Below are 130,270 nucleotides of genomic sequence, written 5' to 3'. Positions count from 1 at the left end.
CCATGGCGCTGCCCAGGCGCTTGGGCACTTGTCTCACTGGGATCAGCCTCAGTGGTCTGTGGGGAGCCCTGGGTGTGGGCTGGGTCCCTGCCGGGGACTGAAGTGCAATAACACCCCTGCCCTGGGCACACTGCAGCACTGCCCTGGGCAGCAGGGCTGGTCCCCCATGGGGCCCCCAGGGCTCATACCCTGGATGTGGGACCCCCCCTTCCCCAAGGGCTCACCCCATTGTGGGCTCTCAGGAGAACTGGGAGCCCCCTGCAGCCACCCCAGTCCAGGGGGTGAGCTGGGCTGGGCTGAGGACAAAGGGGTCAGTGTGTGTGTATATGTGTTTTTTTTGGGGATCTTATGAGGCTGGTGTGTGTCCCCATGCTTCCCTATAAGCATGGGGAGCACAACCAGTCCCTGACACGGAGGGAGGCATGCAGGGGTCCATGAGAGGGGCGATGCCCATGGGGCAGTGCACAGGCAGGATTGCCAGTGCTGGCGTTGCCCCCACCCACCCAATGCCGAGGGTTGGGTGCTAAGCCAGCACAGTGCCCCGTGTCCCCCTGGCGCACGGGGTCAGAAGTGGGGTGCCATCCTGGCACTGGGGGGAAGGGGCCAGTGAGCAGCACAGCCAGGCTGCCCAGCCCCTGGCAAGGATGGGAGCCGGCTTTCCTCTCTCCCTCACAATGCACTGGTGAATGCAGAACTCTTGTGTTTTTTATTATTAATAATAATAATTGCTAGTAATATATACCCAGCTTATTTAAAGTGTTCAATAAAAACTGAATGTCCCAGCAACTCAGGCTGCCATTTCTGTCTCTTGAATGTCTGACATGCAGAGGAACCCAGCCCCAGAAGGTTGCACAGGCTTGCCTGCTTGCCTGGGGCTTCTGGGGAGTCCTTCAGGGACTACACGCCAGCCTGGCATAGCCCAAGTTCTCAATGCCCCCAAAGTGGCCACCTCAGCTGAAATGGCTTAGGTCAAATTCCCATTTATTATTTTGGTTTGTTGGGTTCCTGCCCTTGAGTCTGTGTCTGTGGTGGTACACAAGAAAGCAAAGAGCAGACAAGCTGTGTCTCTTTATTGCTACAAAGTGGGTTCAGCCGGTGGACGAGACAGAGGAGTGACACGTGGCACCTCCAAAAAGCCTGCATTTAATACCCTTTTGCTCTTTAAGCAAGCTAATTCATATAGCAATTAATCAACTATATATGGCACACACGACCCCATAATAAACTGAGAGCATCTTCGCCTGGTTGAACACAACTTCCTCTGCTCTTGCCTGACTGCATTGTTACATCAGGGCTATTTTGTTTAATCTTCATGTGTGCACGTGTGCAGTAACTATTTAAAGCCCTGATGACTTGTCTCACAAAGCATCAGTCTGCTGCAAGTGCTGTATTGCTTTTGCTTTTGAAAGTCACTGTCACATCATTGCTCTACTTCCTAATTAGCCAAAAAACCCCTAACACCAGCACAGGCATTGGCCGATTCAGATGCAATGTCCCTCTTTGGGCCCCAGGGCTTTTCCAAGGCTGTTCCTTGCTGGGTTGTCTGAAAGCTGTGTCCAAGCTGCTCCTGGGATGGGGCCAGGCAGAAAGTCCCTGCTGTGGGGAGGGGACCTGGCTGGGTGTGGGGCAGTGCTGTCCCCCACTCCCGTGTCCTTGTATGCCAACACTGTGCTGGGGATGTTGCATGGCTGCAGCGCTGAGCGTCAGGGCCTGCACCACACTGTGGCTGGGTCCAGGCTCCCAGCCTCTGTGCTCAGGAAGAGCTAGCATACAGCATGCAGGTGTGGTGCTGAGCTGTGGGGCCTGTACCACTCTGCTGAAGGACATCGGCCAGCAGAAGATGGCCACTGCTGCCACCTCTCCCAGCCTGTGTGATGTTGGAGCATCAGTGGGCATTGCTGGGAAGGACCTGGGCAGCCCTTGGGCAGGGGTCTGTGAGAGGGAGGGGAGTTGCTTGCATGGGTGGGACATCCCGGGCAGGGGTACAGCAAGGCTGAAGCAGAGGTGGTGCGAGGTGCAGGTGCTGCAAAGGAAGGCAGAGGGTGAGGGTGAGGTGCTGCCCAGCCTCCACCACATGCAGCAGGGCTAGGAAGGCAGCTTGCAAAGGGGTTTCCCCCACCTTGCCCCTTTGCTGCACCACAACTTGGAGGGAGGGCAGGTCTGCAGAGCTACTGCAGACCAGGCAGCAAAGGGATGGAGGCAGGCTCCATCCAGCACAGGAAGGTGCCTGCCTCCCTCTCCCTTTCCAAAGGAGGGAGTCAGCATGCCCTGTGCAGATGCCCAGGCTCCCTGCCTTCCTCCTCACACAGCCCATGGGCTCCATGGACCCCAGGGTTTGGCAGATCCTGGCATCAGCACACTCACCGCAGCAGTGCTGGGGTCAGCGGCCATCATGCCAAAAAAGGGGAGCTCGGCCCTGCTGCCTTCTCGCAGATCCAGAGCTGCCGGTCATCAGGACTGGAGCACTGCGCAGGTTTGATGTTCCCACGGCTTATTATGGCACAGGACCCATTTGACTTTGACTGCCATGGCCTGGATGGGGAAATGACATATCAGGGGGCTGGCACCACTCTATATGCTACCCCCTGCCTAGGCAGCGTGGCTTTTTGCATGTTGACATGGCAGAGGTAGAGTGCTGCAGTCAAAGCAGGTTGATTTCACAGGCTGAAGCCTCAGCTGACATATCCCTGCCCTTCCTCAGGCAGGCTGAGAAACCCCTCTGCAAAAGGTTTGCATTGCTCATCACTCCCGTTAGCCTCCCCCCGCTTGAATCTCAGCCTTCCTGCAACAGCCGGCAGTGGGGAGAGCCCAGCCCTCTCCAAGAACATGTGGATGGCAGGAGGAGCTGCCCTGGGCTGCGGTGGGGTGAACTTGCATGATGGGGCTGAGGATGGGGAGGTGGGCTATGGGCAGGGGCTGGGTACCCAGCACCTGGGCAGATGGGTCTGTTCCTCCCCACTGCTCTCAGACACCACAAGAGGAAACGGTGGTGAGCTGAGGAGGGGGTGCACGTGGCAGGGAGGAGCCCAGCACCTTCTGCAGGCGGGAAGGCTTGATTGCCCCTCAAGGAGGGACCAGGGAGGCACGTGGGTGATAGAGGTGATGCTCAAACACTTTGTCTAGACCCCAAATAAAACTTGCGGTTTCTTTGTCTCCTCTCACTGCCTCCTAGTTGTGCATGCCCTGTATGTGTCCTCCCACTGTGAGTCTTAGCTTTCCATTTGCACAGCCTCTAAGCATCTCATCACACCTCTGCACCCACCTCCCCTCAGCCTCAGCTGCTTTGCTGCTCTTTGTTGCCCAGTGTTTGTGCCTGGCACTGGGTACCAGTAGGATTTAAAAAACTTCCTAAAGCCATGCTGAAGGAGAAGGGGTTTCAGCAAGAGGCTCTGCTGCCAGGTACCTTTCATAAAGGGAGCCATCTACCCAGAACCAGGCATCCGAGATCACCTCACCGTCTGGGCCCTCTTCCTCCAGCCAGCCATAGTCATACCAGGGGAAGCTGCCCTTCTGCAGCCCAATCCAGTATGGGATGTCCGCATTTTTCAGGAAGGCCTGGGGAAGGAGAAAAGGGGCCTTCTAGTAGATTTTTCATGGTACCTATGTGCTGTGGTGTTTGCAGGGGGTGGTCATCTGCCCAAGGAGCCCTTGGGGCTGAAGCTCCTTGGGGCAGGACAGCTGAGCAGTCCTGGTGCCCTGCTCCAGCTTGGGCAGCATCCAGGGGTGCCAGAACCTCTCTGCCCCATGTCCACCATCAGCCATGTGCTCTAGAGATCAGCCTTGCACCCTCCAATGTTTCAGCAGGCCAGGGGCCCCAAAGCTGCTGGCCCACCTGGGGAGCCCAGGGCTGGATACCCAGCTCTGGCCAGCACCCTACCGGCACAGTCCAGCGACTCCAGGATTTGGTGATCAAGAGCTGAGAATATTTCTTCTCACATTCATCTCTGCTGTCTTCCCATGTTTTCTTCTCAGACGAGATGAAGAGGCACTTGCCCCTGTACAGCAGCCAGCCTGAAGGGCAGCAATCTGGGGGCAGGGGCATATCTCAGGTGCTTGCTCAGCCACAGATGCCCTGAGGGGAGGACCGGGAACAACCCCACATCTTCCCAGCAGGCATCACAGGCTCTACTCTGCTCTAGGTATAGCTTCAGCCTTTGGACCAGCCTGTCCCCACCATGTCAACAAAACAGCCAGTGTTTGTGCCTTGGGACTGCACCCACTGAGGAGTGCCAGTGCCCTGGGGCACCCCATCCCTGCTCCACCATCACCCTACCTATAGCCGTGCAGGAGCGCAGGATGGCCACAGTGCTCTCGCTGCTGTTGAGCTTCCCCTGCACCTCCTGCATCTCCTTCTCTGTCTTCCCCAGGACGCCCATGACACGCCTTAGCTCGGCATCCAGGCTCCCCAGCTCCAGGCGGCTGCTGTTGCCCTCCTGCCACGCTCGCTGCAGCTCCGCTCTGGCCCACGACAGCTCCAGCCGCGTCTGCTCCAGGCTCCGCTCCCGCGCGCTCACCTCCTGCGAGAGGCGGCCCTGCTCGGCCGCATGCTCCTGGGAGGCGTCCCGCAGGCTGCGGGTGACCTGCCAGTCTGGGGACAGGGGGGTGAGCTGGGGCACCGGCATGGGACAGCCCACGCACGGGGACACAGGACTGCTCGGTGGGTAGGATGGACAGGACAAGGCGGGAAGGTATCCATGCTGGATGAGAAAGGATGGGAAACACACGACAGCAGAAGTGTACGGTCAGCAGCTGGGCAGGACCTAGCAGGGGAGAGCAAGGCAAGGCAGGACAGGGTGTAGGAGCAGACAGAGCAAGGCAGTGGCAGGGAGGGTGCAGCAATACAAGGCTGGGCAATGCCTGGAAGGGAAGGGAAGGGAAAGGAGCAGAAACAGAGAATTAGGTGGGGAAGGAGGGTAATGGGAGGCAAGGGAGGCACCCATGATATGTGAGGTATGCAGGGCAGCTTGTGGCAGACAGGGCAGAGGGACCCAGCTATGACCTGTGTGCATGGGCAGGCCTCTATTCACACCCCTGGTCACCCACATCTGCCTAGCTGCCTCCCTCTTCCACTGCTGACCAGCCACCCCCAGACCCAGAAGTGCCAACCCCCTGACTCACAGCAAACCCCCAGGGCCACGGTGGCCACCAGCAGCATCAGGCAGGTTGCCAGCAGCCCCACAAGGATGCACCACCACCGGGACCAGCACCCTGCAAGGCACAACCGACCACAGGCATCACCTGGTGAGCCAGGAAACCCCAGGCAGCCCCCAGACCTCCTACCTACACAGCAGATTAGTAGCATGATGGCACAGATGGCACAGTGTGGGCACTTCCTCTCATCAAGGATGAGAGTGGAAGCACCCCAAAACACCAACCACTGCCCATGCCAGGACCTCCCCGGGTCCCCTGGGCTCCAGCCAGGCACTCACCTGGGCTGGGCTGGGACCCATCCCCATCTTGCCCGGCAGGCGCCGACTGCATGTTCTCGTAGGGGCTCTCTGCCTCATCCATTCCAAGGGCTGTCAGAGGAAGGCAGGTGAGAGCGGCTGAGTCCAGAGGACTGGGCATGGTAGGGAGGATGGGGGGCATGTGGGGAGTCCCACAGGTTCTCACCTGCCTCCAGGGCCTGGCTGGCTGTGCTCCGGCCCCCCATCACCTTGGCAAACCTCAGGTCAGCATAAACCACGCTCTGGGCCATGTGGGCAAGCGCTGGGCAAGCCCTGAGCTCTGCTGGCTCCCACCTGCCCTTGGAACACCTTTCTGGGATGATGCTGCTCCCCGGTGATTGTGCTGTCTCTCGGGGGGTGCAAAGGAGAAGTGTGGCCAGCTTCTGCAGAAGCAGAAGTCTGCACTGAGCTACAGCAGATGAGAGCAGCGAGGCATGGCTGTGGGGACCAGCATCCTCTCATTGGTCCCAGCACCACCATCTTGTCCCCTCCCACACCCTGGTAGTGTTCATGGTCCCCCCCGGCCATGTGGCAGGTCTAGGGCAGCATGGCCTGAGGTCAGGGCAGTGGCAGAGCAAGAATGGACCCAAATTTCTGGGCCAGCTGGGGGAGCTGGGGGAGAGCAGGGTCAGCCTGGGCACAGGAGCACATTGCCCTGGGGACAGCACTGTGGAGGCAGGGTGTCTTTACGGCTGCAGATTTCCCATCCCAGCCTCTGGGAATGGGAATTTCCCTATGATGTAGCTTGTACCACTGCCTCTCATCCTTTCCCTGGTTCCCTCCTAGAAGACCCCAGCTTCAGCATCGCTCCAACCCCCACCCCCCCAAAAAGTTGCATACAGCAATGACACCTGCTTTGCCTTCCCTTCCCCAGACCACAACCCCAGCACTCGCAACATCTCCTCAGTCCCAACCTCCAGCTGCAAAGAATCTCAGAGGTCACTGTTGAAAGGCAGCTTTCAGAAAGGGTGCTGAGCTGGGGACCAGTTGGACATACCTCCGGACACAGCCATTTCCTGGGGACAGGACTGGAGGTGTGTAGGGGTGCTGGTCCTGCAAGGCCACTCTCCATCATCTCTGCAAGAGCAGGGGAAGTCCTTCATCACTGGAGAAAGGCAAAAATCGCACCCAACTTCAAAGGGGACAGGAAGGAGGTTAGAAAGCTAAAGGCTGAGCAGCTTCCACGCCATCCCCAGCAAGAAGGTGGAGCACGTCCTCCCAGGCACACAGTGGTCCAGGCCCAGGGAGGACATGGTGGTGGCTGGGGGGGAGCCAGGCAGCATTTACTAAGGGCAAGTGGCACCTGCCCAACCTGCCTGCCTGCTGATGTGGGAGCACTGGGGTGGGGACAAGGCGTGAGCAATGGGGGCCATTTATTGTGACACTTTGAGGTCTGGGACGTGGTTTCCCATGGTCTTCTTGCTGACAGAATGGGGATATGTGGCCAGAAAAAAGGGAGAAGAGCAAGAGGTCATGTTGCAATGTGGAAACCCTTTTTAGGTCTTAGGGCAAACATTTCTGCACAGCAGCAATGCTCAAACCCTGGAGCAGATAACAGAGACGGGCAACCTCCATCCTGGATGGGGCCAGCCTCAGAGCCACCTGTTCCCATACGGAAGCCATCACCACTCTCCTCCGCCCCAACGATTTGGATTGATTATCGGTACAATGAACCCTGAAGCTCTGTCCAGCACCCTACCCCTGAGCTGCACCCCACCACCGTCCCAGGGGACCTGAGCAGTTTCAGGGTGTGGAATGGGACAGGATGGTGGCCCCAAGGCTAAAGCAGGGCACCAGAGCCCATGGCTGTGCCATTCAGCTCCTGTCTGCCACACTTCACAGCAAACTTCTGCTTCTGCAGAAACCAGCCGCACATCTTTGCCCCCTGAGAGGGGGGGCAAGGGCAGAACAGCAGGAGCTGTCAGGGCCATTGGGGCAGCGAAAGGCACGGCAAATAAAGTCAGTGGAGAGATGACCTTATGCCTTCCCCCTCCCACACAGGGCTTGGGCTGGGCAGCAGCCTGTCTCCTGGTGCCTGCCCAGTCTGAGGAGGCCACAGCCAACATCCTCACTTTGCTCTGAGGCTGGGCGACGTGCGAGAGCCTACAAGGCCTGGTGGGTCTCAGCTTGGAGGGATTTCCTCCTGGGGGGTGTTATGGTTTCAATATAGACCACCTGTGTTGTGCCAGCAGCATGCAGCTCTGGCATGGACATTCCTGGGAGTCCCTCCTGCCACATGCAGAGGACCGAGCCCACACAGTCACTGCATCCAGTCTCCCGAGCAGGAGCTGGCATGGGGAAGGTGGCAGGGATCTCAGGGCTACTCGCAGCCTGGCGAGGCAGATGCAGCATGTGCTGCCTGGGGTAGGGCTCAATCACCTCCCACTCCCCGAAGCAAGAGCGGCCTCAGAAATAAACCCACTCTTTGCAAATAGAGCAAGTACTTCTGCTTTTCTGCACATGAAGAAGTGGCTCCACCCTACGCAGTCTTGGCCACTGCCTGCCACCCGACCGTGGTGCAGCAGGGCAGGACCCACTCCCCGGACTGACACTGCCCAGGGCAGCGCCTGCCCACATGGCCCAGAGCGTGGTCTACGCCGACCTGAAGTTTGCCACGGCCCCTCCACAGTCTGCCGCCGCCTGCCCCGCAGCCCCCAGTGAGGACGACAGCCCCTACGAGAACCTGCCGCTGGGGCCAGTGCCGGCAGAGCCCAGCCCAGGTGAGAGCCCGGCCATGGCCCCACCGTGGGGATGCCCCGGCACAGGGTGGGCGCTGGGTGGTGGCAGTGGGGTGATGCCCGTGGGCATTCTTCTCTTACAGGGCGCTGGCCCCGGCATTGGCGTGTCCCCGTGGGGCTGCTGACAGCCAGCCTGCTGCTGCTGCTGGTGGTCGCTGTGGCCCTGGGGGCTTGCTGTGAGTCGGGGCTGGGGCCGCAGGGTGGGGTGCAGCTGGGAGGGGGGCACTGGGAGCAGCTTTGGAGCTGGGCGAGGGCCGGGCTGCTGGGGTGCTGGGGCTGGTGGCCCACAGGCAGAGCTGCTTCTTGCGTGGCCTCCCTGAGCTGCTCCTCGTCTGCCTGCACTGCCTTCCCACTGCCTCCCACTGCCTTCCCATTGCCTTCCCACTGCCTCCCAATGCCTTCCCAATGCCTTCCTGCTGCTTCCCGCTGCCTTCCCACTGCCTTCCCAATGCCTTCCTGCTGCTTCCCGCTGCCTTCCCACTGCCTTCCCAATGCCTTCCTGCTGCCTTCCCACTGCCTTCCCACTGCCTCCCACTGCCTTCCTGCTGCTTTCCATTGCCTTCCCACTGCTTCCCACTGCCTTCCCAATGCCTTCCTGCTGCTTCCCGCTGCCTTCCCACTGCCTCCCAATGCCTTCCCAATGCCTTCCCATTGCTTCCCAATGCCTTCCCACTGCCTTCCCACTGCCTCCCATTGCCTTCCCGCTGCCTTCCCACTGCCTCCCACTGCCTTCCCACTGCCTCCCACTGCCTTCCCAATGCCTTCCCACTGCCTTCCCATTGCCTCCCCGTTGCTTCCCCATTGCCTCCCCGTTGCTTCCCCATTGCCTCCCTTCAACTTTCTGTTTCCTCCCACTGCTTCCCCTTTCCTCCCCTCCCCTTGCCACCATTGGGGCTTCCTTTCCCTCCCCACTGGCACCCCCAGGACTGCCTCTACCCATGGTCTGTCACCCTTGTCCCACTCCCCCTAGCAAGGGCCATGCCCTGAGCAGGGGCAGTCCTGTGTCCGTGTGCGTGGGCTGTCCCATGCCGGTGCCCCAGCTCACCCCCCTGTCCCCAGACTGGCAGGTCACCCGCAGCCTGCGGGACGCCTCCCAGGAGCATGCGGCCGAGCAGGGCCGCCTCTCGCAGGAGGTGAGCGCGCGGGAGCGGAGCCTGGAGCAGACGCGGCTGGAGCTGTCGTGGGCCAGAGCGGAGCTGCAGCGAGCGTGGCAGGAGGGCAACAGCAGCCGCCTGGAGCTGGGGAGCCTGGAGGCTGAGCTAAGGCGCGTCACGGACATCCTGGGGAAGACAGAGAAGGAGATGCAGGAGGTGCAGGGGAAGCTCAACAGCAGCGAGAGCACTGTGAGCAGCCTGCGCGCCTGCGTGAATACAGGTAGGGCTGTGGCGGTGTGGGGGGACAGGCAGTGATATTGCCGGGGAGATGTGGGGGCTGATCACAGCCAGGCTGGGCCCCCCGAGCATCCATAGGTGGGCAAGCGCCTGAGTGTGTCCCTGCCCCCAGATTGCTGCCCCTTGGGCTGGGTGCTCTACAGGGGCAAGTGCCTCTTCATCTCGGTGGAGAAGAAGAGCTGGTACAAGAGCCGTGATGACTGCCGAAGCAAATCTGCTCAGCTGCTGGTCCAAGGCAACTGGCCGTCATGGACCGTGCCGGTACAGAGCCAGGGGGGCTGCGGCACCCCAGGAGGGTGGGGGCGATGGTGGGGCTGGGCAGAGCCCTGTGGGTCCAGCGGCAGCGGCACCTGCAGAGTTGCTGGGGTGGCACCGTGAGCCGTGAGTTCCCATTCTGGCGGGCTGCGGAGAGGAGCACAGCTGGCCTCGGTGCTCCCAAGCATCAGGTGGGTGCTGGGCATGGGGCAGGTGGTCAACACCTCCTCTCCCCCCAGTATTTTGTGCAGGGGTATCGTGCCTCATACTGGGTCAGAGCACAGCTTTCTTCTGGCATGAAGAGGATTGTTGTATGGCAGGAGAGCAAGCATTTCTACTCATAAATGTAGCAGTCCTTCACACAAGTACCTATCCTTTAGCCATGTGGGGTCATGCCATTTCAGCCCTGTGAGACCCCCCTGGCAAAGGGTCTGATGCTTCCATGAGCAGTACCCTGAGGGAGGGGGCGCTGGGCAGACCCTGGCATTCGGCTGCACTGCTGGTTCTCCAAGTGGCAGAGCAGGAGGCTGGGAACATTGCCCTTCCTCAGACTGGTCCCAGTGCCAAGCACCCTGTTATCCCGACAGCACTGGGTTCGGTGAGAAGTAGTGTCCACAGTGAGGATGCTGTCACTGCCCCTCCAAGATATGCCCCTTCTCATAGGTACGACCATTCTGCAGACTGCAGGCTATCAGCAAGCATGAAAATAGAGCGTTCAAAATGCTGGAGAAAATACCAGTGGATCTGCAAGCAGTCCCTGAAGCTGAGCTGTGCATTCAAGACCTTCTTGCCTCTCCTGGTTGAGGCCTGACTGTACTGCCACCCCACTCCGTCACAGGACTTGAAGACAGGAGCTGGGTGTGCACCCAAGACCCTCTCCCCTATGCACACATTCCTTCAACTATGTTGCAAAGCACTGGGAATGGGTGTCTGTATTTTAAAGCAAGGCTCATGGAAAATAAGCAAGGTTTACTCCCCTCTCTCACACTCACTCATACACTTATACCTCCTTGCAGTGGCCCTCGGCGTGTCCGTGTGTGCCCTAGCCAGCACAGCTCACAGGTACCTGGATTCCTGTGTGGAGCCCAGCTCCTGCCTGCTGTGCTCCCCAAAGGCTGCTGGTGGTGTGCTGGTGCAGGACGAGCCATTTGCCTCTTTTTGGAGCTGGGGATGATGATGCTATTGGTGTCCCCAGCCTTTCCTCTTCAGGAATTCCTGTGGGTTTACTGCCTGTCCCTTCCCTCAACATTGACAGCTCCCATCTTGCCCTTTCTCCTGCCTCCATCACCTGCGCAGGGCTTTGGGCTGGGCCTTGCCTGAGAAGGGTTCAGGCAGGAGTGCCATCAGTATGAGAAACTGCTGGGAAGCCCTGAGACCACGGGGGGAATGAGGGAACTCTGAGACCAGGGCGGGGAAAGGGGTGCAATCATAGAATCATAGAATGTCCCGAGTTGGAAGGGACCCACAAGGATCATCAAGTCCAACTCCTGTCCCTGCACAGGACAACCCCAAATTCACACCATGTCTCTGAGGGTGTTGTCCAAGTGCTTCTTGAATATCAAGAGGCTTGGAGCTGTGACTGCCTCCCTGGGCAGCCTGTTCCAGTGCTCCACCACCCTCTGGGTGAAGAACCTTTTCCTAATATCCAACCTAACCCTCCCCTGGCACGTCTTCCTGCCATTCCCTCAGGTCCTATTGTTGGTCACCAGAGAGGAGAGATCAGCACCTGCCCCTCCTCCTGCCCTTATGAGGAAGCTGCAGGCCGCAATGAGGTCTGTCCTCAGCCTCCTCTTCTCCAGGCTGAACAAACCAAGGGACTTTAGCCACTTTTCGTATAGTTTCCCCTCTAAATCCTTCTCCAACTTTATGGCCCTCCTTTGGCCACTCCAGTAGCTTTGTATCCTTCATGTACTGTGGTGCCCAACACTGCACCCAGCACTCGAGTTGAGGCCGCACCAGCGCAGAGCAGAGCGGGACAATCATCTCCCTCGACCAGCTGCAATGCGGGGCTTAGCAATGAAGAGCTCTGACACCTTGGGGGGTGAATAAGGGAGCTCTAAGGCCATGGGAGGAAATGGGGTTACAGCAAGGAGCCTTAAGACAGTGGGAGAGAGAGGGGAGCACTGGGGAGGTTGGGAACATGGGGGAAAGGGGAGACCCCCCAGCCACCACAGGGGAAATATTCCTAAGACCATGGTGGGACCTGAGCTGCCAGGGTGGTAATGAGGCAGCCCAGTCCCCAACCCAGTTGAGGTGGGGGGGAGCCCAGGGGCAGCACTGACCCTCCCTGTCTCAGTGTTTCTGCACAAAGGGGGTGGAGGTGGGGACCACTTTGCTAAGCTGGGTGTGGGCAGCTCCTGCGAGATGAGGTGTGGAAGGAGGCTAGTGGAGCCCGCTCACGGCATGGCCAGGCTGGGAGGCTGGGACAGGATTGCAGAAGGTTCCCTGCAATCTTAGCTATGATGCAAAATAAGGACTTTCTGCGTCTGGCTTGTCCTAGGGATCCAAGATGTGGTCTCACTGGTGCCCGCAGGGAAGCAGGCTCCCTGCCCCTGGAGCCCTGAGCTCCAGCCACTGGAGTCCACAGTGTCACTGGGCTCTGCCACCACATGGGCACACTGCTGACTCTGGTTTAGGTCTCCCAGGCCTGTTCAGCATGACTGCTTGCTTACCCATCTTGACGCATGGGGTTTCTCCTTCCTTCCCAGCTGCAGGACTCACCCTTTCCCCCACTCAGTATCAGCAGGCTCCCTTCAACCTCTGTGAACAACAGTCCTGCCCTCCAGTATACCCTCTATTGCCCAGTTTGGTATTGCCCCACAGCTGGCAGAGAACACCCCAATCCCACCATCCAGGGCACTGGTGAAGGCTTCAGGGAGCATTGGCCCCAGGATGGACCCCACAGAGATGTTGCCAGCTGGATGGAGCATTGCTGACACCCCGCTGCAGCCCTCCTGCTATCCAGTTTTCCACCCACCTTCTCCCCTTCCCCTGGCCATGTCTCCTCACTCTGCCATTGAGAAGACCATGGGAAACCATGTCCCAGTCCTCAAAGCGTCACAATAAATGGCCCCCATTGCTCACACCTTGTCTCCACCCCAGTGCTCCCACATCAGCAGGCAGGCAGGTTGGGCAGGTGCCACTTGCCCTTAGTAAATGCTGCCTGGTTCCCCCCCAGTCACCACCATGTCCTCCCTGGGCCTGGACCACCATATGCCCTGGTGGTCAGGGCATGACCACCATCCATGTTCTTCCCAGGATCAACGTTCTTCTCTGATGGAGAGAACAAAGTTCAGCCCTGGGACAGGTTGTGGTCAATGGCAGGTGATGGAGGGAGGAGAAAGGGCAGGACAGGAGCCAGCAACAGCCAGTGACAGAGGTGATGAGCACCCAGTAAAACAGAAGGACTCCCCAAGGGGGACAACTTGGGGACACCAATAGCACCATCATACCCAGCTTCATGAGGTGCAAGAGGCACCTCTCAAACCAGTGTCAGAGGAAAGCAGCAGAGGTGAGTAGGGCTCGGTACCAGCATCCAATCCCTATGTCACAGAAGCCAGGGCTAGAGAGCCGGGACTGGGGATGTGAGCACGAGCATTAGTGTGGGACAAAGAAACACAGTCTCTTTTCTGTAAGTCGTGTTTTAAAACTTAGACAGCATCTTTCCCAACCTCTATCCCCAGAGCTTTGTGATGCAGTTGCAGAAACATTACACATGGATGTGACTGTGCAGGAGGGAAAGGGTGTCTTTGTTGTGCACCCCCAGCTCCTGTTCCTCAGTCCTGTGATGGAAAAGGGGTCTCACATTTCACTGTTGGCTGGGAGAGGAAAGGAGGTCTTGGATAGGCTGCTCAGATCTGGGGGCTTCTCACAGATCCATGGAAAAGACTGTGAGCAGTAGGTGATGCTTACGATCCCATAGGCTGTTTTTGCACAGCCATAGGTGAAACTGTTAATAGAATAGAAGGAGCATGTGAGAGGTGCTACCATCAAGCTCCCAGCCTGCTGCCAGCCCTGTAGTACCCCCACACAGCTGCAGCCCCAGGGCCTCTTAGCCTGGGCAGGAAGGCACTGACGTGACCAAGCATTAGTCCCATGGCTGGGACAGATGCCCTGGCAGCACCCAGTAATGTGGCCATGGCTGTGAAGATGGGAGACTTGTAGGTGGCCAGCAAGGAACAACTTACCCTTTAGACCAGTTGTCGAACAGCCCATCAGATTTACCATGACTTTGAGATGTCCCTCCAACCCAGTATGAGGCACGAAACCCCTGCACAAAATACTGGGGGGAGAGGAGGTGTTGACCACCTGCCCCATGCCCAGCATCCACCTGATGCTTGGGAGCACCGAGGCCAGCTGTGCTCCTCTCCGCAGCCCGCCAGAATGGGAACTCACGGCTCACGGTGCCACCCCAGCAACTCTGCAGGTGCCGCTGCTGCTGGACCCACAGGGCTCTGCCCAGCCCCACCATCGCCCCCACCCTCCTGGGGTGCCGCAGCCCCCCTGGCTCTGTACCGGCACGGTCCATGACGGCCAGTTGCCTTGGACCAGCAGCTGAGCAGATTTGCTTCGGCAGTCATCGCGGCTCTCGTACCAGCTCTTCTTCTCCACCGAGATGAAGAGGCACTTGCCCCTGTAGAGCACCCAGCCCAAGGGGCAGCAATCTGGGGGCAGGGACACACTCAGGCGCTTGCCCACCTATGGATGCTCGGGGGGCCCAGCCTGGCTGTGATCAGCCCCCACATCTCCCCGGCAGTATCACTGCCTGTCCCCCCACACCGCCACAGCCCTACCTGTATTCACGCAGGCGCGCAGGCTGCTCACAGTGCTCTCGCTGCTGTTGAGCTTCCCCTGCACCTCCTGCATCTCCTTCTCTGTCTTCCCCAGGATGTCCGTGACGCGCCTTAGCTCAGCCTCCAGGCTCCCCAGCTCCAGGCGGCTGCTGTTGCCCTCCTGCCACGCTCGCTGCAGCTCCGCTCTGGCCCACGACAGCTCCAGCCGCGTCTGCTCCAGGCTCCGCTCCCGCGCGCTCACCTCCTGCGAGAGGCGGCCCTGCTCGGCCGCATGCTCCTGGGAGGCGTCCCGCAGGCTGCGGGTGACCTGCCAGTCTGGGGACAGGGGGGTGAGCTGGGGCACCGGCATGGGACAGCCCACGCACACGGACACAGGACTGCCCCTGCTCAGGGCATGGCCCTTGCTAGGGGGAGTGGGACAAGGGTGACAGACCATGGGTAGAGGCAGTCCTGGGGGTGCCAGTGGGGAGGGAAAGGAAGCCCCAATGGTGGCAAGGGGAGGGGAGGAAAGGGGAAGCAGTGGGAGGAAACAGAAAGTTGAAGGGAGGCAATGGGGAAGCAACGGGGAGGCAATGGGAAGGCAGTGGGAAGGCATTGGGAAGGCAGTGGGAGGCAGTGGGAAGGCAGTGGAAGGCAGTGGGAAGGCAGCGGGAAGGCAATGGGAGGCATTGGGAGGCAGTGGGAAGGCATTGGGAAGCAATGGGAAGGCATTGGGAGGCAGTGGGAAGGCAGCGGGAAGCAGCAGGAAGGCATTGGGAAGGCAGTGGGAAGCAATGGGAGGGCATTGGGAGGCAGCAGGAAGGCATTGGGAAGCATTGGGAAGGCAGTGGGAAGGCAATGGGAGGCAGTGGCAAGGCAGCGGGAAGCAGCAGGAAGGCATTGGGAAGGCATTGGGAGGCAGTAGGAAGGCAATGGGAAGCAGCAGGAAGGCAGTGGGAGGCAGTGGGAAGGCAGTGGGAAGGCAGCAGGAAGGCATTGGGAGGCAGTGGGAAGGCAGCGGGAAGCAGCAGGAAGGCATTGGGAAGGCAGTGGGAAGGCAGTGGGAAGGCAATGGGAAGCAGCAGGAAGGCAGTGGGAGGCAGTGGGAAGGCAGTGGGAAGGCAGCAGGAAGGCTTTGGGAGGCAGTGGGAAGGCAGCGGGAAGCAGCAGGAAGGCATTGGGAGGCAGTGGGAAGGCAGTGGGAGGCAGTGGGAAGGCAATGGGAAGGCAGTGGGAGGCAGTGGGAAGGCAGTGCAGGCAGACGAGGAGCAGCTCAGGGAGGCCACGCAAGAAGCAGCTCTGCCTGTGGGCCACCAGCCCCAGCCCCCCAGCAGCCCGGCCCTCGCCCAGCTCCAAAGCTGCTCCCAGTGCCCCCCTCCCAGCTGCACCCCACCCTGCGGCCCCAGCCCCGACTCACAGCAAGCCCCCAGGGCCACAGCGACCACCAGCAGCAGCAGCAGGCTGGCTGTCAGCAGCCCCACGGGGACACGCCAATGCCGGGGCCAGCGCCCTGTAAGAGAAGAACGCCCACGGGCATCACCCCACTGCCACCACCCAGCGCCCACCCTGTGCCGGGGCATCCCCACGGTGGGGCCATGGCCGGGCTCTCACCTGGGCTGGGCTCTGCCGGCACTGGCCCCAGCGGCAGGTTCTCGTAGGGGCTGTCGTCCTCACTGGGGGCTGCGGGGCAGGCGGCGGCAGACTGTGGAGGGGCCGTGGCAAACTTCAGGTCGGCGTAGACCACGCTCTGGGCCATGTGGGCAGGCGCTGCCCTGGGCAGTGTCAGTCCGGGGAGTGGGTCCTGCCCTGCTGCACCACGGTCGGGTGGCAGGCAGTGGCCAAGACTGCGTAGGGTGGAGCCACTTCTTCATGTGCAGAAAAGCAGAAGTACTTGCTCTATTTGCAAAGAGTGGGTTTATTTCTGAGGCCGCTCTTGCTTCGGGGAGTGGGAGGTGATTGAGCCCTACCCCAGGCAGCACATGCTGCATCTGCCTCGCCAGGCTGCGAGTAGCCCTGAGATCCCTGCCACCTTCCCCATGCCAGCTCCTGCTCGGGAGACTGGATGCAGTGACTGTGTGGGCTCGGTCCTCTGCATGTGGCAGGAGGGACTCCCAGGAATGTCCATGCCAGAGCTGCATGCTGCTGGCACAACACAGGTGGTCTATATTGAAACCATAACACCCCCCAGGAGGAAATCCCTCCAAGCTGAGACCCACCAGGCCTTGTAGGCTCTCGCACGTCGCCCAGCCTCAGAGCAAAGTGAGGATGTTGGCTGTGGCCTCCTCAGACTGGGCAGGCACCAGGAGACAGGCTGCTGCCCAGCCCAAGCCCTGTGTGGGAGGGGGAAGGCATAAGGTCATCTCTCCACTGACTTTATTTGCCGTGCCTTTCGCTGCCCCAATGGCCCTGACAGCTCCTGCTGTTCTGCCCTTGCCCCCCCTCTCAGGGGGCAAAGATGTGCGGCTGGTTTCTGCAGAAGCAGAAGTTTGCTGTGAAGTGTGGCAGACAGGAGCTGAATGGCACAGCCATGGGCTCTGGTGCCCTGCTTTAGCCTTGGGGCCACCATCCTGTCCCATTCCACACCCTGAAACTGCTCAGGTCCCCTGGGACGGTGGTGGGGTGCAGCTCAGGGGTAGGGTGCTGGACAGAGCTTCAGGGTTCATTGTACCGATAATCAATCCAAATCGTTGGGGCGGAGGAGAGTGGTGATGGCTTCCGTATGGGAACAGGTGGCTCTGAGGCTGGCCCCATCCAGGATGGAGGTTGCCCGTCTCTGTTATCTGCTCCAGGGTTTGAGCATTGCTGCTGTGCAGAAATGTTTGCCCTAAGACCTAAAAAGGGTTTCCACATTGCAACATGACCTCTTGCTCTTCTCCCTTTTTTCTGGCCACATATCCCCATTCTGTCAGCAAGGAGACCATGGGAAACCACGTCCCAGACCTCAAAGTGTCACAATAAATGGCCCCCATTGCTCACGCCTTGTCCCCACCCCAGTGCTCCCACATCAGCAGGCAGGCAGGTTGGGCAGGTGCCACTTGCCCTTAGTAAATGCTGCCTGGCTCCCCCCCAGCCACCACCATGTCCTCCCTGGGCCTGGACCACTGTGTGCCTGGGAGGACGTGCTCCACCTTCTTGCTGGGGATGGCGTGGAAGCTGCTCAGCCTTTAGCTTTCTAACCTCCTTCCTGTCCCCTTTGAAGTTGGGTGCGATTTTTGCCTTTCTCCAGTGATGAAGGACTTCCCCTGCTCTTGCAGAGATGATGGAGAGTGGCCTTGCAGGACCAGCACCCCTACACACCTCCAGTCCTGTCCCCAGGAAATGGCTGTGTCCGGAGGTATGTCCAACTGGTCCCCAGCTCAGCACCCTTTCTGAAAGCTGCCTTTCAACAGTGACCTCTGAGATTCTTTGCAGCTGGAGGTTGGGACTGAGGAGATGTTGCGAGTGCTGGGGTTGTGGTCTGGGGAAGGGAAGGCAAAGCAGGTGTCATCTTCCTGCTGCGTTTCCAAAGAAGCATAAACTCCAGGCAGCCACCACAATCAGGAATCCCAGAGCTCTGGGGAAACCTGCTCCAGCCTCACAGGAGCTGCTCCACGTGCCATCAGGCCATGAGGACACCTGGGTCAAAGATGGCTCTCAGCCACTTGCTTCAGTGCCGCAGCAGCTGCTATTGACCATCAGGCAGTCATATGAGTGAGTCAGTGAACTTGAGCATGCACCTTCACCCCACCACCCTCATCCCCCAAAGCCAGCCACAGCATCCAAGTGCCAGCGTTTATTGGCAAGGTGCAGAGATCCAGGGGGAAAATAGGTCTGAGTGAGGGTGTAGTGGCACCCGTGGATTCCCATGCACTGGAGTCGGGCAGGGAACAGGGTGGTGGGACAGGCTGGAGGTCATCAGGGCCCCACACAAGTGTAGGTGGTGTTTCCCCAGAGCAAGGCAGGGGGTGTGGACCGGAGCCACTGCAGGGTGGCTGCATCCTGCTCGCAGACCCAGCCAAGGACATCCTTGCACAGACCACCTGATAGTCCGGAGCCTGACACCCTGCCACAGGCAGAGAAAGAGCTGGTGTAGCGCTGGATTGAGAAGAGCCTGCAGGGAGAGAGAGGGCTGAGATGGGATGGGCAGGGAGGACGGACTTGCAGTTGTCCCATCAGCACCTCCTCCAGTCAGGGACCAGAGCCGGCAGAGAGATGCTGTGGGGGCAAAGCTCACCCTCACCATGGAGCACTGCCCCCTGCCACCCTCCTCCCAATTAGGACACATGCTCTGATCTCCTACCCCTGCCTGTTTGACATGCAGCCCCCAGCCCCATCATGCACACAGCACCCTCAGGTCCCTCCCAGCAGGACTCAGCACCAGCTGCACCAAGCAAAGCACAGTAATCTTCTTTTGGGGGACCCCACCAGCCCCTCACCCAGGCAGGGTGTGGGCACGAGGGTCAGGCACCTGCAATCTTCCCTTCCCTAAAATGCCCCAGTGGAGCCCTGGGAAGATGACAGGTGGCCAAAATGTGGACCACATCCCTGCATGCCAGTAGGCTGCTTGTCCCCCTGTCACTTCCCAAGCCCCAGCTGGGGACAAGCTGACAGCCTCACCCCTTCAGTGCAGTGCCGTCCAGCCACTTCCAGTCAGATCTGTAGCCATCCCGCTTCAGCCCCACGTGAAAGATCTCCCTGTTGGCTGTGCGCACCAGGAAAGCCTAGCACAGGAGAGGACCCACATGAGCTCCCTGAGGGACACCCAGCCCCAGCCATGCAGTTAGTGATAGGGGCTGTGCAGTATAGGCACAGCATCGCCAGCTCCCTGCCCGGAGGCTTGGCTGGGCTTTGGGGACATGGGCCAGAGCCAGCGAGCTGAGATGGTGCTGGTGGTGGCTGGGTGACAGCTGAGGGACCTTGAGGTGGTCGCCAATGCAGCCCAATGCCCACAGGGAGTTGGACAGGTCAGGCTAGGTGCACTCACCAGGGTGGTGTTGCCTTGAATGGTGACCAGCTGTGCTCGCCTGGAGCAGCAGTCATCTCTGCTCTGCTCCCAGGTCTTTCTGGCAGAGGAGAAGTAGTAGCACCGCCCCGCATCCCAGATCCAGCCAGCTGGGCAGAACTGGCATTGCCCTGCACACCAGAAACTCAGCCTGCAGGAGCAGCTGGGACAGGGCAGCCAGCAGGGACTGCCACTAGCCCCCAGCCCAGGGGACAGGAAGGTGACAAGGGGCAACCAGGGTGCCAACCAAACCAATGTACTCCTATGGCTGCCCCACAGAGAGGACTCTCTGCTTGCTCTTACCCTGGAGCCCAGTTCCTATATCACAGCCCCAGTGGGAACCCCAGGGGACACGAGTTGTTTACATGAATGTGCTGGCATCAGGCAAGTTGGTCGGGGAGGGGAGCTCCAGGTTTGGGAGTGTGTTACAAACACCATTCGCAAAGTCCTGAGATTGCAGTCAAGATTTCAGCTTCACCAGAGACTAGTCGAAAGATGAGCACCCGATGCTGTCTGGCACACGGATACTCGTGGCAGCTATGAGCCTGGTGCTGGTGGCATGCCCAGGTGACGCTGAGCTGCACTGGGGTCATCTCTTCCAAAGGGGTTCCAGCAGTGCAGCCTGTTCAGCAGCACTGAGGCAGCCCTCCATGCCATGAGCCAGGGGACAGGCAGCAAGGGTGAAGGAAGACTTGGCCTGGGGCATGTTCTGGAGTAGAGACAGATCCTGCCTCCTGAAAGGAGCAGCCAGGCCCTCTCCAAACTTCACCCAGGAGCCTGCTGGGCTCTCTTACCTTGCAGTGTCTTTTGTCCATAGCTGAGGCTCTCCTCCATGCTCCAGGGACCATGGGTACAGCTAGCCTGTTGTCCTAAATCTACAGAATCACACAGGAGTGTCTCCACCAACCCTGGGCTCCTGCTCCCAGAAGAACCCAGTGCCCTCTCCCACAGGACAGCCCCATAGCTCCACCTGAGGGCATCCCCCCTTTAGACGACCTGCCAGCCAAGCATGTGAACGTCTTTGCAGTTTCTGCTGTGCTTTGGAGCCCGTCACATGACAGGCTTTCGGGGAAAGTGCTTCTGCCTTTTGATTTCAGTGTCACTGCTCTCCTTCCTGTCTTCAGTTCATTGCCATGGGACGGTGGGGATGCCCCAGCACCACCCCTGAGCCCACACTGCCCCCCCACCTTCCTCTCCCAGGTGAGGTCTTGCCTCATCAATTTCCCTGCTTGCCCCAGAAACTGCAACATCTGTGGACCCAAGCAGGAGGGCCCAGCTCTGTGGGCAAGCTGCAGCTCTGCCTGTTGGTACACGGGCCCCATGGTGCCAACCCCGATCCCAGGACCCTGGCCAAACAGGTCTGTACACAAGCAGATACTCACAGTGGAAGCTCAAGCCGGCAAGGATGATTTGTGCCAGGAGGAGCAGCAGGGACAGGACAGCCAGGCTGAGGGCTGCCCAGCACCAGGGCAGTCGCACCGGCTGCTGAGGAGCTGAGAAGGGGAGTTAGCCTGGGTGTTAGGGCTCAGTGGGAGCAGTGGAGAGCCACCAGCCAGGAAAGGTCTGTGAACCCTGGGCAGGATCTCAGCAGGCAGCAGGGGAGGCCAGGAAAACTGAGGGTGAGCCCTTTTGCAGCCCCTTGACCCTCCTAGAAGTTGTTTCCCTGCAGATAGTGCTTGGTATAGGGCATAAAGCAGAGCAGGGGATGCCTGTGTGCACTGTGGCACTGGGGTGCAGTGGGCATCCACTGCCCTTGAACCCTTCCTGCCTGCTGCCCCAAGGGGAGGCAGTCTGCAATGGGGCTGGAGACACCCAAAAGGAGGGAGCAGGGGGAGCAGGGCTGGGGAAATAGCCCAGCAGAGAGCAGGGGGATGCAGGAGGGCAGGGAACCTGCCAGGAAGGTTGGGGTGCCAGGGGCAGGGAGCAGCATGACATTACCTGGTGTGGGGGGCAAGCGCAGATCGGCGTATGTGACCCCCTCTTCCATCCCTTCTTCAGTCTCTCACTGCACCACACGGGGGAAGTGGCAACCCCCTTCCAGCCCCCTTTGTCAGCTGGGTGTGATGCAAAATGGCAAGTATCATTTCCTGGTGGTGTCCCCAGAGGCACCACCTGGGCCACAACCCTGGAGGCTCGTGGTGCTGCCTGCAACCAGGACAAGGGAGAGCCGCAGCCAGGCCAGCACGCAGGCATTACCACCAGCATGAGGGAACCCCACACCCCTGGCTTTGGGACAGCACGTAGTGAGGAGGGCTGCTAGCTTAGATGTGAGGCCAGGGCTGCGCTGGGCAGCCGTGTCGAGGCTGCTCTGCTTGCCCCAACCCCTCAGTGCTCGGTAGATCTGTTTTAGGGACTGTGCAGGGGACCTGGTCACCCCCGGGGAGCAGGACACAGGGCCCTGTCCACTTCCCCATGCTCTGTGCTGCGCTCTCGAAGCAGCAAGGCCACGGGATGTTTGCTCAGAAGTGGTTTCTGCCACCTTTTTTGCATGGGGCTGCAGCTGCGTCTCAGCCTTGGAAAGCAGGGGGGCTGGCGTGTTCCTTTCTCTCCCGGAGCCTTGAGGGCACCCTCGGGGGTGAGGGGCAGAGTCCCCCAGCCCCTCCAGCGTTGGTCCTGCCCCGGGCTGCCGGCGGCACCCCGCACCTCCGCCCCGACGGCCAGGCAGGGCAGGCAAGGCAGCAGCGGGGATACCTGCGGGCAGGCACCGACCCCCTGCACTGCGCTGGCGGGTGATGAAGTGGGCTGGGTGGCTCGGCCAGGACTACGTTTCCCAGAGGCTCCTCCCGGGGCTGCACATGCTCGGTGCGGCTCCCGGCGACTCCCGGCAGCGCCCGGCGCACCGCCCGGTGCAGCGCAGGGGCGCTCGGTGCAGCTCCCGGTGCGACCGCCGGTGCGGCCCCCGGCGATCCGCCGTGCGGCCCCCGGTGCGGCCCCCGGTTCGACCGCCGGTGCGGTTCCCGACTATCCCCGGTGCGGCCCCCGGTGCGGCTCCCGGCGCTGCGGACTCCCGGTGCGCCCTCGGGAGCGGGCGGCCGAGTCTCGGGGCTGGGTCCTGCCCATCCCAGCCTCACCACCGGCCCCGGGCCCGGCTTTCCCCCGGCACCCACCCTCACGCCGGCACCATGCCCCGCGGGCGAGCCTGGACGCAGGCGGAGGTCAGCAGCCTCCTGGCGCTGGTGGGGGGCTCGGGGGAGGCCGCCCTGCTCATGGCCTCCACGTCGCGACCCAATGAGGCGCTGTGGCGGGAGATCTCTCGGGGGCTGGCGGCAGCCGGCTACGGGCGCAGCGTGGCCCAGTGCCGCTCCAAGTGGAAGGCGCTTAAGCAGGCTTTCCACTCGGAGAGGGAAACACGCCGGAGGGCTGGCTGCCACTCGCCCCGCTTGCCCCCACACTACCGAGCCATGAAGAGCATCTGGAAGGCGGCTGGGCGGCCCGTCTTTGGTGAGCGAAGGATGCCAGGTGGGTGCTGGGCATGGGTGGGTGGGCTTGGCAGGGTGGCTGGGTCTGGGGTACTGATGAGGGAGCACTGGTGCTGCATGGCCACCCAGGGTCCCTTGACAGTTTCTTTCTCTTCCTCTAGACATGGTGAAGCTGCCCCCCAGAAAGCGCAGGTCAGCCCTTCCCACCCACTCCCCATCCTCACCAGAGCCGCCAGGTACCCGTAGGCTCAGGCAGCTGGAGTGGGCCTTGTACCAGCTGAGGGGAGGCAGGGACCCCTCGTCTCCTGGTTACTGAAGCTCTTTTCTGCACTCCCTCACCCTCCTTCCGCAGAGGACGATGTTGGCAGGGACGCCCCAGGCGTGCTGCTGTCCCCATTACTGCAGTGTACGAAGGACAAGCCAGAGAGCCGTAAGTACCGGTCTGCCCCGCTGCACCGGGCTGCACAGCCACGGCTCCAGCGCAAGCCCTGCCAGCATGATGGGAACAGGGGGCTTAGAGGGTTGGGAGGCCCATCATGAGTCCCTCAGCAGGGATGCTCACCAATGTGGATATTGGGACTTCTCTCTCCAGAGGCTTTGGCTCCAAGATAGCCCCAGAGCCTGGGGGGATGGGGATGGCTGGGATGGGGCAGGAGCGGGCCCTGGCTCTCACCCAGCCTGATGGCATGGCAAGGCTGCTGGCTGCCCCAGGGCAAGTCATGGGGCCCAAGGTCTCTAAGGGACAGTGGCCCAAATCCAGCCCAGGGGGTCTTGCGGCTGTGCAGCACTGCAGGGCATGTGACTCCCCTTCCTTCAGTAGGTCCTGGTTCCCCCCTTCCTCAGTAACACTGTAAAGCTTCGGATGAGTTAGGACTGGGTGTGAGGGCCAGAGGTGCCTGTAGCTCCCCTGCCCTGCAGCGCACCCAGGGGAGGATCCTGCACCCCCCTTGCTATGCACACGCCCAGGGATTTGGCACTGAGGTGATGCAGAATACGTCCCTGGGTCTAGTTTGCGTGGGCGCCCCAGCCAGCATCCACACTGGGTAATTACATTCTATCTCCCTAAATTCCCCCTGCAGTTTCAAGTGGATGTGGGATTCTCCTTCACTTCCAGTCCTAATCTGTGTGTAGCGTTGCTGCGCGCTGCTACGCCTCTGCTGCCTTCCAGCCCAGAGGTGGCTGCATTGCAGTGGTGGGTGAGTGACTCCTGCTTTTGTATCTAGCTTGTGAAGCGCTTTGGGGCCCTGCAGGGTGCTGTGGAGCTGTGGCTAGGGCATGTCGGGCTGCGGGGCTGGCTGGGGCAAGCCGGGCAGAACCCGGGCTGGTGGTGATCCCTCAGCAGGTCCCATCAGAAGGCACATCTCTCCTCTCTGCTCTCTCCCAGCAGCCAGTGGGGACCGCATCGCTGGAGTGCCACCCGCTCCCCCCTCTGTGCCACGTAAGGCTTTCCTTGCCCCGCTTGGCCTGGTAAACCCTCTCAGCCCTGTAAGCAGGGTCTGATATGGTTCTCGTTGCAGACGCTGGATGCTGCTTCCCTCCCCTTCCCCTCCTGGGTGAGTACCGTGCCCAGATGACAATGCTTATGCATCCTGGGGCAGAAGGCAGCCACAGCTCACAGGCTGTGTCTGCTCTTGCTCTCTTTCCAGGCTGTGACACCACCCTGAAGCAGGAAAGAGCTGAGCAAAAGGCTGGTAAGGGGCTGCAGCTTCAAGCAAGTCCCGCTGCTTGGGGGTCAGCTCTGTCCTGTCCTGCCCATGGGGACAGAGGGCAGAGGCTCCCACAGGCAGTGCCCACCCAGGGCTCTGCAGCAGGGTCAGGCTGAGCATGGGGCTTGGGTGGCTCCAGTGCCCTGGTTGCTCCCTCCATGCCAAACCATTGTGTCAGGTTTTCCTGGTGAGATGTCCCTGGGGATGGGAAGAGGAAACCAAGCGCTGCGAGTGGCCACCACAGCCCCGGGCTCCCCTGGGACAGCTGCCATGAGTGAGCAGCCAGCAGCGGGTGAAGAGGCATCAGATGCAAGCCTGCATGGTGGGTCCTCCCTGCAGCTTCCTGACGGCCTCACAGGGGGCTCTCGGAGCCATAGTAAGGTTTTGCTGCCACTGACCCCCCTCTCACTGCAGGGTCCAGCGTGGCAGGCTTGCTCCAGAGCGTCCAGCAGCTGCTGGTGCAGATCCTGCAGACATCGCGGCAGCAGCAGGCGCTGCTGGAGAGCCTGGCCAGCGACACAGTCTCCCACCTCCACCTCCTCTCCCACAGCCTGGTGCAGGTGGGCGAGACCCTGCATCAGCTCTTGCTCCGGCCGCAGACCCACCTTGGCCCCCTCAGCCACTATGTCCCCCACATGCCCCTTTACGAGGACAGCCCTGGGATGCCCTGTTCCTCCAGCTCTCCCCACACCTCCCCAGATCACAAAGAGGAGCCTCGGGTGTCCCCTGCTGCCGGCTGCACGCCCCCATGAGTGCCACTGTTCCTGGCCCCAGAGGCAACTGCTTCGCTACACAAATGTGGCACAAATCTTTATAGCAGAGGCCCCAGATATTTTGGAAGTTTATAGAAGAGACGCATTTTAATAAAATTAAAAATAGCTTTTGTACCAGCAACAACAATCAACTGATTCTTTCCCCCTCTCCAGGGGACCTTCCCCTTCTCACTTTCGAGATGAGCAGAAGGGGAACTCGACTATTTAGAGCCTCCGAGAAACTCCAGGCCACACACATTGGGGCAGATGTATTTTCTATGCCCCTGCCTGCTCCCCGATAGCTTGTAGCCATGCCTGGGGCTGGCAGGATCCCAGCCCAGAGGACCTGCTACTGGGCTGCAGGGGGGAGCAGGGCTGCTGCTGGGGCTGGGGAATGCAGGGGACCCAGCTGGGGCAAGGGCTGCATCCTTCTGCAAGGGAAGGTGGTGCTGGGTGGCACTTGGGGTGGGGAGGCAGTGCATGCTGCGGCTGTGGCCCCTTAGTCCCCAGCTCCTTGGTAGGTCACTTCCAACGGCCAAGCTGGGGCTGTTGCAGCTGGGGCTGTAGGCTTGCAGCGTGCTACAATGAGCCCCTTCTTGCGCCCTCAGGCTCAGGACACGGGTCACCATCAGGGAGTGTAGTTGCAGATGCACCATGTCACATTATGCTTGGCAAAGTGGTCACTGGCTCTTGACTGTACTGCTGCCACCTCTGCCAGGATGCCCACATCCTCCATGTGGATGGGGCAGACATGCCAGCTACCTCCAGGATCTCTTGGCCACATCCAGGGAGAAGATGTAGCCGGTTCTGCTGGCATAGGGCAGGTTGACGTCAGAACAGTACCCTGCCGTGACATATGCCACTTGCTAATGGTAGATGACCTGCTGCTTCTCCCAGGAGAAGAGGGACCACACATAGAGGCTGGTCCATGCCAGGTCAAGCCCAGCCAAGGCGGGCAATCAGTCCATGTCAAAGCGTCGTCATTCATCTTGGTGAAGTGGGGCCAGCACTGCTTCGATGCCGTGCATGACCTCCAGGGTGAGGTTGCAGTACATGTCCCTGTACCTCCCCAGCAGGATGTCCTTGAACTCCTGCCCTTCCCGCTGCACACCGCAGCCCACTGCTGCCTCGAATGTCTGCCCCACCAGAAACACCGTCTGCCAGGGGCTTGCTAGGGCATGCAAGATCCTCCAGATGATGTGCAGAGCCTTCTCATGGCCCACCACAGGCGTCACCAGGATGAGAAGGACTTGCCAGCCAGCTGGAGCACCCCACGTGTGGCCAAGCCAGGGAGAGGAGCCAGGGCCATGGCTAATGGGGCCACCAGCAAGGCGGCCAGGGCCAGTAGGTGCTACAGCACCAGAAAGCAGCAACGTCGCAGCCCAGCCAGCATCTGGCTGGGGAGAAGCGTGGGCGAGCAGTGCTGGGAAAGCCCATTACCTTTCACAGCACCGTCCCTTATCTCACACCTGCTGCATGCCTGGGGTCAGAAAGAAGGGCCGTGTTGCGGGGGCACACCAGTCCCATGATGCAATGGGTAGGGAGATGGGGCCCATGGGGGCTACTGGGAGTGGGGTCAGTGCCAGTGGCAACGGTGCTCCCATAGCCACACACAAACCCTCCTCTGCGCGCCTGAGCAAGAAGCACAAAGTGGCTGGCTGCTGGCCAGCAGCTCAGGGCCCAAGCCTCAGGGTGGTGGGGCCACTGCCTGCAAACAGGTTTACCCTGGCTTTCCCTCCCAGGGGTTGATTGGGGTGGGCAAAGGTAGGAGAAAGGTGGTATCTCCCTCCCTGAGCCCTGCCGCTTGCAACCAGTACAGTTGCAATGGGAGGGCACCTCTAGGTTATTGATGCCCACGCTCCTCGCCACCCTGCCATGCTCCCTGTCATAATTCTGTGCTCCCCACGATCCTGACATGATCCCCATCATCCCACTGAGCTTTCCACCATCCTGCTGTGATGCCCATTATCCCACCATGCTCCCCACCACCCTGCCTTGCTCCCTGCTGTCCTGCTGTGCTCCCCACCGGAGGCTGCAGCCTCCTCCCTCCAGCCCTGAGCCACCATGGCACCCATTCCCTGAGCCCTGGGGGTGCCAGTGCAGTGGGGCAGGCCATTCCTCTGCACAGAGAGGGGGGAGGTCCCCATCTAGAGGTGAACTGATGTGAGGGGTGCCTTGGGATGGGGTGCAGCAGGGGGCTGGCTGCTGAGAGTGGCATTGCAGCAGGGCCTGCAGTGGGGTGCTCTGCGGGTTGCAGATCGGGGTGCATGGGGTGGCATTCGCAGCACAGTAGCAGGAGCTGGGAGGTTTAGACTGAGCATGCAATGGGGTGCGCGGGGGTGTGGTGAGGGTGCAGTGGGGTGCAGTAGGGCAGTGGTGGGGCTGGGGAGGGGGTGCAGTGGGGCAGTAGTCAGGTGCAGCAGGGAGGGGTCGGGCAAGGGCAAGGGGCTCCCCCATGACATCACAGGAGGGGGATCCCCCTGTGGAATCAGGTCCCCAGGGTGGGGTGGCCCAGGGCAGCCCCTGGGGCTCCTGGAGGGTCTCAGCCCCCAGCCCAGTCCAGCCTGCTCCAGGGCTGAAGCATCGCCCACCCCCCAGCTTTCCCCCACAACAGAACAGAGGGGCACCCCTCAGTGCAAGGGGGTGAGCCCACCCCAGTGGTCTGCTTCACACCCGCCTCCGGTGCAGGGGTGTGTGGAGTGGGCTGCTGCACAGGTGTGGGGGCATCCAGCCAGGGGCATGCTGTGGCACTCAAACTGTGCCCTCTGCTCCTTTCCCTGCCCCAAAAGCACTCCATGCAGCACAGCTTGGGGTGCCCTCTGTCCCCATCCCATCCCCCTCTGTGGCTTGGGCACAGGGGCTGCCAGAGGGGCAGTGGGGCAGGGCTGGACACCAGCCCCTTCCCAGCAAGACCCCAGCCTTGGGACGCAGGCACCGGATCTTTTCAGAAAGGGGAACAGGGGCTGGCACTGAGGGAACACAGGAGGGGAAGTGTCTGAGATAGCCAAAGCCATTGGCAGTTCCTGGGGCTGTCCATCTGAAACAACCCCCGTGCCTGGTGAGATCCCTCCTGCTCCAGACACAGGCAATGTGCCCACATTTGCAAGGGCTGGGGTGACAGCCAGGAGGACACAGGGCAAGCCTGGGGAGAGAAAGGCAGGCTCCTTTTGGGGCATGCCAAGGCCTTCTCCAGGCTGGAAATGGAGGTAAAAGCAGCAGCAGATATCAGCAGGCTTTCAGTGCTGCCGCCTGGTGGCCCAGAGACCATGAAGGTCCTGCTCTGGGCAGCCAGGACATACGGCTCCTTCCCCCTCCACCCCAGAAGACCAGGCAGCAGCAGCACACCGAGCAGCTCCCCCTGCACCCCAAAAGCCATGCGACCACCAGGGTGGCAAGAGCAGACCCCTGGGGTAGTGGAGGCCCGGGGAAGATTTTGTTCCTGGATTTATCCTCCTCTGGAACAAGTCAAAGCTGCACCACTCTCCTGATCCTCTCCTTCCTGCGTGGCCTGCCCCAGGCCAGAGTCTATATATAATGTCTGGAGGAACTGAAACAATAACATGTTTTCACGTGCCAGTGGAGCAGGCAGTGACCCCTTTGTCCCTGTTCCCCTCTCCCAGCCTTCACCAGCACGCAGTGCCTGGAGGCGATGCTGTGTGCCCACTGGAGCCTGGTCCCTTCCCACAAAGCAGAGGTACCAGTAGCATGACCCAAACGACTGCCCCAAGCAGCTTCCGGCTGTGTCCTGTGGTTGCCTGCTCTGGCTGCTCAGCCCTGTGTCTTCCCCACTGCACCAGCCCCTCCTCTTCCCTTTTCTGCACCAAAGGGTCCACCCCAAGCCCAGGGGGTGACCTGGCGAGGGGCACACAGACCCCCTGGCCACGTATCAGCCTACAGCTCAACTCTGATGGCCGTGCTGCTAAAGCCCCCGTCACAGCAAAAGCACAGAGTGTTGGCGTTAGGAACAGTACCCTGGCTCTTGAGCCTTGCAAAATCCTTCTCATTGACTCCAAATGCTGAAGGAGAGGTTTACCATGGGGTAAACTGGGGTGCAGCGTGACTCCCACAAGCACCCCATGCACACACTGCTCCTACCTCCTCACATCTTTCCCTGTGCAAGTGGTCGGCATTTGCACCGCAGTGCTTTCTCCCAGGCTGCTGAATGCCCAATCTGCTGCCAGAGATGGGTCTGCAGCCTCTGCTAGTGGGGTGTCCAGAGGGATGGACACCTCTGGGCAAAGAGGCACCCCAGCCAGCCCTCAGGCACTTCTCTATTGCACTTTCTTTTAAAACCATGTTGCGGAAACAGAGTCATTTTCACCAGCAACTCTTAACTCTTCATAAGTGGGATGGGAGGCAATGATAGAGTATTTGGGTTCATGGTCATGCCCTGAAGGTCTTACATGCTGCAAAGCAGCACCCAGCATCTGCCCCTCCAAACAACCTCCCAGCTGGGATACAGCACAGGATGGATTAGGCAGAAGTATAACTCCAAAATCCAGAACTAAGTGAAGTGGGAGAGGGTATCTAAGGACAAGGAGAGGAAACTGCTTTGAAGCATATCAGGATGTTTATCTTCATGTCAAAAGCCCTTCTTCACTTTTTTAATGAAGCGGCTCCCCCCTTTGAAGTGGATCCTCCTTGTACTGCACCTGGCTGTGGCTCGGAAGATCCTGCACGGACCTCACCCTCATCACACATTAGTTTTTTTCATGTGATTTGTCTGAAGAAAACTCTGTGTTGCAGCAGACAGGATGAGCCACAAGTGAAGACTCAGGGGTGAAAGCAGCCAAGCTGCCTTCAGACCCACCGGGCAGAGGGTGGGGTCGGGCAGGATTTTGAAGGCAGCCCTGAAACAAAGCACACCTGGGGTCTGAGACTGAACTTCAGTTGAAGGCAGGGTGCAGAGAGATGCTTAGTGTCTGAGAGCACTTGGCACCTCCCTGCAGCAGGGACTGCACCCTCTTCCTTGGGGTGTACTAATGCTTATGGGGTCCCTCAAGAGGAGCTGTGTGCTGCTCCAGGTACCCTCCCCAGACCAGGAGGAAACCTCCAGCTCAGATTATCCATCTTCCCTGCAGGAGGCGCCTTCATTAGTTAATTAGAACAACAATCCTCATGGGCTTGTCTGGGATTTGTAGCTGTGCTGGCAGGAGATTTGCTGACTGCAGGCAAGCCCTGGGGCAAAGCTCCTTGAGAAGACTCGGCGTCCCAGAGCCCACCAGAACCTACCTCCCCTCCTGCTGAGCTAGGAGCCTTTGAATTGCACTTGTTCCAAGTCCATTTAATTTTAGCCAAAATACTCCTCCTTGAAATATGGGGCCCTGGGTTTCAGCCCTAGAGGTGGTGAAGCATCTTTATATAAAGTAAGAATAAACTGTAATATTCCCCTTGGTGTAGGCACAACTCACACTCCAACAGGAAGGTTCAATGTTATTTCTTTAATACAGCTTCCATTGAGAGCACTGTTCATACATAACAACATATTGCTTAGCACTTGGTTCTCTCAAGGGAAATTTTAGTGGTGGTATTTGAGTGGGGGGAATGGTTTTTATGAGAAAACTTTAATCTGCAAGCCATAAAGGGAACAGTGGCTTTGCATCCCATAGAAAATGTTCTCAGCCTCTGCTAACACGGTTTTATCTTCCTCTGCAGGCTTGCTTCTTAAGATAAATTTATCCAGGATTGCATTTGGTATAACAGTTTGATTTCTGTTGGTGCGAGGCTGATTTCTCACGAGAGTAACTGCCTTAATTTCCTACCACTTGACAGCGAGCGCAGCTGCACTTTGTACTTGTAGACTTTGTTCTTGCAATCGCAGCCCGCAGGAGACGCTCACCGGCCATGACGTGCCAAGGCTGCTCCTTCAGCAGTATCCCTCGGTGTTGATATATGGGCCCTGGGTGTCTGCTCCCAGGCTAGGAATGCTTGACTTTCTTGTCCTAACACAAAAGGCAAGGGCTTGCAGGACATGTAGGTCCTACCCCAAGTTTCATCCGAAGGGGATAGGTCCAGGTCGCAGCACTCTGGTGCACCCCCCCAGACACCAAAGAAGTCTCATTGCTACAGCAACGCCTCAAAGTTGGCATTGAAACATTATCCGCCATTTTATGCTGTTGCCAAGATCTTCCTCAAAGCCTTTTTGGGGGTTGTTTTCCTCTGGTTTTCCATGTAACTTCATCCTCTTTCCTGTGCTCTTCATTTTGACACAGGTCCCCTCCTTGAGGAATGACCTTTTCCACCCGTTCGCCCGCTCCGCTCTGCTCCTCAGCCACACTGGCCCTGCAAATCTTGTTAAAGGACGTGTTCATTTACTGGAAGTCTCCAGCATGCTGCTCTGAGTAATTCTCATGCTGTCTGCAGGCGCTCTGCCCTCCTGGCTGCTCTATTAATTTCTTTTAGCAAGCTCCCTGATTTCTATGCAGTTCTCTTGATGAAGTTAAGCACAATTCAAGTGGCTTTTCTGCTCAGCAGAGCAGCTCTTCAGCAGCCTTCTTCTAAATTGTTAGGGATAAAGACCCAAGTCCAGCCCCCCTGCAGGTTCCCCCACCAGCCTCTCCAAGAAACTCAGTTACCAGCGGCTAAAAATCATGGTGCTTTACATCACCACCACATTTGCCTGGCCTCCCATGTCACAATGTCCCCCTTCCCTGTCCACTGCTTCCCTCCGGCCATGCGACCATGGCAGTTGCTGTTTGTCCCTTTACATAATCCCACTGCGATGCTCCGGTCCCTGTAGGTAGAGCTAAGCAATTTGTCCCTTATCCCTGTAGCCCCTGCATCCATACCCTCATGCAAAACCAGGCATGCCCTGCCATCCTGCTGCTTTCTTACATCTCCTGGTGTTTTGGCACAGGGTGCTGCTGGGCAATGCTGGTTCCTGATGCCCTGGGTCCATCTCCAAGCTACTTGTCCCTGCTCTGGGCTGGCTTTTCATGCCCAGCTCTGTCCCAGTTGCATGGGAGAGGTACCCATGGCATGGTGCTGCCCTGGAGCAGGGACCTGGAGAGATGCCCCATGGCAGGAGCAATGCAGGAGCATACGTTGGGGCTGGGCTTGCTCCATCTGTAGCTGTATCTCCCACTTGCAGATGCCTGGTTCCCAGTTGGCCCTTGCCCAGCACCCTGCAGACTGGGGCTGAAGCCTTGAGGGGTACCTGATATGGGATGAGGGCTGGGGATGGCAGCGGGGAGGGTGAGACACAGGGCTAGGGGATGGGGAAGAGGGAGGGATGAGCAAGCAGACTCCACGTGGATTGCTCCAGGGGAAACAAGGTCCTTTTGCATCAGCTCGGAGCTGCTCACCCCAGGCTGGTCATGGCAGGGCAGCTGTCTGCAGGGCTGAGGGACAGCCAGGGACAGAGCAGGGTAGGCGGCTCCAGTGCCTGTGATCTGTGTAGTGGTGCCAGCCAGGAGTGATGGATGGGTCTGCACGGGGAGGGCGGTCAAGGATTGCTACTCTGATGAGAAAATCATCAAGTGGCTGGAGGATGCGCTGGGCAAATTGCAAAAGAAGAGAGCAGTCAGGCCATTCTCCCAGCCTTTAATCATCCCCAGAGTGGCACAGTGACAGCCGTGCCCAGCCGGGGAGCAAGCTCTGGCTACACCCATGGTGGGATTTACCTCAGCTGCAGTGGAAAGGCTTCGTCTTGCTGGGGCCTGGCAGCAGGGAGAGCAGGAGGGGAGGCGAGGACCTCCCAGGGCATCAGCGGAGGATCTGCTGCCTCTGGCCATGGGGTTTTTTGAGGATGCAGGAAGAAAATGCTAAGGTGGGGATAGAGCAGAATTGCACATCCTTCCCTACACACCTGTCCCTGCGCCCTGCAGAGATAATGCCCTGCTCAGGAGCCACCAACCCCCCAGTGACTGAGCTGGTGGCACTGACAGCCACCCTGCAACTGGCACCTCACAGGCCCCCAGCCTGTGCGTGGGTGGGCATGGAGAGGAGGAGGGATGATGGGTCCTGCCTGCACACACGCAGCCCGCTGCAGGGCTCAATAATTCAGGCCTGACACATTAAAGTTGCATAGCATGCAATTGCCGTCTGCAACGACAACCTGCGTCAGGGCTGTTGTCTGGTGAGTCTGGCCTGGCAGACATGGGCAGGCAGTGGTGGGAGGGCCCGACAGCCCTGCAGGGAGGGCAGGCTGTGGGCAGGGGGGAGAGCTGCAGTGGGAGTCAGGGGTGGGAGGAGGTTGTGGGATGAAGCATGGTACCAACCTTTGGGATATGCATTTCCAGGGAGCATGTATTGGAACAGGGAATGCAGGCCTGATGGCACTGACAGCCCAGTGGGCAGGACAGGGCTGAGATGCAAGAGGCTGAGCTGGGGCAATGCTGTCCCCAGGGCCACCCCCTTTTCCTGCATCACCTGAGTCTCCTGCAGCCTCCCTGGCATGACAGAGGCCAAGAAGGCTTGCGCTGCCCCAGGCACCTGGCCAAAGCCTTTCCCAGCTGTGTCTATCCCCACATTCCTGCAGCCCCACCTGCCCTAGTGGGGCTCAACCCCCCCATCCCTCCCTGGCACCAAGGAAGCAATGCTCTTCACCAGCTGTTCAGGGAGTTGGTTGCCATGGGGATGTCAGAGGTACCTGGTTGTTATAGGGACACTGTTGCCATGGTTATAAGGTTGCTGTTCCTGGCAGAGGCAGGGAGGGAGCATCAGGAAGGCTGTTTACACTGCGGGGGTGTGACACCCCAACTCTCTGAGCAGGGAGGGAAGACGGAGTCCAGCCTTCACCCCAGGCACATCCCCACAGGGCCAAGGCTGGGGACCATGGGGAGTACACTGGCAAAGTTCACCCAGCCTCGTAGGTTGGACAGGTCAGTGCTCTTGACCCTGCAACAAAGGGGAGGTGGCTGAGGGGATGCAGAGTCTCCCATGGTGTGTCCCAGCATGCTCCCAATCAGGCTTGGTGGGAGACACAGTGCTGCACACCCTGTGCTGGACGACCCACAGGAGAACAGCAGCTTCACCATGCTTGGTGCCAGGAGCACTGAGCAAAAACCCTTCAGTCCTACAAGACTGCATGTCCTGTACTTGCATGGCACTGCAATCCCCCCCAAGGTTTGCCAGCCTCCTGGCCAGGGGGATGGGTTTCTGCCCTGCTGGGAGTTGGGGGTGAAGTGGGGAGGCAGATTCCCTGCTCTCAGCAGGCAGCCTATGGGCCCCTGGGGACAAGCTGGGCTGGCAGAGAATGCCTGGATCCCCTCCACTGCTGCCTGGCCGAGCTCCATCCCCGGCAGCGTGGTCGGCCGCTTGGCCTGTCCTTGAGATGAAAAATACAGTTGCAGGTTTAATTAATATGAGAGGGAGCACTGAGCTGCCCTGGCAGCCCAGATAAACAGAGTCCAGTGAAGCCCATGCATAGCTCCTCCAGGCTTCCCTGGGCAGCTCTGCCAACTAAAACCCATGCCCGCCTCTGCCAGGACCCTTTGGGGCTCCAGGCCTGCATGTGCTGCCCCACAGTGTCTGCCATGGGGCAGGACAGGGGCTGTGCAGCTGCTTGCAAGGGGAACGCGCATCCCACCACATGCTTGATAGGCTGTGTTATTGTAGGGTGTATGCAAAGTTGGGAAGCAGTGGGTTTGCACTTCAGCCCTACACCAGTGAGCCAGGGAAATGAGGGAGGGGTAAGCATGGTGCGTGGAGCACTGATATCTTGATGAAATTGGGGTGCATTTGTGCAGGACCCCTCGCTGGGCTGGTGCACACACCCTGTGCTCAGTGTGTTGCTCCATTGTGTTGCTAAAGCTGAGCACCTCGTTCCTGAAGGCTGCTACTGCTGGGGGGGGATGCAATTGGACTTGGTGAAGCAAGTAACGTTTTTAATTACAAAATTAATCCTTAATCAGCTGCCTGGCTGGACCAGAGAGGGTATTTTGCACGGCAGAGCAAGGGCTGGAGGGTTAGCTCTCAGGGGCAAGGAGGGTGGCAGATGCATGTCCCCCAGCCCCCTTGCACAGTGACTGGGGGCTGCCCAGCACACCTCCATGCCAGGCTGGCTTCCCACAGCCATCACTTCCTGCAAGGCCTGGAGGTGCAGGCAGCAAAGCCCTGAGCCCACCCTGCTCCAGCCAGCTGGGGCACAGCTCCCAAGCAGCAGGTTTAATTAGATTGCAATCCTATTATATAGCTGCCTGCCCTCCCACAGTTGCTAATCCTGTTAGGCATCCAGTAAATCTCCCTGGGCTGGGCTCTGTCCCCAGGGGTATGGGGAGTGGGGCTGCTGGTGGGTGGGCTCCTTTTAGCCAGAATATGACCACTGGGATGCAGAGCTTTGCCTGGGGACTCTCCCGTGAAGACCCCTGCAGGGTTGGGAAGAGGCCAGGGCGTTGGAGCAGTTCCCAGAGGGTTAAGAAGGGGCAGTGGGGTTCCCTCTCTCCCCTCTGGTCCATCTTGCCCCCTCCAACCTGCAGGAGCAGGGTGGAAATGCTCTGTCCTTGAGCCACACACACAGCCCAGGTGTTTGCCACCACAGTTTCCCATCACTGTCTCTAGTGGGTGCAGAGACAGAGTTGTGCCACCCAGATGGGGGAGGACACATTATAGGCCATGCCATGCCCCCTCCCAGTGATCCCCAGTGCTCTGCAGTGACAGGGCAGCTGCTCGTGCCCAGTGGCAACAACAGGGACATAGAGTCACTGGTCCACTGCTCCTGGGTGGGTGCACCCACATGTGGAGTGCTGATGGGGGCTACTCCAGGCAGCGGGGTGACACCAACAGCCTGTGAGCTCCTGGGGTTGTGGCACTTGCAGGCAGTGAGCTCTCAGGCCCGTGCACCGCCAGGGCAGGCAGCACAGGCTCCTTTCGCCAGTTGCAGTTTCCCCCAGGGCTATGGGCGCCCCACAGTCCTGCCAGCTTGGGGGGGGGTGGCCAGCTGCCCGGGCACAGCACAGCTGCCCGTGGGTCAGGCATTACAGCTGTCCTGTGAGAGCACAGTGCCACAGCAAAGTCATCCCATCTCTGCAGCCTGCCCTGCAACAAGCCAAGACTGCAGCCCCTGGCCTCCCACCTCTTGCCGACCACCTTGCCTCAAGCTGCATCAGCCCCAGAGCAGAACATCGCAGCGTAGCACCTCTTGCTACAGACCCTTGAGCGAGAGCCAGAGACCGCTGCCATTCCCTGCTCCACACCTGGCCACGTCCCCTGGACACCTCCATGGCCTAGCAAAGAGAGGAGCATGGCCCCAGCTCAGCCTCGATTCCCCCCAGCTCTGCACTGGACTGAGCCACAGAAAATCCTGGAGACAAGTTCAACCAGGCTGTAATTGCAAGAAGAGGGTGGCACGGGTGGCTGTGTGCCCACCCAGAGGAGTCCTGGCGCTCCCGGGGGCGGGTGGCTGGCAAAGAGAATAGGTGCCGGGCCCCGTGGGGATGCTGTCCATGCCAGAGTAGTCCAGGCTGCCATCAGCATCAGCTGGTACAAATGCTGTTGATGGAGGCCACAGCTGGATCAACAAGTCCCAGCTCCTCCTGTTCGTTGACACAGAGCTGGTACCCGCAGCCCTTGCGCCGGGGCAGCGGTCCCAGGCGCCCGCTGGGCTTGGCACGGGGTGGCAGCAAAAAGCCGACGCTGCCAGCGATGAGCAGGTGCCAGATGCTGTGGATGTAGAAGTAGTTCTCCTCTGTCTCCACGAAGGTGTAGAGCAGCACAGCAGCCGCCGCGATCAGTGCTCCTGGGCACAGATAGAAAGCCCAGCGCTTCCAGGTCGGTGGGTAGCAGTGGCGGCGCCGGATCGTGCGAGCGGTCTGCGGTGGGGAAAGGGGGGGCTGGAAGAGGCAGCCCCAGCAGGGAAGGGCATGGCCCCTGTGCCATGGTGCCACGTCCCCCAGGAGTCAGGGAAGGTGGTTCATGGGGAAAGGTGAAGGCAGCAGAGGGGAGATGCTGGCAGGGGAGTGGGGCTGGATGGCTGGGCAGGGTGCTGAGCATAACCAGGACGGGGATGTAAGAGAACAGGGGCAGCATCTCCTTACCCAGGCAACGGCCATGATTCCTAAGGCGAAGAGGCTGGGCCCCAGCAGGTTCCAGAGCCCATGGCGGTCCATCTGTAGTGCCATGGAGAGCAGCATGGCCCCCAGCAGGTACAGTACCTGTGGGGCAGCAGGGCATCCATCAGGATGGGTCCCCTCCTTGCCCACCCCGTGTGCCCTCTCCCTGCACTTGCCTGCTTGACCACAGGCTGGAGGCGGGCCATGGCAATGACGGTGACCCAGACAGACATGAGGGAGCCCAGAAAGTCACAGAACTGCAGCACGTCGTATTCCATGATGCAGAACACCACGATGCCCGGCTGGTCACAGGCATGGTAAAACTGGGGTGAGGGGAAAGGGTGTGAGAGCCACCCTGCACAGCCCTGGCCTCTCGCCTGCCCCCTTAGCCACCTCCACCCCATGCTCACAGTGGAGAAGAACATGGTGAAAATGTAGACAGCAGCTTCCAGGAGGTAGTGGCTGCGGACAGCAATGGCCACGGGAGGCACGAACATGACATTGCTGAGGCACAGCAGCAGTGTGGAGAGGAGCTGGAAGCCGTAGGAGAAAGCCTCGGCGTTGTCTGTGCAGCCCCAGCCATTCCAGCCTGTGGCCAGGGAGAGCCTCCATCACCCCTGCAGCACTCACAGGGGCTGGGGAGGGAGTGGGGAAGCCCCTTTCCAGCACCCTGCACACAGCTGGCAAGGGGGGGACTAATGGGGTGCACAAGCCCCAGCGAGAAGGACAGGATGCCAGGGGTGGTCCCTGGGTGCCCGGGACAGCTCTCACCAGCTTTGCACTCGCAGGCAGCATACAGGTAATTGTTGGTGCGCAGCAGCTTGCACTGGCCGTAGATGCCGCAGTCGTTGATGCAGGGCGAGAGGTAGGCACGCAGGTACACCTCAGCTGTCACATTGGTGCAAGGCTCGAAGCTGCAGTGCAGAAGGGGTTCAGCGCTTGCCCTGCGCCCCTTGAGCAGCTCCTGCCTCCACCAGAGGCACCCATCCCACCCAGACTTGACAGATGATGGGAGACCCAGGGACTGGGCGAGCATAGAATTGAGCTGTTTTGGTGCTACGTATGGCAGCTGTGAGCTGGTCCCCAAGGATCTTTTGTACTGCAATTGTCCATGCCAGCCTAGGTGAGCAGGAGGAATGTGGCTGCGCTTAGACCCACTTTGCCTTTAGCAATGCATTCAGCTGGCTTCCATTTCATTTGGATTTTGCTGTGCAAACACCGTGCCCTGCAATGACTGCGTGTGACGGTGTCAGGGAAGGACCAACTGCAACTGGCAACTCAGCGTGAACTAGAAACGCAGTGGAGTAGTCAGAGCAGGCACAGCACCCTCGCTGTCCCACATTGCCCACACACAGGGCTCTGGGCACACCCAGCACCTTGACAGCTCCATCATGCAGGAGCACAGACAGGCCAACGTCCTGATCGCATGCACCAGCTGCTGCCTGTGCACACGCAGGCACCCCAGCATAAACAAACATGCACACAGGGCCATCTGCACACATGCACAGGGCACGTCCACACGTGTGTCTGCTGTCCCTCCGTGTGCTGACACAGTCAAATCTGCACATACGTGCATGCAGAACACACGCAGCCCTGTCTCCTTGCACAAACCCGAACATGCGCACAGAGCTGTCTGCATGTGTGCACCCAAACGTAAATGTAGTGCTGCCCGCATGCATGCACCAAACATGCATGCAGTACCATCCACATGCATGCAGCAAACACCCAGTGCTGTCTACATTCATGCACTGAACATGCATGCAGCACTGTCCGCGCAGCACAGAGCCCCACACGGACTCTCTCGTGTACAGACACATGCATACAACAGGCCCTGTCCTACGCAAGGCTCCCAGGCTGACACATGGGCGAGGAGCAGAGCCACAGACACAGGACCAGTCCCTGGAGATGCTGAGCAGAGCAGGGGCGCAGCAGCCTGACCAGAGCTGCCCCCTCACATGCACAGCCAAGCCCTGTCCTCACAGTGACAGCCCAGTCCCCTCCTGGGCTCGGATACAGATGGGCACTGCCGCGGAGATAGGCAGGCACCAACAGATGCACGGCATTCGCAAGCTGGCAGGCGCTTCCTAACAGAGACAGAGGGAAGAGCCACAGGGACCCACAGATGGTCAGGCAGGCGCAAGATAGAACCATCCGTGCCCACGCAGGCACTCACATGGTAACACACAACCCACAAAGCCACATGCACACACGTGAGCGGTGACACGCAGTGCAGGGGCCAGGCACACCCACGGACCCACAGTGCACAGGGATAGAGGCCACGGCGGGGACATCCCCTCTGGGCATGCAGGGAGGGGACATAGCGGGGCTCTTACCCGTGCTCCGTGGCACAGAGCGAGCGCAGGCTCAGGTACCAGCTGCCTGTCTGGGGGTAGGGGATCCGCAGGCGGCTGAGGCTGGCCGTGGCATTGACGGAGAGCAGGAATCCTGCCAGGGACTCTGTGGGGGCAGGGAGGGCTCCAGGTGAGCAGGGTACAGGGTAGCCCCATCCCAGGCACAGCTGGGGCAGCATGCTCTGTGCCAGACGCTGGGCCAGATTCCCCCACAATCTCTACCTCCTCCCACCACACACATGAAGCAGTGCAACCCCCATGGCCATGGCAGGATGGGCACGCGCCGTTCAGCCTACCCGTCTCACAGGTGACTGATGCGTTGTCGCCAGACATCAGTGGGACTTCGTGGTTCAGACAGCCGAATACTGTCACATTCTCGCCACACAGGGAGCTCTGATGGCACAGAAGACAGTCCTAAATCAGTGCCAGGGGCGTCCCCTGCTCTGGCAGCACCCACATCACGGCACACCACCTACCAGTGCCCTAATCCACTGCCCATCATACAATAACACCCCATCATAATAACACCCCATCATTTTGCCCTTGGAGCACCCTCATCTGTGCTCCATCACCCAAGAGCTCCCAAACCATGACCCATGACCCAAGAGCACCCCAAAGCCGCCCCTCGTGCTGCTGCGGCCCCGGCATCACCCATCACCCAGCCCATGCCCCCTGGCCTGCCCTGCCCCATCTGGGGCACAGCATGGCCACCTCACCACGTTAAGCCGCAGCTCCAGGTTGAGCACACCACCACTGTCCAGCACGGGTAGTAGGCTGATGACAAAGACAGCAGGGCGGTCAGGCGGCACTGACACATTGGGCCCGAAGAAGATGTAGAAGTGGACGGAGAAGGTGTCCAGCTCGTTGCGCAGAGTGGGGCGGATTGGCCAGCACCGCTCGCCGGACGAGGCAGTGGGGATGGAGACCAGGTGCTTTGTGCTGTTGGGGCTGGCAGGTGGAGGACTGTCCCCCAGCGCCAGCCCGCCCGCAGAGCCGAAGGAATGGGGCATGTTCATGGAGGCACTGGAGGGCAGGAAGGGTGGCCGGCCCAGGCTGGGTCGGGAGCAGTCTGGGGGCAGAGCCGTCAGCCTGGGCACCTCACAGCTCCTCCAGACCCCTCTTAGTTCCCACCTCCCCTTCTTGCCCACTGCTGACCTCCATCTGCAACCCAGCCCCAACACCTCCCAGTAGACCCATCCCAGGTGGGTCCAGACCCTGTGGGCATCCTTTACCCCGAGCAGAGTCAGGACCATTCCCCCCACCCAGACCTCCCCATGGACACTCACCTGTGAGCTGCACGGTGACCTGGAAAGAGACGGTGCCCTGCACCCCTGGGTGTTTCTCCACCAGCACGTAGTACCACTGCTGCCAGAAGGGCAGGTCCAGTGCCAGCTGGCAGGAAGCGTGCTCCCGGCAGTCCAGTGCAGTGGAGTTGTGCAGCGGAGGAGCCTTGGCCCGCACACGCAGCCAGAGTGGGCAGCCCTCAGCCCCGCGGCACCGCAGCACCTCCACCAGCATGCGCGATGTGTAGCTGGGCACAAACACCCTGCAGGACAGCAGTGTTAGGTCCTGCCCCTCACCATGGACCGTCAAGGCTGGGGAGGCAAGCCAGAGGGATGGGGCACCCTAAGATCCCCACCCTGGGGATGCCCCCTTCTTGAGAGATGCTCTCGCACTCACTTGTAGAGGCAGGAGCGGTTGTGGGGGGCCATGCTCTGCTCAGTGACATAACCAGGGTACAGCACAGCAATGTTCACCAGGCGCTGCACGATGAGCTGTGGCTGGAAGAGATACTGGCACTCCTCGTAGAGCCCCTGCACCAGCAAGACAGTCAGCATGGGGCAGGGGGCACGAGGCAGTGCCCCCACTTGTGACACCTGCCCCGGGCAATGCCAGCCCAGGACAGCCAGACCCCAGCTGAGCCCTGCAGCGAGCCCTGCCACCCCACAGTCCCTCTGAGCCCATCACCTTGACAGAGATCTTGCCCTCATCTTTGGGCAGGTGGGCAGCCAGGAACCAGTCTCCGGGCAGCGGGCTGGTTACATTGAACACCCCTGTGGTGCGGTTGGGCAGGGTCCAGGTGAGGGTCAGTGCAAAGGAGCCAGGGACAGCCGTGTCCCTGGGGAAGTGAGTGTGCAGGGGGTTGATGACGGAGGGAGCTCCTGAGCGGAAATACCTGCAGGAGAGACAGCAGTTAGCAGGGTGCAGGCCGGGCATCATGGTAGGTCCAGCCTGCCCTACACGTAGGGGTCTGTCCTCCAAGCTATTAGGAAAGCTCAAAGCCATGACAGGGAAGCTGTCTGTGAGCTGGACCTTGCTGGAGACCATGAGCTTCCCTGGGTGGGTGTTGAAGCAAACTGCTCATGTATGAGACGCACAAAAGAGCAGAGCCTGCAATGGTTCTGGGAAGACGAGTCACGGGGAATATGTGCATGTTGCCGTGTGCATGCATCTGTGCACACGTGTGTGCCCGCATATGTTGTGTGTGCATGAGTGCTCCTCAGTGCGTGTGCATGCCTATACATATATGCACATGTGCACATGCAACCAAGAAGCAGATGAGCAGGCAGGCCCCAGGGCAAGTCCAGGCAGGGAGCCACAGGGGCAGGCAGAAGCAGGCAGGAAGGGGAAGAGAGGGCAGGCTGCTTACTCACACGGTGATGCTACGGTCTGGGCATTGGTCCCCAAAGGTGCCACCCTGCTCCTTGAAGGTGATGAGGTTCCAGACGGCAATGACGGTGTCCTCGGGGATGTGGAAGTGGAAGAGCTCAATGCTGGCAAAGGAGCGGAAGGGGCTGAGCTTGCGTGGTGTGCGGGTGAAGTAGTCTGTCACAAAGAGCCCATCTGCAGAAGAGAGCCAAGGGACTCTCAGCGGGGTGAGGGACTGGGGGGTGCAGCACCCCTCCCAGACCAGGCCCACCCACCCAGCCTCTTAACACATCCCAAAACCAGCAGCCTGGAGGCAGGAGGGGCCGGGACTGTGCCATTCCAGTGAGTCCCCAGGTGTGATGCAGCTGTGCCCCACTGCACCTCCTGGCCCTGGCACAGCCTGCGTCGTGCCTGGTTCAGCGTCACCTCAAGCCTGGTTCCCTGAGCTGTGGGCACTCATCCTCTGGAGCCTGAGGAGCCCTCAGCCCTCGCTGCTCAGGTTCTGCCCAGGTGCAGCCCACCTCTTTCAATTCATCATCCTCATCAGTGAGGACCTGATCCCTGCATCTTATCTGTAATAAAGAGCCATTCCTCACAACTCCAGCCCTGCCTCAACAGGTCAGCTCCCACAGGGACGCAGAGTCCCCCCTTCTCTGCCTGCTGGGGAGGCTCAGCACAGAGCCCATCATAAACTGCATAAAGTCCCACCCTAGAGCCATGAGAAGAAGTGAGCAGTGCAGTCCCTGCACAGCCTCCCAGCTCTCCCATGATTTGCGGAGGAGGAACGGTGCACATATGTGTGCACATATGCACAAGTGGGTGCTGTCTGCATTCATGGCAAAGTGGAGGCGTGCACACCCACATGCATGGGCTGTGCACAGCCCCACGTCTGCAAGAGACTTCCTGCAAGTCCATGGTATGTACTGGGGCCACCTACCCCTGCCCAGCTGACAGTGTGATTTCCAGGGAGAGCCCTGGCAGCCGCCAGGCAGCCGCTTCCTTGGCACAGGAGAGACAAGGGAGACCTGGTCTCCCAGCAGCAGCTGTAACTTCACCCTACCATTGCCACACTTCCCCAGTGCCAGCCTAGGAGACCCATCCGTTATTCCCCAGAAATGCACCAAGGAAGAGAAGCACCTCCGCACAAGCTGCCGGCGAGGGGGATGCCAGCAGAGGACGGGCTGGGAGCAGGGCTGTGCCCAGGATGACTCGTCCAGCAGGGAGTGGGACATCTGAGAAGAAGGGCTGCTTTGCACAACGCGAGCCCAGCTGGGAGTGCGCGCATGTGCTTGTGTGCACATGTGTTTTTGCTGCGTGTGTTCAGCCCCAGCTGGCTGTACACTGACATGCATCTGCTCCCTTGCCTTGAACAAAGGCAGCTCCCCCTCCCCTTCACCGACAGCCGACACAAGCCAGGCATGAAATACCTGTCTCAACGCAAGACCACCTCATCCCAATTTCCCTGCCACTAACCGCCAAGCCACCCCACAGTTCCCCTCCCCACGTGGGGACAGTCACCTGGCAGGGGACCCCAGGGAGGAGGGGGTGTTGAATGTAACTCGAAGAGGTGGCGTGGAGGGGGGAAGGACTCGGAGCTTCCCGGTCCCGGCGCGGCTCCCCGCCGGGGTGCCCTCTCGCCCGGGGTGTGTGTGGGGACCCGGCTGCAGGTGAAGGGCCAGGCTAAAGCCCTGTGGTGGCGTGGCCAGAGCATGGGGGGAGTTACTGGAGGGCCGAGTGGAATTTTCTATCCATGGCGGGGGGGGGGGAAGGAGGAAACCAAAGCCTCCAGGCTCTCCCTCTGCCCCAGCCAGCGGCCAGAGCCGTGGGACCCCCACTATAGGAACCCAGCCCCCGGCGGCTGCCGCCCTCCGGCCAGAACCGGGGACAGCTCCCGCCGCCGGTGTCAGCACCGGGGCCAGCTCCCGGGGCCCCCCCCAGACCCTTCCCCCCCCGCCCCGCGGCACCGGCAGCCCCCGGCCAGCCGCCCCCACCCTCCCCAGGGGATGCCCCCTCCACGCCTCCGGATGCCCCTCCGCAGCCCCATCACCAAGCCCACGTAACAAGCTCATTGCTTCACGCAGTCCCGCCGGTGTCCCGTCACCCCCCGCCGCCGCCGCCGCCGCCCCCGCACATCCCGACGCCTCGCTGCGCCCCCCCTCCCCCAAACCCGCGCAGGCTTTCCACCCGTGCTGCCCCACGGCACGCGCACAGTCCCCCGGACCCGCGGCCCACGCACCTGCCCCACGGCGGATGTTCCACACTCACCGTCGCGCCCCACTGCACGCAGAACCTCGCACCCCGTTGCGTGGCACTCCCTTGCACATTCACTCCCGTGCCCCGTTGTGCAAACGCCCTGTTCCACGCGCGTCTCCGCTCCCCATCGCACCCACTGCCTCCTGCCCCGTTTCACACACACACCCCCGCGCACAATGGGGCGCACCACTGCGCCCCAAACCCCACTGCACCCGTATCCCCATCCGTCGCCCCACAGACTCAACGTGTCCCGTTGCACGGGCATCCCGCACCCCACGCACACCCCCATCCACCACGCACACCCACTCCCCCGGTACCCCATTCCCCCGCGTTGCGTGCACATCCCGTCGCTTGTGTACCCTGCGCATACGCACCCCTCGGCGCCCGCCGCCGTGCCCCGCGGCACACGCACCCCTACGCGCGCGCGCTCCCGCGCCCCGCATCCCCTACTCGACCCCCGTGCCCCGCCGCGCCTGTCCCCCACGCACCCCCCACCCCCCCCGCGCCCCCGGCCCTCACCGGCGGGCGGCGGCAGGAGGAGGAGGAGGAGGAGGAGGAGGAGAAGCGGCAGGAGCAGCAGGCGGAGGGGGGGGTCCGGCGGCCGCAGCTGCCCGCCGCCCCGCCGCCCCATGCCGCCCCGCCGCCTGCCCCGGGGCGCGCGCCGCCGGCAGCCCCGCCGCCCACCAACCACCATGACGTCACTAGCCCCGCCCCCGAGGCCGCCCCCCCGCCACCATTGGGCCCCACGCGCGTCACTCGCCGGTGGCGGCGCCCCGCCCCCCTGTGCGAGCCGATCCTCCCCGCCCCCGTACCCCGCTCCCGAGGTGGCCCCAAAGCTGCTCGGGCACCGGGGGGCAGGGACATGGGTGGGACAGGGACACGGGTGGGGACGGGGACACGCGTGGGCACGGGGTCAGGGGGCTGGGGACAGGGGCATGGGGCTGGGGACGGGGACACGGGTGGGACAGGAGCACGGGTGGGGACGGGGACATGGGTGGGGACAGGGGCTTGGGGCTGAGGCTGGGCACACGGGGCTGGGGACAGGGGCACAGGGCTGGGAAGGGGGACACGGGGCTGGGGACAGGGATGTGGGCCGGGGACAGGGACAAGGAGCTTGGGACAGGGATGATGGGCTGGGGACAGGGACACGGGGCTCGGGACAGGTATGTGGGCTGGGGGACGGGCATGGAGCTGGGAACATGGGTATTGGGCTAGGGATAGCGATACAGGGCTGGGGACAGGGACACGGGGCTAGGGACAGGGACACAGGGCTGGGGACAGCGATACAGGCTGGGAACGGGGATTCGGGGCTGGGGGCCAGGGACATGAGCAGGGGACGTGCACTGGGGCTGGGGGCAGGAATATAGGCTGGGGGGAGGAACCTAGGGCTGAGGACAAGAACACAGCTTGCGGACAGGAATGTGGGCCGCGGGACAGGGCCATGAGCTATGGTCAGGGACACGGGGCAGGGGGACAGGGGACATGGAGCCGGGGTGCAGGTGGCTACGGGGCCAGGCTACAAGAGGGACACAGGACACAGCACACTGGGGCCGTGGGGCTGGGACACACCAGGAGCTGCGGGGCTGTCGTGTAGGGGGTCAAGGGGGCTACAATGCTGGGGACAAAGGGGGTGTCTTGTGGAGAGGGGACAAAAGGCAGTAAGGGCTACCTGTGGGGGCTGGGGGGAGCTTCCGGGGGGGGGGGGGCTGTTTAATGGGGGCTGGGTGGTTTTCTGACAGTGGCCACCATTTTATTATAATAAATTTATTTATCTTGCAGACAAGGTGTCCGGGGGAGCAGGTCTGGGCACCCTGGCGGGGATGAGGCCATGCCGACTGGAAATGATCCCATCGCGCTTCCCCACAGTCCCCTGACATCATCCACAACCCTCCCTGACATCATCCCCAGACCCCCCGACAACACCGCCCTCCTTGGCCACGGCGGAGGTGAGTGGGTGACCTGTGGGCACAGCCCCACTCCCGGGGGGTGCTCTGCCCTACACCAGCCCAACTCCTATCCCGCCCCCGGTCACAGAGCACCCCGGCAGCTGCAGGGGGAGCAGGCCCCCAGCAGCCCCTCCCCAGAGCACAGCCCCCATGACACAGACTCCCCGGAGCCTGTGCCGCTGGGATAGGGACCCCGCGAGGCTCGTGATCCCTCTGGGAGCAACCTGGTCCTGCTGCACTTGGGAAGGGGACAGGGGAGCCCGTCCATCCGTCCCACCCAGGATGCACCCCAGAGGCTCCATGGGACAAAGACCCATCCCCTGTGAGTGACACCAGTGGGTGTGGGTACTACTGGGGTGCTGGGCCAGGGGACCCCCCAGGTGAGACTGCAGCCACCCCGGGGAGAGGAAGAGGTACCAGAGTCGGGGCTGGAGGGGTGTCCCCGGGGCCAAGCCAGCATGGAGTGACACGGGAAGGGCGGGGGGCACTGGAACAGCCCCACATCTCCAAGGTCCGTGGGGTGCCCCACGGCTGTGCACCCCCCATGCAGCCCCCACCCCATGGGGCACAGCAGAACCTGGCATCACCAACCACGGCCGCTGCGGTTCCCTGCCAACCCAGAGAGCCTGCACCGTGTGGCTCTGGCCACGCAGTACTAGGGTTATGGTCACCCACCACCGGCCACGCAGGACAGGGTGTGCCCACCCGTGGGCGGGGCGGGGGCACAGGTATATTGTCCTGGGGGTGAGGAGGGGGTGCAGTGCTCGCGCCATTCCCGTCCCCCGGCCCTGGTCCAGCCCGCCCCGCTCCGTTCCCCGCGCCCCACTCCCTCCCGTAACCCAGCGGCGGAGGCGCGTTTTCTCCTCCGGAGCGCTAGGGGGCGGTAGCGCTCCGCGGCGCGCTGCCACCGGCCGGCGCCGCTCTGTTCTCGCCATTCCGCTCCCGAAGGCTCTGATTGGTGAGGTACCGTCAGCAGCGCGACGCCGTGGTGACGTTATTTCTAGTGGTCGCCACCGCTACTGCGTGGGGGGCGATCGACGATCGCTACCGGACCCCGAGACCCCCGGCCCGGCCTAGCCCCGCCCTGCCGCCATGGAGTTCCCCGCCGTTCTCTTCCCCTCCTACTTCGGCGCCGGTCCGCCCCGGGAGGAGGGGGGCCCCGCTCTGGCCGCCGGCTGGGGCGAGCACGGGCAGGTGCTGGAGGCCGGCCCCGGCCGCCGCCAGGTGAGGGAACCGGGGAGAACCGGGCCGGGGGAGCCTGGTGGGGGCCGCTGTCACCTCCCTCCTCTTCTTACAGGCCGAGAGGACGTTCGTGCCCCGCCACGGCAGGACGGGAGAGAGCTGGGAACCCACCGAGGCTGCTGCCGTGCCCTTCTTGACCCCCAGCGCGAGTGAGGGCCGTGGGGGGCGGGAGGGGGGCGACGCTGCCCGGGGCTAATGCGATAACATGCCATTCCACTTGCCCTGTGGCTCTCGGGATCCCTGCGGGCTCTGCCGGGGAGCTTTAGCAGCCTTCTCCGGCAGTACTTACGCAGGAGGGAGCAGGGACGGGTGAGCCGTACCGCCCAGGTGCTGCAGCAGTGTGTCCCGGTACTGGTGCGGTACCGTCTGGCCCTGCCCTCTCCCTGCAGGCTGCTGGGTCCCCTCGCTCACACCTCAGGACATCCTCTACCGCAGCGTTCTGCACAGGAAGCTCTGGACAGGCAAGTCCAGAGCCACTCTGGACTTCACCAAGCAGGTAGGGTTTGGGGCACTGTGTCTTGCTGAGGACCTGGGGAGGATGGTGCAGGATCCCTGCATGTCTCAACCCCTCCCTGTCCTTCCTGCACAGCTGGGCCACTTCTTTGTGGATCACCCAGAAGATGCGTTTGGCTCCCTGGGGCGGCTGCTGCACAAGAACTTTCACCTGGGCAACTCAAAACTGAGGGTCAGTGTCCATCTGGTGGTGGCGATGACATCCCCCACCCCTCCCCTCACAGCTGCCAGGCCCAGCCTCTGCTCCCTCTCCTCCCTGCAGAGAAAGGCCCGGGACAACACCATCCGGATGACGGCCCTGATGGAGGAAATTGACCGTCTGGAGGCCAGGCGGTAAGCGTCCCCATGTCTCCCTCCCTGGAGAGGGCTGGGCAGGCTCCTGCTCTCTCCCATTACCTGACACTGTACCCCCGCAGTGGCTGCCCCCGGCAGTACCTCACCTCCCGCCTGCGCTGGTTCTCCCACCTCAGCCGTGACTGGCTCTTTGAGGTGCCTCTGGGGCTGCTGGCGGACTGCGTGCACGAGGAGCTGCTGCTGCAGTGGGCCAGCCTGCTTTTCGATGACAGTCCTACAGGGGGGGCACTGGCCTGGCTGCCCCCTGAGGATGTAGGGGCTCGCATGGGCTGCCTGGTGTACCCTGGAGGGCAGGCCATGAACCAGCTCTGTATCCTTCACCATGGGGTGTCCCTGGGGAGGGCAGCAGAGGTTGCGTTGCACTACCCTTAGCTGGCACCCCAGATTTCCAGGACGTGGTGCTGGAGGAGCTGCCTCACAGCCGGGGCTCCCCAGCACAGTTTGAGCTCAATGGGCGCATCTGGCAAGTGTCCGCTGCCCGGGTGGACGGGGAAGGTGAGCCAGCCCCAGGATCCCTTCCCCGGGATCCATACCTTGGGCTGGGCAGGCCATGGGGTGAAGGAGTAGCAGGGAGACCCCAGGATGCTGCCGACTCATGTGCTGCCTCATGTCCCCTGCCAGGTTTTGTTGGTGTCCGCTCGGACTATCACTGCGGCGTTTGGAGAGTGTCGGGTAGGACAGGGGCGGCTCCTGCCCCACTGCAGGTCATCCGTACCAGCATGCCTGCCTCCTGCATCACCGTCAGGTAGGCGCTGGGAGGGAATGGAGCTTTGCAAGGAGGGGGCTCTGCTGCTTCTGCAGCTGTCCCCGCTGTGGCAGATGCTCTCGCCCCTGCGGTGATGCTGTGTCCCCTGTCCCGTAGCCCTCATCTCCCCGGGGAGCTGGCCGTCTGCACACAGAGCGGATCTGTCTACCTCTGGAGCGTTGAGTTGGGGTGAGATGGGGCACTCGGGGCTGGGAGGGGGCTGACGCAGACCCCTAAGTCTCAGGAGGGTGGGTGGGGGGTCCACAGGAGAGGGGGGCAACCCTGTCCTGTGCTGCCTTCTCCCCCCACAGGCTGCAGCGGCTCCGCCATGACCCCCAGACCATGTTTTTTCGGGACCATTCGCCCTGGCGCTGGAGCGACTTCACCGCCCACCCACGGGTGCTGAGCTGCGCTGACCGCACTGGCCTACAGTGCCTGGACGCCCGGGTGAGCCTGGGAGGGTGGCCACAGGGCTGGCGGGAGGCAGCAGAGAGGGTTCCCCAGCCTGGGGTGCTGACAGCACCCCACTCTACTGCTGCAGGTCCCTGAGCGATGCCACTTCGACTTGTTCAAGGTGGGTGAGGAAGCCGGCTGCCGGCAAGGCGAGCGCGTGGTGCTGCCCATGTACCTGGGCAGGGCTCACCCCTCCCAGCACCTCATCACCACCCAGGTGAGTCCTGCTACACCTAGTGAGGACAGCCAGGGGCTGTGGGGGGGTCACCCCAGTGCAGACCCGGCTCCCAGCACCCATGGGGTAGGGGGATCACCCAGCTGAGGGGGCTGACATGGCGTGTTGGCGTGAGCCCCCCTGAGCTGTGCCCCCCATCCCAGTTCTCTGTATATGTGCTGGACGAGCGCTTGCCACTGGTGCCTGTGCTGAAGTGGGCTCACATGATGAAGGCCCCTCCTCTCTTTGCCCACCTGACGCCAGGGGGCCCTGGGAGGAGCCATAAGCTGCTGCTTGGTGCATCCTGCACCCAGGAGCTGCTGCTGCTGCAATACCAGGGTGAGAAACGGGGCCTGGGGGCTGTTCTGGGGCTGGGTCTTCTCTGTGCCCATGTCCCTGCCTCTTCGCCACTGCTGCCCCAGCATCGGTGCTCACTGGCTGGTTTTGGCATGTCCTTCCACAGGAGGCAGCCGGTCGGCCTGCCAGCTGGCAGGGCCTCCACAGAAGCTGCACAGCATCTCCAGCTGCCTGGAGCACCTGCCCACCCAGCTCCCGCACCGCCACCGCTTGCTCCAGCAGCGCCTCAGTGCCCCAGCTGCCGGTGGGTGTCCTGCACTGGGGTGCAGGTGCCAGGGGGGACAGGACATGGGTTGGAGCTGGGGTACAGCCCTTGCTGTGCCCTCAGGGTAGGGTGGTGCTTGAAAAGGCAAAAACAGAGCCTGAACAACCCTGTGCAAGAGATTAATGATCTAGAAAAGACTGTGGGGGGCAGAAGCCAGCAGTGGGTGTGCCCATGGCGGGGGTGGAGGCAGCCTCCAGTGGCAGCCTAGCCCCAGAAGGGTCCCCAGGGCTGGGACCCCAATGGCAATGCCCCCTCTTTGTCCCCACAGGGCTGACTGCTGTGCTGCAGGAGGATGGGCAGCGGGAGTCCCTGCTGGTTTTCCAGCTCTCTGAGGCTGGGGATGTCTTCTGCCAGAGGCTGACCCATGAGGCGGTGCAGCCCCCTAAGCCCACCTCGAGGGACGAGGCCACGACAGCCCCGGGCTCTTCCCCTCTCTTCGAGGCTCCAGCCAGCAGCCCTCTGCACTCAGGCACTGAGGGAGAAGAGGAGGAGGAGGAGGAAGAGCAAACCTTCTACTTGTCCAATGTGGAAGTGATTATCAATGAGGAGGAGGAGTGGGATGCAAGCACGCCAGTGGCTCCACAGGAAGCCGAGGTCCCCCAGGAGTCCTGTGCCAGCCCTGAGCCTGCCCCGGCGGTGCCCAGCCCGGCTGCAGCCCTGCGGTACCGCCGCTGGCTGAAGGCTCTTTCCAAGGGCTGTGGGGAGCCCCCCCGACACACCTGGCCCCCCACCCTCAGCCAGAAGCGCCTTTTCACCCGCAAAGAGCTGGAGGTGCTGGCAGTCCCCAGCGCCCTGCATGAGCAGGCACGGCAGCGACTGCGCCAGGCCATGCAGGAAGGGGGTCGCATACAGCGCTGGGACACGCCGGACCCCCAACCCCCTCCACTGCCGCAACCCCTGGAGCCATCGGGGAGTCCGGACCCCCTGAGTGCTCGTCTGACAGCGGCCTGGTCAGGGGATTGGGGAAAGTGGTGGGATGAGAGGACGAGTTTCAACATGGCGCAGAGGCAGCGCGCATTGCGGGAACGGCGGCGGCGGCAGAAGCGAGCTCGTGGCCGGCGCAGCCTTTCAGCTAGCTTCACCTCCTCCCTTACCTACCAGTCAGAGCTGTCGGAGCTGAGTGACGTGGCCCCCACGACGCTTTCCCCTGGACGACCCCCTGTGCTCCCACGGGAGGGCTCCCCACCGGGCAGCTTCCCCGTGGCATCACCAGCTCCCGACGAAGCCCTGCTGTCTTCCCAGAGCCTGCGCTGCCGCGGCATCCCCAAGGAGCGGCGGAAAACACTGCGGGATTACCTGTCAGTGTGGGCTGAGGCTCCCCCTGAGCCCTTTGAGCTCCCCAGCAGCCAGGCCAGCCAGCTCTGCATCCCCTCCTCACAGAGCCAGCTCTCCTCTGCCTCACAGCCCCGCCGCAAGCGCCCACGCATGGGCTTCTGAGCCTTCAATAAACCCCACGTGGACCAGCCTCTGTCCCAGGGTCTTTGTTGGGGGTAGGGCCAGTTGCACTGCCATGCACGGTCACGTACCCACGCGGGGGTGGGTGGTCGGGCGGGATCCGTGCCTGCTCCTCTCTGCCTGGACCTCCGAGAGAGGGTACCCGCAGCGTGCTCCGCGCCCCGGGGGTGGCGCCCGCGCGTCATGCGTGGGGGCAGGCGTGTGTGGGGCCCTTTAAGGCGCCTCGGGGCGGGAGGGGTGTGTGGGAGTGATAGGAGCGGGAGCCAATGCGGGGGGCGGGGGCGGGGCCGGCGCGGCGGCGATGGCGGCAGCGCTAGCGCGGGTGCTGGCTCGCGGCTGGGCGGCGCGCGGCGCCCCGCGCGTGCGGCAGGTGGGTGCGGGGTCACGCGTGGGAGGGGGGATGACACCGAGGGTGGAGGAGCACGACGGGGCACCGCCTGTGCCGCCGCCACGCTCGCCGCTGCTCCCGCCCCTGGGCAAAGTCCGCGGCGGGCGTGAGCGACCTCGCCACGGCACGGGGCCTCGCAGCACCCACGTGTACCACCCCCCCACACACACCGCCATGGGCATACCCCCCCACAGTGACGCCCACGGGTGTCACCCCCACGCGCACCCCCAGGCACCCCTACATGCATCCCATCGCTCCGCGCGTGCCCCCACATCCAATCCCCACTGATCCCAGCGCCCGCCACGTCACCCCACGTGCATGCCCCCCATATGCACGCCCGTAACCCCCAGTTGCACCCTACCCCACCCCCACGTGCACCCCCCACCATCCCCGTGTGCACCCCACCACCACCCCCATACGTACACCCCCATCACCCTTGCATGAATGTGCGTGGGTCCCCCGTGCCCCCAGCCCGTGGGGTCCCCGTCCCCGGGTGGCCCAGGCCATAAGCTCCCTCTGCTCCTCGGCCCCAGCGGTGCATGGCAGCGGGCGGCAGACAGGACGACTGTGGGGAGGTGGGCAAGGCACAGCGGGCAGAGGCAGCCGGTGAGGACATGAGCGCGCAGCCCACCATCTTCAGCAAGATCATCGCCCGCAGCGTGCCTGCCACCATCCTCTATGAAGATGACAAGGTAGAGAGGACATGAAGGCACGTGACCCCTCCAGCATGGGCTGGGGTCAGCACCCATGGGTGTGGAGCTCACCCTGCTCCCCCTCCCCCGGCAGTGCTTGGTCTTCCGCGACGTGGCCCCCCAAGCCCCCGTCCACTTCCTGGTGATCCCCAAGCGCCCTATCCCCCGGATCAGCCGTGTGGGTCCCCAGGACACCGAGGTGAGTCCAGCGGGGGTCCCTGGGACATTGAGGCACGCGCATAGGCATGGTGCTGACCCTCCTGCTTCCCCCTCCCCCGCAGCTCCTGGGGCACTTGCTGGTGGTGGCAGCGCGCACAGCGCAGGAGGAGGGGCTGGACAATGGCTACCGTGTGGGTGAGTTGGTGTCCCCTGCCACGGCATGGGGCAGGACCTTTGCCAGTGGTCCTTGGGAGTGACCCGGTGTCAGGGGGGGGAGGGTGGCCTGACCCCTGTACCTCTCCTGGCAGTGATCAACGACGGGAAGCACGGCGCACAGTCCGTCTACCACCTGCACCTCCACGTGCTGGGGGGGCGGCAGCTGGGCTGGCCCCCCGGCTGAGCCACCGACCCACCAACCTCCAATAAAGCATGTCCATGGCAGTGGCTTTGGTGGCTCTGTCTCAGGGTGCCCCTTCTGGGGTGGCCAGCCTTGGCAGGGGTGGCCTTAGGTGTCACAGCAGCAGGGACATGCCAGCAGGACTCAGGGTGGGGACATGGGTGGGACTTAGGGCCCTGATTCTCTGGGCAGGCGGGGGGTCTGGGCTCCCCACATCCCAACGTGCCCACACTGGAGATGCTCTGGAGCCCCCCACTTGGAGCAAGAGGTTTTTTTAGGGAGTGCCCACATCCCACAGGCAAAAGGCCCATCCTGGTGCTGCGCAGGACAGGGAGCAGGCTGGGAGCTGCAAGGGTGTCCCCGAGCTGGGGAACGTCCCAGGGGTGCCAGCAGCACCCCGTGCCCTGGGCTGCCCACCCAGCCCCAGTGCCACGCACAGCCCCAGCACCCCTGGGTGCCCCTCAAGCACTCCCGTGTTGCTGCCAGAGCCCCACGCTGGGCACAGATAACTTCTCTGCCTTGCAAAAGCAAGCTAATTGCCCTAAATTGCAGTAACAGTGCAAATTGCACATTTACTCCTCCCACTCCAGAGGGCCCTTGCTGGGAGCTGCCAGGTGGTTCGTGGCCGTGAGCTAAGGGCAGAACGGAACAGGCTGCATGGTGGGCTGGCTGCCCCCTGCGCGCATACACATAGCACGGTACCGCTGCACGCCTGTGTGTGCAGTGCCTTGCAAAACTGACATCACTGCACACCCCAGACCACCCGCATGTGCACCACTGTGCAGAACACATCACACTGCATGATCCAGAGCCCTGTGTGTGCACCGCTGCACAAAACATATTGCACTGCACTCCCCAGACACCCCTGTGCTAGCACCATGGTACAAAACGTATAGTACTGCACACCCCAGACTCCCCTGTGCTTGCAACACAGTGCAAAACGCATCGCGCTGCACAACCCAGACCCCCTTGCGTGTGCACTACTGTGCAAAACTCACAGCACTGCATGCCCCAGACCCCCTTGCACCTGCACGACGGTGCAAAACACATTGCATTGCACACCGCAGACCTCCTGCTTCGTGCATGCAAAACACGTCTGTACACATGCAGCGGCGCTCACGCACGCGTGTTGACACACACTGACCACAGACGTGTGCCCACACGTGGCCAGAGGTGCACACACGCAGGGGCCCATGCACACATGGCCGCTTGCTTGCTCCCTGCCCTGCGCCTCCCACTCCCGCTGTGCACTGGGCCCACGGCCGGGCCCTGTGGCTATATTTAGTGGCGGGGGCCAGTGCTGGCGCGGCGCACAGCCCACCTGGCACCACCGGCGGGGCTGCCTGGGCCCCCGCCAGCCGCTCAGGGGACCGCAGCCCGACGGGGAGAATGGCAGCTCTGTTCAGCCTCCGGCTCAGTGGCGCTGGAGGCGGGGGGCCCCCCGGGAGCGGCGTGGGGCTGTGGCAGAGCCCAGTCACTTCCCTCCCCACACACCCAGTATAGCACGGGGAATGGTTTTTTGGGGTGCAAATGAACTTCAAAAATGTTGGATGATGTTGCTTCCTGCCTCCAAGATCTGCTTGAGCCTCAGCACAGACTGGGGACACTCTTGGACGTGGGACAGCCTTGCCGCAGGGCTCGGGACCTCAAATAGGGGCCAGAGATCCATGGTGAATCATCCCGTAGGGCTCATCCAGAGCAGCCCCCCAGGGATGCCGTGCCCGGCAGAGGGAGAGTGCTGGCACACGAGGTCAGGGGACGGACGCCTGCATCATCTTTTCTCCTGTGCCAAGTTTATTTTGTCAGTCCCTGAGCAGCCCTAGGGCAGTGCAGCGGTCGCAGCCCCATGGGGCTGCGCTGGGGCAGGGAGGGGGGAGCAGGGGCCAACGGCTGTTTTCGTTCTTCAGCTGAAGACTATCACAAATGACGCAAGTTCCCAAAAGAGCCGGGCGGGGGGGGGAGGCTGTGGGGAATGTGTCAGCCAGAGAGAGGCAGCCAGATGTGCTCCAGCAGCTCCAGGGCTGCTGCCCCATGGTGATACTGCCAGGGTGCAGCCCCACAGCAGTGCCCCATATGCCACCCCGGAGTGGTTTGCCCCAGGATTTTGGGGGTTTTGCCCCACTGCAAAACACTGGTTTGCATACCCCCAGGCTGGCATCTCCAGGCTGCCTGTCCCACACTGGACTGTGGTGCTTTTAGTGTCCCTTCGGTGTCCCCCAGACACCCATGGTGCCTGGCCAGGCTTTTAGCTGCCCCAGGGACAAGCCCACACGTGTCGGGCTGGGTATGTGGGCACGCTCCTGGGAAAAGCACTGTGGGGTGCAAGCTGGGGCAGGGTACGCAGGCTGCCACCCGCAAAAGCATGACCTGGGGATGCAACTCAGGGGCCAACACTGGGGCAGAGTGTGGGGGGTACGACCCAGCAGCATGCACCCCAGCACTCTCAGTGAGCACCCAGCCCTCAGGGCACCCACCTCCAGTGGCAGCAGGGCTGGTGCGGCCCCAGCGTGGAGTGGGGGCCCCTTTTTGCAGAGCCTGAGCTCTGCAGCACGTCTCTCCCTCCTCCCCGCCAGCTGCGTGGCAGATGGGCTTGGAGGAACCCCTGCTTGGCACAGGGCCGAGCGCCCAGAGGGAGGAGCGATCCCTGCTGGGGAGGCCAGAGGGGCCAAGCACATCCCTGGCCAGGAAAAACAGAGGCCCCAAGGCTGAGCACGCGGCGCACACCGCAGAGTGCTGCAATAACAGCCCTCGCAACGGAGCACGACGCGTGCTATCAAAGGGCCCTTCTTCTCCCCGGCTTCTCTACCGGGATGGGGACCGGGGGGCCCAGCGAGGGCTGGCGGTGAGGGGAGCTGCTCCACACCCACGGGAGACCAGCTGTGCGCAGCCAGGCGCCGGTCCCATCCCACCCCGCCACCCAGCCGTGGGTCCCTGGGGCAGGGTGGGGCGATGGGGTGTTGCTTGGGTCAAGTCACGGGGAGCAACACGTCTCCAGGCGCCCAGTCCCTACTGTCGCCCCAGCGGGGCCGAACTGTCCCTGCTCGGGTGCGGGGCCCACTCGTGTCCCCCCACTCCACAGCTTCTGGGGCCACCCCCGCCTGAAGGCCAGGCCCTGTGAGCTCCGGCTGCGGCCAGGGCTCCTCCCTGAGCCCTGCTCCAAGAAGCCAGGGGGTGCAGGGGGACACGGACACCCGTGGGGGGGGCACAATCGCCTTCGCCCCTTCCTGCCCCGGCCCCCGCCACGACCACTTACCCCGCCCGCGCTCCCGCTCCACCCCCCCCCCCTGCTATTCGTCCCCGGACATGCCACTCTAACCCTGTTCCCTCGGTCCCGCCCGCAGTGGGCCCCGCCTCCTCTCCCTTCAGGCTCTCCTCCAATGGGAGGTCGCACACGCACCCGGCTCCACCTATGAGCTTGCGGCAGCGGGCGGTGTTTACTGTCACCATGGAGACGGAGCCGTTCCGTCCCCCCGCGCAGGCGCCCTGGAGGCGGGAGTGCGGCGGCGGGGGGGGGGGGGGCGGACCGAGGCCCCCTGAGGTGGGGCCGGGCCGGGGGGGTCACGAAGGGGTGCGAGGCCTTGGGGTATCCCCGAGCGGGACATTTGGAGGGCCAGGGGCCTGGGAGGGCAGGGGGCAGGGGCCTAGTGAGCGTCAAGGGAACTAAGAGATCGGGGGGTCGGGGGCCACGGCCCGGGGTGGGGGGGTGGCACGTGGGGAGGGGGTGCTGGGGGGTGCAGGGCCCCGGCAGGGCGTACAGGGCTGGGGTGCATTCGGCGGGCAGAGCCTGGGCTGGGGACACTGGGGGGGATGTTGCTGGGCGGGGGGAGTTATGGAGGGAGTGACCCCCCTGAGGTGCAGACCCGGCAGGAGGTACTGCCTCCACCCCCCCACCAAAGGGAGAGGGGTCCCTTGACCCCATCGCTGGAGTGGGGGTGACACCATGGGGGGAGTCGGGAATCTCAGCATCAGGGTCCTGCCCATGCTGGTGGGTGATGGGAACATGGGAGGCAAAGGCAGGGGGCTGAAGGATGTGCCCCACCACCTTTCCTCAGGGACTGTCCCCATCTGCAGGGTGGCTCTGAGGGGCTACGTGCCTCCTGTGTGTGATCAGGGTCCAGAGTGGTATCCTCCTGCCTGGGGTGCCCATGGAGAAGCCCCTGTGCCACAGGGAGACGCTGATGGTCATGACAGAGATAACCCTGGAGATGTCAGCCACAGCCGAGGAACCCCAGGAGATGCTGTCAGCCACAGCTGAGGTACCCCAGGAGATGCTGTTGGCCATGGCCGAGCTGCCTGCTGAGCCCTGCCAGCTGTGCCCTGCGTGGTACCCAGTGAGGTGATCTTTCCCGCTGAGGCTGGGAAGAATCCCTGGCTGACCTGCCCTGGAAAGTCGGGGACTGGCTCTGGCAGCGTGCTCCCCATGGCAGTGCCAGTGCTGCCCACCCCACTGCAGACACCAGCAAAGCAGCTCAGCCAGATGGTGCCCTGGGGGAGCTGCTTGATCCACAACTGGCAGGAGGAGATAACTGCCCTGCATCACCCTTCAAAACCCATCCGACTGCATCTCACAATGCTGATCTCATGAAGCCCCCCCACTCCTGGGCAGCTCCCTCTCTTTAAATAGCCATACTTGGCCAAGCTGGAGCTCCCTGAATGACCTTGAGCCCAGCGGGATGGAAAGGGGATGAAATTCAATATCACAAAACGCATGGGCAGGCATGAGGGGAGTGATGGCGAGGCTTTGGGAGGCTTTGGGAGGAGACCTGGGGTCTCCTGCTGGGGTGGTGGGAGCTGGGTGTCACAGCCCATCACAGCTATGTGGGGACGCCTGCTTGGGTGAGCTAGACTGGGGGGTACACTGAATGAGCCACAGCCTGGGGACCCCACCGTTCTTTCAAGTACCAAAAGAGCACTTGCTGGCCTAGGTATGCACTGGGTTGGGGCAGCCGTATGAGGCCAGCTGGTCCTTGGCAGGCAGGAGAGGTCAGCCCTGCTGAAGCCACAGGTGCCCCTGCTCCAGCTTTCCTGGGAAGCCCAACTGGAAGGACTGTCCCCCTTTTTTGCAGCTGGTGCCTCTGGGGCTGCTCCCAGGGCTTTTGTTGGGCACCTCCCTTCATGGCATGGCCTTAGGTATGGGGCAATGCCCCCAGCTTGCAGACACCCAACAGAACGGGGTGTCTCACCCCCACCTCCCAACCCTGCCCAGAGGCATATCCTGCAGAGGCAGGATAGTCCCCATGGGACTATCAAAAGGCTAAAAGCTGGGAGTGGGCATGGAGCACTGTAGGGTGGGATCCTGCCCCCTTCCCACAGTCCCCACTGTCCGTCCCCAGAGAGCCACGAACCACCTGGACCTTGTGCCAGGGCAGGAACCAGGCAGCGAGGGCTTCACCCACTGGCATGGCCACCACAGGCTGCTGGTCCACCAGCTCCTCTCCTGGCCCACCGACAGCACCACCAAGAAGGACACCGACTGCCTACTGCACAGGGTCCTGCTGCTGGGGCAAGGTGAGTTTGTGTGCCCCCCCAAGCAGTGTGCCCCCCAAAAAGGCAGTGAGAGGAGCCTAGCTGTGGGGGTGATGACACCTTCCCCCCACAGGGCAGCAGGAAGCCATGCTGGAGTCTGTGCTCTACTGGAAATACAGGCAAGCCTGTGCCCCTGCCTGCCACCCACCCCTGGTGCAGGGGACCCTGCTGTGGGGGGTAGGGGACAATCCCAGAGCTGAGGGGTGCAGGGCCTGCTCTGCCGGCAGGAAGGAGATGCTGAAGATCTGTCCCCCCGATGCCCATGGAGTCAGTCTCCACCACGCACCGGGACTACTGTGCCACAGGTTGCCAGTTCACACCATTGCCCACCACCCAGGTACAGGTAGGGGACAGCCCCCCTCCACAGCTTGCAGCATCCCCCAGGGAGCCCACAATGCTCCTGTGTCCCCCCCAGCCATGCTGCCCCCCCTTGCCCAGTGTTACATTGCTTCTACCTGTAGCCCCACAACTCCCACATGGAGCAGCCCTGCAGCTTCTGGCTGCAGCAAGCCCGCAGCCTGCCTGTAAGCCCCCCAACACCCTGCCCTGCCAGCACCTGGGGGACACAGCTGCTGACAGGGACTTGTCCACTTCCCTCCAGAGTGTCACCAGCATCCGCAGCAGGGACAGTCCCTTTCAGAGTAACACATCATTCTCCACTCCCATCACCAACTCCCTAGAGCAGCCCTGTGCCTCCCTGATAAGCCAGCCCCAGCCCCACAAGCAATAAAGGGCAGGGGGCCACAGGTGGTCCCAGCGTCCTTGCTGCCCAAGGGTTGTCCTCAGGCTGGGCATTTGAAGGGGGAGCCCTGTGTCCCTGGCATCTAGATCCCTGTGGGGCAATGCAGCACAGATGTAGGGACACCTTCCAGCCCCTCTGCAGGTCACTGCTGCTCCAAAACGTGCTATGGCCCCAAGCCGCCATCCTTGAGCACCTGGACGTGCCCTCTCCCAGCGCCCGCAGCAGGTGACACACAGCCCCCGTCCCCATCCCCAGGCACAGGTGGGCTCCAGTAAGAGGCTGTGGCAGCATGGCCAGAGCACGAAGTCAGAGGAACGCGCTGCAGCCCTCACGCCAAAGCAAAACCTGCCACAGCAGCCCTGCCTTCCCAGCACTGCCCTGAGCCCTTGCCAGCTGCCGCTGCAGCTGCCCTGCACCAGTTCCCCGTGCCCAGACCCCAACCCATGCCGCAGCCGGACCCCCCATGTTACGATGCTCTGGGAAGCTCCAGCAGCCGTCCCCAACCCACACTGAGCTCAATGTTGGGGTTCCCCCAGCCCCCCACCCTGCTTGGCGCTCCAGGGAGAGCGAAGCAGAGGTCGGGGGACAGAGGGATTTGGGGAAGTTTGTATTTCAACAAAATAGTTTGCAGTGACTCCTATATTTACACCTGTGGGATAGGGGTATTTACATCACCCGGTGAGACTATATACAGTGGAGGGGGATACTGGGAAGAGGTGGAGCCACGGCATTGAAGCCTTCCCTGGCCAAGGGGTCAGTCCCGGCAGGATCCCCTGTTTCCCGTCGCCCCCAGGGAGAGGGTGACATGGGCACAACTTCTGCCAGGGACCAGGTACTGAAAAGAGACGGTGAGTGCCCTGTGGGGCAGCCAGGCCCCAGGAGTGGCTCAGAGCCAGCTGAGCCAGAGGGTGGGGGGACATGGGGTCCCCCCCAGGCTGGACTGGGGCTGTTTCACCCACTCCAGCAGAGGCTGTGGGGGGAGGTGGGCTTTGCTGGTGCCGATGGAAGGGGGCAGGTGGTGCCATGGCTGCTGCCGCACCCACCCACCCTGTTCCCAACCCCTGCTGAAGCAGGGGGGCTGTGGTGATGGGCCAGGGCGGGGGTGCCGGTGCATCCGAGGGGCCAGGTGCTGGGAAGCATGGTGGCCCCATCGGGGTTGGGGGCTCTGCCACTGCCGCCAGGCTCAGATGACTTTGGCGTCTTTCCTCTCGCCCAGCAGCCAGTACGTCCGCATCTTCCCCTTGCCCTGGGGGGGCAGAGGGGGGGCAGTGAGGCCTTCCCCACCCCAAGTGCTGGTTCTTGGGTGCCATCCCCAGCACTGAGGGGGATAAGGGGCCCCAGCCCTGACCCACCCACCCATCACATGCCCCTGCACCAGGAAGGGCTGGCACCCCACTGGGGTCCCCATGCCCTCACCTTCATCTCCACGTCCCCACGCAGCTCCAGCTCAAAGCAGCCAAACTCATCCAGGACTTCCTTGGTGGTGGACGAGACGTGGATCTTCAGGGCTGGGTGGCACAGAGGGGCAAAAGGGACATGTCTGGGTTCGGGAGCGGGGCATGACCCATGGCCCTGGGCCCCAGCTGCCAGCCTCACGGCTCACCCTGGCCATTGGACTCCATGCGGGATGCCGTGTTCACTGTGTCCCCGAAGAGGCAGTACCGTGGCATCTTCAGACCCACGACTCCGGCGCACACAGGACCTGTGGGCACAGAGGTGCCTGGGGCTGCTGCAGGGCAGCCGGGCAACCCCCAGCTATGGTGCTGGTCGGCATGGGGGCTCACCAGTGTGTATGCCAATGCGCAGGCAGAGCTGGTCGTTGGGCCGGTGCCGGATCTTGAAGGTTTTGACGGCCTCAAGCAGGGCCAGGGCCATGCGGACTATCTCACGGGCGTGCAGCTTCCCATTGCGCACCGGCAGCCCTGACACCACCATGTAGGCATCCCCGATGGTCTCCACCTGCAGGGTCAGGGGCAGCGGGTACATCCCAGGCTCCCTGCTGCACGCCTCACTTCAGGGGGCTGCGCTTGCTCATCCCCCCACCTCACCTTGTAGACGTCAAAGTTATCGATGATGGCATCGAAGCAAGTGTAGAGATCATTCAGCAGTGTCACAACCTGGATGAAGGGTGCATGTGGGGCTGGGAGCGGGTATGTCCCTCCGGCCCACAGGGATGGCACTGCCAAGGTATGAGCCCCACCACCAGCCCCACAGGGGGGCTGCCCCCCAGACCCTGCTCTCACCTGCATGGGGGTGCTCTCTGCTGAGAGAGCAGTGAAGCCCACGATGTCACTGAAGTAGATGGTGACGCTGTCAAAAGCCTCAGCCTGCACTGTCTCCCCCCGCTTCAGCTGCTCCGCCACAGAGCTGGCAAGAACAGGGAGGATGGTGGTGGGCTCCCACCCCAAACCCTGTTCCCCCTGTGCCCCTTGCCCTACATCAGCATGGAGAGCTGGCAAGGGACCCCACGCTTGCACAGTAGTGGGTGCACACTGACCCCATGCCAACCCCCAGACCCACACACTCCCATCTCCCTCCCTCTCACTGGGGCAGAATCTGGTAGAGGAGGTTCTCTGCCTTGCGCTTCTCCTCCAGGTAGGCCTGTGTCCGCTCCTCCACCAGCTTCTCCAGGTTGTTGGCGTACTGCTCCATGCGCGACAGCAGGTTGTCCAAGATGCTGGTGCTGCCCTCCCTGCCAGGGTGCAGGCAGCTGGCACCACTGGAAGAGGTGCCCCCCAACCACTGCCCCCGTGGTTGTCCCTGCTCCCACGCAGGGCCACGTTCCCCACTCGCCAGCCACCCACTTGTTGAATCTACGGATGAAGATCTTGATCTGGCTGAAGTCAGGGCGCTCAGATGGCTCCTGCGCCCAGCAGCGCTCCATCAGCACTGCCAGCTCCTCACTGTGCACGCCGATGTCGATGGAGGGGCGGAAGAAAGGCTTCTGGCTGTTACGCACCTTCTGCACGATCTCTGCCAGGGGGTGGCTGACAGTGAGTACCAGACCTCCCCAGCAGCAATGGGACCACCCCACACCTGCCTCCCACCCTCACCTTTGGGGCTCAGGTCCATGCCCTCGATGTAGAAGGGGCCGTTGCGCAGGGCGACCTCCTGCACGATGATGCCGAAGCTGTAGACATCAGCTTTCTGCATGCCTGGGGTGGGCAGGCACCCCTCCTGCAGCAGCTCCGGAGCTGTCCATAACTTCTCTGGTGGGACATGGCCATGGGGTAGTGAGGCAGGGCCACCCCATCCTCCAGGTCCCTCAGTCCCTGTTGGTGGGCACTCACTGGCATAGAGGGCATGCGTGTCCTCGCTGTCACAGGGTGAGCGGAAGCTGGCCAGCCCGTAGTCAGTGATCTTCAGCACAAAGCGACTGTCCACCACGCAGTTGGATGACTTAAGGCTGCCATGGTGGCCGATGATGCTGTTGTGCAAGAAGGCCATTCCCTGGGACAGATGGACATAGTGAAGCTGGCATCCCTCAGGCACCTCCCCCAGCACCTCATGCCCCTCACTTGGGTACCTTGACAATGTCGTTGATGAGGGAGTAGCGAAACATCCAGTCCAGGTTGATGCTCTCGTTCTCCAGGACATCCTGGGGCAGCACATTGAGTGGACCCGCCAAGGACCCGGGGGATGGTGGCACCAGCCTCACCGAGCACCCAGCTGCGGGGGGCTCCACGGCACCCACCCCCTCCCCTCCACTGGCCTCTGACACCTGCTCGGGCAGCTCTGCTGTTGAGTCTTGTGAGGCTTGGGTGGCCACCAGCATCTATGGCTCTGTCCTCAACACCCAGCCCAGCTGGTCACCTGTAGCATCTAAGTGTCACCCCCAGTGCCCCCAAGCCCCCCTACCTGGAGGCTGCCCCGCGGGCAGTACTCAGTGACGATGCAGATGTTGGGGGGGTCGATGCATGCCCCAATGAAACGGGTCAGGTGGTTGAACTGGATGTCCCGCATCTGGAGGAGGAAGTGGAGCCCAGATGGTGCTGAGGTTGTGGGGGGATGTGCTTATGCTCCCACCAGCCCTCTCCACTGACACGACTGGCCCCTGTATCCGCAGGCAGGGTGCCCACCCTGGCTCAGACCCCAAACCTACATGTTTCAGCTCGAAGAGCACCTGCCGTGTCAGCTCGATGCGCTTCTTGTTGATGTGCTTGATGGCCACCACATTGCCCTGGGGTGCCAGGGAGGGGAAATAGATCAGTACCCGCTGGGCAGATTTGAGGAGAGGAGAAAGGAGCCAGCATCCCGTAGGGTGGGGGTGCAGGCAAGGAGGAGCACCCCAACAGGGCTGGGGTGTCTCGGGGGGAGGGCTCAGCTCCCCACCTGCTGCACTGACCTTGAAGTGGCCGGTGTTGGCAAAGATCTGGTACTTGCCATGGGTTGTCATCAGGGAGCCGTAGCTGGAGCCGCGCTGCAGGGAACGAGGGGGTTAGGGATGGGGACCCTGGGAAGGGGCAGGTGACAGGCACTGATGGAGGAGGGCTGGGACACCCAGGAGTGTGCAGGGGATGGTGCAGGATGAGCTCTGAAGGGTCAGGACAAACTCTGCATGCCCTGTAGGGAGGTGAAGCCTATAGGGTGAGGTATGGTGTGCTGCAGGGTATGTGAGGGATGTAGGGGATGGAGGGTCACATAAGGGCTTGATGAGGTACAATGCTCTGTAGGGGATTCAGGGCTGTGCAGCAGGTGGATCAAGTGTGGCCCTGCACGGGATGGAGGGTCATGCAGGGGGCGGATGAAGTGTGGCTCTATAGGGGATAGAAAGGTATGGAGGGAGGGAGGGCTGTGTAGGGGATGGATGCAATGGGTCTGTGGCTCTGTAAGGGACAGAGAGCCTTGTGAGGGATCAACAAGGGAGGAGTGTCATGTAGGGAGGGAGGGCAGGATGGGGGCAGAGGCAGGAGGACCATGGTGCCCCAGGACTGGCAGCTCTCACCAGGGACAGGGTGAGCCGGCTGCCTGCTGCCTTGTGGTACCGCTCAGGGCTCCCAAATTGCAGCTCATCCCAGCGGATCCTCCACAGCATGCTGGCAAGCTCCTTCTCCAGCATCAGCTTCCTTGGGGGGCACATTGGGGTCAGGCCCCCATACCCCATCCTGCCCAAACCCCCACCAGGCTGAGGGGTGCCCTGTGCCCAGGCAAAGGCTCCCCCAGCCCCGACTGACCTGAAGATGAGGAAGCTGGAGATGCCAAACATGACAAAGGTGAGGCCAGTGCCCAAAGCCACAATGGCCAGCATGGAGAGGGGAGCTGCAGGCAGGAGGGGGTGTCAGCGTGGCCTGGCTGGCCACAGGTACCAGGTTCCCATGCACCCGCAGGGAAGGGTGCTGGGGACTGAGGGACATGGGGACCTGGTACACCCACTTTTGTCACAGGAGGGGTCATCCACGTCAAAGACACAGGGCGGGTTGTCCAAAGGGGGGGCCCCTTTCACCCAGGCAATGGGTCGTCCCAGCCAGTGGATCTGCTTCTCCACACCTGAGTAGTGTCCCACCACCTATGGCAGAGAGACCTGAGTCCCCACAGCCCCCCAGATTCTGTCCCCCAGCCCAGCTGTTGGAAGGATCCTGGTGCCAGCCCCCACCTCATACTGCCCGCTCTCGGGGTCACCCATGGCCCACAGGTTGAAGTCAGTGTCCCGGTCATTGTTGCTGTCCATGCTCACCAGCCCTGTCACGCCTGTGGGAGAAGAGATCCACGTGGGACAGGGACCGGGTCCCACCACCCCCACAGCACCGCCATCCTGGCCACCCCCACCCTATCCTTACCCTGGAACTTGCGGTCCCGCATCTTCTCAATGATGTAGGTGGTGTTTTTCTTGGAGCCACCCTCCCGCAGGGTCTCGTTCAGCACCATGGCGTAGAGCAGCATCCCATCATAGAAACACCCCGCCACCAGGTTCATCTGCCAGGGGGGGACTTCAGCGCACCTGCGGCCATGTGTACGGGGGTACCCCAGCCACAAGACCCCCACTCCGGGGCCATACACCCTCCCACACCCCCAGAGCCCCACACCAGAGCCACACTCACACCCATGGCCCCATAACCACACACTGGGGCCGTGCACCCCCCCTGAGGGGATGGCACTTCCTGTGGCTGTTGCCACCAGGGATGGCCCTTCTGGCATTGCCAGTGGCTGTGTCCCACCCTCTGCACCCTGGTGGGGTGCCACAGCCCCATGGAGAGGGTCCCCACCACCCCATCACACAGGCTGACTTGCTCACCAGGGAGTAGTTGAGCTGCACCCCAAATTTCTGCTTGGCTCGCAGGATGAGCTGGGTTTGGAAGTGCTGGTACTCGGGGTTTTGGGGCTCATAGTAGGTGATCACCAGAACCATCTGCAACCGAGCACAGAATTCTGCTTCATGCACCAGGGCCAGGCTGGGGAGGTCCCTGTGCCCGTCCCCAGGCAGGCGGGCACAGCTCACCTGGAAAGCCTTGCGCAGCCCTGAGTCCTGGCCTGGGCTTTGCTGCCAGGGCTTGAAGGGGTCACGGGAAGAGTCACCCCGCAGGCTCTCCCCGAAGACATCCAGGTAGAAGAAGACATAATCACCGTTGGTGAGGTTCTCCCGCTGCGCCAGCTGCATGATCTGCTGCAGCATCTCCGGTGGCCCGCAGAGATACACCACTGCCAGTGAGAAGCAGGGTGTCAGGGGGACGATGCCACCCCACCCCAGGGCACCCTGCTCAAGTGTAGGGTGGGATCCTTTCCCTTGGGGCAATGGGGCAGAGCAACCCCTGAGGCACAGTTGGTGGCTACGGGGAGGATGAAGGAGGCAGATGGGGCAGTGCTTGGCTCACTGCCTTCTTGTGCCACATGCCCCATGGCCACAGAGCCTGCTCAGCCCCACCACCCTTGCTGGCCCTGACCCACTCTTGCCCCATCAGACACCTTGGGCTGAAGGGGAGAAAGAGAACAGAGGAACCCTTGCTCCAGAATATGAGGCAGACACCCAACGCACAGACTCCATGCGCCCTGTTCCAGCACCCATGCACACCCTGCTTCAGCAAAAGCCAGCCAGGGGATGCTACCCCTGGTAGCAGCTCCCGCTCTGCTCCCCACCAGCCCCAGCCAGGGGACCGGGGGGACCCGAGAGGCATCAGGGCTTGCACCAGAGGCCCCATGGGAACGGACAAACCCATGTTTGGGATTGTGGCCGGCCAGCCGTGCGGCAGGAATGCGCAGGTTCCCGGATTCCAGCACCTTCGGCGGCTGCCGGCGCTAATTGGAAACAGAGCATCTCGCTGGTGAGACCCATGCAGCAAGGGGGTGCCCGGGCCCCGGCCAGCGGCCCTGTGTGCCCTGAGCTGCTACTGGGGGCTCAGCCAGCCCTGATGGGATGCCCACCCAGATGCTGTGTGTGGGCAGCGTGGGGTTGGCACAGGGCACCAGAGGCCATAGGGACTGGCACCCGAGAGAGTCCGAAACCCCCCCAGGCAGGGGCCCTCCTTGCCCTTGCTGAGGATCCTGCCACTGCCTCTTCCCTCCCCCTGGAAAACCAGGGCCCCTGCTCCAGCCAGCCTGGCTGGGAACCCAGGATTGAGCAACGGAGGAGGCGGTGGCGGCGGGTGCTAGAGGAATGTCACGCTCGGGCGCTGGCCCCAGCACGCAGCTCTTCTGCATGGGGCCTGGCACCCCGGCCAGATCCAGGCTACGGGGAGGGCTGGGAACAACAAAGAAGCCCCATGCCCTGGGATGGGGTCCCTGCTGCTGGAGGGCACCAGCCATGCCGGCAGCAGGGCTGACAGGGTCACCCACAGGGACAGCAAAGGAGCCCATGGGTGGGAGAAGAAACCCAGCACAACCGTGCTTGGGCACAGGAAGCCCACAGCAATGTGGGGAGCTACTCCTGGGCACGGGGGAGAGGGAAATCACAGCAGCTTGGGCTGTGCATGAGCAAAGGCCCATTTCAGGGTCTGAAATGGTTTCCCTCTGAGTGCTGCAATACCTCAAACAAGAACTCTTGGCTTCCCCACTTCACTAGTCCCACCCCCAGAAATGTACCATCCCCAAATTTCTCGGCCAGGATGAGCAGCCTAGCACCTCCCTGGCATGCAGAGGCTGAGGGTCCCCTCATGCAGACACAGCATGCGACCCTCCCCATCCCATCGCAGGCACCAGGAAAAGGCAGCCTGTGGCACTGCACGGGCTGGGGAGCCACAACAGCTGGTGGCAGATGGTGGGACACCCTGGGCAGACGGCCCCCATGGCGGCAGCAGCAAAAGCCTGCCTGGTCAAAGGCGACCGAGTAAGGGGATCAATGGCGCCTGGACAACTCCCTGGGGACAGGTTGCAGGAGCCGCACAGAAGGGAAAGGTCAATGCTCGGGGCTCTCCATGACGCTGGCAGCTGCCTCCAGCTAGCAGCCTCCTGTCCAGCCAGCAGCACCCCTGCCTGCTCGCACCCACACCCCACCCCTGGGGTCAGCGAATGGCCAAAGGCAGCCTCAGCATCAGCAAGGACAAGGGGAATGGCGTCCTGCAAGGCTGGAGTGCATGCAGACGTTTATTTAGAGCATGCCCATGACGCAGGAGGCAGAGTACGCAGTCCCTGGGGACAGGCAGGACCCCGAGCATGCAGGCAGGGTGGCAGGACATGGCCTAACCCTGGCATGATGGAAGATATCCCTGAAGTGAGGGCAAATCCTGGTTTTGGTCAGCAAATCCCAGTTCTGAGCAGCCCCACCAGCACAGGGCACTGCAGTGCAGAGACCTTTACCCCAGCCAAGCGGCTGTCTCATGCCTAGGGGGACTGCAGGGGCGAGGACCAAATGCAACCCCCTCCCGGTGGCAGCACCCAGCCGTCTCCCCAGGCAGGGGACCTGGGTTTTGCAGGCAGATGGTCTGGTAATTCCCTCAACCACAGCTCTAATTATATCAGTGCTTTTGCGAGTGGCAGGAGAGACGTGGGCCCCTGCACGTCGCCCAGGCACCAGTGAGAGGGGCAACGGGAAGTGTGAGGCAGGCCATACACAGGACAGGGGGATGCACCCCCATCCCCACATGCCTGCTTTTTAGAGCTGTGAATGTCGGGCATCAGCAGCTGCAGGGGCCCACAGAGGGGCAGGGAAGCAGCTTTCTCCGGCAAAGGTTTGCCAAACTGCTGCCTGGGAAGGTGACACAAGGAGGGATGACATGCAGTGTCATTGCAGGGCACGGACATGGATGTGGCTATGGCCAAAGGTCACACTTCCCTCTCCATGCCACGCCACAGAGGGATGGGCACTCCTGGGACAGCCTGGCAGGGTGCCCACTTCCTGCCCTACACCCCCAGGTTAGGAAAGCACCTAACATCAGCACCTCAGCCCTGAGCACTCATCCCCATGGGGCTAAGCACTCAGCCCCACACCATGCCCCCATCTCTGGGCTGTGGGCCCCCAGGTCTCTGCGCACACCTGGCCTCCTCCCCTGGCACCCAGCAGCCATGACCCCCTGCCTGCCCCAGGAGGGATCAATACCCATCAGGGTGATTTAGGGCACCAAGCCGGAAACATTGACGGGAATCACTTATTTTAGTCTTTTCCTCTCTTCGGACCTTTGCCCCCATCCCACGTGAAGATCCACACCCCATGGCTGGTGATGGCACACTAGGGAGCCTCCATCCCAAACCCTTGGCCAAGCAGCCACAAGCTGCTCAGCTCCCACCGCTCACCATGGGATTTGCAGCCCCACTGACCCAACCCCACCAGCCTGAGTCCCAGGGGAACCCAGTCCAGCACCTCAAAGCACGCCCAGACTGATCCCACACAGCCCCAGCCACATCTCTTGCTGGCCCATCTGGCTCCACTCATCCCAGCTTGATGTCCTTCTTAATGACACAGCATCTCAGGATCCATTAAGAAGCATTGCAGAGTGGCTGGCTCCAGGATCAATACACCCCGCTCATCAATAATGAAAGAGCATCAGGCTGCCCTTGCTCTCCAGCTGCCTCCATAAGCCCCTCCATTTCCTCCCACTCCCAATTTAGTCGCTCTCCTGGGGCGCTCATAAGGCACCAAACTGATTTATCCCTTCATCAGCAGGGTGGGGCCATCCCTGGCCTCGTGCCTGGGCACACTGGGGACGGGCACAGCCCAGGCACCCAGGTGCCAGGCTGGGGGGCTCTGCCCAAGCATGGCACGGCCACCCTGGCCTGTCAGCACCAGGCTGGTCTGGGCACGTAACGACTGCCAGTGCTGCCCTTCAGATGGCCACGTCCACACCACCACCTTCAGCCTCCGAGGAGGTTGCTGGGTCCCACCTGCCCCTGGGGATGCTCTGATCCTGCTAACACAGAGAGTAGGGTGGCCCCAGCACCTCTCACACCATGCATCCCACCAAGGTGAGGCACCACCCCAACTCTCCCCTGGCACAGGGTGACAGGGCTGGGGGCAGGGAGAGGGACCCCGTGGCCCCCCACCCTGCCCTGGATCCCCCACTGGCACTGGGGTGACCTGGGGGCCTCAGGTCCTGCCTTGTCCCCCATGCACCCAATTCCCTGTGCAGGTCCTGCTGCTCCCCCAGACCCACTGCCACAAAATTTACCCACCCCTTGCTGCGACCTACATGCAACCCACTTTGCCCACCCACTTTGCCGACCCCTCCGTGTGCCCCACATGGGTCCCACTGTGCCCCTGGCCCCTTGCCATGCCCCACACAGGTCTCACTCTGCCCACCCCTGCTGCACCCCACATGGGTCCCACCGTGTCCTTGGCCCCTTGCTGTGCCCCACATAGTGTCCTTGGCCCGTCACTTCACCCCACACAGGTCCTGCTCTGTCCTCAGACCCTCACGGTGCTCTACAAAGGTACCACTGTCTCCTTGGCCTGTTGCTGCACCCCACATGGATCCTGCTGTGTCCCCATCCCCTTGCTGTGCCCCACACAGATCTTGCTGCCCTCCTAGCCTCTTGTGTGCCTTACACAGGTCTCAGTGCCCCCCTAATGCCTTGCTGTGCCCCAGATGGGTCCCACTGCCCCCCAACCCGTTGCTGTGCCCCACACGGGTTCCACTGTGCTCCTGGTCCTTCAGTGTATCATACACAGGTTCCATTGCATCCCTGTCCCCTTGCTGTGCCCCACAAGGGCCCCACTGCACCCTCAACCCTCTGCTACACCCTATGTGTGCTCCACAGCACCCCTGTCCCCTCGCTGCACCCCAGATGGATCCCACCGCACCCCCAGCCCCTTGCCCTACGCGTGCCACACAGCACCCGCCGTCCCCCCACCATGCCCCAGACGGATCCCACCGTACCCCTGTCCCCTCTGTGCCCCACACGGATCCCACCGCACCCTCAGCCCCTTCCCGCGCCCCACGAAGGATTTTGCGTCCTCCCCTCCCCAAGCCCAGCGCGGTTCCCCCGCGGGGAGCCCCCATCCGCTCCCCCCCCCCCCGCCCCCCCCCCCGCCTCCTCCTTCCCCTCCCCAGGCGCTCAGCCCTGTCCCCCGCCGGGTCCCCCCACGTCGCGCCGCCCCACGCACCGCGCCCGTTGGCCTTGATGAAGTGCACGGCGGTGTCGGGGCCGCCCTCGTCGGGGGAGTAGATGTAGTGGCGCACGGTGAGGTTGCTGCCGTCCTGCAGCTCCTGGTAGACACCCTCGACGGTGAAGTAGTAGGGTCGGTCGTCGGTCTTGCGGTCCACGTAGAGGAGGACAGCGCGAGTGCTCCAGTTGAAGTGGGCGTGGAGGTGGGAGACGAAGGCACCCAGTTTAGGAGCCGAGGGCCCCGTACGCACCGTCGTGCTGTAATGCTCCCGTTTGCGGCTGAAACCGGCCGCCACCGCCCCGCCGGTGATGAGCGGCAGCCGCCAGTGCGAGGCGAAGCGCCCCACGGACGCGGCGGGGTAAACGCAACCCGGCCCAAAAAGGACGTCGGGGTCGTGGTAGAGCTTCAGGTCCACGGCGTTGAGCGGTGCCACGTACTCGGAGCAAGCGCCCTCCAGCTCCGAGCTCATGAACTCGACGCGCACCGAGAAGGGCCGCGGCAACAGCGGCGGTTCTCCCCGCTCCAGCGCTTCCAGCGCCAGGCTCAGCGCCGGCCCCACGCGCGGCCAAGCCCACGCGTAACTCACGTTGCGTTCCGGCAGTACCACCGCCACCGTCAAGTTGGCGACCGCCCCGTCGAGGTTCGCCGCCCGCCGCCCCCCTCCCGCCGCCGCCACCGGTACCAGCAGCAGCAGCAGCAGCAGCGGCGGCGGCGGCGGCGGCGGCAGCACCGGCGGCAGTGGCAGCAGCACCGGAGCCATGGGCCGCGCTGGCTCCTCCGCCCCAGCCGCCGCCCGCCCGCGGCTCCTGCGCCCCGCCGCGCCCCCGCCCCGCCGCCTGCCCCCTCCCACGGGCGGCACCGCCCCGGGACGGCCAGCGCCCTCTGCCGCCGCTCCCCGCCCGGCCGGACGGCACGGGCATGGGCGGCACGGCGGCACGGCGGGGGCGGGGGGGGGGGCCGCAGGGAGAGGCGGGGGCTGGGGAGGGGGGCGTCCGGGTTGGGGGTGTCCCTGGGCGGGGGGGAGTGGGGTTGAGGAAGGGGTATCTCGGTTCGGAGCAGGGGGGATAGGGATAGGAGGTGCCCAGTAAGGAGGGGTTGGGAAGGGGGCATCTGAGTTTTGGGGTGCCCCATGGGCTGGCGATTGAGGAGGGGGCACCCCATCCTCAGGGCCTCTAGCAGGGGTTGGGGAAGGCCCTGGGGAATGGGGTGCGGGGTGTGTATGATGGGTCCTTGGCAAAGGGGTGTCCAGAGGAGGGGTGTCCCCGCTGAGGGGGTGTGTGAGAGGAGGTACACAGCTGTGGGGTGCAGCCAGCTGATGGGGAAGAGGCATGCAGTGCCTTCGGTGTGGATATCCTCACTGGGGGCGATGGGAGGTCCCACGGGATTTGGGGTGCAGGTGGGTGGACTGAGGAGTCAGGGTCCAAGGAGCAGAATGTCCTAGGGATCCAGATGTCCCTCACACCAAGGACGCCCTCCTCAGCAGTGGAGGGTGCAAGTGGGGAGCTGTGCCGTAGGGATCTGGTGTCCCTGCTGCCCGTCCTTGCTCGACACATGGCCTGGCTGGCGTGGGGAAGCTTCGGGGGCTGAGGGCTGGGCATGCTAGGGCGGAGGGGCTAGAGGCAGCAGGCATGTCACCACTGCAGGTTTTAAGGCTCCAGTCTCTCTGGTTTGGGGCACAGGCCTGTGAGGTCGTGGGCAGGGAGTTGGGGAGGCTGCAAGGGGAGCAGAGGGGCTGGGACCCAGCCCGTGGAGCACAGTGCTCTGGGGGCAAGGGCTTGGCTATGGGGCAGGGAGTCCTGCACAGTCCCCCAGGACACTGGAGGCTGGAATAACCTGGGCAGTGCAGGGCTGCCAGTCCTCCCTGGGGATTTGGGGAAGGACCCGAGTGGATGCCAGCCCCGGCTGCAGTGGGGGGCTGCCCCAGCCCAGGGGGACACAGAGGTGCCCTGTGTTTGCGGGGGGGGTGGGGTGTCTGTGGGGCAGGGGGGGCTCGGCGGGGGCAGCATGCCTGCGGTGCATTCCTCACATTCCCAGTCTGCTGCCTGCTCGAGTTGTGTGGGAGATGGACTGTGTGCGTGGGGGAGTGGTGGGGGGGGTGGGTGTTGCCAGCCCCCACCTCAAGGGTCCAAGCTAAGGGGGGTTGGCATGAGTGTTGGGGCACAGGGGCAAGCCCTGTGGCTGCACGGGGACTCCATGTATTTTGCTGGTACCGCTGGCCCTGCAATATCCTGCAGGCATCAGATGTGCGAGGGGTGCTGCACTGAGCAGTGGGCAGGGGGTCCCTGCCCCCTCCCAGGATTTGGGGCAGGCCACCAGAGCTGTCTGTGCAGAGTTGCGGGAATGACACCCCCAGGAGCCCCAGCACGGGTCCCCCCGCAGCTGGGGCTGCTGGGAATTGTAGCCCCTCTCGTTGGCCCTGCCAGTGCCGCTGCAGTTGTCCCCACGAATGGCATGTCCTTCCCATTGTCACAGGGTCGCAGAGCTCCCCTCACCCAGCCTGGCACAACCTGAGCTGGGGGGATTGGGTTGCTGGCTATAAATACCCTCCCTGGTCCAGCCGCAGTACGGAGCCAACAGCGATGCCTGAGCTGAAGGACAGCACTGCCACAGGAAGGTTGAAATCCAACCAGCAGCAAATACAGGCAAGAGAGGAGAAGCTGGGAAAGTCTGGAAGAGCTTCGCCATGGGGCGTGAGGCCAGGTGTGGTGACAGTCCCACCAGGGACCACAGCCTCCGCAAAATCACCCCTGCTGCTGTGTGTTCACAGGGCACTGATGATGCCTGGACCTGTGCCCTCTGTGTGCCCCCACACCGGGCAGCCCAGCCCTGGGGCTTGTGTCCTGAGCCACGGTGGCATCTGTGAGCCTCGGGCTGGGCTCACTCAGTGGCATGGGCCAGGGTGCACCATGCTGCAAAAGAGCTGGCAGCGCTCTGGGTGGGAAAAGCCTTCTCTGACCTGTGTCCTCTCCGTGCCTGCAGCAGGCAGGGAGCAGGCAGCGAGTCACCTCTCACACCTGGGAGGTGGTGATGCTCTCACAGGACCTGCTGTGGGCAGGATGCAGCCAGTGGAGGCAATAACCTTGGCAAATAAAAAAAAAAAATAAAAAGAGATGTGGGGGACAAAAGCAGAATGGGGTGGAGGGAGCATGGGAGCATCTGGGGGGCACTTGCCACAGGTGGGATGGGGTGCATGGGGTGGCCTGGGGAGGGGGCGTGGGTGCCGGGGCGTGGGTGCCAGGTGACCCCATGTTTGCATGTGCATGCCAGCAGAGGGGGCCCAGTCACCACCACCGGTACACTGTCCACTGTCCACTGTACACCCCTACAACCAGGGACACCGGCTACAACCTATCAGCTGTGCCTGCTGTCGCTTGCACACCTGGGGAAGCCAGAGGTCGTGTGGGGTGGCTGCCCCAGCTCTGTGTCCCTTGTGTGACCAGGGCATCCCCCCACAAGTGCACATGGAGGAGAGGAGCCAAAGCAGGGATGGCATCTTGTGGGGCTTGGTACACTTGCTGTCCCCCAGCCTGATGCCTGGGGCATGAAAGGCTGGGGCTCACCATGCTTCAGGGTTTCTGTAACTCCATTTTGCCTTCCCCGTCCCTTGATCCCATACCAAGTTTTAGCCTTTCTGTACTCGGTGTCCCAGGTCTTAGAGCTGACAAGTTTTCTTTCTGCAGGGCTGTGCCCAGCTCCCTAGTCCTGGGCATCTGAGTGGTGGTCCATGGCAGTCTGTGCTGGTCCATGGAAGTCTATGGTGGTCTGTGCTGGTCCGTGGTGGTCCATGGTGGTGCAAGACAGTCTGTGACGGCCCATGGTGGGCCATGACAGTTTGTGGTGGTCTATGGTGAACTGTGGTGGTCCATGGTCATCTGTGGTAGTACATGGTAGTCCATGATAGTCCTTGATGGTTCATGGTGGACTGTGGTGGCCCATGGCAGTTCATGGAGGTCCGAGATGGTCTACAGTGGACTGTGGTGGTCCATGGTGGTCTGTGGCTGTCCATGGTGGCCCATGGTAGTCTATGGTGGTCCTTGCACTGCACAAGAGTATGGCGGGCACCAAGGGCACATCTATGCCCTCCTGCCCTGGGGAGCTCATGCCCATGAGGCTCCCAGCTTGTTTTCCAGGTTCCCATCAGGCAAAACCAAGCCCCAGGTCTCCAAAACTGATGATTGTTCTAAGTGCTAAAAAATGTTTTCGCACCTCCTGGAGTGCAGCAACGTGAGCTCGCAGGCTGCAGGACCTTGCCAAGTGCCTTCACCTCTGCACTGAGAGAGGGGCCAGAAACCTGTCAACCTCAGGAGGTGACTGTAAAGAGCATGGCAGGCACCACCAGTAGGTGCATGCAGCACAGTTGGCTCCACTGGGGCTGGGCAGAGGAGCCATGTGGGCACCACTGTGCTGGGGTACATATGTCACTGGGGCATCCCTGGTGCCGCAGGAGCCCAGCACCTCCAAAAGCCACCTCATCCCAAATTAGAGAGGAACATCTCCAGGTTGGGGAGGCTTTGGCCAGGTGGGCATGAGACACACGGGGACAGGCACAGGCACCCGGGGCAACCTTTGCACATAGGGGCTTCCTATGCTCCCGCTGTCCAGGAAACCTGAAGGGCTCCTTGTCTGGGTTTGGGATTTGTGTGCCGACAACAGAAAAAATGGAGCAGAGGCAAATGTTTTAAAGGGAAAAGATGTGGGTAATGCAGCAGCTATGTGGTTCCCCCCAGCTGAGGGCACGGTCTGTCCCAGCGTGTCCATGGGTTCAGTCCTCAACACCTGTGTCCCTCTCTGCCCCAGACCCATGGCAGGACCCTGTGAGTATACTTGCAGGGCATCAGGACAGGACATGTCACCTATGTCCACCCTCAGGCAGATGCTGCCCATACTCAGCTGGGAGCATCAGCTGTGTTTCTTTCCCCTCCACCTGCTTTGGGACACCCAGGCCGGGTACAAGGGGTCCTGGCCCCATGCCCAGGTGGTCTCTTTCACCATGAAGACATCAACTATCTGTGTCTTTTCCTGTAGGGTGTCTCTAAAGCCGGGCAGTACCTCAGGGTGCTCTTATGGGTGCCAGCCACCAGCCCATGATGCACCAGGGAGATGAGGGGTGCAGGGGGACCTTATGACTAAAGCAGGGGATCTGCCTTTCTGATCCCAGAGAGAGGCCAGAGAAGATCTGTGGCATCTATCCAGGACCCAGGAAGCCCCAGTGTCCCCTGGGGCTCTCCATGTCCCTGCATCCCACTGAAGCATGGTGCCCAAGACAGGTCTAGGATTCCCCAGGGGCTCCCCAGCATGTCCTGGAGCAGTTACACACTGGCATCAGCACTGGTGGCATGGCACTGCCGTGGCAAAGTCCCCTCCATTGGGGAGCTGCCCTGGATGGCTTCCCTGTCGCAGGGTGCCTGGACCCCTGACCTCCCCAGTGGATTCCTGGGCCTAACAGGCATGTGGCACTTTTTTGGCAGGCATGGCTCCTGCATGGCCCAGGAATGATCTCCCAGGGTTATTTCTGACTCACAGGACAGGAAACATTTTGGGGTTTAAGCTGAGCTGAATAATGTGCTCATTTCCTTGTGCCGACTACAAAGCACCTGCTCCAGGGGATTTATGGAGTGCCGGCCTCTCGCACTCGCTGTGCGGCTGCCCGCCCGGATGTTTTTATTTTCCTGGGATGGCCAGCAAGTGCCAAGGCCTGTTTCCCTAAACACACTGTGCCCTCCCAGCACGTTTCCCTCAAGGGGAACCCGGGCAGAGCCATGGGCTCCAGTACACCTAGTGTGCTGGGGTACCTGGGGTGCCAGCGTGCTGGGGTGCCAGGGAGGGTGCCAGCACCCTGCCAGGGCTGAGGGCAGTGGGGATGTGTGGCTAACCCGCTGGTGCCAAAACCTGGCCTGGCACAGAGCAGCCACAGCTGGGATAAACAGCCCAGAAGAGTGTCAAAGGATGATGGAGAGGGATGGAGCATGTGGCAACCAAGGGAGGATGAGACCATGCAAGAGAGGGCAAGAGGGCAAGGGAGCCCGAGGGAGTCACGGTGTGCGGCTGCTCAAACCACAGAGCCCTGCCTGACACTAGCTGCAGGGAGGAGGCACTCAGCCTGGGGTAGCAGAGCCCATGCCACTGCTGGGGACCCACAGACACCATCCCACAGCAGACCCCATCCCACAGCTGGGGACCCACAGACACCATCCGACCTGGGCTTGCAGAGCCCCTGCAAAACACTGCTGCCAGCCTGCGGTGTGGAAACAGCTTTCCCCTGTGAGGCATGTTGGAGTGTGAGTGCTGAGGCTGTGGACACCCATGGCACATGCAGGGCATGCCAGCATGCCCCCCAGCCGACACTCCTCCAGCAGCACCGAGCTCCACCCAGCGGGCAGCCAGCCTGCAAAGGTGACATCAAGGTTTTCATTATGCTCCCTCCACTTTATCTCCTTTCTGGAGCAACAGCTTCATTGCTTTAGTCCTGGTGGGGTCAGCTCTGATCCCACTCATAGTTCCAGCCTCGGGGAGCTACCAGTCCCGCTTACCAACACCAGGAGGAAGGATGGAGTGAGCCAGCTGTCATTCCCAGGGTAGCCCTTTGTCTCCTCCTGTCCCCCTTTCCGGCTCCTGGTTGCCCAGCTCTCTCTAACCCCCCTGCTCAGCTCTTCCTGGGGTCCAGCTGCTCCTGTGAGCATTGAGTGTCCAGGTGAGCAGACATGGCTCAGAGCTGGCACCTGCCTGCACCCTGCCTGCACCCTGCCCTGGTGCACTGGGAGCTCTGTGGCTTGAAGTATCTTCAGGGCACTGGACAAGGAGTGGTGCCCATATTCCACAGCTACCCTAGGGCCCAAGGCAGCACTGGGATCCAGCTGGGGCAGCTTGGCCCAGTGATAAGCTGGGGTTGGGTTTTTTTTTTACTGTTTAGAGAGAAAATAAAGCTCTTGTGGGGAGCAGGAGCCAAGCTCCCCAGTGCCTAAAACAGCAATCGTAACACTTCCTCGGATTTATGGTGTTTGCTTTCACAATGCCAGCCGGGATCCTGTTTGCTTCCTGCTCTGCAGCTGCAGTCCCAGATGAAGGCTCAGGAGATTCAGGTTTTATAACACTCCTGGATCCTGCTGATGGCAACTTGTCCGGCATCTTTTATTACCCCCGTGCCTTCTGTGGGGCTGGAGTGGGCTGCTGCCACCCCATGCCAGCACCCACTGGCTTGGGCGCCCGCCCCTGCCTATCCACAGGGTCCCATCCTCTGGCACTGGGGGCTTGAACAGCAACTCTGCAGAGCAAGCACCCAACCTTTGCTGGGAGAGGCAGCCAACAATGCTGTGTCCTCTGTGGGCTGCAACACCCAGCTCTGCTCAGGCACAGCTACAACCTGAGAGCCAGGCCAGGCAGGAGCAGCTGGAACACACGGATGTGACCTTCTGCAGGGTCCTGGGATCTTCAAGGGTGCTGACTGCTCCTTAGTGGCATGCCTGGACATGCAGTTGGTCCCAGCTGTTGGCATCTGCCTGATACATCAAAGAGAACTTAACAGCAAAACACTTCTTCCAGCCCCTACATCCCTTCAGTGGCTCATCCACGGGTCTCAGCTGTCCCCCTGAGGTGTAAGCACCAAAACTGCCTGCCCTCTTTCACTCCTGGGAGCAGAACCTCCTCCAGCATGCAGTGGCTAGTGCAGCCGGAGAGGGTGTCAGGTCCTCCAGCCACAGCATCCCTTGGGTACCCAAGCTGAAGCTCCCAAGCACCAAGTCCAACTCCAGCTGCTGCTTTTGAAGCTACAGGGCTCCTCCTGTACAAGCTGGACTGAAATGCTGCGGACCCTCTGTGGGTGTGTGTGCTGGGGTCAGGGGGACACCCAGGGATGTAAAAGTGTGGGAAGAAGAGCAGCCAAGAGGGGCAACAGTGGGACTACAGGCTGTGGGGAACCACCAGCCTCATCCCCCAATGCACAGCTACAGCGTGGAGGGTGCTTTGCTCCCAGGTCCCTCTGCAACATGCCAAAGAGTGGCCTGACTCCCTTTCCTCCTCTGCATTTACCCAGTGAACTGCTTTGATGAAATATCCAAAGGCCATGAGTGGGCTGGTAGTCTTAACCCTCTCTTTGGGAAACCTGAATGGCTGCAGAAATCCTGGGAATGCCTCCCTGTGTCCCCATGGGAGCAGGAGCAGTGCCCCTCCACATGGCAGAGAGATGCTCTTGCCCCAGATTTTCAGTGCCCTTCTGGAAGCCTGGCCAGATCACGCGGGCCTCCAAATGAAACCCACTGCTTTTGTTTAACATTTGCCGTACTCGGTGATGAAACGATGATGGATTATTTCATTGTGGTTACTAGCATGCCAGACTTCTTTTTCCAAATACACAATAGGAATATTCATTTACTGCTCTGACGATGAACGCTTTTATCCTCCTTATATAGTAACAACTCTGCACCAAAGGGCGAGTTTCATTTGTCACCGATACACTTCACCATCCTGGCTCATGGCCCCACAGTTGATGGGTTATTCATGGGTGCCCCAAGTTTCTCTGATTTATTATCAGCCTTTTCCAACCGATCCCACCCACTCCACCATCCAGCCACACCACCCAGAAGGGCACAGCATCATTCAGGGCACTACGAGAGGGCTGGGGTAACTCTCTGAGGGGGAGAGGGGATGCAAAGCCAGGGCTGCTCCCTTGGAGGCAAGGGCACAAGGTGCAGGACGGGGGTGCAACAGGACTGTGAGGGGGTCCAGAGCAGCAGCGCGGAGGGACTACGCCTTCAAATCCAAAGGTGGTGAATCCAAAGCGGATAAAAGGAAGCACTTTTTTTTTTCACTCCATGCTTAATTAGGCTGTCACAGGAAAATGCTCAGGCCAAAATTTAGCAGGATTCAAGGAGGGTTTGGGCATTTATGGGGATAACAAAAATATCCAGCTATAATAGCAGATGCCAACACAAATTCTGGAAGGGATATTAAGCCTCACGCGTCAGGGTGTAAACCTATCCCAAACTCTCAGAAAGTAGGGAGCTTAACGCAGAGGCAGATGACCCACATACGCTACCACTACTGCCGCTGCCTCGTTGCCGGCACGGCCCTGTGCTGGCTGAGCCACTGGCTGGACCATCCCCAGAGCCCCGTTTCCTGCTGCCGGCAGCACCTCTGAAGAGGGCTGTAAATGTCTTTTGGCAATTCAGCCCTTTGCTTGCAGCTTCCCAGGGCCGCGTGGCTCCTGGGGCTCTGACCTCCTCCACCTCACCCATCCTGTTGCTTTGCATGCTGATAACAGCCTTACCACTTCAACTCAGAGACAGCTGCTCTGAGTAAGAGTCTGTGCGGACCACCAGCACATCCCCAGGTGGCATGGCATCTTCCCGGTGCTTCTTGCTTCCAGCCAAGCCCCTCGTTTCCCTCTCAGGTTACTTGTTGCCCAAATGCACTTTTGCCTCCTGATTTCATCCCTCCTCTTTGTCCTGGGGCTGGTCTCCAGCCTCTGAAAGTGGCTGCTCAGCTCCGGCATTCTGCGGATGCCGCACATATGCAGGCACAGCCCTACTTTCATGGGCACTGAGCAGATAAGCCTTGGGTCATGCCTCACGCAGAGCCTTCCTCACCCACTCCGCAGCAGTGGAAGGCACCTTACTACCTGCTTTTGGCCAAAAAACCCCACTGTCATCCCCAGCCCATGCACGGCCACAAGCCTGGCCCAGCTGCAGCCTAGGCTGCGGTGCAACTGCTGTGCGGTGGTACCTGGGAGCCAGGTGTGAGCATCTCCACCCCACTGAGGATGGTGCCATGGCATCCTGCACTGGTCATTAACCAGATGCATGTGCTGCTCCAGTTCCTGTGAGATGGGATGCTCCCGAAACCTTGGCCACTGAGAAGGATCAGGGATGGCTCAGTGTGACCGGAGGGGAGCCTGGAGCTCTCCTGGTCAGGGGCCAAGGTCTCCTGCACTGTCCATTTGCGTGCTCACCACCCTGCCGAGGGCAACCCCGCTGGGATCGCTTGGATCTCCCCTTGCTGCGGAGCCTTGCACCCACAGGGGCTTCCAACTGGAGACATTTCTGGAGGGCATGAATCAGCTTTTCACAGCTTGTTAAAAATCTTGATCCTACCTCTTGTTTTCATGCCTTTCAAATCAGGAAATGAGTTTTACAACTTTTCCAGTGGGGCACAGCTGGTGGCCAGGGTCGTAAAGCTGAACTTTATAAATATCTCTTGTGGGGATCAGGGGAAGAGCATTAAAAAGGCAGAGAGAGAGAGAGAGAGAGAGAGAGAGAGAAGGGAAAGGAGCAAAGGCAATAGAGAAGCAAGGCAACCTCAGCAAAGAAGCCCAGCTCAACATCGGCCATGGCCATGCGAGTGCAGAAGATGGGGTGTGCTTGGGGCAGACTTTGCCTGCTGCTGTCCCTCCTCCTCCAGCTGCCAGGCTCCCAGGCTAAATGCTACTTCCAGGCTAAAGGTAAGCAGGGAGGCGAGCTGGGAAGACACTGATGGGAAGAGGAGGCCTTGGCTTTCCCTGGGGTGGTAAGGCTCTGCACTGTGTGCCTGCAAAGTGCAGAAGGGACTGTGCCGAGCTCAGGAGTGCAATCATGGGCCAGGGATGAGTGGAAGGAGCAGTCTATAAACCACAGAACAGCTCCCCAGGGCTCTGGCTGAGAAACAGCTCACTGGGCCATGAAGAGCTCCTGGCAGGAGCCCAGCTGGGGCCAAGAGTGCAGGACTAGCAGCAAAGGGAGGAGGGCTCCCCATCCTTCCTCTGCTGCCTCCCTCCAGGGCTGCAGAGATGCTCAAACCCCAAGGGGTGCCAGATATGTCCTCTCCAGGGAAGCAACAACCACTGCCTCTGCCTCAGGCCTCTGGGGCAGTGGGGAGAGCCACAGGGCATGGCCAGGAGAGGACAGATGGGAGCATTGCCCTTGGCAGATGCCTGGGCATCGACCCCTGCAGGGTGGTGTAGAGCCTACCAAGTATCTTCTGTACCATGGGGCAGAAGGTGGGAGATCATAATTTCCCCCCCTACATATCCCCTCTCTGAGGGCAAAGGGGTGCCAAGGCGGCTCCCACACACCCCAGAGCAGTCCCATGTATGCTCATCTCCACTGTTTCCTTTGCAGCTCCCTGTGAGTATGAGGGGAAGCAGTTCTCCCTCGGCGAGTCATGGCTGAGCACCAACTGCCTGCTCTGCACCTGCCTGCACCCCATCGGCGTGGGGTGCTGTGAGACGTGAGTGAGGGTCTGAGGGGTGCTGGGGGCGGGCTACTGCTGGCGGTGCTGCCCAGCCACGGCACCTCAGCAGGCAGGAGGTCGTATGGGTCTGGTGGCTGCAAATGCAGCGGAATAAATGTCAGAGCCCTGAGGGGGCTGCGGGGTGCCAGGCCCTGGTGGTAAGGGGCAGAGGCGGGCAGGGGCCCACTGAGGGTGGTGGGGTGAGTCAGGGAGACAAAAGAGCGGGCTGGGGGTGTGAGACAGCACCGCGAGATGGCAGGAGCTGTGGCCCAGCCTGCCTGAGCTGGCCTGGGAGACACCCCAGTCAGCAGGGCTGGCAGCAGAGGAGCCACCCGGCCCTGCCAGCAGCCCCCTGGCACAGACCAGGAGGAGCTGACAGCGCTGTGCCCTCTCCTGCAGCACCCAGCACCCCATCGACTTCCCTGACTGGTGTGAGGCCCACTACGACTCGCAGACCTGCCAGATCTCGGTGGTGCAGAAGGCCAACCCCAGCCTGCCCTGCGTGAAGAGCATGGAGCACGAGTGGGGCTCAGCTGGCACCCCTGAGCCACTGAGCAACAAGGTGCTGAGTGCGGGGCTAAGCAGATAGAGGCTCAGCAACACCCTGTGCCCCCCTCCCCTGGCATCATCCTCCCTTCTCCAGAGCAAACCTCCTGCATGCTCCAGACCTGCCCCATCCCATAGAGACGTCACTGCTGCCACCTTCAAGGGAAACCACTATCCACACACTATGGTTCTGAGTTAACATTTACACCCTAGCGCTGCCATGGTACGGCTTTGCTTCCACCTTCAGCTTCCTGAACTGGACTGGGGCGCCCTCCCCGTGAGATGTCCTCTGCACCGTGGGAAGGTGAATCCTATGGGATCTCCTCCCAGGTGGGCAGGAAACCTCAGCTACTAAAGAAAGGGTACAGGACGAAATTAGCCTGCATCGCAGTCTTTTACTCCTGCATCCGGCCACAAGCTAAGGAGCTCCCTCCTCCCTCCGAGACTCCCATTCCCCTGCAGAGCAGCCACTGGGAGCTCACTGGGGAGCACCACAGCCCTTCACGCAGGACCCATGCACCCCGGCCAGACTTTTCTCTGCTGCAGAGCGTGAGGGGGCACAGCCCACCTCTGGAACCACTAACGTCCCTGCTCCTGCAGCTTCCAGGACCGGAGAGGGTCCCCAGCACTGCAGGCCAGCCCTGGGCACCACTGCAACAGAGCCAGCCCAGGGTGGGCAGTGGAGCAAGGGCAACCACTAGAAGATGTCCCCAGGGGAGGTCTCAGTCCCAGCTGCAGGGGAGCAGGACCCAGGTGCCCTGCCAAGGTTCAGGGAGCTGAAGTGATCCTTGTGTGCCAGGGTGGAGCTGGCCGCCCTGGCAGCCTGCCCCAGCTGGTGCCATGCCTGTGCTGCGCAGAGCCTTGTGTAGATGTTTCTGTTCTTGCAATAAAGATATTCAACAAAGAGGAGGTCTCCAGCCTGTGAATGTTGTGCCAGGTGGGCTTTGTCCCACTGTGAACAGTGTGGGAATAATGCTCTTGGGAAGGCCAACTTTTACACATTCAGATATTTATTAGATTTCCATGCAAAGAGGAAAACTCTTTGAATGGTTTGGTAGAAATGGGGGGCTGGATGTTGAGCAGAGAGGCTTCCATCCCAGCTCCTGAATGCACAGTCCTTCGCTCCAGTCCCCAAGGAACCCAAGACCAGTGGGTTGCCTTTGTGACCAAGGAGCATAGGCAGAGAAGAGCCCAGGTGCTCAGTGCTTCTCAGTTTTGGATCATCACTATGGGGCTGCCACAGCAGGCAGCTGCACCCAGGATACCAGCATGTGCCAGCGGCACAGGGCCGTCCTGCCAGGACCTGCCTCCTCTGGGTGAAGGTAACAGGGGCACTGGGCTGTGCGCATGAGGCACCCTCACAAGAGGCAGGATGCGTACTGGAGCCAGAGAGCAGGCTCCCATCCAGCCCAGGTGGCCAGTGTGCCTCACCTCGACACCAGACCTCTGCTTGTAGGGTCTCTGTAAATGGGAAAGCTTTCACCTGAGGCTGGTATGGGGCTTCACTGGAAGAGCTACCTTCTCCTTCCCATGGGCTGGGTCTGTCCCCCTTGGAAGCCTCAAGGGGTAAAAGCAGGTCATGTCGCTCCCTGGGATTTCTTTTTGGTAAGTGCTGGGACTTGCACCTTCACCCAGGTAGGAAGGGTGCAGCTCCCAGCCAAGGGCTGCAGCAAACACAATGCTCCTCCACCCACAGGTGGGACAGACTTGCCTAGTGCCCACTTGGGCATCGCAGATGAACCTGAGGGGACACTGGGATGTGCGCCGTGCAGCATGCCGGTGACAGTCCTGCCCACCATCCCCACCGGCGGCATGTGCCTGCAGCACTGCGGGCCCCTACCAGCTCTCCCCACTTCAGATGGTGATGGAGTTAGTGCTGGAGAACTGAGACACATAGGAAGCCAGGATGGGGTTGGTGGGAAGGACTTTGATGGGCAAGTCCCAGCTGAAAGTGTCCACTTCCATCTGCTCCACCCCAGTCCAGGTGGTGGCCTCCGACTGGCTCCCACGAACCAGGCAAGTCCCCGCTGACTCCCCAGAGGTCACAAACTCAAAGTGCAGCCTCCACTTCAGGGACACTGTGGGAAAGAGGGGGGTCAGCAGCCAACACCACAAGGGAGGGGACAGCAGCTGTCTCAGCACTGGCTGTCCCACCAAGGGGACAGGCAAATAAGCCCACTCACGGAGGCCAGCTCCCTCCTACAAGACACAGCCCTGCTAAGCAAGGGCAGGGCTGGGGACATTGCAGTCCTCCTGCAGAGACAAGCAGGGGTGGGTCCCATCCCTGGTGGCCACTAACCGATGTTGGTGGTGAATCCTGGTGTAGAGCTGAGCGGGATGGGGAGGCTGAAGCTGCTCTGGGCCGTGTGCAGGCAGGCCTCCTGATGGCGGGCATGTGTGCTGAAAGAGACAGGCTGCCCCCGCCGGCGCTGGAACTCCTCCTGGATGCTCTCCTCTGTCTGCAGGCTTACCGAGAACTGCAGGGGAATCAGCAGGGTTCTCACTCTCATAACCTCGCACAGCTCTGGCACAAAGCCCCTAGTTTCCCAAGGCTCAGAACCAGAGCACTTCCCCACCTCACACCCCAAGGGGACCTGAGCTGGGTCCCACTAGAAACCCCACAGCAGCCCAGTGCCACCCCAATTCTTCCTTACCTCTCCCCCACCCAGAACCCCTGCCTCTCCCCACAGTGACCCTGAAGCCAGCACTGACCTGAAGACACGGGATGTCTCCTTCTGAGAAGTTAAAGGTCCCAATGACATCTTCTCCAATCTTATACATGGTCTTAAAGATGCAGAATGTCCCCACCTTCCCACGAGTGTTGCTGATGTTATACAGGTCTGAGGAGTGAGAGGAGGCAGGGAAAGGGTTGCAGCAGGACGAGGCTCTGCTCCATCCAGCGCTCTGGGTTAACCACAGAGCCCAGCAGACATGACCCCATGCCTGCTGCTTGTGTGTGAAGGACAGGCCCTGGAAGTGGCATTCCCTTTGGGAAACGCCTGCAGTGAGCAATAGCAAATCACATGCTGGTTGCGATATGCTGGGGAGAGGGTCTCTCTGGCTGAATTAGGAAAAGCCTGAGACCGCCAGGCAGGAACCCATGGGAAACTGTCCCAAGTGGGCCCTGATGGAGCTGCTCCACATCCCCAGTCAGAGCTTCACTTTTTCGCAGTGAGCCCTGACCTGTACTTCATGACCAGGTTAGGACAGCAGGTTCAAGCAGGGGATATGACCTACGCAGGCTGCGTCGGGAGGTGGCCACTGTGAGCAGTTCTGTCGCCAGGTCTGCCAGGCGAGAGTCTTTCTTCAAGCCCTCCTCCTCCTCCAGGAAGGGGTTTGAGGGCGCAACAGCCTCATCCTGTGGGAACTGGTAATCCTTGAGCCCTGGGGAGAGGGTGAGAGGGTCAGCAGGGCAGGGTGCAGCCAGACCTGTGCCCGCAGGGAGGGTGGCGCGTGGTCTCACCGTGCAGCACGAGGACACGGAAGGGAACGCGCAGAAGCTTGATGGGGGAGTTGACACGCTGGCAGCCGATGGTCAGCTTGTACACATACTTCACTGACTGTCCCCGAAAGGAGGGGGGGCCATCTATGGGCAGCGTCTCACTGTATGAATCTGCAAGGAGTGCAGAAAAGACTGTTTTTGAAGGCCAAAAGGAAGCTCCTGGAGCTGCTGCTCACAGGCTCCCTGCACTGAGGGTTAGGAACTGCAGTGGGGCTAAGCTAGGGACAGTGCCTGGTGCTTTCTGCCGAATCTTCTCCCACAGCAGGCCAAGCACATCCCTGGCTTCCCTGCACCAGCACTCTGCTCCTCACATCACACGTGCCACCATCCAGACATTGCTTCCAGCACATACAAACACACACACAAACTCTGGCTCTAAAGAATGTGAAAGACGTAAAATCCAGGAACACAAACACATGAGAGCTAAGCTTGCTCATCACGAGTTCAACCTGAATTTGCCTCTGTGCACTTCCTTCATGCACTGCTTTCGTGATGCGGTCACATGCTGCAGATCCCTCAGGGCTGTGCCCCATGCAGCAGAAAGGTGCTGATCACTACTTCATGCCTCTTTTGATATTCGCTTTACACAAACCCCAAACTCAGCAACAAAAATTAGTTTCTTCCTGTGTTTTTCCCTGAAGCACCAGGTCTAAATGGCCAAGAAACAATTAAGAGACCTTCACAACAACCTGTGGCATATCCCCCTTGACAGACTGATGACTTAGACCACAAAGCCTCCGACTCCGAGATCTCTGAGAAGCCAAGCCCTGGCTATACACCACATTCAGCCCTCTCGAAGTCCCCTGGCCACCACACAAACCCCAACGCTTCTCAACACAGCGTGAACGCTTCTGCAGCTTTCCCAGACTGCATGCTGTATAATAAGAAAGGCGCAAACAGTGAACTGTGGCAAGTCTCCACCTCTCTGGCTTGCCCACCGTGACGCAGATACACCCTGCCAGAGGAAGGGCAGCATCCTGCTGTGAAACCACAGATCTCTCCCCATGTCTGGCACATCCTAAACACTGAGGATTAGATTAAAAGCTAGGGTTACATTTTAAATATAACTTCTAGATTTAAAATAACAGAATTGGAAGGAAGAAAAAAGCCCCCGCTAGTGGATAGCACCCACAGGCTGTCACACCTTAAAACACAAGGGTGTCCCACTGGACTAGGGTGCAGATAAAGCTGAGAACTGTCCTGACAGGGAAGAAAATCAGGTCTTCCCAAGGAAGGAAGCAGAATGCTGTAACCCCCTGTACCAGCCTTAACTAGAGTGCTCACAAAGACCTTCATGCCCAGTGTGGATAAGCTGAGCAGAGACCACCGCCGCCCAAGGAGGACGGGCGGTTTGCTGCCCAGCACAGGAATGCTGAGACTCGGGAAGTTGAAGCTTCTGTTCGTATCCCAGAAGGAAGCACATTCCTGGTGCTATGGATGCCTTCCTTACCCACCCGCTGTATCCTCTGGCTGAGCTCTTGGCCCATGTCCAGGCTTCTTCCATTTCCGCCCCTCTCTGTGATCTACCAAATACTTAAAGGTATTACAAAACCGGAGAAGAGGCAAAAACAGCCACAGAAATGACTTGAGGGCTTGAGAAAATGTTTTATGATGACAAATTTAAACAGCTCAGTCTGGGCACTGTGTCAAAGGGATGGGAGGTGAGACCACTTCAACATATAGGCACCGTAACAAGGGGAAGATATTGGTGAATGAGCTGGTCGGCAACTGAAAACAAGGCCTTTTATCAGGGGACAGCCTGACACAACCTCAACTATACATGCCAGCTCTGGCTACAGTTTAATAACATAGTACTTTGCTGAAGCAGAACTAAGATTTCTTGGGGTTTTTTTTTGTCTTTCCAAACTGTGCAGCAAAACTCAAAAACTTCTGAAAAACAGGAAATGAAGAATTAAGATACACACCCACACAGACTTAACTCTGCCTCCACGGAGCTGGCAGGAATCCCCAGGAATGATCTGTGAGCATGCCAGCTTGCAGTCTCGCGTGAGAGGAGCAGCACCGCAGGCTGATGGGATTGGTGTGGGCAGCCTGGAAGAGCCAGGGGGTTTCAGTGCTAAAAAGCCCAGTGCCACACAGCGGCATCACATGTGACACATGCAATAGACACGTGTGTCACGCAACCGAGGAGAAAGGCTGTAACATACAGCTAAGGAACCTCAAAGTGTAGGAGAGTTTGTGTCCTTCCTACAAAGCTACATCCAAGCACTGCCTGTGCCAGTGTCACCCAGTGGCAGAGCGGGGACACACACAAAACACATCACTGGGAAGGACAGACTATCGCTAGCTTAGCTGGGGGCTGAACAGCTTCTGCCTGTAAAGCCAGCACACAAAGAAATCCTTTCAATCCATCCCAGCCACCTGGAGGCTGGACTTTAGTCAGTGATCTGCTCTCCCAGAGACTATCAAGCCTGCCTAAGATGCTCCAGGAAAAGGGGCTTCCCCCTGCTCCTGGGGAATGGATGCTCCGGCTCCACACCTGTCAGCAGCAAGGAGCACAGGAGAATCCAGGTGAGCCTCAGGCCAGCTGAGGTTTTTGCCTCCTCCTCCTCCCTGGCACAGCCACTTTCAGAAAGCACAGGGGCCTTGGCTCTGATGCAGCAGGGCCCACTCCTTTTCCCTGCATGCTGCTGTAGAATAGTAAGTAGATAACTAAACATGCTCAGATGATAGGCGTTGCAGTTTAGGAGAAGCAGCCCAGACAGCACTGCCCCACCTTGCTAACCACTTAGCCAAGCCAGATTGGTTTCAACCTGTGTGCCTTTCCCTTCAGTCAGGCCCCTCCAAGCCTAGAAAGGCAGGAGATCCCAGCTTCAAAACCAGCATGTTGCAGCCCACGGCTCCTTGGTCTCACTTGCAGCTCTGCTCTCACCTCCCCAGAGCAAAATGCTCCAGCGGAGCCCCTTCCACCGCAAGCACTGCCTCTCCACTCCCTTTGCTCTGGGACTTGAGAGGTTTCCATCAACTGTTCCCAGCAGATCCCTAGGGCAACTCGAGGAAGCCACCCACATGCAGCCTGCAATGCCTAACCATAGGCTGCTGGAACACAAAGGAGATCTGGCACAAGCTGACAGGCTGGATCACACAGCCACCGACAAAGAGACAACAGCGCATACTCGTATTTTCATGGCTGTCTACTCAGGTAGAAGCAGCTGCCCAGAACAATGAAAATGAGTTGCTGCAAATTCCTCACGAAAAGGATGAAAATTTCTCTAAACAGCAAAAGGGAAAGTAGTGATGAGGGAGAGCTTAAAGGGGACCCACTGGAAGGACACCATTTGAGGGCTTTGGAGACATGGAGAGCTTTGACCAGAGAAGATAAGAAGTGCTCACTTTTACAGCAGGAAAACTAGAACAGGCAGAAGATTCTGTGATCTCCATGACAGACATAACCTGAAGAGGAAGCATGGACCTTTGGAGCATGCCAGCCTAAATCCCAAGGATACTCCAATGCGGCTGAAGAAATAAAGGCAAGGAAATGCAGGTGCATGTAACCATTTCTTCAGCTGCAGGCAGGTTATTTCAAAACGTTTTATGCCTCACAGCTACAGAACAGACCTGTGGCAAAGGACATGGGCTAGGAGCAGGACCGAGGGACACGTTGCAGTACACAGCCCTAATACAGTGGAAAACAGACTCCGGGTGATGCAGCAGTTCATCAGCACTCATGCTTCCACCAAAGCACCTCGCCTTCTGCGAGCACCGGGATCTCTGACTTGCAGCACTCAGGCCTGCAAAGCCAGCCTGGAGAGCAGGGCTCCCCAGAGGTGAGCAATCTGTGCGGGTGAAGAGAAGACAGGACTCACAGGACTTTGACTCCCCAGGATCCAGTCGCAAGTCACAGAAGAGAATCTTTGGTGGAGTGGACAGGATACACTGACCCCGCTCTCCTGGAAGAGAAGACCCACCACATGAATGCTGCTCAGCCTCGGGGCCCAGGCCAGCCGGGCCTTATCCTTGCGGGGGGGAATGGGGAGGAGAAGGGGTTGATGAGGAAATATCTCATGCCCTGGTGAGATCACAAGACATTCCCAGATCAGCTGGACAGAAAACCCACACTTTTCGCTCCAAGCTAGCACCACTTTGATCTCAGTATTAAGAAGGCCCTGGAGCAGCCATCACCAGGGATTCGCACAATTAAAGCAACATAGACTTCTTGCTCACTTCTATGTGTGCTGCCCTCAAAACACACCTTATAGTCTGCTTTACTCCTGCTCACTGTGCTCTAACCATCCGTACCTGGAGATTCAGGAGCGGCACTCACCTCTGTTGGGGACGAAGACTGTCTCGTTCTCAGCCTGCACGTCATGTTTGCTGCCATCAGAGGGAGGGAGTGCTACCCGGTTCTCACTGGTGTGAAACTGGCAATGGATCTGGGCGCTAGCCCACGCCAGCATCTCACTGAGGGCAAAGAAAAGCAACACTCATGTCTGTACTTTAAACCTGGATTACGGCAAGCATGAAGTGACATGCAGAGCAGCACTCCAAGGCACCTCCGGTGATAACACGACCATCAGGGAAGTGGGCAGACTCAAAAGCAACAAGTATCTGCAGCCTGGGTTCAGCTGCCCTGCCCAGAGCACCTTGGCTGCCCCAAGCTCAACACTCCCCAGGGCAGGCAGGGCACAGCCGTGCTCCTGCCCCACAGCACTGTCCCCCTCAAGAACATCAACTTCTGGTTGTGTCAGACCAGAGGATACTTCTGGGTCCTTCACAAGGACCTGTTTTCTCCTCAGGATCCAAAGGATTAATTGATGGCTATAGGGGAGGTAAAGGTGCCATTTTGTCACCTCTTTCTACAGCTACAAGAACTGGTTGCATAAAGAATGAAAAACAGCATCAGTCTGTACTCTGCTACGACCTCAGCCATTCCACAGGTTATTTCCCATGGCATTACTGACGTCTTTCAGTTTCCAACACACTCACCTATTTTTATTTCAGTAGCGGTCTGATTAATTTAGTCAGTGAATGGTTCCTTTGGTGTTTCCTAGCATCATGATCTGATTAGTAAGCACTGACACCAGAGTTTTAGGTGGCACGGGGAATTTTTGTGGCACACAAGTATCTCCTGATGTGACACATCAGAGCTGTTAAACATCTGGCTGAACCAGAGAAAAAGGTGTGCTGCATATGTTTCAGCTGACTAATAATGTGCTGTTTGATCTTTTCTATGTGCTGGCTGCCTTTACCCAAACATGTGCTGCTTACTCTACCCAGTTACCTCTAACCCCGCAATTCTAGCTCTGCATCTTCAAAAGTACCATCGAGGCTTTTCCATAAGGGCTGCTGTAAAATTTTTCTGTTGTAAGGTATCTGCTATATGGAAACAGAGAAACACTCTTGCTTAAGAGACAACGTTTACTAATTTTATGTAAGCTTAGCATGACTACAGTACCTTCAAACACCGTATTTTGAAACTTCTTTTTCCCCCCATTTATTTCAGTACCACGCAGCAATGCCACTGGATTGTTTTCTTTTTTTAACCAGACACCCAGACAAAATTTGCCTGTGCCTGCCTACCAGCAGACCTGGCTTGTCCAGCTGGCAGGGCAAAGAAGGATCCTGCACTGGTTCTGAGTTGCTCCATGCCGCCTTTGGGCAGAAGAGCTTTGCTTCTTATATGCCTTGTACACAATCAAATTCACTTTCTGCCGCCTACTTACTGTCCTTTTGTTCTGTCCCTACACTCGACATGCATGCCTCTCAGTTCCTCCACCTGTGCCGCAGCTTTTGCTAGCCCTGAAAGCTTCTAGTCCCTGACAGGTCTATCTGCCTGTTGCAGTGACTGTGCTTTGATCTGCCTTTACGCAACCCACAGCTTCAATTTCCAAACCACCAATCTATTTAGTGTTGCCACTCATATGACTTAGCCAGGTCTCATCAGCTTGGTCATCTGCTTTTTTATTCAAAAACTTTATTTTTAACAAAAGGCTGTTTTCTGTGGACCACAACACACCTGAAGTTCCCAAATATAGCACCCACAATTGCCCTGCAAACCCCCAAAACTGCTCCACCTGGTACCTTTGCAGTCCCACGTTTCGGAACCAGGAAAAGCAGCACTGTCACTGCACAAGACAAAACTCCGGAAAGCTAGATGCTTATGCCGCAGCTGAATTTGAAGGCTCAATTCAGCAGGCAAGAGGAACCAGGAAGAAGAAGATGGAAAGTTAAGGAAGGCAATAAACAAAGAAGGCCTGAAGTGGTAATGCAAGAGACTGCTTTGCCGCTGCTGAGACTGCAAGCACTGGAAGTGGGTCCACCACCACAACATTCATGTGCGAAATGCGTGCTGGTGACGAAAAGATGCTGAACCTGACAGGGCTGGAAACAGACACTTCCCAGGAAGGGCTGAAGATGAGAAAGCACTCTCCACCCCTGGAGAATCAGACAAGGCCACACACTCAGCAGACATGGAAGCTTTGGGTGACTACTTATGATGAGGAGTCACCCCCTGTGAGCCAATATAGGAAGCTCCCATCTTCTCACATTTCCTCAACACCTATTTTGGGCACACAATGACGAGGGGAGACGCAGTGCTCATAGGCTGGGCCACAGAAAATGCTGCCACTTTCTGACTCTTGTCAGTGCTCGCCCCTTGGCCTACCAGCTCTGGAGGCACGGATCACACTGATATGTCAGTGCACTGCTGGATAGAGAAAGCTCTTTCCATAAACATAGGAAATAATGACGTTGTCTGGATGTTGCCCTGTGATACCGTCACCCTGGTGTAACTAGATATCCTGCTTTGTCAGCCAGTTTCGCTTCATTTTCTGCCAGTAACCCTGTTGCTGAGGGCTCACCTGAGGAGCAATTAAGAGTATCTCTAACTGAATTTTTTTTTTCCTTGCCTCTTTCTTAGGGACAGAAAACAGGAATAATTACCTCAGTTTCATGGTACAAAGCACCCTTAAGGGAGTACCTCAGGCAGGAAAGCCACCAGTGGCTAATATGGCACCATTGCCCCACAACGGAGCCATGACTATGTATGGCTGCTTGGGCGGATGGGAGGGACAGGCAGCTCTGCCCCTTCGTGCACAGAAAGGCCTACCGGCACAGGCCGCTGTACCTGCTGGCGGAGGTAGATGAGGCCGATAAAGGGTTGGTGAAAGTGATCACGCACTCCAGCACCTCCCCTGCCAGGAAGACGGGCCCACGGCCCAGCTTGGCCAACACCTCGATCATGACTTGGACAGCCCTACCGCACACCTGCCAAAAAAAAAAACAAACCAACACACACAAAAAAAACAAACAAAACCCCAAAGAGTGGGCATGGAGAGAGGGTTGGAGGCTGTAACAGAAGGGGAACGGCAAGAACCCTGCCGGGCACAGGCACGCAGGGAGGTCAGGGAGAGACACAGGGGTGTACAGGGGTCAGGGGCAGCCCTGGCCTTGCACACACGCAAACACACAGAGGTGTGCGGGGGAAACAGGTGCAGCCCCAGCCACCCACACACAGACACACCACCCCCCACCCGCCTCCCTCAGCCCACCCAGGCGCACGGCGGGCCAGGACACACCGCGGGGGGTGAGGGACCCCACCCGGGGGGGCTCAGGGGCGGCCCCGACTACAAAACACACACACAAAAGGTAAAGACCCACCAGAGGGGCGCGGGGCCGCGCGCCCCCGCCGCCCCGGCCCCACTCACCGCCCCGCACCGTTCCGGGCCCAGCTTCTCCTCTGCTGCTCGGCGGGGCTCGGGCGCCGCTCGGGAACGCTCGGGAACGCTCGGGCAGCGCTCGGGAACGCTCGGCAGCGCTCGGGAACGCTCGGGAACGCTCGGGCGCTCTCGGTCGGGCGCTCCCGGGATCGCCAGTCGCGCCGGCGGCGGGGCGGCTCCGGCTTTCCGGACGCGCTCGGTGGCGCGCTGGGCTCCGTGCCCCGGCGGGGGGGGGGGGGGGGGGCGTGGGGGGGGAAACGGACGTGGGCGTGGCGGGGCGTGGCGGCGCGCCGCGCGCGGTGAAGAGGGCGCGCGCGGGACGGCGCGGGGGGGGGGGGGCGCCGGCTGCGATGGCGGCGGCGGCGGGGCTACTGGTGCGGCAGTACGAGGGGGCGGCGCGGGGCCGTGGCGTGGCGGCGGCCGGCTGGCGCGTCTGCCTGGCGCACCGCTTCGAGGAGCCGCGGCAGCCCTACGGCGCCGCCGACCTGCCGCTCCGCGACGTCCTGCGGCACATCGGCCTCGCCCTGCGGTACGGGGAGCGGGGGGCGGGGGGGAGCGGGGACACGCCGCGGGGGCGCGGGAAGGGTGTCCGTGGGGCGTGAGAGCGCCGCGCTTGGGCCCGTGCGTGCTGCGGGCGGCTGCCCCCCTTCCCCCCGCCGGAGGAGGCGCCGGCGGTGCTCCGCTGCACGGAGGGCAGAGTTACGGCGGATCACGGAAGGCCCCGGGGCTGGAGGGAGCTGCTCTCCTCCCGGACCGAGGTGCCGGCACCCACCCGCCGACCCGCCTGCCTGCCTGCCTGGCGCCAGCACTGGGAACACCGGTGTAGACTTGCGGAAGCCGGTTAGGGGCAAGCACTTAACGCTCGGGCTCCCCAAAACCCAGGAGGAGCTGGAAGAGCATGGGGCATCGCTTTGGGGGGTGCTGTGTGTGGGGGACTGACCTCCAACTTCTGCTCCCGAGGCTTGCCGCTGGTGCTCGTCGCTGCCACATCTTCCCTGGCCCGTGCCGGGTGCTCGGCCCCTTGTGTGAGGCACCTCTTGGCAGGTGGAGATTAAACTCGAGGTTAATTGGGAGGATTTTTGAAACGCCGTGCACTACAGCAGGTTTGGGAATGGGTGCTTCTGCCGATTTTGCGTTTGGGGGGGGGCTAGAAGTAATGAGGAAAAACGCGTGTAGGAAATGACAGCGTTATTTTAACCTTTAAAACTGCTGCCCAGGTGCTGATGGTGTTTGTGTACTCATCAGGCTGGACGTTGAAACCCATGACAGTGTGATTTATTTCCTTGTGCTGGCTTTACATCTCCTGCCTCCATTTTCTGAGCCTTTTCCTGCTCGATGCCCTTGGACGTTACTGCAAAGCCTGATGAAGGGGCGGATAGTGGACTGCTTCAGGGTGCACAGCGTGCTGGTCTGACCTGAGACATCTCTGGCATGAGCCTGGGCACCAGGGAAGGGAGAGCGTGGGTCATGTCTGGGAGATAAAGGCTGCTGGAAAAGCTGCCGCAGCAGGTTGGGGCTGAGCTGAGCGCGTGGTAAAGCGTGTAGTTCTGGCAGGGTGAGGTGATCACCACCGTGCCAGCTCAGGGAGGCTGCTCCTGGCCTGTTCTCATTGGGGTCTTGGAATGGAGGTGGTTTGCATCATTCCTAGAAAGAGGTTTTAAGGGCTTTTCAGCAAGAATCTAATAGTCAAACAACTGCATCTTCCCCCGTACAAATTTTGGAGGTAACAAAATAGTTGTGCAGGGCAAAGCTTCATTGCAGGGAGACTCCAGCATAGAGAGCAGGGGAGAGGAAGGGCCAGAGCAGTGAGAAATGCCTGCTTGGGTTTCAATTAAAACCTGAGGACAGTGGTGTTGGCTGGAGAAGGGCAGCTAATGCAGGGATATGAGGATGTGTGGGAGGCTGCATGCTCGTGGCATTGGTTGGCACCCACATACCTGCCCAGTGGATGCAGCCAGCTGATGGAAGCCTGGGTGCTGGTGCTGCAAGAGGAGCCTAGAGCCCTGTCCCGTGGCACAGCCTATGAATCTGAACCTCTGGAGCCCTGCAGGTTGGCGTGTCCTCTCCCAAATGACCCATGATGAGCAGCAGCCTCTCTCTTAGGGGCACCTGTGCCAGGGGTGCTCTCAGAAACTGTCATGGCTTGGTGCATCAAGTGCAAAGTCACCTGGCGCAGGTGCTTGTACCTCCCAAGGTGGCTGGGAGCACCTTGGGGTTACTGCACATCTTGGGCCGAGGAAGTCTATGACCTGCAGAGGAGTCCACTGCGTCCTGGGTTGACGTGGTGTTGTGCTGAGTTAAACCTCTGGCTGATAGGTGTCCTCTCCTGCAGTGCCCGCCCCTGCTGCAGGTGGCATGGCCAGGGGTGTTGACAGCCCTGGGGTGGGATTTTTGTTAATTGGGGCTCATCGGGATAACTCTTTCTTGGGGACACCTGCAGCTGCGGTGGGTGGTGGGGCTGGTGGGGCAGAAGAAGAGGTCCAGGCAGGGTAGGCAGGTTTCCACAGAGGTGGCTGGTGTGCCCCGGAAGGGGGTCACAGCATGGATCGGGAGTGGCTGGGTGATGTCTGGACAGGTTTTAATTGTGCTGCCAGTTCTAAGTGAAAGAAATGTCCTCTGGCCCTGGCAGGGCTTTTGGTGCTGAAGAACACACAGACTTTCTCCTGGTTATTCTGAAGCCCTGGGAGAGCTGTTAATAGCCAGCAACTGGGCATCAGCCACCTTCTCTTGGCCTGCACCATGTGGGGAGAAGCTGGCAGGGGAAGAGTTTGCTACTGAGATGGCAAAACAGCTTGGGCATTGGCCAGCTGTAAATCCCAAACCTCTTTCACTGCATGCTCCTGAAAAAAAAAAAAAAAAGCTTTTTGAAATCCCTCTGTCACCTCTTTTCCAAGGAGCCGGATGCATTGCTGTGCTGTGCCGCAGCTGCTCTGCCTGGGCACCTTATTTCCCATTGCCAGAAACCTGCTGGGGAAGCAGCTGGGTTGGTTCCCTGATGCAGGGTTAAAAGAAAAATTCCTTGAGAGAGACAGCACGCTGCCAAAACCTTGCCTTGGCAGTGTTAAGCCAGGTCTGTCTCAGCTGGGAGAAGAGCAGTTGCAGCAGATGTAGCTCCAAGATAGCAGCAGGCCCTGATTCAGGGCGGTTGTACAGGGCAGGCTGGTTCTTGTGGTGCCCTGGACATCTGCAGGCAAAATATCCTTAAACAGTCAAACATGAAAGCGAGTACATAGGAGTGGAGAGCAGGCTGCAATCAGGTCCTGTGAGACTGCAACCTGGAAAATCTGACCCCGAGAGGGAATTGGGGACCTTAGACATTGGTGAGTAAAGGTGAATGTCCAGTGACCATGCAGCTGAAAAGGCAAGTATGAGGTCTTTTTTTGCTGGGGAAGAGTGTGTAGGAGCTGGTGGTGTTGTGGAACAGCCTCTCACCCTTGCAGCTCCCGCCCCTGTGAAGCTGGGGATATGTGCCCCCAGGGATTAGTGCTCCCCCATTGGCCATCGCCTGGGCTCTGCATCCCACGAGCCATCCGAGCAGGATAGTCTGTGCTCCCAGCTGGGGTGGCTTTCTCCTTCCAGCAGTACGGCATCGGTGCCTGCAGGTAGCTCAGGGATGTTCCCCACCATGGGAGCTCCTGTGCCTCTGCTGCCCACCTGGCATCCAGGGCTGTGGAGCTGCTGGTTGGGTCTTGCCTGTCTATTTGATGGGGATGGTCCAGCAGCTTCTTCTGGTCTGGTAGCTGTTTTCTGTGTGGTAATTGTCTCTGTATGGAAGACCTAACTTGGGGCGGTTTATTAGCAAAAGCCAGTCCTTTACGAGTGCTGACTCAGAGCCCAGCCCTGCTTCTCTTGCCCGGAGTGGTGCTGGCACACCCAGCTGCAGGTGTGCCCCTGTTTGGGTGTCTCGATTCCCAGGCCTTTGGGTGAGAAATTATCTGATGGGTAATTCTGGCTGCGCAGCTGGCATGCAAGTGGAGGTGAGTCCTGGGATCCTGCCAGCTGCAGACAGCGAGGATCACCTCCTTCAGGGCAAGGCTGCCCCATGCCATCTGCCCTGGGGGATGTGGCACTGCAATCACAGAATGGTAGGTGTTGGAAGGGACCTTTGGAGATCAACTCATCCAACCCCTCTACTTGAGCAGGTACATCTAGAGCAGGGGGCACAGGACTGTGTCAGGTGGGTTTTGAATGACTTCACAACCTCTCTTGGGCAGCCTGTTCCACTGCTCTGTCACCCTCACAGGAAAGAAGTTTTTTCTCACGTTCAGGTGGAAGTTCCTGTGCCAGTTTGTGCCTGTTGCCTCATGTCCTGTCATTGTGCACCACTGGAAAGAGTCTGGCCCCATCTTTGTTTGACGCCCACCCTTTAGATATTTATAAGCATTGATAAGTTTCCCCCTCAGTTTTCTCCAGGCTGAACAACCCCAGGTCTCTCAGCCTTTCCTCATAAGAGAGACGCTCCACTCCCCTGATCATCTTGGTAGCTCTCTGCTGGACTCTTCTCCAGTAGTTCCCTGTCTTGAAATGGGGACCCCAAAACTGGACACAGTACTCCAAATGTGGTCTCACTAGGGCAGAGTAGAGGGGCCAGATAACCTCCCTCGACCTGCTGGCCACTCTCCTTTTAATGCACCCCAGGTTACCCTTGGCCTCCTTGGCCACAAGGGCACAGTGCTGGCTCAGGGTCACCTTGCTGCCCACCAGCACTCCCAGGGCCTTCTCAGTGGTGCCACTTTCCAGCAGGTCACCCCCAACCTCTACTAGTGCATGGGGTTGTTCCTTCCCAGGTGCAGGACCTTGCACTTGCTTTTGTGGAAACGTGGCAGGGCTGTGCATCACAGTGGGGACATGGAGGTGGAAGAGCAAGGCTCATGTCCCTGGCGCAGATTACGACTTCCCTGGGCTTGTGCCTCCACTCTCAGACCTTCCGCCTTAGCAGGACATGCAGGCATGAAGGTGGTGGTGGTGGCTATCCTTGTGTGTATTTCCACTTCTCTGTGGGCATCTGGGAAAGTCTCCTGCCCATGCACAAGCTGGGAGCCCTGCTTTTGGGTATTGGAGCACTCTGTTCTTGTGCTGTTTCCTTGTGCTGCGTATGGATGGCAGGGGCTGCCACCCCACCCTGTGCCCTTGCACACAGGTTCCTGTTGTATGTCGCTACAAGAGGGGCAGCTGCAACGTGTTCTGGCCATGTCATGGCCAGTGACACCTGCTCCTGTTGTCTTTCATACCCCTCTTTCTCTTGCAGATACTTCAGGTGGTGGTACAAGAAGACCCGCATAGAGAAGAAATCTGCCTTCATTGACCTCTTGTGTGCTGTTCCTCTGCAGCAGATCTATGGTCAGCCTCCAGTCTGGGCGCTGGGGTGGTGCAATGCCCAGTGGGCTGGGATTCACATGGGGCCATCAAGGTGCTAGAGGCAGGGAGGGGGTCAAAAAGATTCTGGGGTGTGTCAGTGGTGAGGGGCCCCGGAGCTGCACTGGGGGTGTCCTTGGGCCAGATGCCACCACAGGGAGGAACGGCATTCCTAATTTCGGTGTCTTTGCCAGGGTGCCCGCTGGGCGGGATCGGGGGAGGCACCATCACCCGTGGCTGGAGGGGCGAGTTTTGCCGCTGGCAGCTGAACCCTGGCATTTATCACTATGAAACAGTCATTGCTGACCAGGTAGGTGCAGCAGGGTCTGCAAGGGGGGCAGGCGGCACTGAAGCAGCCTGGGCAGTTGGTGCCTCTGCTCTTGGGCTCATCTCATCCCCTCCATGTGCTCCTCTCCTCTCCAGTTCACGGTGTGCCTGCGTTGCAAGGGGCAGACAGTTTACCAGCAGGTCCTGTCCGTGGAGAGACCCAGCACTCTGCAGGGCTGGAACTGGGGCTACTGTGGCCACTATGCCTTCTACCATGCCCTGTACCCCCGTGCCTGGATGGTCTACGACCTCCCAGGGCAAAACGTGGTGCTCACTTGCCGCCAGGTCTCTCCTGTCATCCCCCATGATTATAAGGTAAGGAGGTGGTGGCCCTGTGCTCGTTGCAGCCTGTCCCATGGGAGCGCTGGGCTGCACTGTGCTGCAGCAACGTGCCTTGTATAGAGCAGGTTGGCAGGGATTTGGCAGAGCTGCCTGTGTAGCTGGGGGGAGAGGATTGGCACAGCGGAGGTGGGGCTGCCGATGAGATGCTCCCAGGATGGGCCCTTGGCTGGCTGAGCTCGGTGCATTCCGTTTGGGTAGCAGAGGCTGGGAGCTGGTGAGTTTTTGACCCCTGAGCGTTACCCATGTGTCTGGGGATGCTGCAGTAGAGGAGTTCCTTGTCCCTCCTGCCCAGCTCAGCATCGCCTGAAGACAGCCAGGTTTGTCACCTTGTTAATATTCTTTCCCAGCCTGGTCTCTTCTGTCCTAAGACTGTCCCTGCTGCTAGGTGTGTTGCAGCAGGACCCTGGAAGGCTTTGCCACTCCTGGGGCAGTTGGTGCTGGAAGGGTTATCCCTTTCTTCCTTGTGCTTAGGCACAACAGCTCTGACGGCTGCTCCTTTCCTCTCTGACCTGTGCTTTGACTTTTTGCACTGCTTGCTCCCTGCCTTTGGTTTTGTCCTGTGGTCGTCCCAGCTCCCGTCCACCTGGAATGACAGGTCCAGAGCTGTTGCCTTACTGCCTGGAAGATCTGGCAGTAGTGTTTTGAGAAACCCTCACCCTGTACTTCAGGGTTGGTTGGTCAGCTGGGTGTTCCTCAGAGTGTTTTAGCTGGCTTTTGCCTGCCATCCCCAAAGGAAGAGCCGCCTATTAGCTGGGCTATCCTGGCTGGGCTTTCCCAACATTTCCCCATGACTCCACTCAGCAATGCTCCCAGGCAGGAGGAACCCCTGCAGCAATGCGGAAGCTCAGGACAGCAGCAAGGGATGCCTTGCTGCTCCTGCATGCCGCTCCTCCTTGCTCCCAGCCCTGGGCGAGGGTGGCAGGCTGCACTGCTGACATGCCTGACCTTCCGCTTACCCCAGCAAAGCACGTGAGCCTGTATCAACCTGTTGAGAAGATGGGTGGTGAGACACCCGTCTGAGCCTTAAACGGTGTTTTCCATCTGTGTATTGCCTGGTGTGGGGTTTGCTAGCCTAGGGCTTATGATCTGAATTCTGTATTGCCTGCTGTTGAAATTCATCTGCTCCTGCTGCTGCTCCTCATCTTAGTGACAGACTCTGAGACTGAGTTGTTCCTGGTGCTCTTGTTCCTGCTGCCTCCTGCACGGTCTCCCCAGCAGTGGGAAAAGTGATGCTCCAACAGCTAACCATAGAGCACAAGCCCTATACGCAGCATTGTCTGTCTCTGCCAGGACTCCAGCCTGCCTGTAGGAGTGTTCATCTGGGAGGTGGAGAATGGGAGAGATGAGGATGTGGATGTCTCCATCATGTTCAGCCTGCAGAATGGCACAGGAACAAAGGAGGACAGGAGTGGAGGGCACTGGAATGAGCCGTTTGTCTTTGAGAAGGAGGGTGAGCGGGTTGCTGGAGTCCTGCTGCACCACTGCACACGTGTGAACCCCTTCACCCTTGCCATCTCTGCCCGGGAGAAGGTAAAGGGCTGGCACTGGTGTGGCTCCTGGTGGGGGAGTTATACAGCCCTGTTGAATGGTGGGGTGCTGCTTCCAGGCAGCTGGTAAAGGATGGGTGTGTGATGGGTTGGGGCCAGCACTGGTCCTCAGCACTTGCCTGGTTGCTGGAGCAGGAGTGGGGACATGACTTCCCCGAGGGCACCCTCTTTAGGGGTGGGTGCCAGGAGAGAAGCTATGGGTGAAGTTTTCGTGATGGTAAGTTTGCAGTCAGCGTTGCTGGGCAGCATGTGTGGAGTGAGCTTGGGGTCCCAGAGTTGCTATGGGGGGGCCTGCCAGTCCCTGATGGTGCTTTTCCCTTCCCCAGGCTGGCACGGGAGTCACCCACCTCACGACGTTCAGTCCCACGGGATCAGGTAGAGAGGTGTGGCATGACCTCCTGCAGGACGGCAGGCTGGATTCCCCCACTGGTGAGTCCCTCCATCCTCCCTGTGATGTGCAGAGGGGGAGCAGGGTTAACGGGTGACCATGCTGGTCACGGGGCACAGGGCACCCAAGCAAAGGCAGGTTTCCCTTCTTCCAGCCACCTCAGTGCCATCACAGAAAGCTCTCGGGAATGCTGTGGCTTGTTCCCAGTGTTAGGCTGTAGCAGAGTTTCCCATTGCTTGTCATGCTGTCCTTGTGGTTCTCCAAAAACTGTTTGCATCACTTTGGGGCTCTTCTTGACTATATTAATTGCTCATGTCAGTGTCTTGTTAGTATGTGTAGGGTTGCACACAGAGTTGAGATTTCTGCTGAGTAGCCAGGGTGATGCCCAGCCACCTTCCCTGAGTTCCTATTGCCAGATCTGCAAGCTGGGCACCCTCAGATTTGTTCTAGCTGGTGTTTAGCAGTTTTTGAGGTTTGGTGCTGCCATCACTTGTCGTCCTCTTGTTACTACACCGCTTCCCTGAAAGTCTCTGGTATTCCTGTGATACTTCTGCATCATCCTCAGTTGCCGGCTCGACTGGCAGAAGCCTTGAAGCAGGGTGGCGTCTCCCAGCCCTTGCTGATAACCTCTTATTGCGATAAAAGGTGACTATTTGCCTAATGTCTCTGCCAGCTTTTGAACAAGGATGATGCTGACAAACTAGTGATGCTGGCACTGGGCCTTTGCAGGATTTCTTGAAGCTTAAATTATGTAAATAAAGCATTTACGTAAATATTTCAGGAAAACTATGTTTCCCATGCTAGATGCACTCAGAGCTCTCCAGGCTATTGGGATGTGGTTTTCCTTTGTGCATGCCAGGCATTATCATAGCAGGATCTGTGCTTCTGTTAAAATTGTTGGTTTAATGAGTTTACCTGGTGCACATGTTGGAGCCAGCATATAATTAGCCAGCTACCTCAGGGCTTTTCTTAAATATGGACACAGTTCAAGCACCCTGCTAAAAGCTGGAAACGATGACTGTCACTAGAAAGTCAGTGTCTCTGCAGTGCAGTGCAGTTACAAAGTCATGGGGTGCTCTGTCCCTTCTACTCATGCCTGGTGGCTTTTCCTGCCTGATTTGTTCATCTGCTTTGATGACTTATTTTTAACCCCTCCACCCATGGCAGGTATTTTTTTCCTGCTTGCAAAAAGCACGTGTGGTAATGTCATCCCTTAACACCCCAGGGATGTAGCCTCCACATTACAAGGGGCCCAGGCCATCCCACATAGTCTTATCCTCCTTGGGGTGCATGAGAGCATCAGTCACCCCCTCATACGGCTTTCTTGGTCACTTGTGAATATTTTATTTTTCACCCCCTGGCAGGTAAAAGCAGCCCGACAGAGAAGGGGGAGGTGACTGCAGCAGCGGTGTGTGCCAGCTGCAGGGTTCCCGCCCGGGGTCACAGGACACTGGAGCTGGCCCTGGCCTGGGATATGCCCTGTGTTCACTTTGGCTCCAAGGAGAAGCTGCACCTCAGGTGGGTGAGTTGTCTCCTGTGGGGCTTGGCTTATGTCCCTGAAGCCAGCTTCTCCCTACCTCTGGGCTTGAGTGCTACCTGGGTATCCTTGTGCCACCTACTCACTATGACTGCGGCTCTGCCAGCTCATGGAGGGGACCCTCTCCCCAGCACCCCTGTGCTAGCAGTCACATCATTCTGGTGTTCATTATAGTCCAGCCCCTCTCCCATGGCCAGGTGGGCTTCCCAGCCTGAGCCTGCAGCATAGTGACCAACCCCCTGTTTGGCAGGCGGTACACCCGGTTTTTTGGCAGCGGAGGCGATGCTGCTCCTGCCCTGTCGCATTATGCTCTGACACACTACGAGGAGTGGGAGAGGAAGATCGAAGCATGGCAGAAGCCCATCCTAGAGAACAGGTAGGGTAGACGGTAGGCTCCTGGGGCTGGTCAGAGCAGGGTCATCACCACCTCAGCCACTGTGGTTGACTTTTCCTCTTGCCCGCAGTGAGCTGCCTTCCTGGTACAAGTCGGCCCTCTTCAATGAGCTGTACTTCGTGACGGACGGGGGGACCATCTGGGTGGAGCTGCCCCCGGACTGCCACGCAGAGGACCTGCAGGGGCCGGCGGGGGCTGGCCTCTCCCACCTCCTCCCTGTCCTGCGGGAGTACGGAAGGTTTGCTTATTTGGAAGGTAACTTGCAGGGACGTGATGGATGGTCCCAATTCAACCCCTGCCTGTTGCTGTCACCAGGTGTTTTTAACCTGCCATGGGAATGTTTTTCACACACCGATGGGTCGGGAGCAGTGCTGTTCCCAGAAAAACCCCTTGCAGGACTAAGCCTTGTAGAATATGGCATGAAGTCTTCTCCAGACCCCTGGGTGTTTATATCTAGAGAATGAAAACGACTTCAAATGGGAGCCCCTGCCTGTGTTGGGAAAGAGCCCACCCTCCTGGGCCACATGGGAAGGAGGACCTGCCCCTCCTTTTCCCTCCGTGTGGCAGGTCTCCCATCCCTCACAGTCTCCCTGGTCCTTTCAGGCCAGGAGTACCGGATGTACAATACCTACGATGTCCACTTCTACGCCTCCTTTGCTCTCGTCATGCTGTGGCCCAAGCTACAGATCAGCCTGCAGTATGACATTGGTGAGTGACCTACAAGACCCTGGCCTGATGCCTGCTGACATCTTCACCTAGGGAAGAGTTGGAGGATTTGGGACAGTGTCTGCCACAGAAATCTGTGCCGTGGAGCCAGCAACCCCCTTCAGCTCCTTTGCTGGGCTCAGGACTTGCAACCCCCCCAACATTGCTGCCTCTCAGCCTCTCTGCTCAGCACTGGGATGCTGAGCAGTTCTGGGGGTGCACAGCTGGCTGTGCCTACCCTGGGGGGAGTCCCTGGTCTTACCAGCTCTCTCTGTGCCCCTTGCAGAGGAGAAGCATGGAGCTGTTTGCAGACCCTGATGCTTTGGGTGGGCTTGGAGGCTTGCTTGGTGGTGGCCCAACCAGCAGTGGAGCACAGCCCTTTGCTGGGCTGTGGGAGGGCTGAGCCCACTGGGGTTTCCTCCCAGTCCTGAGTGTTGCCACCACCTTGCTTAAGGAGGTGGTGACAGCTGCATGTTCCCTGCTGAGGGGAGACTGGGAGCAGCGGTAGTGTCCCCTCAGCCCTTTGCAGAGGGCTTTTTGATCTTGGGACCCCCAAAGGGCAGCTTGGCATGCTGGTGCCAGTGGCCCTGCCTGTGGTTGGAGCTTGCTGCTGCAGTGCCTGCTGCCTTTCTAATGTCTCTTGCTCTGTATCCTCTTCAGCTGTCACGGTGGTGAACGAGGATGTTCAGTGCCGGCAGTACTTGATGTGTGGTCAGACAGCTCAGGTGAAGCTGAAGAACGTGGTGCCACATGACATTGGGGACCCAGGTGAGGGGTCTGGCTGGGCCTGCTGGGGGCAGAGGGGATGCAGGGCTGCTCACACAACCTTCTTAGGGTAGTTACCTCTTTCACACAGCTTGGGAGTTATGGTGCATGGAATACATGGTTTGTTTTCTGGGAATAAAAGCTTGGATTGTTTGGGGTGGTGATAAAGGGCATGTTGCATTGAGCTTTACAGGGGAGGCAGAGGGAAGCTGAGTAGTAGCAGGAAGGCTACTCTTGATAAAGATGGTGCAGGGTGCAACATGTTATTTTAGCACTGTTTGATCACAGCACCCTTGGGACCTTGCTCCCAAGGTAGGAGAGGGGATGATCATTGCTTGCTGCCCTGCTGCATCTGCTCTGTCTTTGCATAGCTGACGAGCCATGGCAGCATGTCAATGCCTACCTGATGCACGACACAGCTGACTGGAAGGACCTCAACCTGAAGTTTGTGCTGCAGGTGTACCGCGACTACTACCTGACACATGACTCCCTGTACTTGCAGGACATGTGGCCAGTCTGCCAGGTACTGGGAGATCAGACCATGGGGCATCCCTGCTTCTCACTTTCCTTGGGAGCCATGTGACATCCCAAGAGGATGGATGTTCCCAAGCAGAGTGTGAGGGGCAGACAGGATGCAGGGGCTCTGTGACCATCTCCTGCTTCTTCTGCAGGCTGTGATGGAGTCAGAGATGAAGTTCGATACAGATAACGATGGACTCATTGAAAATGGTGGCTTTGCTGACCAGACATATGATGCCTGGGTGGTAAATGGAGCCAGGTGAGCAAAAGAGGTTGGCGATGGGGAGTGTGGGGTGGGGAGGTAGCTCGGAGCTGGGAACATGGTCCCCATCTCTTGTGGAAGCTCCATGCAACCTGTGGGGTGTCCCATGTTGCTGACGCTGCTCTCCTTTTGCTCTGGCAGCGCGTACTGTGGTGGGCTGTGGCTGGCAGCTGTCTGCATGATGTGCAAGATGGCAGAGGTGCTTGGGGATGCCAAGACACAGCAGAAATACACGGACATCCTGAGCAAGGGCAAGGAAGCATTTGAGAGGATGCTCTGGAACGGTGGGTGCTCACCAGTGAGGAACCACACTCGGCTGGCCGTATGTCTTTGGGAGGGTCATGGGGCCTTGCAGGGGATGGGGGAAGGAGCGGAGATGCCACCCCTCCAAGCAGAGGGTAAGGAGCAGGTATCAGGGAGGAAACAGAAAAGGTGTGGTTGTTTAGGAAATGAAAGAGAAGAGCTTTCTGGAAAAAGCTGCCCTGCTTCTGTCTCATGAGGTGGAGTGTAGGGACAGCGTGTGTGAGCTGGGGTCGTAAACCGTGGATTTAAAACTGTTTTCTACCTTCTTTTTCTAGGAAAATACTACAACTATGACAGCAGTGGGAGCGACACCTCCAGCAGCATCATGTCAGACCAGTGTGCTGGGCAGTGGTTTCTCGGGGCTTGTGGTCTCGACCAAGGGGAGTTTGAGGTAAGAGAAGGGACAGCCTGGTGCAGGGTGGGTGAGATGGGACTTGTGCCTGGAGGAGAGCAGCAGGGCTGGCACATGGTGTGTGATAAGCATTATGGACTCATGAAGGAGCTCCAGCCTGCTCCCCTGGAGGCTGTTGGATGCACATTAGTGTAACCTGCCTTAAACCAAAATCTGCTCATGGAGAGACCATGTAGCAGGGGTGTGTAACTGTGGTCAGCTCTGGCACACTTGGAGGAAGGTCCCACTGGGGTTTGCTCTCGGCAAGGCAGAGTTTGTTTAAAAACAGGAGAAAAAAAGTGTATGAAACTTTCCACGTGTTATTTGCTGCCCATTTTAAAGTCCTAACTGAATATCCAAGGGAACTAAGGCTTATTGGTGTCCCTAAAGTCTGTTGCTCTTTAGTTGCGAGAGAAGAATTGGTTGAAGACTCCTCTTGTCTCATGGGATGGTAAGAGCATCTGTTGGTGGTGCAATACCTAGAACAGAACTGAGAAGCAGAGAGCCATTGTATGGATTAATTATGACCCATAGACAGTTGTCAGGCCAGAGCTCCCTGTGGTGGTGTTGGACAGGCAAGCGCTTTGGGTGACTGAAGGAAGAAATTACTTTTGGGTGTGTGAGAGTGATGGAACAATTCACTGTCTGTTGGTAGCAGAGGGGAGCTTGAGGTGACCTTTCCTGGGAGCAGCTTGTGCTGAACGCTGTGGGATTGAATGAGAAACGTGTGCCTGGTTGTGCCCTCCTGCATTTATCCCAGTGTGGGTCCCTAGAGTGTGGGGACTGGGGCTGTGCCTGGGACTCCAAGCAGGATCTGGCCCAGACCTCATGCAGTAATACTCAAACGTCCCTTTTGGTGGGGAAAAACAATAAACCTGGTGCAGTCCAAAAATCTGGCTTGCCTTTCCATAGCTTTGGATTTTTGTTGCTGAAGGTGGCGCTCTTCTCTGCTGGCTGGTGAGCTTTGAGGTCCCTGGAGATGGGACTGGTGAACTTTTCTCTTCTGTTACTATAACAGTCAAGTTTTTTTTTTCCATGTATTTTGATCCCTTGCTGACTGGCAGCACTCCTGTTTGTAAGCTCATTAATGCACTCCTGCTGTAAGCACAGGTCACTAATGAAATACAAAGTAGGAAAAGCCTGTGACCTCAGTCCTGAAGAAACTGTGCCCTGAAACCTTCTGCCAGAGATGGCTGCTTCATGCCACCTCTCTGCTGACCCGTACTCCCTAATAGCACTTGGGCTTATTTGCAGAGCCACACCAGGAAAAATGACTGTGTCAGATGCTTGGCTTTAGTGTAGATAAAAGGGATCTGCTGCCTTTCCGTCAAGTCCATCAAAGCTGTCAGGTTGGGCTACCCAGCTTCCCTTGGCAAGCTCCCATCCAGTGTCATCACACTTCCCGCTTCCCCTGGCTCTGGTGGCACCGGACTGGCGAGAAGGGCCTGGCACGTCCCTGGGCTGTGCTGGTGAGCCATGAGCCACCTGGCTTTTCCCTTTCTTGCAAGTAGATGTCGTGGTTGCTCCATGACATCACTCCTGAGCTTGGTCACCCTGTAAAGTTCTTGTTACTGCTTTCTCACTGTTAGGTGGGTGTGGGATGGAGACAAGCCAGCCCTTGCCTTGCAACATTACTGAGTCTTGAGGTTTTCTTTTCTCACCGAGGCAATAACCTCTGCTGCACTGACACTTCCTAGTTTTATTGCCAATAATGAAAGCGGTGCAAAAGGTTTATTGACTTTCAGCTGTGCACAGGGGCTTTTCATCTTAATGCAGTGCTTGCTGCATTACTGCTCTGTTTTTTGTTTGGCTGGCAGGTATTTTTGCGCTCAGGTTTGGTCAGGTGGTGTTTTTTTTGGGTTGTTTTTCTGTATGTGGTGTTTCTGTTTTTCTTTCTTTCTTGGCAAGAGCTTACTCAGTGTGATACAACAGTCTGTTCTCATAACTGTTTTGAGCTCTTGGCCTTGGTTTGTTCAACAACTTGTTTTTCCCCTTATCGTAAGGGGAAAGTTTTTAATTCCTCCTGATAATCTTCTGAAATGGCTGTTTATTCAGTGAGCGCTATTGACCTTGTCCGAGTCCTTAACTTCCATCTAAGCTAAAAGTTTTAAATCTCTCTTACCAGTCGCAGAAAACCATCAGGAGCTTCATGCATTTCAGCTACCTCTTCATTCCCAGGCTGCCCCTTCTCTTACCTCAGACTCCCCTTGGTCCCGGCTACAAATTCTTGCATCACCACCCAATTAGAGAATTGGAAGGATTAAAGTCCTTTTGAAATCACTCAAAACTAATCCCTGTTTCTGTTTTTCCCCTGAGTTGATTCATTTTATTTTTTTCTCCAAAATTTCCCAGCATTTACCCAAATAAATCTACTGGTATCCACAACATTCAGTTTGCAGCTGCAAGATGTGTTCTGATGTCATAAGACCGGCTTTGCTGTAATCATTCCCTCTGCCAGGACCTCCACCCTCACTGATCACAGACCATGCTCTGGGTGCCTCTGGCCAGTATCCCATTCCTTGTAGGCATTACAATGCCTCTTGTAGCTGGTGCAGAGGAGCTGAGAGAACAGCACGGTGGTTTTACCAGGAGAAAGTCTGGGCTTCAAATAGTTTTTAGCCTGGGGAGCAACCAGTGGTGAACATAAACCAAGATGAGGATGGTGTGGTTGGCCAGGTCTCCAAAATGAACTCCCCAGAGATGTGGAGGGGTCTGGCCAGTGACTGAAGGCGAGAGGCTGTTCGTGGAGACATGCTAGCTGGATGAGCTATCAGCCTCCCTAGGAGGAAAGTGGAATAACATTCAGCATCTCTTCTGTTGAGCAACTGCTTTTTTGTTGTTGTTCTGTTTTGTCTTTTTGGGGAAGAAGGCGCTTTCACTTCTTCCTGTTAATCTTCCTGAGGTGGCTGTTTACGTAGCAAGCAGCACTGGCCTCTTTCTAAAGGAAAACTTAACCCTGCTCCCTGGAGACCTGAGGACCCTGCATGAGCGCTGAGGCCAAAGCCCCCTCTTTCTCTCTCTCTGTGCAGGTCTTCCCCAAGAGTCACATTGTTAGTGCGCTCAAGACCATCTTTGAGAAGAATGTCATGAGCTTTGCTGGTGGCACCATGGGAGCAGTGAATGGCATGAGACCCGATGGGGTGCCTGACACCTCCAGCGTGCAGTCCAATGAGGTCTGGATTGGCGTGGTCTATGCCTTGGCTGCCACCATGATCCAGGAGGTAAGTGGTGATGCTGCACCCCTTGGCACATGCCGTCTCCTAGCACTGTGGGTGAGCTGATTGTCGTCTTCCCTTCGTTGTAGGGGCTGGTGGAGGAAGGCTTTCATACAGCGGAGGGCTGCTACCGGACAGTTTGGGAACGGCTGGGCATGGCTTTCCAGACACCAGAGGCCTACCGGGAGAAGAGAGTCTACCGCTCGCTGGCTTACATGCGGCCCCTTAGCATCTGGAGCATGCAGCTGGCCCTGGAGCGCAGAGCTGGCTGGGCACCAGCACCCATGCAGCCACCTCAGGTCCCCATCCACCCTTGAGCCTGGTGGCACTGAGCAGGGCAGCGGGTGCACGGGGTGCTGGGGGGGGTCTCAGCTGGTGGGGAGGGAGCCTTCCCTCCCCCTCTTCGATAATACTCGCATTGCTGTTTTCCTTCCCTACCTCCACAACATGCCCTTCATCTCAGAGGGCTCCCAGCCACCGATGCTGAGCACCATGTGGGACCAGAGGTGCGGGTGATGTCTCCTCAGAGAGGGAGGGATAAGGAGGCATGGCTGGAGCCTGTGCTTCCCCTTCCCCATCACTCAGGGCTCTGACAGCCTGCAGGACCTCCAGCCATCTTCCACCAGAGCTGGTACCTTGCCTGGGAGCACAGGAGACCTCTCCCGCAGTCAGCGGGATGGGTAAGGTGGGAGCTGGCCTGCAGGGTAAAAAAAAAAGTGTGGGTGTATGTGTGTGTGAGGACAGTGGACTGGTGCACGCAGGCACATGGATGCTGTAGTTGTCCCTCTGTTGTGTGGCACTGCATACACAGACTGGCTCTGACCCAAGGCACCAGCCTCAGGAGAGCCTGTGGCAGACACAATCCCCAGGGGAGCCCTGGCTCCCCAGCCCGTGACAATCTGAGCCCAAGCAGCATGTCCTGGTCTGGTACCGTGGCACCCCTCCCTGCTGGTGCCGGGGGTGGGCAGCAGAGCATGTTTTAGAGGATGAATCATTTTAAGTTCTTAATAAATTTGTCTAGCTGTCTCTCTTTCTTGTGTGTCTTCTGTGCCACAGGGGCAAGCTGGGCAGGGAGGTGCTGTTGTTCCCCTTTTTCTTCCTGGGCTGGGGATGCAGCAGGGGCAAGATCTAATTGCAGGCTGGCTGGCTTTTGTGGCATTTTGCTAATGGGAATATTTGATGGCAGGAGCGACCTGCCCCTTGATCTCTCCTCTCCTCTCCTGCCTGTAAGGTGTTAGGCTCCTTGCCGTACAACATTCCTCCTGAAAATACCTCTGTGGGGCACATTGGTGCCAAATCATGTCCCCTCCCACCCAGGGCTGGGTGCCTTGTTTGCCTCTTTTCTCTGCCAGTGCAGCATTTGAAGACTGCACCTGCCTGGTTTTGAGGGGGTGGGAGGGGACACTGCCCATGTATTTGACTCCACAGTCTTTCTTCCCACTTTAGAGCTTTTTGCTGTAAAGCCTTCTCTTAATCCTCAAGTGCCATCAGGGTGGGAAGCAGCCTGTCCTCACCCCTGTGACTGCTTCACCCCCAGCCCTTGCCTGCCCTGGGAGCTGATGTAGGCAGGGCATTGCTGTGGTGGCCCAGCGCTGCCAGTGGGTGATAAATGGCCTTTTGTTTGCTCCCCAGGGGAGAGTTTCTGCATCTGCCTGGGCAGAGGAGTAATGTTTTCCAGGAAGCCAGAGCTGACCTTGACGCAGCCCCCCCCTCCCCCGAGCAACTGCTGTTGTACTCCCATGGCAGAGCCCACAGCTGATGGAGAGGGACTGAGATGCTCTCCCTTAGGGTTGCTGTGGTGAGGCTGGAGGGGGACAGGGGTGCCAGGACACCGGCGTGGCTCACCTGGGCTGCCCACTACCATTTGTCCTGTGTTGGCAGCCACCAGGGTCAGCGGTGTCTGCATGCAGCTGGCAAGGGACAAAATTGGGTGCCAAAGCCACAGCTTCTGACAGTTCTGGGTTTTATTGCTGTGACCCATCAGCATGGCTACTTAACTCTGGGTGATGGGCTGCACACAGACTTTCTTTCAAAGGTCGGGGCATTTGGTCTGTATCAAGGGATATTTTTGCTCTTTCCTCCTCATTTGACTGTGATCACCTCAGTAAAACTTGTATCTGATAGGCTCAGCTTTCAGCAGCTTCTGCATGGGCACAGCTGTGGGCTGGGAGGACAACCCTTATTTACAGATATGATTTTCTCTGATAATTACCTGTACTGCTATTTTTTTGAAGGCTGACTCAATCCTAGCTTGAGCAGTAAGTTTAATTGTTCATTAACCCTTTCTTCATATTATTTATTAACCCTTTCTTGACCCCTGGCATACACAGGTTTAAACCACAGCGCTGCCGAATTTTAACTTCTTCAGCACTTTCTGCTTTGGACTTCTTCCCTGCCTGCCCATTCCCCCTTGCTGTCTCCCTTCTGTGCTAGGGTTCAGGCATGGAATTGCAGGATTTAGCTGTGGTAATGATTGCCAGCCCCGAGCTGCTTCACTGGCTGCCCTTTGGAGGCTGCAACCCCTGCGGAGATACCCCAGCTCCTGGCTTGTTTTATTTTTGAATTGGCTGAGACTGTTCAAGCAATCTATATCCTTGAGCACTGAGCTGATCCCCGTACATCCAAGATAGGCTGCTGGGATAGGGATTGTAAAAACAGGAAAAATAAGAGATGGGCATATAGCACCAGTATTGTTTGTGTAATACTAAAATAGACCTATGACTGTAGATGAGCTGTGGTTTGCTATCAGCAGTGGTGCTAGCATAGAGACCTTGTAATGCCTGTCCCTGTGGCCATGGGTCCCTACAGGACCTCCCTGAACAAAGATAAGTGCAAGAGCGTGATGCCTGGCCCTCCTCTGCAACCTTCCTAGACTGACCATGCTCATTATCAAAAACCTCGGTCAGGCTCCGGACAGTGCCTGCCTGCTGAAAAAGCAGTCAAAGCAAACAACAGCTCTGTGAGAAAACATACCTTGTTGTGCAGTTAATTTCTAGAACAGAAAGAAGAAAACACGGGGGCATAAATTTTTTGTGGGCAGCCAGGTCTCTGGTTGGGGAGCTCTTGTGGGCAGGGATGTGAGATGGCTGTGGGGGTCCTCCAGAGAGAAGAGGGGGGTGTTGAGATGCCAGCAGCAGAAATGCAATGCTTCCCAGCCTGGGTAGTGATTAATTTTACTGCCAGAGAGAAACCGGGGCTCAAATGTGAGATTAAAGAGAAAACAAAACTTGGGAAGTGCTTCTGAGATGTTGTAATGAATTGCATTGTCTTCATTTTAAGAAAAAGAGCATTTTCTGGTGAATAGGGTTCTATCAGCTCCTGCTAGGATGACTGGGGGAGTTAAAGCACTTGTAGTTTAGGAGATTGCCTTAACAGTCATTGAGGAATGCGTGAGAAAATCTTGTGTAAACCAAGTCACTTTAGCTTCCCTGGCCAGCAGCAACCACAGTGTAAGGTGAATTATATAAATGCGTACTTAAAGTTAGTTAAGAATCCCTGGGTAAATATGTTTTTTGACAGCATTAAAATGGGAGGTCAAAGATATTCGGGGAATGTTTGTTTTTCATAAACAAAATCATTTCCTTCCAACAAAGGCCAGTTTGTAAAAACAGCAGCAAACCTTCTCACCAGCCCCAGGCAAGAGGAGGTCGGGCACTTTGTAGTCTGATCTCTAGCTGCTTCAGTACTGGGGCGGGGGGACAAACGAAAGCCTTGAAAGGAGCCCCGTGTGGGGTTGGTTTGCACGAGGATGCGTGGTGAAGAGGAGCAGGGTGCAGCCATGTGCTGCAGCTAATCCTGGGGTGAATTGGTGTTAAGGCTACTTGGCACCCCTATGCATCCTGGCTATGGCAGTGGGGTGGCAAACTGGTAGCAGAAGGGACAACAGCCTCTGAGAGGGGTTTTCCCTAGCTAAGCATCAGTCCTGGTGGTCTCTGACCTGCAGGAGCCAGGGGCTCACTGAGAGGTGCCAGGAAAGTGTGAGCAAGGAAGGAACAGTTTCAGCAGGTGCTTCTGGAAATATCTTCTTGCAGTCACTCTCCGTAACAGTTGGGAACTGCAATTTTGGAAACACCCAGATTACACAATGCCCTGGCCACAGCTGCTGCCCACAGCCCCGGCAGCAATAAAAATGCAAGAGCGCAGGCACATCGGCAGAGCCTGGCAAGGAGCACATCCCTGGGTACACCAGCTGTCTGCCCACTACAGAGATGGTGCAAAGGACTCTCTTCCTCCTGGTGCTCAGCCTGGCCCTGGTGGCTCCCAGCCTCTCTGTGAGAAAGGTAACTGCAGGGTTGCGATGCATGGGGTAGGGTGGGCAGGGGTTTGTGGCTCCTGGGGGTGCCTGCTCCTGCCACCCTGCCTGCTCCTGGGCTGGGCTGTGGCACTAATGCTGAGTCCTCTCCGCTCCAGTGCGTGCTGACCGGGCGCTGGACCAATGACCTGGGTTCCAACATGACTATTGAGACTGTGAACAAAGAAGGCAACTTCGCTGGCTCTTACCACACGGCTGTGACTAGCACCATGAACGAGATCCAGCTGTCACCACTGCAGGGGTCCCAGCACCGTACGAATGGGAAGAGCCAGCCCACCTTCGGCTTCACAGTCAACTGGAGCTTTTCAGGTGCTTCTCCTTTCCCAGCCTCCCTGTGGTGTCCCCAGAGCTCCCCTGCCTTCCCTGTGATGTCCCCGATGCTCTTCTGCCCTCCCCGCTGTGTCCTTGAAGATCCTCTGCCATCCCCTGTGGTGTCCCTGATGCTCCCCCATCCCAGCAGCATCTCCCATCCCCTGTGGTGTCCCTGATGCTCCGCCATCCTTGACCCCAGATCTCCTTGGCTGGTGTAACCTCCCAGAGCCGCGGTGCAGGCGATGCACTGGGGGCCAAAGCCCGCTGCTCTGCTGCCCTGGCCACACTCACCTCCACCTCCCACTCCATCCCTACAGACTCCGTCACTGTCTTTGTGGGCCAGTGTTTTGTTGACAAGGAGGGAAGGGAGGTTTTGAAGACCATGTGGCTCCTGCGGTCACATGTGGATAGCATCAGGGATGACTGGAAAGCCACCAGGTGAGCCCCCTGTCCCTTCCCACGCAGGTCCTCTGCACATCCCTGGGGGATTGGGTGTCTCCCACCCTGTGGTGCTCAGTGCCTGGCAGAGCTGCTACCAGTGCGGGGGTGACCAAGGATGGGTTACTTGTGCGTGGCCTCTCTGGGGGTCCTGCCAAGGCTCAAATGCTGCTGGGGGGAGGGGTGGGGCTGGACGGGTGTTCAGCACTTGTGGGGGGGGTGTTTGCCCTGTGCAGGGGTGCATTTCCCACCTTTATGTCTCCTCCCTCTGTGCTCCTGCAGGGTTGGCACCAATGTCTTCACCCGTCTGCAGCTGCAGAAGGAGTGAGGGTGGCAGTGCAGGGGTTCCTGAGCTGGCAGCAGCACCAGGGGTGCTGACCCCCTCCTCCTGCCCCACTACCTGCTCCTCCCAATAAAGTTTTGCTGCAACTACCTATCCAGCTCCTGTCGTGTCCTGACTCAGTGCCCACATTCCTTTGTCCCCCCAAGGCATCCCATGGCCTCTCCTGTCACCGTCCCTGAAGCCCGGTGTGTCCCCACTGCTGTGACCCCCCCATGGCCGGGGCTCGTCCATTGCAGCCCCCACTGCCCCGCTGTGCTCCCTCAGGACCCCTGCCTTGCCTGAGGGAGCAGGACTGCTCAGTCTGGTGTGGTGGCTGGTGGCCTGTCTCCCACCGGCGTGGCCCTTGGCAGGAGGCCCAGCATGGGCGGCCGCTGCCTGGCCACAGCCCCCTCTGCTATAAAAGCGGCTGAGCAGGCACGGGGCAGCAGCACAGGCAGAGCCCAGACACCGTGCACGGCTGCCGCTGCCACTGCTGCTGCCATGGAGAGCCTCAGCTACTACCTCCTGCTCGCCCTGGCCCTGCTTCACCCCCATGCCGCCACTGCCAGGAAGGTAAGGGCAGCCTGGGGGCAGTGCCCAGCCGGGGGTCTGCCCACTCCTGCTGTGCCATACCCTGCTGTCCCCAGGGTGCAGGGTGACTGGATGAGGGGCTGCACATCCTGGCTGGGCTGTGCTGTGCTGTGCCGTCCCTGGGGTGCAGCATAAATGGCCAAGGGGCTGCCTGCTCTTGCTGTGCCATGCTGTGCCATATCACACTGCGCTGTGCCACTCTCCACTGTGCCATGCCATGCCATGCTGTGCCACCCCTGGGGCACAGTGTGCATGGCTGAGGGGGTTGCATGCTTTTGCTGTGCTGTGCCATCCCAGCACAGCATGCTTGTGTCCACACGCTCTTTGCTGTGCCATGCTGTGCTGTGCCATGCTATGCTGTGCCATCCCAGGGTGCAGCACGCATGACCAAGGGGGCTGACAGCTCTGGCTGTGCTGTCCCTGGGGGTAGTGTTGGTCACCTACCCCTGGTATGAGGGGTACCCAGCACCCGCAGCTCTTCACTGCCCTGCCCTGTCATGGGAGGGAGAGGTCCTGGCCCAGGTGATGTCCGTGCCACCGGTCCCAGCTGCTGTGCGGAGGGGCTGTGCCAGCCACAGATACGCAGGGGATGCATCCCACTGCCCAGGCAACGTGGGGGGGGACCCTGGCTTGGCACTGCACAAGGTGCTGGCACAACCCCCGGTCCCCAGTGCAACCTGCAGGGCCTGTGGAGGAATGAGCTGGGCTCCAACATGACCCTCTCAGCCCTGGATGCGTCTGGGACCTTCTCGGGCTCCTACCACACTGCCGTGGCAGCCACCAACAAGCAGATCCTGGAGTCACCACTGCAAGGGGCCCAGCAGCACCCCAGTGCCAAGGGGCAGCCCACCTTTGGCTTCACCGTGCAGTGGCAGTTCGCAGGTACAGCGGTACCCGGCACGGCATCCCAGGGCAGCCGGTGATCCCCTGCCTGTGCTGGCAGCAGGATGCCCCCCCGGCTGGTCCCCGTGGCACCCAGAGAAACCCAGGCTGTGGCCATGACCAGCCACATGCACTCACACCTGCTATGGGATGTGGCGGGGGGAGGGCTGTCTATCTGTCCAGGGCGTGTGGTGGGGGGTGTCTGTCTGTCTGTCTGCCAGGATCAGGTGGCTGAGGTTCCCCTGTCTGGAGATGCAGGCTGTGAGCCCCTTCTGGCCCACTTGAACCCCACCAGACTCTACCACTGCCTTTGTGGGCCAGTGTTTCATGGACCGACGTGGGAAGGAGATATTGGAGACCATGTGGCTTCTGCGGGAAGAGGTCCCATCCCGCAGGGATGCGTGGAGAGCCACCAGGTAAGCCCTGACCCTTCCCTCCCACCCCACAGCCCTCCTTCCCTCCTGCTGACATGGATTTCCCACAGGGTTGGTACCTCCATCTTCACACGCATCAAGTGATGGAGACAGGGACCAGAGCTGCCTGCACCCTGCTGTCCTGCCTTCATCCCCGAGGCTCTCTGCTGCCTCCATTCCAGGCTGGGCTCCCACCTGCTCCCAGCATCCTGGCTGGGAAACACACCCTCACCCTGCCCTGCTTCCTCCCAGTGCCTCCCAGCAGCCAGCTAGAGGGGCACAGCTTCCCAAACCTTGCTGCCCCCACACAGCAGCGAAATAAACCTTTCTCCACCTGGCAGAGAACTGTCCCCCATCTGTCCCTGAGGTGCAAGATGCCACTCTGTGGCCGTGAGCAGGGCAAGGTGGGGGGCAGGCCATGGGTCAGGGAGGACAGGATGGTCTTTTAGGGGGGCTGGGAGGGACGGGGCTGGGGGACAAGGGGAGGACAGCAGCTGGATTGTCCCGCTTCTTGGCCATGGCTTTGGGCCTTGGCAGGTGCCTTCTTTCCCATGCAGGGTCCCTGCGGTGGGTAGCCCTGGGCAGCGTCCCTGGTGTGGAGCAGTGGGATGCCCCATGGCAGGGGGTCTGGGTGAAGGCTGTGTACAGGCAAGCCAGCATGCTCACCTGGCCTCATCCCACATCTCTGCACCCCAGTCTGCCCTGTCTCTCTACTAAACACCATTTTCAGCTGCTGCTCTGGGTGGGGGTTTGGTCCTAGGTGCACATATTGGGGAGGGCTGGGTGCCAGCCCCCGTAGAGGAAACCATAGTCATGAGCTGGGAGCCTGTGGCGTTGGGGTCGTCCAAATTCCAGGCAGGATACTGGAAGGACCAGGGGAAGGACCTGGGTCTCCAGGGGCAGCTACTGGGCAGACTGCGTGGCTAAGGCCAGGTACTGGAGGGATCCCACTACACAGCTGTCGCCCTATCAGCTGGAGGGTGGAACAGGATACGGTTCCTTTCGGGTGCTCAAATTCACAGGACAACTTTGTTTGTACATTAAACTTTATCAGCTCATTAGGAAAGAAAACAAAGAAACATGTCAAACAAGGGCCCAATGCCCTTTGCACGGACCCGTCTAACACGTGAGCTCTCTAATTCATCACTTCAGTGCCTCATGAAGTTTCTAATTCACAAGTTCCCTAATCCATTGCTCCTAACTCAGATGCCCCTGAGCACCCTAAGGAGAAGTCGTGTGGGCAGGGAGAGGCAAAAAGGGCTCAAAGGAGGGTGCTGCCTGGGGGCTGCAGGGCTGCCAGGGGAGGAGACTGTTGGATGGGGCAGGGACTTTGGGGCATCCAGTACACAGTGCCCTGGGAAAGTGTCAGGGCTTGTCCACCATCCTCTTCTCTCATGCTATGCCCACTCCTCCCCAGCCTTCTTCAGCCTCTGCTCTACTCCCTCCTTCCCTGCTGGGCTCTGGCTCTGCTCTGCTCTCAGCCCTCACAGCTCCTGGAGAGTGCACTGACCAGAGGCTATCCAGGGTATGCCTGTACCAGCCAAGCCCAACTGGCTGACATGCCTGGTCATTCAGCTTTCAATCAAAACCCATCCCTACATCCTCATCATCACCCCTGTATCCTCACCCTCACCCCTGCCTCACACAGAGTCCCTCAGTTCAGGCCTGTTGCACACTGGCATTCTTGGCACTGCCCACACTACCCTGTGCTTGTCCTCATGCTCACCCTCCTGAAACATCTGCTGTGGCTGTCACCAGCAGTATTAAAGTGGGCCCCCAAAATTGGGGGGGACAGGACGGGACACATGCTTTTCCAAACAGTCAGTGAGGTTAAAACCTTGGGACCCTAGCTGGAGAGGGAGGATGAGGTTGGGAGCCCTGGTGGGAGGAGCCCACCAGGGGATGTGGGACCACTGAGAACCAGGCGAGACCCCTGGGGAGTAAGAATTAATTTCTGTCCTTTCATCACCCCCATGGCTACAAATTCCCTAAGAACTGGGGTCTCCTAAGAAGGCAGCCCATGAGGTAGGAGATGGTGTAAGCAGCCTGCTTGCTAAACAGGGGAACAGAAACAGAAAGCAAAACCATAGGGTTTACAGGGAGCTAGCACTGATAGTGTCATAGCCATCATCCCCCAAGCCACACTTGTCAGCTGCCCCAAACATCCCCCACTGTGGCTCTGCTTCCCATAGGCTCCATTCTTCACCCTTCAGCAGCTGTCCTGCTTCCGACGCAGCAACAGCCCACCCTGACATGATGCTGCCCCAATGTTTGCTGGCCTTTTGCTTTCACCTGGTATGTGCGACCAGGGCTGCCCACCTATGCCTGCAGTGCCCTGGGGTTTCCCTGTTGCTGTTCAGGCAGGTTCATTTCCTTCATCTGCCAAATCCCTGGAGCCGCTGCAGATGAGCAGCCATCCCTGCACACACACCCTCGCCCTGCCCTTGCAACTGCCTGTTCTTCTGCCTGTCTCCTGAGTGACAAGGGGACGGTTTGGGGTGCATGGTCTCCTGCAGGGCAGGGGCGAAGCTCAGGAACAGCCCTCAGCCAGGAGACACTGGGACCCCAGGCTGGGCCATGTCAGTGGGCAGCTCCCATCAGCTATGTCCACATCCCCATCCCTGTCCCTGTCCTCATCCCTGTTCTTGTCTCCATCTCCATCCCCCTCTTCATCCCCATCCCCATCCCCATCCATGTCGCCATCCCTGTCCCCATCCTCATCCCCATCTCCATGTCCATCCCCGTCCTGGTCCCTGTCCCCATCTCTATACCTCCCCAGTTGTCTCTTCATCCTTGTCCCCGTCTATCCCCATCCTGGTCCCTGTCCCTGTCCCTCCCATCCGTGCCACGCAGGACCTTCCGGGCCTGGCTGAGCAATAAAGGGGCAAGAGGCCCGGGCACAGCAAGATTCAGTTTTGCTGCTGCAGCCCAACGAGCCGTCGCTTTCTCTCCACCCACGCCGAGCCCTTCAGGGTGGCCCTGGCTACAGGGAGCTGAGTGGGGGCAGGGGTGAGCGTGGGAGTGCCTGCTGGGAGATGTGTGGGAAACTCAGCCCAGGGGGAGGCTGCACCAGGGAACACGTGGGGGTCCCAGGGGAGGGGAGGGACACGCATGGGTGACCCACCTTGGGGGGCGACACATGTGGAAGCTGTAGTGGTTGGTGGGGAAGGACATGTGAGGGTGACCCACCTGTGGGGGTAATCCCCGGCAGCAGAGGGACCCCCTGGCTAGGAGGGAACTCCTGCTGAGGCGGGTGCTCTAAGGGAGTGGGATATACTCCAGGGTGGTCCCTGTCATCGGGATGCATAGGCATGGGGATTCCTTCCCTGGTGCAGGAAGGCATGTATGTGGGAACCCCCTCTGCAAGGACATGCAGGGTAATTGGGGCAGGGGTAACCTGGGAAACCTGTCCCAGGGGTTCTGTGCCCCTGCCCGGGGAGGTGCGGTGTGGGAGAGGAGAGGTGGTGCTTGGAGCAGAAGCCTGAAGCCTTGCAGATAGGATGCTGCAGTGCACTGGCTGTGCCTCCACCTTGGCCATGCAGACCACCACCATGAACCCAAGGCCTCTGCCCATCCCAGTGGGCTCTCCACTCATGCCACACATTGGTGCCAAGCATGGCACTCATCCCCAAAATGTGCAGGAAGATGTGTCCTGGTGGTCACACAGCTCACCTCACATGGCTGGAGCAGGGGTCCTGCCTGTTTTCCTGCCTGTCTGGGGCGCCTGCCTTTAGCTTTTCCTCTTCACCTCTCCTCTTTTGCTTGGCTTACCCCGGCTTTTGGCTCTCCTGAGATGGCTGAGATGACATTGACTTTATAAATCATGTCTCCTAAAAATGAGTGCTTGAGCACTCTCAGGGCTCTGGAGACACCCTGCTGTGCCGCTGCCCACAGCTTGCCCCTGTGTTTTCTTTCTTTTCCAAGCTCCTCTGTCAGGCAGCTGAGATCCCCGGGGTGGCGGAAAGGCCAGCATGAAGGAGGCAAAGGTGACCAACACCAAGTGATGGCCGAGCTGCAAGCAGAAACGCCCCACAAGGAATGGCAAGGTAAGGCCAGCACCCCGTGAGCATCAGTGGGGTGCAGGCAGGGGTCTCAGCCCATGGGGCAGGGGTAAGGGCTGAGTGCAGGCAGTGCCAGGGCACATGTCTGCTTGTCCCCCAGCAGTGCAACCTGACCGGCTGGTGAGAGAACGAGCTGGGCTCCAGGATGCACATGTCCACAGCCAACAGCCAGCCAAGGCAACTTCTCCAGAAAGTACCACACCACTGTGTTGAGCACCCACAATCCCATTGAGCAGTCCCCCCTTGCCGGCTCCCAGCACTTCGATGAGGATGGGCCGTGCACCTTCAGCTACACTGTCAACTGGAAGAAGTTTCCCTGCCCAGTGACTGGACAGCCACCACGTGATCCAATGGACACCTGTCTGGGACTTCTGCCTCTCCGCTGGCCGGGCACTGATTGGCTTTTGCTTCCCTGCAGGACCAGCTGCAACATATTCACTCAGATGGGTTGAAAGGAGGAGGGAGAATCCTCTCACTTCTGCTGGGCTTTGGAAACTGGGAGAGCCCTCAGAAGTATCAGTGTGTACCAGCATTGGGGTTGTTAGCAGTTCTGGGGGAAGACGTCTCCCCAAACAAAACAGAATTAATTTTTTTTCCTTTAAACCCAACCTTGTGCAGTCTGTGGATATGGCCTGGGGAAGCTGGGCTAAAGCAGTGTGGTAGGTGTGGGGTGAAGCTCTCACTCTGTTATTCTGGGGAAGAGACTGGCCACAAGAGATCCCATTTGATGGTGTATCCCCAGAGTGACACTCTGATGCGGGCTAGCACCTGTTCTTCCCTCCTTGGTGCCAGGTGAGTGTGATGGGAGAGTAAGCTGGGGGACATTTCTGCACCCCAAAAAGCCGGCTGGGACCCCCCCCAGCTCTGAAGCAGCCCTCAGGCAGGCAGGTGTGTTGTCTCAGCTGTGTCCATTGTCTTGGTGAGCAGCAAGGGCTGCTCTATACCAGTAGCACAGTGCCAGTAGCTGCAGCTCGTACAGCCTGAAAACTCTTCCTAGGGAAATGTGTGTCATTTACTGGAAAACAGACATCCAGCAAATCCAGCTGCAAACCCCTGACTGCCAGACTTTATGACTTACTGTAAAGGCAGTGCCAGTGGTGCCCCGTCACCCCTACCAAGTGAGATGAATGATTTCCAGGAAACTCAGCTCCTGATTTGAATCTCAAGCTTGGTCCAAATAACCCCATTAGCACCCTGCTTGGGATTTAAGCAGCTGAAAGGCAGAAACGGGCTGGCAGGGCTGCCACTTCCTGCTGCTTCCCTGGTTCTCTTGCCATGAATGCCATGTGAGAGCTTTGTTAACAACATCCATGGCTTTAGCAAGTTTTCTGCCTGCTCTGTTTTAGCCCACCTTGTGGCAGACTTGCATGTGGTTTGCTTTTCATGTTTTTCTCCCTTGGGTCCATCCATCTTCAGCTTCTAGAGCAATGCTGCAGTTTCCTTCTCAGTGCCTCTATGGAATTTCTCCAGCTTTTTCAGTTCCCTTACAGCCTTTCTAAGCAGAATGTGTTCATGCCAGCCCTCTGCTATGGTGTCCTTTGGTCTGTGCAGCCTTTTACCTGCTTTAGAGAAACCTGAGAACTAGGAAAGAGACTGGCAGAGGTACCACAGGACTCTGGTCTCACCCTGAAGCATGGCCAGCTCAGCGGAGGGGAGTCCTGCTAAGCCTGCAACTTTACTGCATGCATCCTCCTGATTTTGTTGTTGCCTTTCTGTCAACATTTCCCCAGGCCAGGCCTCCCCTGAGGCTGCGCAGCAGTCCTGGGGCACTCCAGCAAGGTGGCAGGGCTGACTATGGTTTGAGCAGTCTGCAGACTCTTGCAGGTGGCCATGGTGCTGGTGAGAAACGCAGTGGGCATGGACTGGCAGAGCCATTTGCAAGGCCAGTCCCTATATCAGGTGTCCTGGTTTTGGCTGGGGTAGGGTTTTCTTCACAGTAGCTAGTACGGGGCTATGTTTTGGATTTGTGCTGGAAACAGTGTTGATAATGCAGAGATGTTTTAGTTGTTGCTAAGTAGCGCTTACACTGGTCAAGGACTTTTTCAGCTCCCCGTGCTCTGCCGGGGGCACAAGGAGCTGGGAGGGGGCACAGCCGGGACAGCTGACCCCAACTGACCAATGGGATATTCCACACCATACGATGTCATGCTCAGTATATAAAGCTGGGGGAAGAAGGAAGGAAGGGGGGATATGCGGAGTGATGGTGTTTGTCTTCCCAAGTAACCGTTATGCGTGATGGAGCCCTGCTTTAATGGAGATGGCTGAGCACCTGCCTGCCCATGAGAAGGAGAAAATGAATTCCTTGTTTTGCTTTGCTTGCTTGTGTGGCTTTTATTTAATTATGATACTAAATTAATCACTAAACTGTCTTTATCTCAACCCACAAGCTTTCTCACTTTTGCTCTTATGATTCTCTCCCCCATCCCACCATGGGGGAAGTGAGCGAGTGGCTGCATGGTGCTGAGTTGCTGGCTGGGGTGAACCATGACATCAGGGCGCCCAGCAATGCTGTGACACATCCAGCATCTTGGTTTTGGGGTGGCAGGTGATAGGGCATGGTGTGCCAGGGCTGCCCACAGGGTTTGGGATGGAGCTGTGGCTGAGGATGCCTCCCCATGGGCATTGGGCATTCATCAGCACTGGGTTTTACCCAGCTGCAAGACCTGCTCACAGTGCTTTGCACACTGCTCATGTCTGCTCTGCCCCTCTGAGCCTCTAACCCAGTATTATTTGCCTCCTTCCAGCTTGGGCTCACCAGCACAGCAAAGGTGGGCAGAGTGGTGCCCTTCAGCCCTGCTGCAGATCTCCCTCTGGGAGGAAAACCAGCCGTTGCTGCTGCATGGCAAGCTTTGGTCATGGTCATGACCACGATCACGGTCACCATGACCCTGAATGCCTTTAGGGGCACAGGGAGCAGGAAGAGGCACATAGCACTTTGCAGTCATGCACAGCGAATTGCTGCTGCTGTGTCTGCATTGCACAGGTGATCACACGTAGTGTATTTGCTAAAAAAAGAAAAACTGATTTATTGGGATCTTGGCACGCTCACAAAAGGGATCAAATCCCTCCAACAGCTGGTCACTGTCTGGCTAGAGGAGCCTCTTTTGCAGGGGTTCTCCAGCACTTACATGTCTTAACCACATGCAGAAGACTGTCCTATGCAACCATTTCTGCAGGGACTGTTCTTATTGACTGTTTTCAAATGTCTCAACACTGAACATCTCAGTGCTCAACATCTTTCTCATTCCAGCTCTTGTCCCACCTAAGCAGATGGAGCCAGGGAGTTCCCAGGTCACTCGGGGCTCCATGACTGGTTGGTCCAGGTGTGTGCACAGGCACAGCCTGGTACTCAGCCACACTGCAGTGATGACAAAAGAAGAAATCTCATTTTCAAGCCTATAACTTCACTTATAAATGAAGTCCTGTACCTCCTGCCCTCTCTGCCATGTCCATGTGGTCATCGCTACTGCCAGCCCCCCAGTCAGGACCACACTCCCTGCTCTATTTCTCTGCATCATTCCTCGCCCATCTCTGGCTGCAGCCTTGCTGAGTGCGGACTGTCATCCTGGGAGGATAGAGGAGCCCCTTGACAAGGTCCCCAGACCTTTCTGGAGCTGGTCAGTATCTGGGGCACTCTCCCAGATGTGACCTGCCGCCCCAACACATGGCTGAGCTCATCACACTTGGCAGTGCATACACTTGGGTGGGTGGGGGACTTGTGGCTTGTCCAACTTCCCTTCTGCAGCTCCCGAGGGCACCCGATTCTGCCACCCTGCTCACACCTGGGCTGTACAGCAGCACCAATGCTGAGTCCCCTCCATTCCAGTGTGTGCTGACAGGGCACTGGATCAATGACATGGGCTCCAACATGACCATCACAGCCGTGAATGGAAAAGGCAACTTCGCCAGCTACTATCACATGGCTGAGAGCCACTAGGAACAAGATCTGGCTGTCACCGCTGCAGGGACCCCAACACCATACAAACCAGAAGAGCCAGCCCACCTTCATCTTCACAGTCAGCTATAGCTTTTCAGGTTCTTCTCCTTTCCAAGAGTCCCTGTGGTGCCCCAGAGCTCCCCTGCCCTCCCTGTGATCTCCCTGATGCACTCTGCTCTCCTGTAGTGTCCCCAGTGCTCTCCCATCCCAACCCCAGAGCTGCATGGCTGGTGGCATCTCCCAGTACCCATGTCTGTCGCTTGTCCAGGACGAGGTGAGGCAGAGCTGGATGCAGGTGCAGCTGCGCTCATCCCTCCATGACCAGCGTATCTCATGCCTGTCCAGTGCTGTGTCCCCAGATCCAGCAGGACAGCAGGTTGTGGAGGGAAACATCACCCACCTGCATACAGCCTTTTCCACTCCCAAGCTGGCAAGCAGGGTGCCTAACAGAGGGAAAACCCCAAACCAGCACCCTTTCCCACTCCCACCCCTTCCCCACTGTCTCCACCACCACCTGCACGGGCCAGTGCTACGTGTACAAGGATGGGAAAGAAATACTGAGGACTGCATGGATCAAGTTGACAGCCTCGAGGATAACTAGAAAGCCAGTGGATGAGCCCCAGGGAGAGGAGGGCTGCAGGGCACTTCTCCGTCCCTGTTCCCTGCTAGGGCTGCACCCATGGGTGCAGCATGGAGACCCTGGGGCAAGCGCTGAGCCTTGCAGATGGGTGCCAATGCTGGGAGCCAGCTGGGCAGCAAGCAAGGGAGAGCGGTGCTGGGACCCCAAGAGCTTTTGAACCAAGTCCCTGGGATGGGAGCTGAGCACAGCTACTATAATTTTATAATTAAAAACAAAGTACAATTTGCACATGGACATCACCACATCCTGGGGAGGAGGAGAGTGGTCCTCCTGGTGTCTTCAAGCCTCAGGCAGATGTGTGTCTGGACAATGCTCAAAGCAGACACTCATCCCCTGTGCAGGGCAGAGGCCAGAAAGATCCCTCCTGAATAGAACACAGCCAGATGACAGCTCTGCCTTCCCCTGCAGCATCTGCAGCAACATGTTTACTCGGTTGGAGACATATCTTGGCGGATGTGGCTGTGCCATGTCCTTGTGCAAAAGCCAGGTGGTCCGAAGACCCCCAAAACCTGCCCATCCTTGTTACAGCCTTGTACCATTAGGGACTCCTTGGGAGGGCTCAGGCAGGTGTCTGCCGCGTAGCAGTACCCTGCCCAGCCTTAAAGCACCATGTGTGCAGTATTGCCTCCCATGGGGTCTGTGCATAGGAGCACCATGCACAGTGCATCCCCTCCACAGGGACAAGCAAATTTGAATATCTACATATTGTCCATTAAAACACTTCTGCACTGACAAGAGGGATTAATTCCAGGCTGCCCAAGAGCTCCTGCTGCAGTGACAGTCACAGATCCCAGACCCAGAGAAAGCCCAGCACAGCCAGGATAAAAAACAGCTTAGAAACCATGTCAGAAACTTGTAATGCAGGAGGAGACTGCCACAGGATGATCTCCTGTGAGCACCACCCTTCAGTGCAGTGGAGTAGAGCTGGTCGGGCTGTGCTTGCTGCAACACCGTGTTTGGATGGCAGCACTGGAACAGTGGCAGTGGGGCAGTGCCAGGCTGTGCCCACTGCAAAGGCTCCATTGCTGAGACAGGAATGGGCTGGCAGAGCCTCTTGGATAGCAGATATATAAACCATCCCTGTGCTCTCCACCTGTCTGTATAGATGTGCTTATCCCCACATTCCTCTAGTACTGCCCAGGTCACGTAGACCTCCTCTCCTTGCCTGACCCACCCAGCCACCAGCCCTGCAGCAGCCAGCCCTGTGCCTGTGGAGCTCCAGTTGCACCCCTATAAAGGGGGCTGGGTGCAGGGCTGGGAGGAAGCTGTGCTGGGCACTTCACAGCCCCACAGCCATGGGGAGCAGGGTTTTCACCCTGGTCCTCACCCTGGCCCTGGTGGCATGCATCACCCCTGGAATGAGGAAGGTATGGGCGGCCGGTGATGATGGGGATGTGGCAGATGTGGCACTGGGATGCTGCATTGGCAGCTAGGGGTTCTCTCTTAAATGCCATTTCAGGCTGGGACAAGTAGGAGAAGTTTACAAGCACCTAGTTCAGGTGATGAGCAGGGCATCTCTGCGTCATACCTGTACAAACCTTTGCTCCCACAGGGACACCATGCACACGGCATCCTTCCTGTGGGGCCTGTGCTCAGGGGCACAATTCATGGGGTCTGTGGTGGGGGGTACAGTACACAGGGCATCCCCTCCTGTGGGGTCTGTCTCTGGGCGTACCATGCGTGCCAACAGGCTGGGATGTGCTGGCCTTGCTGCATCATTTACTGAGCAGCCAGCAGCACCTGGGGGAGCTTTCCTCGAAACGGGGGACAGGGAGAGCCATGCCCCACAGTCACACCTGCAGCAGAGCTGGTGGTCTGGCTGTGGGGCAGTGGGAGGGATGCAGTCCCATCTGCACTGTGGATAGGGGCAGAGGGCCCGTGGCTGTGTCCCTTCAGTGCCAGGCTGTGGAGGAGTAAGCAGGACTCACTGATGGAGATTTTAGCAGTGAGGGATGACAGACTTCCAGGAGAAACACCTCATGTGGATCACCCTCGCTAGCAGCTGTGCCTGCACATCCCCCGTGAATGACACCCAGCAGCAACCCAGTGAGGGGGGTTGGCCCAGCTTTACCTTTACTGAGCACTGGGACAAGTTCTCCACCAAGCCTTGGGACACCTGGGGATGGCACCACAGGGGCACTAGGAGCCGTGCAGGCACCCAGCAGGATTTTTCCTCTGCTGGGAAGTCTGGTGAGGGATGCTTTGGTGCAGCTAGGCAGAGGGAGGCTGCAGTATCTTCCCAGCATGGGGCTTCGGGCAATGCTGGGCTCACATGGGGTAGTGTCTCCTCACCCAGCATCTTTGCACCCATCCCTGCCAGGCAGCCCAAAGTGACCATGGGGGGTCTGGACCCTGTTAGGGCATGGGGGATAGAGTGCTGCAGAGCCTGCCTTACCCAGGGGAGCCCCTGAGGAAGGGCAGGTCTCCCCTGTGTGGGATGGGTGGCTGTTAGAGAGGAACATGGCTGCGGCCAGGACGACCCCAGGGAGGGGGGAGAAGCCAGCAAATGTGGGTGCCATCTGCACTGACCCCCACCAAGCGCTTCCCCCAGATGCCACCACTCCCTTCATTGAGCAGTGCTTTGTGGATGTGGCTGGGAATGAGACGCTGACCACCATGTGGCTGCGGCATGAAGCAGCTGGGTCCCTCGAGGAGGACTGGAAAGCCATGAGGTAGTGGGGGGATGTGGAAAGCAGCAGCTCCACATATGGGCCCTCCTGTGGATCCCCTTGGGTGAGGGGACTGCCCCTGGGAGCCCTCCCACTGGATTTGCAGTGGGGATGCCAATGCCTCGTGGCAAGGGGCTTGTCCTGGCCAGGGGCATCCAGCAGCTGCTCGAGGCAAGTTGTGGGGCATTTAGGGACATGCCTGTCACCTGCCGGTACTGGCAGCCCTGAGTGGGCAGTGTCTGCAAGTCATCCCACAGGAACTCCCTGCTTCCCACAGGTTGGGCAGAAACATTCTCAAGCACAAATGCACCCCGAAGGAAAAGATCCTGCCAAGCTTATCCCCATCCTGTGAGGGCACATCTTCAGCCACTCCATGACAGCACGTTCCAGCTGCAGCCTGGCCCCCCTACCAGGGTAAGCAAAACCACCCTCTCACATAAAAAGAAAATCTAAAAGTTCTGTCAGCTGTGGTCATCCTTTTTAAAATACTGTCCTTGCTCCCCTTTTGAGGCAGCTTCTGTCCCCATGGGTACTCCTACAGAGGTAAGGGCTCACCACTGCCCTTCCCCAGGGACATCTGGATCCCTCCCTGATTCCCCCTATCCAGCTCCCTGCGCTTATTTCCCACCTCTTCCTAACCCAAACTTCCACCCTGTGGCATCACTCCCTGCTTGCCTGCTGGTGGAAGAGGTGGCAACAGAATTCCAAATCCAGCCACCTTCCTTCAGTACCTTCATGCCTATCCCTACCAGATGCTTTTCCAGTCCCAGGACTCCATGCTCTATAGGGTTGGGTGATGGAGGTAATGATATCAGTAGATGTGAGACATTGGTGAAATGCTTCTTTTTGCACTGCATGGCACATGAAGTAAAATGTGCAGTTAAAGCCTGCATCCCGTCATATTGCATCCCATTGCATCTCATCCCATCCCATCCCATCCACCTGGTTTACAACCAGGGATTTTACCTTCTCTGCCAATGCATTCCAGCAGTGCCACTCTGTCTGCCTCTGTAGACACCTGCCAAGCCTAGTCAGCTCTTTCAATGCAAAGTTCACCATGGGTGAAGATGAAGCCTCTTGCAGAAGTGTTACAAA

The 130,270-nt window shown here is 59.4% G+C and overlaps 15 protein-coding genes across 23 annotated transcripts in view; 9 read left to right on the top strand and 6 right to left on the bottom strand.

Annotated features, from left to right (window-relative positions):
- Nucleotides 1–786, top strand: part of TESK1 (testis associated actin remodelling kinase 1) — an 11,942-nt gene extending 11,156 nt beyond the window's left edge. The window contains exon 10 of the mRNA XM_075078554.1: nt 1–786. This exon is cut by the window's left edge and continues 1,182 nt beyond it. The gene's annotated coding sequence lies outside the window, so the exon portion shown is untranslated.
- Nucleotides 787–1,053: 267 nt separating this feature from the next.
- On the bottom strand, nt 1,054–5,847 carry CD72 (CD72 molecule). Its single transcript, XM_075078662.1, has 8 exons — nt 5,614–5,847; nt 5,430–5,519; nt 5,119–5,208; nt 4,274–4,588; nt 3,878–4,026; nt 3,404–3,555; nt 2,365–2,532; nt 1,054–2,023 (listed from the first exon to the last, which is right to left on the bottom strand). Exons 1-7 carry the CDS (start codon nt 5,696–5,698, stop codon nt 2,391–2,393), a joined length of 1,023 nt encoding a protein of 340 aa, XP_074934763.1. The 5' UTR covers nt 5,699–5,847; the 3' UTR covers nt 1,054–2,023; nt 2,365–2,390.
- A 2,095-nt stretch (nt 5,848–7,942) lies between these two features.
- On the top strand, nt 7,943–10,811 carry LOC142050069 (C-type lectin domain family 4 member G-like). 2 transcript variants are annotated; one of them, XM_075078396.1, is made up of 5 exons: nt 7,943–8,167; nt 8,269–8,361; nt 9,245–9,559; nt 9,689–9,837; nt 10,495–10,811. In XM_075078396.1, the coding sequence occupies exons 1-5, from the start codon at nt 8,023–8,025 to the stop codon at nt 10,633–10,635; spliced, it is 843 nt and encodes a 280-aa protein (XP_074934497.1). In that variant the 5' UTR covers nt 7,943–8,022; the 3' UTR covers nt 10,636–10,811. The 2 variants fall into 2 exon arrangements, with proteins under 2 accessions (XP_074934497.1, XP_074934498.1); XM_075078397.1 differs by lacking the exon at nt 9,689–9,837 and having other exon boundaries at nt 10,495–10,659.
- A 2,643-nt stretch (nt 10,812–13,454) lies between these two features.
- LOC142050035 (C-type lectin domain family 4 member G-like) lies at nt 13,455–16,470 on the bottom strand. Its single transcript, XM_075078349.1, has 6 exons — nt 16,215–16,470; nt 16,021–16,113; nt 14,625–14,939; nt 14,347–14,495; nt 14,019–14,113; nt 13,455–13,780 (listed from the first exon to the last, which is right to left on the bottom strand). The coding sequence occupies exons 1-6, from the start codon at nt 16,357–16,359 to the stop codon at nt 13,633–13,635; spliced, it is 945 nt and encodes a 314-aa protein (XP_074934450.1). The 5' UTR covers nt 16,360–16,470; the 3' UTR covers nt 13,455–13,632.
- Nucleotides 16,471–18,361: 1,891 nt separating this feature from the next.
- LOC142050669 (killer cell lectin-like receptor subfamily G member 1) lies at nt 18,362–21,596 on the bottom strand. The gene is made up of 6 exons (XM_075079637.1): nt 21,523–21,596; nt 20,967–21,077; nt 20,379–20,459; nt 19,567–19,715; nt 19,200–19,303; nt 18,362–18,693 (listed from the first exon to the last, which is right to left on the bottom strand). Exons 1-6 carry the CDS (start codon nt 21,569–21,571, stop codon nt 18,498–18,500), a joined length of 690 nt encoding a protein of 229 aa, XP_074935738.1. The 5' UTR covers nt 21,572–21,596; the 3' UTR covers nt 18,362–18,497.
- Nucleotides 21,597–22,435: 839 nt separating this feature from the next.
- On the top strand, nt 22,436–25,609 carry LOC142050387 (uncharacterized). 2 transcript variants are annotated; one of them, XM_075079023.1, is made up of 8 exons: nt 22,436–23,043; nt 23,165–23,239; nt 23,356–23,433; nt 24,391–24,441; nt 24,521–24,556; nt 24,650–24,694; nt 24,888–25,031; nt 25,124–25,609. In XM_075079023.1, exons 1-8 carry the CDS (start codon nt 22,707–22,709, stop codon nt 25,459–25,461), a joined length of 1,104 nt encoding a protein of 367 aa, XP_074935124.1. In that variant the 5' UTR covers nt 22,436–22,706; the 3' UTR covers nt 25,462–25,609. The 2 variants fall into 2 exon arrangements, with proteins under 2 accessions (XP_074935124.1, XP_074935123.1); XM_075079022.1 differs by having other exon boundaries at nt 22,441–23,043; nt 24,388–24,441.
- Nucleotides 25,610–36,708: 11,099 nt separating this feature from the next.
- Nucleotides 36,709–45,388, bottom strand: TMEM8B (transmembrane protein 8B). Its single transcript, XM_075078941.1, has 13 exons — nt 45,224–45,388; nt 42,457–42,646; nt 41,771–41,978; nt 41,483–41,616; nt 41,089–41,348; nt 40,519–40,871; nt 40,099–40,195; nt 39,785–39,908; nt 38,223–38,365; nt 37,862–38,040; nt 37,628–37,774; nt 37,437–37,553; nt 36,709–37,211 (listed from the first exon to the last, which is right to left on the bottom strand). Exons 1-13 carry the CDS (start codon nt 45,333–45,335, stop codon nt 36,876–36,878), a joined length of 2,400 nt encoding a protein of 799 aa, XP_074935042.1. The 5' UTR covers nt 45,336–45,388; the 3' UTR covers nt 36,709–36,875.
- Nucleotides 45,389–45,511: 123 nt separating this feature from the next.
- TAF1C (TATA-box binding protein associated factor, RNA polymerase I subunit C) lies at nt 45,512–52,254 on the top strand. Of its 3 annotated transcripts, XM_075078709.1 has the most exons (17): nt 45,512–45,528; nt 46,484–46,650; nt 46,810–46,972; nt 47,655–47,874; nt 47,948–48,041; nt 48,282–48,388; nt 48,482–48,577; nt 48,668–48,738; nt 48,822–49,069; nt 49,144–49,254; nt 49,381–49,504; nt 49,622–49,693; nt 49,816–49,951; nt 50,046–50,174; nt 50,336–50,510; nt 50,635–50,772; nt 51,062–52,254. In XM_075078709.1, exons 4-17 carry the CDS (start codon nt 47,743–47,745, stop codon nt 52,228–52,230), a joined length of 2,802 nt encoding a protein of 933 aa, XP_074934810.1. In that variant the 5' UTR covers nt 45,512–45,528; nt 46,484–46,650; nt 46,810–46,972; nt 47,655–47,742; the 3' UTR covers nt 52,231–52,254. The 3 variants fall into 3 exon arrangements, with proteins under 3 accessions (XP_074934810.1, XP_074934811.1, XP_074934812.1); XM_075078710.1 differs by lacking the exons at nt 45,512–45,528; nt 46,810–46,972 and adding an exon at nt 45,572–45,587; XM_075078711.1 differs by lacking the exons at nt 45,512–45,528; nt 46,484–46,650; nt 46,810–46,972; nt 47,948–48,041 and having other exon boundaries at nt 47,759–47,874.
- A 256-nt stretch (nt 52,255–52,510) lies between these two features.
- On the top strand, nt 52,511–53,928 carry HINT2 (histidine triad nucleotide binding protein 2). The gene is made up of 5 exons (XM_075078145.1): nt 52,511–52,618; nt 53,170–53,328; nt 53,423–53,527; nt 53,610–53,682; nt 53,796–53,928. Exons 1-5 carry the CDS (start codon nt 52,550–52,552, stop codon nt 53,885–53,887), a joined length of 498 nt encoding a protein of 165 aa, XP_074934246.1. The 5' UTR covers nt 52,511–52,549; the 3' UTR covers nt 53,888–53,928.
- A 6,818-nt stretch (nt 53,929–60,746) lies between these two features.
- NPR2 (natriuretic peptide receptor 2) lies at nt 60,747–72,445 on the bottom strand. The gene is made up of 22 exons (XM_075078486.1): nt 71,620–72,445; nt 66,589–66,788; nt 66,385–66,498; nt 65,930–66,065; nt 65,746–65,840; nt 65,526–65,658; nt 65,327–65,411; nt 65,098–65,218; nt 64,498–64,572; nt 64,255–64,332; nt 64,011–64,115; nt 63,679–63,750; nt 63,443–63,602; nt 63,206–63,361; nt 62,957–63,125; nt 62,698–62,844; nt 62,396–62,519; nt 62,201–62,269; nt 61,937–62,111; nt 61,756–61,854; nt 61,569–61,660; nt 60,747–61,398 (listed from the first exon to the last, which is right to left on the bottom strand). Exons 1-22 carry the CDS (start codon nt 72,380–72,382, stop codon nt 61,336–61,338), a joined length of 3,231 nt encoding a protein of 1,076 aa, XP_074934587.1. The 5' UTR covers nt 72,383–72,445; the 3' UTR covers nt 60,747–61,335.
- Nucleotides 72,446–81,872: 9,427 nt separating this feature from the next.
- On the top strand, nt 81,873–84,265 carry MSMP (microseminoprotein, prostate associated). Its single transcript, XM_075079143.1, has 3 exons — nt 81,873–82,054; nt 82,710–82,818; nt 83,221–84,265. The coding sequence occupies exons 1-3, from the start codon at nt 81,943–81,945 to the stop codon at nt 83,408–83,410; spliced, it is 411 nt and encodes a 136-aa protein (XP_074935244.1). The 5' UTR covers nt 81,873–81,942; the 3' UTR covers nt 83,411–84,265.
- A 94-nt stretch (nt 84,266–84,359) lies between these two features.
- Nucleotides 84,360–94,652, bottom strand: RGP1 (RGP1 partner of RAB6A GEF complex). Of its 3 annotated transcripts, none has more exons than XM_075079855.1 (9): nt 94,537–94,652; nt 93,957–94,096; nt 91,155–91,291; nt 90,697–90,780; nt 86,831–86,980; nt 86,605–86,751; nt 86,080–86,207; nt 85,667–85,844; nt 84,360–85,445 (listed from the first exon to the last, which is right to left on the bottom strand). In XM_075079855.1, exons 2-9 carry the CDS (start codon nt 94,070–94,072, stop codon nt 85,222–85,224), a joined length of 1,164 nt encoding a protein of 387 aa, XP_074935956.1. In that variant the 5' UTR covers nt 94,073–94,096; nt 94,537–94,652; the 3' UTR covers nt 84,360–85,221. The 3 variants fall into 3 exon arrangements, with proteins under 3 accessions (XP_074935956.1, XP_074935957.1, XP_074935958.1); XM_075079856.1 differs by having other exon boundaries at nt 94,490–94,581; XM_075079857.1 differs by lacking the exons at nt 90,697–90,780; nt 94,537–94,652 and having other exon boundaries at nt 93,957–94,213.
- A 231-nt stretch (nt 94,653–94,883) lies between these two features.
- Nucleotides 94,884–111,624, top strand: GBA2 (glucosylceramidase beta 2). Of its 3 annotated transcripts, none has more exons than XM_075079851.1 (17): nt 94,884–95,077; nt 99,797–99,888; nt 100,098–100,213; nt 100,327–100,545; nt 101,863–102,102; nt 102,446–102,548; nt 103,872–104,025; nt 104,295–104,420; nt 104,509–104,693; nt 105,042–105,146; nt 105,804–105,911; nt 106,280–106,431; nt 106,580–106,686; nt 106,831–106,973; nt 107,268–107,383; nt 110,413–110,604; nt 110,688–111,624. In XM_075079851.1, exons 1-17 carry the CDS (start codon nt 94,899–94,901, stop codon nt 110,913–110,915), a joined length of 2,565 nt encoding a protein of 854 aa, XP_074935952.1. In that variant the 5' UTR covers nt 94,884–94,898; the 3' UTR covers nt 110,916–111,624. The 3 variants fall into 3 exon arrangements, with proteins under 3 accessions (XP_074935952.1, XP_074935953.1, XP_074935955.1); XM_075079852.1 differs by lacking the exon at nt 94,884–95,077 and adding an exon at nt 95,352–95,592; XM_075079854.1 differs by lacking the exon at nt 94,884–95,077 and having other exon boundaries at nt 99,182–99,888.
- Nucleotides 111,625–114,069: 2,445 nt separating this feature from the next.
- LOC142050018 (avidin-like) lies at nt 114,070–116,095 on the top strand. The gene is made up of 4 exons (XM_075078313.1): nt 114,070–114,878; nt 115,009–115,219; nt 115,540–115,660; nt 115,943–116,095. The coding sequence occupies exons 1-4, from the start codon at nt 114,807–114,809 to the stop codon at nt 115,986–115,988; spliced, it is 450 nt and encodes a 149-aa protein (XP_074934414.1). The 5' UTR covers nt 114,070–114,806; the 3' UTR covers nt 115,989–116,095.
- Nucleotides 116,096–116,414: 319 nt separating this feature from the next.
- Nucleotides 116,415–118,213, top strand: LOC142050419 (avidin-like). The gene is made up of 4 exons (XM_075079064.1): nt 116,415–116,555; nt 117,245–117,455; nt 117,751–117,871; nt 117,940–118,213. Exons 1-4 carry the CDS (start codon nt 116,484–116,486, stop codon nt 117,971–117,973), a joined length of 438 nt encoding a protein of 145 aa, XP_074935165.1. The 5' UTR covers nt 116,415–116,483; the 3' UTR covers nt 117,974–118,213.
- Nucleotides 118,214–130,270: the final 12,057 nt, after the last annotated feature.

This window comes from Phalacrocorax aristotelis, chromosome Z (assembly GCF_949628215.1).
Source record: "Phalacrocorax aristotelis chromosome Z, bGulAri2.1, whole genome shotgun sequence".
Classification (NCBI taxonomy): domain Eukaryota; kingdom Metazoa; phylum Chordata; class Aves; order Suliformes; family Phalacrocoracidae; genus Phalacrocorax; species Phalacrocorax aristotelis.
The sequence above is the reverse complement of the archived record's forward strand: the minus strand, read 5'-3'. Positions and strand labels throughout refer to the sequence as shown.

Coding starts and splice junctions, on each gene's coding strand:
- CD72 (XM_075078662.1), bottom strand. CDS start 5,698: ATGGCCCAGAGCGTGGTTTATGCTGACCTGAGGTTTGCCAAGGTGATG. Junction 5,209..5,429: donor TGGGTCCCAGCCCAGCCCAG/GTGAGTGCCTGG, acceptor TGTGCCTTGCAG/GGTGCTGGTCCCGGTGGTGG. Junction 4,589..5,118: donor CGTGGCCCTGGGGGTTTGCT/GTGAGTCAGGGG, acceptor CCCTGTCCCCAG/ACTGGCAGGTCACCCGCAGC.
- LOC142050069 (XM_075078396.1), top strand. CDS start 8,023: ATGGCCCAGAGCGTGGTCTACGCCGACCTGAAGTTTGCCACGGCCCCT. Junction 8,168..8,268: donor GCCGGCAGAGCCCAGCCCAG/GTGAGAGCCCGG, acceptor CTTCTCTTACAG/GGCGCTGGCCCCGGCATTGG. Junction 9,838..10,494: donor GGCCGTCATGGACCGTGCCG/GTACAGAGCCAG, acceptor CCCTTCTCATAG/GTACGACCATTCTGCAGACT.
- LOC142050035 (XM_075078349.1), bottom strand. CDS start 16,359: ATGGCCCAGAGCGTGGTCTACGCCGACCTGAAGTTTGCCACGGCCCCT. Junction 16,114..16,214: donor GCCGGCAGAGCCCAGCCCAG/GTGAGAGCCCGG, acceptor CTTCTCTTACAG/GGCGCTGGCCCCGGCATTGG. Junction 14,496..14,624: donor GCGCGCCTGCGTGAATACAG/GTAGGGCTGTGG, acceptor CCCTGCCCCCAG/ATTGCTGCCCCTTGGGCTGG.
- LOC142050669 (XM_075079637.1), bottom strand. CDS start 21,571: ATGGAAGAGGGGGTCACATACGCCGATCTGCGCTTGCCCCCCACACCA. Junction 19,716..20,378: donor TGGACAAAAGACACTGCAAG/GTAAGAGAGCCC, acceptor TCTGGTGTGCAG/GGCAATGCCAGTTCTGCCCA. Junction 18,694..19,199: donor GACGGCACTGCACTGAAGGG/GTGAGGCTGTCA, acceptor CTCTCCCTGCAG/GCTCTTCTCAATCCAGCGCT.
- LOC142050387 (XM_075079022.1), top strand. CDS start 22,707: ATGCCCCGCGGGCGAGCCTGGACGCAGGCGGAGGTCAGCAGCCTCCTG. Junction 23,434..24,387: donor GAAGGACAAGCCAGAGAGCC/GTAAGTACCGGT, acceptor GCTCTCTCCCAG/CAGCCAGTGGGGACCGCATC. Junction 24,695..24,887: donor AAGAGCTGAGCAAAAGGCTG/GTAAGGGGCTGC, acceptor CCATTGTGTCAG/GTTTTCCTGGTGAGATGTCC.
- TMEM8B (XM_075078941.1), bottom strand. CDS start 45,335: ATGGGGCGGCGGGGCGGCGGGCAGCTGCGGCCGCCGGACCCCCCCCTC. Junction 40,872..41,088: donor GGTCACCGTGCAGCTCACAG/GTGAGTGTCCAT, acceptor CTCTGCCCCCAG/ACTGCTCCCGACCCAGCCTG. Junction 37,554..37,627: donor TCCAGCCTGTGGTCAAGCAG/GCAAGTGCAGGG, acceptor GCTGCCCCACAG/GTACTGTACCTGCTGGGGGC.
- TAF1C (XM_075078709.1), top strand. CDS start 47,743: ATGGAGTTCCCCGCCGTTCTCTTCCCCTCCTACTTCGGCGCCGGTCCG. Junction 49,694..49,815: donor CTCTGGAGCGTTGAGTTGGG/GTGAGATGGGGC, acceptor CTCCCCCCACAG/GCTGCAGCGGCTCCGCCATG. Junction 49,952..50,045: donor TACAGTGCCTGGACGCCCGG/GTGAGCCTGGGA, acceptor CTACTGCTGCAG/GTCCCTGAGCGATGCCACTT.
- HINT2 (XM_075078145.1), top strand. CDS start 52,550: ATGGCGGCAGCGCTAGCGCGGGTGCTGGCTCGCGGCTGGGCGGCGCGC. Junction 52,619..53,169: donor GCGCCCCGCGCGTGCGGCAG/GTGGGTGCGGGG, acceptor CCTCGGCCCCAG/CGGTGCATGGCAGCGGGCGG. Junction 53,528..53,609: donor TGGGTCCCCAGGACACCGAG/GTGAGTCCAGCG, acceptor CCTCCCCCGCAG/CTCCTGGGGCACTTGCTGGT.
- NPR2 (XM_075078486.1), bottom strand. CDS start 72,382: ATGGCTCCGGTGCTGCTGCCACTGCCGCCGGTGCTGCCGCCGCCGCCG. Junction 61,855..61,936: donor GCGCATTGGCATACACACTG/GTGAGCCCCCAT, acceptor CTGTGCCCACAG/GTCCTGTGTGCGCCGGAGTC. Junction 61,399..61,568: donor GTGGGGACGTGGAGATGAAG/GTGAGGGCATGG, acceptor CTGCCCCCCCAG/GGCAAGGGGAAGATGCGGAC.
- MSMP (XM_075079143.1), top strand. CDS start 81,943: ATGGCCATGCGAGTGCAGAAGATGGGGTGTGCTTGGGGCAGACTTTGC. Junction 82,055..82,709: donor ATGCTACTTCCAGGCTAAAG/GTAAGCAGGGAG, acceptor TTTCCTTTGCAG/CTCCCTGTGAGTATGAGGGG. Junction 82,819..83,220: donor GGCGTGGGGTGCTGTGAGAC/GTGAGTGAGGGT, acceptor CCTCTCCTGCAG/CACCCAGCACCCCATCGACT.
- RGP1 (XM_075079855.1), bottom strand. CDS start 94,072: ATGATCGAGGTGTTGGCCAAGCTGGGCCGTGGGCCCGTCTTCCTGGCA. Junction 91,292..93,956: donor TCATCTACCTCCGCCAGCAG/GTACAGCGGCCT, acceptor CTTTGCCCTCAG/TGAGATGCTGGCGTGGGCTA. Junction 85,446..85,666: donor AGGATTCACCACCAACATCG/GTTAGTGGCCAC, acceptor TCTTTCCCACAG/TGTCCCTGAAGTGGAGGCTG.
- GBA2 (XM_075079854.1), top strand. CDS start 99,420: ATGTCCCTGGCGCAGATTACGACTTCCCTGGGCTTGTGCCTCCACTCT. Junction 106,974..107,267: donor TGAGAGGATGCTCTGGAACG/GTGGGTGCTCAC, acceptor TTCTTTTTCTAG/GAAAATACTACAACTATGAC. Junction 107,384..110,412: donor TCGACCAAGGGGAGTTTGAG/GTAAGAGAAGGG, acceptor CTCTCTGTGCAG/GTCTTCCCCAAGAGTCACAT.
- LOC142050018 (XM_075078313.1), top strand. CDS start 114,807: ATGGTGCAAAGGACTCTCTTCCTCCTGGTGCTCAGCCTGGCCCTGGTG. Junction 114,879..115,008: donor CCAGCCTCTCTGTGAGAAAG/GTAACTGCAGGG, acceptor TCTCCGCTCCAG/TGCGTGCTGACCGGGCGCTG. Junction 115,220..115,539: donor AGTCAACTGGAGCTTTTCAG/GTGCTTCTCCTT, acceptor CCATCCCTACAG/ACTCCGTCACTGTCTTTGTG.
- LOC142050419 (XM_075079064.1), top strand. CDS start 116,484: ATGGAGAGCCTCAGCTACTACCTCCTGCTCGCCCTGGCCCTGCTTCAC. Junction 116,556..117,244: donor ATGCCGCCACTGCCAGGAAG/GTAAGGGCAGCC, acceptor CCCGGTCCCCAG/TGCAACCTGCAGGGCCTGTG. Junction 117,456..117,750: donor CGTGCAGTGGCAGTTCGCAG/GTACAGCGGTAC, acceptor GAACCCCACCAG/ACTCTACCACTGCCTTTGTG.